This window comes from Hakea prostrata, chromosome 8 (assembly GCF_041222555.1).
Source record: "Hakea prostrata isolate BN-2017 chromosome 8, UWA_Hpros_2, whole genome shotgun sequence".
In the NCBI taxonomy this organism is placed as follows: domain Eukaryota; kingdom Viridiplantae; phylum Streptophyta; class Magnoliopsida; order Proteales; family Proteaceae; genus Hakea; species Hakea prostrata.
Genome location: NC_142607.1, coordinates 47,004,035 through 47,148,213, shown reverse-complemented (window position 1 = coordinate 47,148,213; position 144,179 = coordinate 47,004,035). Strand labels below are relative to the sequence as shown.

At 37.7% G+C, this 144,179-nt stretch overlaps 8 protein-coding genes across 10 annotated transcripts in view; 3 read left to right on the top strand and 5 right to left on the bottom strand.

Annotated features, from left to right (window-relative positions):
* The window catches only part of LOC149008257 (O-glucosyltransferase rumi-like protein (DUF821)), a 4,436-nt gene extending 63 nt beyond the window's left edge, over positions 1-4,373 (bottom strand). Inside the window, exons 1-6 of the mRNA XM_089166527.1 lie at positions 3,992-4,373; positions 3,313-3,887; positions 1,828-2,017; positions 1,651-1,715; positions 1,024-1,234; positions 1-392 (exon numbers count right to left, since the gene is read on the bottom strand). The exon at positions 1-392 is cut by the window's left edge and continues 63 nt beyond it. Of these exons, the coding sequence (XP_089022653.1) occupies positions 66-392; positions 1,024-1,234; positions 1,651-1,715; positions 1,828-2,017; positions 3,313-3,887; positions 3,992-4,102 (1,479 nt within the window). The 5' untranslated portion in view covers positions 4,103-4,373 and the 3' untranslated portion in view covers positions 1-65. The remainder of the gene's footprint in view (positions 393-1,023; positions 1,235-1,650; positions 1,716-1,827; positions 2,018-3,312; positions 3,888-3,991) is intronic.
* Positions 4,374-6,436: 2,063 nt separating this feature from the next.
* On the bottom strand, positions 6,437-13,976 carry LOC149008256 (E3 ubiquitin-protein ligase APD2-like). The gene is made up of 10 exons (XM_089166091.1): positions 13,329-13,976; positions 13,021-13,127; positions 12,789-12,914; positions 12,480-12,570; positions 10,849-10,923; positions 10,672-10,754; positions 9,963-10,109; positions 7,932-8,001; positions 7,430-7,781; positions 6,437-7,340 (listed from the first exon to the last, which is right to left on the bottom strand). Exons 1-10 carry the CDS (start codon positions 13,615-13,617, stop codon positions 7,265-7,267), a joined length of 1,416 nt encoding a protein of 471 aa, XP_089022217.1. The 5' UTR covers positions 13,618-13,976; the 3' UTR covers positions 6,437-7,264.
* Positions 13,977-19,624: 5,648 nt separating this feature from the next.
* Positions 19,625-29,593, bottom strand: LOC149008255 (E3 ubiquitin-protein ligase APD2-like). Its single transcript, XM_089166063.1, has 10 exons — positions 28,764-29,593; positions 28,481-28,578; positions 28,254-28,379; positions 27,957-28,047; positions 25,528-25,602; positions 25,352-25,434; positions 23,313-23,459; positions 21,242-21,311; positions 20,764-21,091; positions 19,625-20,674 (listed from the first exon to the last, which is right to left on the bottom strand). The coding sequence occupies exons 1-10, from the start codon at positions 29,035-29,037 to the stop codon at positions 20,599-20,601; spliced, it is 1,368 nt and encodes a 455-aa protein (XP_089022189.1). The 5' UTR covers positions 29,038-29,593; the 3' UTR covers positions 19,625-20,598.
* Positions 29,594-37,673: 8,080 nt separating this feature from the next.
* Positions 37,674-69,960, top strand: LOC149008254 (uncharacterized). Its single transcript, XM_089167430.1, has 11 exons — positions 37,674-37,812; positions 38,281-38,490; positions 39,516-39,665; positions 41,047-41,262; positions 41,441-41,632; positions 42,364-42,585; positions 63,509-63,625; positions 63,727-63,870; positions 66,599-66,700; positions 67,111-67,179; positions 69,436-69,960. The coding sequence occupies exons 2-11, from the start codon at positions 38,305-38,307 to the stop codon at positions 69,667-69,669; spliced, it is 1,632 nt and encodes a 543-aa protein (XP_089023556.1). The 5' UTR covers positions 37,674-37,812; positions 38,281-38,304; the 3' UTR covers positions 69,670-69,960.
* A 1,285-nt stretch (positions 69,961-71,245) lies between these two features.
* Positions 71,246-74,662, top strand: ROC7 (rotamase CYP 7). 2 transcript variants are annotated; one of them, XM_089166004.1, is made up of 8 exons: positions 71,246-71,370; positions 71,593-71,649; positions 72,006-72,087; positions 72,956-73,003; positions 73,124-73,147; positions 73,226-73,408; positions 73,522-73,597; positions 74,365-74,662. In XM_089166004.1, the coding sequence occupies exons 1-8, from the start codon at positions 71,293-71,295 to the stop codon at positions 74,501-74,503; spliced, it is 687 nt and encodes a 228-aa protein (XP_089022130.1). In that variant the 5' UTR covers positions 71,246-71,292; the 3' UTR covers positions 74,504-74,662. The 2 variants fall into 2 exon arrangements, with proteins under 2 accessions (XP_089022130.1, XP_089022131.1); XM_089166005.1 differs by lacking the exon at positions 71,593-71,649.
* Positions 74,663-76,690: 2,028 nt separating this feature from the next.
* Positions 76,691-83,908, bottom strand: LOC149008252 (uncharacterized). 2 transcript variants are annotated; one of them, XR_016175120.1, is made up of 3 exons: positions 83,232-83,908; positions 82,880-82,940; positions 76,691-81,458 (listed from the first exon to the last, which is right to left on the bottom strand). XR_016175120.1 is itself a non-coding variant. In XM_089166214.1 (1 exon), exon 1 carries the CDS (start codon positions 83,737-83,739, stop codon positions 83,248-83,250), a length of 492 nt encoding a protein of 163 aa, XP_089022340.1. In that variant the 5' UTR covers positions 83,740-83,908; the 3' UTR covers positions 83,046-83,247. The 2 variants fall into 2 exon arrangements, 1 of the variants encoding a protein (XP_089022340.1); XM_089166214.1 differs by lacking the exons at positions 76,691-81,458; positions 82,880-82,940 and having other exon boundaries at positions 83,046-83,908.
* An 8,693-nt stretch (positions 83,909-92,601) lies between these two features.
* LOC149008251 (smr (Small MutS Related) domain-containing protein) lies at positions 92,602-113,138 on the bottom strand. The gene is made up of 11 exons (XM_089164514.1): positions 112,205-113,138; positions 106,754-106,779; positions 103,645-103,794; positions 102,165-102,238; positions 100,531-100,718; positions 97,258-97,334; positions 97,120-97,176; positions 93,690-93,757; positions 93,475-93,584; positions 93,283-93,353; positions 92,602-93,115 (listed from the first exon to the last, which is right to left on the bottom strand). The coding sequence occupies exons 1-11, from the start codon at positions 112,743-112,745 to the stop codon at positions 92,996-92,998; spliced, it is 1,482 nt and encodes a 493-aa protein (XP_089020640.1). The 5' UTR covers positions 112,746-113,138; the 3' UTR covers positions 92,602-92,995.
* Positions 113,139-133,006: 19,868 nt separating this feature from the next.
* On the top strand, positions 133,007-133,999 carry LOC149008250 (two-component response regulator ARR4-like). The gene is given in 8 exon segments (XM_089167216.1): positions 133,007-133,136; positions 133,222-133,273; positions 133,377-133,379; positions 133,420-133,441; positions 133,537-133,611; positions 133,707-133,725; positions 133,728-133,776; positions 133,885-133,999. Coding segments are annotated over 8 exon segments (465 nt in total).
* Positions 134,000-144,179: the final 10,180 nt, after the last annotated feature.

The following is a 144,179-nucleotide window of genomic DNA, read 5'->3' as shown; positions in this document are numbered from 1 at the left end:
AGTACTGAATGCCAGTGTCACCACAACTAGAACAATCCTAGTGTAACTTTCCTATATTTCAGTGCTCAAAATTTCTCCATATCCCTCACACTACTAATTATTTTCCTTTTCTGCTTTACCCATCTCGCAATGACATTAGGATCAGCATTCTGGAGGGTGCATGGAAGTGTAGAAGCAGGAGAGGTAGTTGACCTTGCAAGGAACTGCCTCTCCTTTTCTGTTGCATAGCAGATCAAGGAGTCCATACATACTTCCTGAGATGATGAAGGGGGAGATGGCTTAAAGTCCTGCAGTTTCGAGTACTCAGTGATGAGGTGATACATGTAATCATAAACTCGATCCATAGACAAATTTTCCATGAAATGCTGTCCTCGTTTACCAATGGCCTCAGCCTGGTCCAATAAAGAGGGGCATAGGAGCATTAGCATCACATAAATGAAATTTAGAAATGGGCATGCATGTTATAGTAACAGATGTTGAACTTGTGAATCAACTCGTCCATACATGTACATATAATAATCGTTCAGGTAAGACACCAACATGAGTGGGTTCATTACAGCATATGAAGGTAAAGGACAAAAGAAATTATAAAGTTAACTTCATTCAGAAGTAGTTTATGTGGACAGGATGTATGCACTAGCAGTGTTTCAAGCAAATTAGAGCCCAAAACAAGTAATTAGGTATTTATAGAATAATTATTTTGTTCAAGTAAGCATAATTAGCACATTAGAGCCCAGAACAAACAAAATTTATTTCCATATTTGGTCACACAAAATCACTCTGATTCTATAAACAAGGCTAATATCAACCAGTGTAGGATTGCAATATCCATAAATCTTGGATGCATCTACAAAAAATGGGTAACTAGAGTGGATCTATACTGTTGCCTCTTCCTTTGTACTGATATCCTAATTTGAGTCATAACTAGTTAAAGGACATGGCAGAAATCCTTTTTTGTTTAGAAGCAGAAATCTAATTTAAGAAGAATAACAAGTAAAACTTGTGCAGAACTGGAAATTATACCTCAGAAGGGTTTGCATTGCCCCAGTCAACAGCAAATTTTATTGACGGACACAAATTAGTACTCGAGATGGGCCAATAATTTTCTCTTGGCACAAGACCACGACTGAAAAAATCCTCATACTGTGGAGATATTATAAGAGTCGTAGAACCACAGGATATGATATATTTCAGGCTCACAGACCATGCATAGCCTTCAGCATAGATTTTATACCTGTAGCAAGATCCAGATGTTAAACCTTAAGAAGAATGAACCTACATAGAATGCCATAGCATCATAATACATATTGAATAAATAAAGAATGAACCTACAATGCAATTAATACTTAATAGCATCATACAAAACATGTATTATGCATAATGCAGTAATGCCAGACAAACCCATTTCAACAAGCTTTGCTTAAGATCCAGTCAACGGACATTCCTATAGCCATAATACATGCTTTGTTTGATCCTCCAAAAGAAACAATCAAGCTGATCAGTAAATGATCCCATCGGATGATAGCTCACTACTTCAGTATGACCCCTTCTTAGTTTAGGCATAATACAAGCATCTATAGATCATTTAGCATGCACAACAAACTAGGTTTCCAATCACGCAAAGTACTAGGCTCTGAGAAAGTACTTTACCGATGATTACACTGGTTTGATAGTTTGGATCGCTCGTACCCACCTCTTGCTTCTTCATCCCAATTCTGTGAACATGTATGAAATTTATGAGTACACCATCCTTGTTGCCTGACAGCTTATACACCTCAAGTGCACTGGACACCAAACAAAACTCTAACACAGGAAAAAAGGATCTACCTGACGCATAATCTGTGCTCCCCATTTCCTCGAATGATTGCAGGTTAGCAACTCCGTACGAACAGAAGCAAAAACATTGGGGTTTCCTTTCCAGTATGCCTGAGGAATTCTCTTTTTCCAACTTTGAGCTTGGGACCCATGTTTGATGCCTCTGAACTCATCATCCCAAGGGTGTATGTTCGTCTCAGTCCTGTATAAAAAGTAAATATCATAATAAAGCACTCATTGCAGAAAGTATAAATGAAATCTGCATGCTAAAACTTTTGGCAAGTGCAATGACTCTAAAGTTCTAATTCAGGAAAATGACTATAAGCACCCAAATAGTGAAAAATAAGGTACATCATAAAATGTGACCATCTGAAAAATCAAATGAATCCAAAACTTTATGAGAAGGTGCATTCATGCACAATTTGCATAGTCTGATGGAAATAATCCCACATTGTTTCAATTGGGACCTTGGAAGGCATCAAATCAATTGGCCTTCTCCTTCTAACAGCAGCAGAATTTGGGTCAGACAATCTAACGTATCTTCACAAGAAAAATGTGAACTTAACATGAGCTGTAAATCTGGCTTCTCATTTAGAAGCCTCTCAAATGGAAGATGATGTCTACATTCTTTATTATAGACTTATAGTCCATTTTTTTTATGGGGAGAGTAAACAACAGAACATTCTCATCATATATACTGGTGAAGTTAAAAGGAAATCATAGATAGAAGAATCCATACTATTATAAGGGCCTATATGATTGAGTACCAGGTCTCAGCTTCAAAACCCAGCTGGACACATGAGTAACCTAGTTTTTTGGAGGCAAGCTTACCTATTTGTAGTCGCCATGTAGCTTAGTTGTTAAATTCTTTATGTATAGAATAACATCAACATGGGTAAGCACACCAACCATATCAGTAGTGGGAAATAAAGCAGAGGCATATGAGGCTTCACATCAACTGGCATTACTTAGCATGAATAAGTAAGAGAAGAAGAAAACAAAAAAAGAAAAAAAGACGATGATCTAATAGCTTCTGATGAAAGTGCAGCCACTTCTGCGAACTCTAGTACTTATATGTATAGTTATTGTAATAGAGAGAAGACCATTCCTGGCAATCAAGATTTAATGAGGAAACAGAACTGGTAAATCAAAAGTACACTTAATATTGAAATAAAATGACTACCAACAAGTCAAAAACCTGGCTATCCAGATTCAACCAACAGTCCTTGCTTCCTTTTCTAAGCTCAACAGGCAGGCAACAATCCCAATAGGCCAGCGATTTTGAAGAAAAACAACAAACAAAAAAAAAAAAAAAAAAAGGAAAAGAAGAATATGTTCAAGGATAAAGTCCAAAAATTCTTACATTAAAAAAATGGCATAAAAAAGGAGAGAATTAGCAAAATTTCTGCACATAACTCATCCCAAATAAAGTAATCAATAAGTTTACTGAAAGAAAAAAAAAGGGGAGAAGGCGGGTGAAGAGTTTCAAAATCTTACCAACCCCAGAAAGACCAATCCGGAAATGGGATGTCATAGTGACCTTCTGTGGTACAATATCGAAACAACGGGGGTGGTGGACCCTGAGCATACTCTGTCCGATTAATTACAGGCTTATCCATGCAATCGAACATGAGATCGACATCAGGTACTGCACCTGGGTACCTCTGAAGAAGCTGCAACAAACCCCATATCGTAAACATGGCACGGCTCTGCACACAAGCGTAGTAATAATCCACATAGAGTTTGCCCCCAACTATTACAACTCGGAAAGCAGCAAGACGTTGGGCTTCCATTAAATTGGACATAGAAATTCGGGAGCGAGACCATGGCTTGAGATCCTGATGGATCCAACGGAAAAAAGATGGACAAGTCGCATTTGGTGAAGAAAACTGAAATGGTTTTTCCTGGGAAGTCCATCCACGACGACAAGCAAGGTAAGAGCATTGAATGATCTTGGAGGCTACGGAGTATTTAGAGTCCTCGTTGAAGTTTTTCAGTGGGAATAGATGCCATGGCGTTGCGTCCAAATTGTGACCCACGATTGTTTTGGTACTAGAGATGTAATTGTCCACCTGTTCGACAAAATGCACCAATGAAGCAATTTAACCAAAACAGATCAACACAGAAGATGAATGATAGATAGATTAAAAGAAAGAAAGAAAGAAAATGGGAAAACCTTATAGAGCAAGACTGCAAACATCAAGATGACAGACACGAAAATGATCCAGGAGAAGATGGAGATAGGAGCACGAGAAAGGCTTGAATGCTTCCTGTGCAAAGACGCCATTCCTGCATCTGCTTCTACACGTGTCAGACAACATCTTCTCGCCGAATTAATAAACCTCGTTCTCCTTCCTTACTAGCGAATTCTCGCTCTCGCCAAGTCAAGCCAGCCACCATTCACCACTCGCCACTCAGCGTTCTCCACTGTCTCTCTCTCTCTCTCTCTCTCTGTCTTTTTTTACTGGAACTGTGGAAGTGGAACAAGAACAACCGAAAGACGAAATTCTCGTTCTTCCTAAAGAACGCTCATAGATCGTTCGATTGGAATCTAGATTCACTACCCTCACGTCTGCACGTCCATTTGTCTTCCACTATAGAACGGAAATCCCGAGATAACGCGTTAGGTTATGATGCTACAACCTTCAACACGTGGCGCTCAGCTCACCTCATTCATTCAAAAAAATATCCTGATGAGAGGGGTGGGGATGTGGGTCCCACAGCGTCTCGGAAGTCGGGACATTAATGCCCTAAGGCTTTTAAATGCTTTCTTCCATTTGATTTTTATTTGCCGTTAGCTATCTGCTGTTAGTGGCCAACATCGTGCCACGTGTTAAACTTTAAATTTAACTGTTACGAATCAAAATGTGGGGATATATAGGTGTAAATAAAAAAAAATTTAAACTACTCAAACTGTCGTCAGAAAATAATGTGATTAGCTGTTTTAGGTTTCTCCTCACAAAAATAGCCACTTAATGTTTTACTTTATAAAATTAGCTAAAACTAAATTTGCATTTACAAAACTAGTCAAAATAGTACTTTTTCATCTTTTTGGACATTTTTACCCTTTAAATTGACCATGCATAGGGGTGAAAATATCCAAAGAGTATGAAAAAATAATGACTTTACCCTTTTGGACAAAATAGTGATTTCCCCACTTAATGTGATCAGTTTTAGGGGGAAAATGTCTAAAAATATGAAAAATCACTATTTTGGTTAGTTTTGTAAATGCAAACTCAGTTTTAGCTAATTTTGTAAAGAACTATTTTTGTAAGGGAAAACCTAAAAGCAGCTAATCACTTAATTTTCCCAAGACCTTTTAGCTTTATAAATTTTTTATTTTTAAACCCACGGTTCTATGGTCTTGCTCAAGGTTTAAAGTATCACACGATACTAGTCGATACGTATTATATTTGACACAACCAATACGATTCATGTCGATATGTCTCTTATTGAATTGCACTAAAATGCATTTGTTAGAACAATACAATACTTAATACGAGACGATACGTCTCTTAAAATCACATGACTGATACGATACTTGATACCATGACTAATACGATACTCGATACCGATACTTTAAACCTTGGTCTTGCTACTGCAAGTAAGAGGGGAGAGAGTATTTACCATCTAGCTCATCAAGGTCAATGCTCCTCTTTATGCTACTTACAACAAATTAGTTTTTCAATACTTTGAAGGCCCTTTTGATAAAAATTTCCCTGGAACTCAAAGAAGTCAAGAACTAGAGAGATACAAGAAGAGTGTAAAAAGCCCTAAATCAAAATGAGATAATTTGAAGAAAAAAAATTCTTGACCTAAATAGAAGAACTAGGGTTTAGATAATAAAAAAAAGATTAAAATGAGAATTTGAATGTGACAGAAAAAATAATTAATCAGGTTTTAAGCAAAGAGTTTGAAAAAGATTTTTCGAGATATCTCAAAGGCCGAAGAACATAAAAAGCCCTAAATCTGAAGCTTTTTTTGTAGTTAAAACTTCAAAAAACCAAGAGGTTGCTATTCATAGTACATAAGGAGGATTTTCATCAACTCAAGTAATCACTCACAAATAGAATCATCGGTTTAAAAATGAAAATTTAAAAAAGAAGCTCTTGATTGTAATTTAAATTTTTTGTATTTACACTTCTATCCCCGCTTTGATTTACAACGGTTAGATGTAAAGTTTTATACGTGCATGATCTTGGCCACTAGCAAATAAAAATCCGCATTATAGGGGGAGCAAGGCTCTTTCTTACTTGATCTATGAATTATAGAACTATTACCCCCCCCCCCAAACAAAAAAAAAAAAGGACAAAAAAAATGAGTTACAGAACTAAATGTGATCTAATATGGTTTTGCTATAAGCCCTAAAATGTTAAAAGGTAAGGGAAATTTTTAGTGCCGTTACATTCAAATTAATGTCACCCTTTGAATTATCTATTTTATCAAGATATATATATATATATATATATATATATATATATATATATATATTAAAAATAAATGCTGCTGTTAAGAAATCACAATTATGTGCTAATATAAGCAAGGTAAATATTTCAAAATGACAAGAACAACCTTGAACAGGAAACCCATGCTTGACTCGTTTTTTCGTCTCCCTCTACCATTTGTGACTACTTCCTCTCCCAATCATAAATCTTAATAAAATTTGAAAAATCTGCGAGAGTATGCATCATGAATAATGTTTTAAGATGAGGGGTAATAGATAAGTAAAAATTAATTAAGACCACCGACGTTAGTAACAGGGGATTTGTCTGATAAATTGAATAACTTAAGGAGTGACATTGGTATTAAGGGATAACTCAATAAGTGGTGCTGAAAATTTCCCAATGTTAAAAGATATGCATCTAACCCCATGATGGGAGTCCATTTCATTTAAATGGAGATGAAACAGTGCACATTATCATTACAAAGAAGATACTGAGGCAAGGTTATCTATCCAAAAATCCATATAGAATTCTGGGTTGTTTTAAAACTCACAACAACCAGACAAGAACTTGAATGGAATTCCAAAATAAGGAAGACACAAGTGAAGGAAGGGGGGGGGGGTAAACATGAATAAAGATTACTGCTGCAGGTTGTTTAAACAATTTCCTTTTTCAAGGCAAATCTTTATCCTTGAAGAAGGTGGCTTCACAACTGAAAGACATTTGGCTCAAACCATCCCTTTTTGAAGTGGACAATATTGAATCAGAGCTTTCTTTCTTCAATCCGGATTCATCAGTAAGGAGAGAAACCCACAGATAGGAATGTTGTGCATCTTCAATCAAAGCTACTGAGATTCATCCCCTTCTCAATGAAAGATCACTTAGTGTATACATGAAATGAAAGACAAGTTTTCCCCCAAGTAACCAATCAATTGTCGGTAGTTGTTACTATGAGACAGCAACCATGTACACCTCTCAGACTGAACATATTTTTCCATGTACACCTCTTAGACTGTGAATATCTTCCTCACCTTCTTCAGTTTCCTCTCACAAATGGGACAAGTGCCAGCTTCTTCCGCAATCCTGCGAGGTTAGATTTAAATCAGTTGTTGTTGATCCTTAACTAACTCTAACAGGGAGAGACAATAAGAGTGAGAATGTAGTGTAATCACCTTGTTCCACATGTGAAACATGCTCCACAATGGCCACAAGGAAGAAAGAAGCAGTCTCTTGGTGCATCAGAGCAAATTTTACAAAGAAAACGCGGATTATTGTTATTTTCCCCATCTTTTAGGGATTTAGTATCAAGGGAACATGCCGCAAGCCACTGTTCAAGATCCTCCTCATCATGTGAGACAGAATCATAGGAAGAGCCCCAACTTGAGAGATCATCATCTTTCTGTGAAAGCAATGGGGCTCTCTCGGGTCCTGTATCACCTGCTTGAAAGCTAGTTCTATCTCCCCTAGTTGCCTCAAACTTGTTACAGATCTTGTAGACCAATAGGATGAGTACACTCATTCCACCTACATGCAAGAATAGTAAAATATGAAGTGGTAGTTTATATACTCTGCATAACCAGAAATATTGAGGCACACATGCAGTTTGGAAGTTATGGGATATGGGAACCTAGAAATAGAAAGAGTTAAGGGGAAAAAGTGAGTTGGAGAAAATACCTGAGCCAGCAAAATATACGACCCATCTTGGTCCATACGACAGCTTGACATGCCAATTTTCATCGGCACTCTTCAAAAACAAAGAGAAGTGCAAACACATCAATGAAAATATCTATGACAAGGATATGAAGGGAAGTGACCCCATGAGTGAATTCCTATGTGCAACTAGTCGTGAAGTGTGAGATCTAAATCTGCGTAATACCCATCAGAACTCATAAAAATATTATATTTGTAAGTAACATTTGAAAAGTACAGAGATCTATCTTGTGCAAACTGCAGATCAACTGTTAGAGGTCTCATTAAAATAAAATGACTCCTCTTATCATTTACCCATTAAGAAAAAGGTGAGACCTAACAGTTCTAAGGAATAGGAGCCGCATAATGCATTTGAATTCCTTTATGGAAGTCTTAATGACAATAGTCAAAGTTAGTACTTGGAAGGGGAAACAAAACCCCAAAATTGCAGGCTGTTTTGGGAATCAATATAAAAACCAGGGAACCAACAACAGTGTTCAAAAACTGCTCAAAGCAGACATCCACAGTCGGCAATAGGGTGGGTGAATTCTGATTGAGCTCCCTCAAGGCAGCTACAACAGTCATCTCCAGTAAAAGCAACTTCAGTTGGTGAAGTGCCAGACAGCTTGGTCTACAAGAATTCTGGAAAAACTGCTCAAAAACAGCAACCACAGACATGGTCATTGTAGAATAGGCCAATAGGGTAGTAAAGCTCAACCCCCACAAGTCATCTTAGTGCATAAGAGAGAGGTCAAATCATAGCTTTAGAATAACACCAGATAGTAGCAGCAGGACAGCTAAATGCAAAATCCAAAATTCTTCGAGTCAACTCTCAAAACAACATTATAGACTGGATCGATCTTTGGTTTTCAGAGCTCCGGATACCATATGACAAAATAGAAAATAAATAAACCAGAGAGAAGATGATGAGAAGAAGAGATAAAGGAAAAGAAGAGAAGAAGAGAAGGTGACAATGGGAGAGGCTGGTAAGAGAGGCACAACATCCTTGAAGTGTTTCCCCCTCACTGAATATTTATAATATGAAGAAACAAATTCAAGGAAGGACAATCTTTGTAGCTAATTACAACATAAAAAGAAAGTAAATAAAGCAGATAAACTATCATGTAATGAGCTAGTTTATGATGCTAGGACAGAAAAGTTACCGTGACCATGTAATTGACTCATATGCACCCTTATGGTACATATAGGTCAAGTACGCTTAGTTGGCTATCATGGTAGCTGTACTAGTATGATAATATTAACACCCCAATTCAGCATATCAGCTAAAGGAGTCATCTTTTGCCTTCCACTGTTGCATATGTTTAACCAAAGTAGCAAATCAGATGCATTCTGTTTGCTTGCATTCTGTTTGCTTTTGAGCTGCATTCCAAAAGATGATCACTCGTCCACAGGTCATGGCATCATGAGAGACAGGGCAACTGATCTATGATAGGCTTCAAAACAGGTGCACACAGTTTAGTGTGGGCTTTCTGAATCTCACTATCATATAATCAAGACCTATCCTACACTTCAATCTTTAAAAGGGTGAAACTTGTGCCAGAGGCTCCCCTGCACAAGCAGAGTCCAGGGTGTAGTTTACCTATGCAGCCTTACCCTAGCAATTTTCCCCCCACCTCAATCTTTATTATACCAAATCCAAACCAGTAAACGAAGGATACCCCACCCACTACTGAAATTAGGTTTTATTGCGGAGAGAAAGATTGGCCACCTGACCATACCTTCCCCTCCCCTCAAACATGGATTGTGTAAACTTTGCCTAACCAACTGGATAACTGTTGATAGCCCACTTGGTGCAACTTTCATGATAACAAGCTTCACCCACCAAGATATAGCAAATGGCCAAAAGTCTCTTGTCAAGTTTTCTATCAGTTTAAGCTATAATGAATAGCTCTAAACCATTTTGGGATGAGATTTCAGAACACTAGAAGCCCCAGACCAATTTTTAACAGATAAAAATGCATCAACATCTATGGCCCAAGGAAATGACTCTGCTACCTGTTCTGGACCAGGAGAACCTAGAACAGCAACAGTTGTCCCGAAAAGGAAAAGCTTCAAACTACACAGGTTACGAAAAATAGAGCACTTGTAATATGCCTCTGTTGTATTGTACATTACAGCTTGTATTCTGAGGTTTATATGCACCTGTTCAAAAGTAGAATGCAGCATCAGTAAATAATGTAACCAGTTGGAATATGGGCCCAAAAAAAAAAAAGGCAACAGGGCAACAACAAAATAGAACACTAGAAACCAAAGAGAAGCAATTTGAAAAGTGTCACATACAGCATGTGAAATGTAGGGCATTGAGTTCAGCCATTAAGTTGGGTGAACATTATCACCTACAAAATCATGATCAGGCCACCTCACAACTGAGTCTTTCCCCAGTATTGCAAGGTTGTTTAGCCTATATGAAAATCTGGGGATCATTAACTAATATACAATGTTAATCTGTTATGAAGCTAACAAAGATTCAGTTCTCAAAGTCAGCCCACATAAACCAGCAAAAACTGTGATCCACTTATTCAATTGAAAAATTACAAGCTTGGGATAGCAATAAGTAGGTTAAATGAGTCTTCCATATACCATATGGTGAGGCTTAACTGGAATTTTGGCAGGCATAGGTTTCCATATACCATAGGTTTCAGTTTAGAATGCATATCAAAAGCACATAATGATCCACCAGATAGAGTACATGTTTCACAATTACCTGCACCTCCTCCGAATTCAAATTCCCAATGGCAACATAGTAATCTGAAGATGCAGAAATTTTCTGTTGGATTGTACCGTTTCCTGTCAGGAAATTTGCTTACATTACTACAGCCTTACCATACAGTAGAAAAATGAACAGTATTGGGAACTCAAATTATCTCAATATTGATCTTACCATGAATTATATTCCATGACAAGGTGATATTAGGATATGATGGATCCTCAATCCATTCAACTAGGCTTTCTTTACCTGCATTGTCACATTACAACAGAAGAAGAAGAAAAAAATATTATAGTTGTTGAAAACAAATACTGCATCTAACATCTCATTTTACTTTTTATCTAGCTTATGGAAGCAAATTATAGAACAATGCAGCTCTGGTGGAGGCGTTATTATTATCAGGCATTATTATATCCCTATCTGTAAATGAAAATGTTAATCATAATCAAAGAAAAACCAAAAAGGCTATTTTGGTTCCTTTCTTTTCTTTTCTCTTTTTTCCTTATTTTTCTTGTAAGTGTGTGTGCCATGGGTGGGGCCGCAGGTGGTGGAGTTTGGGGATTGTATGTCAGTATAACACTTTGAGATGTGCACTTAAGCTTCAAGGTCAAACTCACAGTTTAGTTTACTGGTAAAGCATATTGGTGTCCTCAGGAATCAGGCCAAGGTGGCCGACAGAACTTCACAGACATCCCTTCTGGGCTCAGAGAAGGAACTAACACAACACATACAACATGTCATCAGACTCATCCTATACATTAGGTACATACAATGGAAGAATGCAGATTCTATTTCCTATGCAGATATCAATTCCTTATTCCTGTACCTTGGTATGACTTAACTGGAATGGGTCCCCTCTTTGGGGATTCCAGGCCCACAAAAATCACGGATGACGTATAATATTCAGGATATTTGTGGGCTACATATGCTTGGCTGATCCAGTTATAATTGAAGTCCAGGCTCTTTTCTCAGGCAATAACTTGGTTCTGCTATTAGACAGACCTAATGGCAAGCTAAAGGTAACTCCATACATGTCACTAGGCATATCTCCTTCAGAAAGAGAATACTTTGGAGACTATTCTTCTTTTAAGTTGGCTGATCCCTCTATTCTTTGATGAAAAGATTGTACCAGAAAAGATGAAGATCTATCAACTTTTTGGTGAACAAATTAGTTAAGACTGAAGCTGTTATAGTTTAATATGATGATTATATCCTTATTTACAGTCTTTTTCCCCTTTACTTTTTCTGACCAAAGTGTACTTTAGGTCTTGCTTAAAGAAAGTGCGGTTTTGGCTATGCTTAAAGCCTATAATAAACCTTTCTCATCATCTTCCAACTTGGTTAAACTTACTTTGATCAGTAACAATTTATTTTGAAGTATAGAAGTAGTACCCCAACATGGGTGAGATAAAAACGTCTGGGAGTTCAAGAAGAGGGATAAACAAGATTTCATAGTAGGTGTGCCTCCTCAAGAATAGTTTATTACTATTGCAGTTTAGAGGAATCTTTCTGTGGAAAAGACTACAGAAGTTGCACAGATATATGCCAGCAGGTTACATAACAGCACTCCATTGACCTCTCTGACATTAACAGTCAGAATTAAACATAGCTAAGTAGTGTGTTTATTTCAAATAAAGATTGTGAATTATGTACAAGGACAAGCCATTGTTTGTTCCCATAGCTTCTCATACACTTGATTATGTTGGACTGAAAGAGAAGAAAGCTCCTGTGGAAACCAACTTAATGTGTTTGTGCTGAGGAAAATTAAATGGGCAATAAGGTCTGTTTGAGATGGGTGACCGTACCTTTTGCAATTACAAGGGATAAAGGCGACGAAGATCCCACGCTATATGAAATATTTATTTCAGAACCTTCATTTAGGAAGTAAAGCCACTCCTGCAGTGGAACATGACGTTAGCTCCACTTCATATTAGAGCATTTTAATGCTTAAATTAAAAAGTGAAACTCAACAACAAATAGTTCAGTGGAAGAAGGCTGGTAGAAGTAGAGAAATAGAAGCCCAAAGCACAGTTTATGTGAACCAACATTCATGAGCCATTGAATTTATCCCGAGAGGAAAGGGTTGGGAAATGGAAGAGTAGGAGAAGACTTGCCTTATGGAAATTGGATTGAATATTAAGGTTATGGGTTTCAGACCAAGTGGTTTCAACATCGAGGGGAGGAATTTTGTGAAACCCGTAGAGGATAGGCCCAGGTTTTGGGTCAGTCACTTCTCCCGCCTGCATCAGACAATGGCAATAATAAGAATACATCACCAATAACCACCAAGAAAGAAAGAAAAAAAGAAAGAAATACAAATATATTGGAAGAAGAGTAGCAAATCACCCTTATATTCTGCACGAAGATAGAGCTGGCTTGAACAAGTCGAGAGTAATTCGGGCTCAACTGAAGAGTCATAGACCCGTAAAAGCCTAGAATCAGAGTCATGGATGCTGCAGATGATGAAAATGGAAATCAATAGATCCCCAACCCATAAATTAAACCGTTGCTGAATCTAATATAATGAGCCCAAATAACATTCAACTTCAAGATGGCGCCATTAAAAGGAAAGAAGAGAAATTAAACGCATAAAGCATTCGTTCAGAACAGAAACGCTAAACAATCAGGAAACAGACAGAGAAAGAGAGACGTACCGAACAACCAAAAAGTGACAAGCACGACTAGGCAGGACCAAGCATCGTCCCTCATCTCTGTCGATGTCAAGTCGGATATCGCGATGTTTATACGATAAGAATTATTCGCCTGCTGCTGCTGCTGCTGAAGCTCCTGCGGCAGCTCCTGGTTATCATGGTTCTCTTCTTCCCGTACGGTTCCAGACGACGAGGAAGAGGAGGAAGAATAAACAGAACCTGAAGGCTCGCCATTGACGTGGATAGAAGAAGGAGAAGAAGATAAAGGTAGAGAAAGATCTTCTCCTTCCATAGCGATAAACCCAATTCCAAAAATGCCTGGTGAGCAGAACAAGATTCGAAAGTGCTAGAGAGAGAAACAGAGGAGGTTGAGCAAAGTAGAAGAGACGAAACCACAAGTCCCAGGGGGAACTTTGAAACTGAGGTGTGGTATCCATTTGAGAGCAACACTCGAAGAGCTTAGAAGCGTAAGGTGAACCTAGCAGTCACATTTCGCTTCTTCCTCCTCAGAATGGTAGCTGGGAATTTCCACTGTAGGTTGGTTGGTCGGTACACTCTGCTATCTGGCTTTCTCGTTCTCTTTCTCTCTCTCACTCTCTCTCTCTCTCTCTCTCTCTCTCTCTCTCTCTCTCTCTCTCTTGTTGGCTTTCTCTTTCTCTTTCTCTTTCTCTTTCTCTCTCTCTGGCCGTTAGTGCTCGTCCACTTCAGTTGACCACTATATATATTGTTATAAATTCTCTTTCTTATCATATCTTTTAAACCTTATTAGAAGTGATGAAAAGTAACCAACGGGGTTGGCAACCAAAAAAAAAAAAAAAGAAGTGATGAAAAGTGTATTTATACCAACAAAAAGTAAAGCGTCTTCTTACCCAAAAAAATTAAAAAAAATGATGAAAAGTGTATTTATAGGGTATTTTGGGATTTTAAGAAATGAGAGTAATTTAGGGTTTTAATTACTAAAGTCAATTAAAGGTATTTTGGATTTTAACAATAATATTAATTCTGGGTAATTTAGAATTTAATTATTAAGGTAATTGAGATTTAAATTAAGATATATTTTTAGTTAAGGGTAGTTTAGGGATTTAAAAAAATTAATAATAAAAATACAACTTAACTGGAAGAAAAAAATTTACTTGAATGAAAGTGCTTGATATCTTTGACTGGTAAAAGAGGAGATAAGTAAACATCCCTTTAAAGCAACCTCTCCTGATTCTCCATTGTGGCGAGCTATCTGCATAGTTGAAAATAGAATGAAAGAGCTTTGCAAAATAAAAATTGGAGATGGAAGGAACACTTATTTCTGGAGGGACTACTGGTTAGATATAGAAGGTAATTTGGAATACCATGTGATTTCTCCAGTTCCCAGTCAGTAGCAGTGGGAAGTCGTTAACCAATACTTGGAAAGTAATGGCATGGAATGGACAACAAAAATTGAGGGATACCTCCCCCAATCACGCACCAAACCGAAGGATATCCCACTTCCCTCTAGTAACAATGGATCCGATGTGATGTCTTGGATCCCATCCACGAAGGTATTTTTCGAACCCCCGCATATGAGACATTGATAAAGAACAAAGTAGATATGGGAATATTCGATGAAAAATTTTGGAATACTTCTTAGAAACTTCATCTTCCAAACCGATGAGTTTCTTTTGGCTAGTTGTAAAGAATAGGTTGATGACTAATGCTAGAAAGCGCCACTTGCATCTTTAAGATAATGATAAATGCAATATTTGCATGCAGAGAGGTGGAAGATGTATTACATGTAAGCTTTGGTTACATGAGTCTGAAGATTTCAAATCTATAGATTTCAAGTCTATGGAGTTATAATTTATAAAATTAGATGTTTGGTTGTGGAATGAAATTTGTGGATTCATCCTAAAAAATTATTTGATCGACGTGATTTTTGTGAATGTATAAATGTATAGCTTTTTGAAATCTCGGATTTCACCCCTAACCATAAATCTACAAATTCACGTTTTAGTGTAAAAATGTGAATCTCTAGATTTCATGAATCTAGAGATTTTACAACCAAACAGGTAAAATTCTGATTCATGAATCCGAGATTCGAAACCTAGATTCATGTAACCAAACAACCAAGCGGATTGTTGCTTTGCAAGAAGCATTTGGAAACGATGGTTAAACCACGAAATCAAATATGGTTTTTAAGGGCCGAAGAATGAATCTATGCCAATATCTATGGGTTTCTCGCCAAATGGAGTACATTCCAGGCGATTATGTGTACCCTACAATTTCTTTGGGGATGGCGAAATCGAGATATCCATGAGGTAGATTTTTCGGACAGGGAATGGAATGCTCATTATCGAAAAATTTTATCGAGCCAATAAGGAAGCTTGGACAACATGCCGACAGCCGTCTTGATCCAAGTAAAGAATTGGAAGTTTTAGGGTGGACATGCCCTAGAAGAGGATGGTTTAAGTGCAACACGGATCCCGCCTGAAAGTGAAGGAATGCTACGCCAATTAGCTAGGGTGATTCGGGATCAAGAAGGCCTATTCATAAGAGGATTTGCTATTAAGATCCTCATGCCATGAGTAGAGGCGGACCGCGCAATCAAAGAAGGGATAAAGGTAGCGTTGGATATGGGAGCATGGCCACTCCAAATAGAAACAGACCCAGCAGGCCAAAGGTTCGGAACGAGTTAACAAGCAAGGATCGATGGGAAGATTAGTTGCTGAAATTCGAAGCCTATATGCTTCTCGAGGTCATGTTAGATTTAGTCATGTGAGGCGTCAAAATAACAAGGCTACTGATTGGTTGTCTAAGAGGCGGCTAATTGGAAGAGATGATCTGGTCTTTTTCAATGATCCCCTGAGAAATGAGACATCTTTAGAGAGGATTGTCTCATGACAGACATCCTTAGAGAGGATTGTCTCAAGAGTTGTGCTCTAGTTTGATTTGTTTTGTTTTTTGGGTCTTTTGACCCCGTTTTGTAACCAAAAAAAAAAAAAGGAGATAAGTGATATTATCCAATTAAAAAGGGTCTTAATATCATTTGGTCAATTAAGAAGATAGGTAAATAATATTTACCCAAAAGAAAATGAAAAGGGTGATCAATAATTAAAATACATGTGCCTCAATGAGAGTCAATTGAAAATTACCAAACGGCTATCAACTGTTGAGGTTTGGATTGAGTTTGGAAGTTGGAACTGAATGATTTTGAGAATTGAGATCATTGCCAACCAACTATCAAATAGTTTTAGCTCATTTTAATTCAAAAATTATGTTTGCACCTTGCATCTTGGCCTTAAAGTCCAAATAAATCAATATATTTAACAACAATAAGCCTTGTCTCAACTAAATGTGGTATGCTATATGGATTATTTGTCTTCCAATCAATTATGTTTGAGGTCATGCTAGATATAAGGCCTAAGCTCTACATATCGTTTCTCTTAAGATTATTTTAGGTCACCTAGCTTTTCTAGTTCATTCAATCTAGATTATATCACTTCTCTGTACATGGGCATTTATAGATCTCTATTGAACATGGTCGTGCTACCTCAAACAATTTTCCAGAAGCTTATCACTTATTGGAACAACTCCCAGATCAGCTCTAATAAGATCATTCATTATCTTATCCTTTCTGGTTTTGCTTATCATCCATCTTAGCATCCTCATTTTTGCTACATTGAGTTTATCTACATAATTTTTTATTTGCAACATTGGTCAAATGATGGTCTCAGTGGCGGACCCAGGATGCAATAGTGGGGGGGGCCAAAGAATGAAAGCCAGATAACCTTCCCATTTGGGGTTTCACCTCTAAAATATTTTATTAAATTAAAGAATAGACCCACATATGTTTTGTGGGGCCCACACATATTTTAAAAAAATGATAAATTATTGATAATGATATTTTTTTCGACAAAATATAGGTAAAATTAAAGCAACAATATAAAAAAAATATACACATGACTTCAACCCTAAAAAGTTAAATGCAAATCAAAATTTTCTTTGGTAGATGTAAACTAAAATTTTTTTTTAGGTAAGAGATGCAAATCAATGGTAATTAGTTATCTACTAACTATAGACAAAATCAAATTAAAAATAATAAATAAATAAAAAAGAAACAATAAATAAATTGAGAAAGAGAAAGAGATCTTGTGGAGTAGATTTTTTTTCCAAATTTTCTTAAGCCACGCTTATAGAAAGGGAAGAGAATAAATAGGAAAAAAAATATATAGAGGAGAGAAGAGAGAAGAGAATAAATAGGGATTGAAGAGTTAGTTTTTAATTAGAAATAACATTTTGATTTTTGAATACTTAATAAGATTTTTTTTAAAAAATTGCCTTTAACCCACGTTTATAGAAACAGAAGAGAATAAATAGGAAGAAAAGAGGGGAGAGAAGAGAACGGAGAATAAATAGGGATTGATGAATTAGATTTTTATCAGGAATGACATTTATACCCATCATTTTACCTTTAAAAATTGTTCACAATGGGGGGGCCAAATAGTGACATTTCACATGTTAGAAGAGAAAAAAACCGAAAAAATTAAAGGAATTAAGCGAATATGCATAAATTTTTAAAAATTCCGGGGGGGGGGGCCATGGCCCCCTCCGGCCCCTTCATGGGTCCGCCCCTGGATGGTCTTATAGATTTTTCTTTTAAGCTTTAATGGAATACGTTAATCATACAAGACCCCGGACGCACCTCTTCACTTCATTCACCCTATTTTAATTCTGTCAAGAAAAACCATCCTCTATATTACCTCTTTTGTTTATGATTGAATCTTGGTACCTAAAAGAATCACTTTGAGAAATCTCCTTATCGTCAAGTTTCACTAATTCATTGTCTGCCCGATCATACTAAAGTTACAAACTAAATATTCTGCCTTCGTTTTATTTAATTTAAAGCCTCTTGATTCCAAAGTTTTTCTCCATGATTATAACTTGGTATTAATCTTCACTTGAGTCTCATCTATCAACACAATATTATCAGCAAAAATAAACACCAAGAGACCTCGTCTTGGATGTATTTCGTTAATTCATCCATTATAAGTACAAATAAGGATGGACTTAAAGTTGACTCTTGTTGTAGTCCAACTGTAATTGGGAATTCATTACTTTGTCCCCCCACTATTCTTACACTTGTCACTGAATCATTGTACATATCCTTAACTATGTTTACATATTTATTTAAAACACTTATTTTCTCTAATACTTGCCAAATTAACGTTTTAGGAATTCCATCATAAGTTTTTTTAAGTCAATAAATACCACATGAAGGCATTTCTTACACCCTCTATGCATTTCCATAATTTTCCTAATTAGGTAAATAGCTTCCGTTGTAGACCTTTCCGGCATAAACTCAAACTAGTTCTCCGTAATTATGGTTAAGTGTTTCAAACGGGTTTGGGTTGGGTTCAACCATTTTCCATACCCGAAGGTGTATGTGAGAATCTTTCAATGGATTTCATTGACATCCTTCCTAATTACAAGGGTCATATATCAATATTTTGAAATTATTACTCCTAATTCAAAATTCAAATGATTTTTGCCAAAATTAATTTGAACTTTAACATTGATTTCTTTTATCAATTACATTCTATTTTTTTTTTTAAAATAAAACTTTTTCTAAACCTTAACAATATATCAAGAAAATTTTCCCAAAGTATAGGCAAGGGATTAAGGGCAATACTGTAAAATCATAAGACGTTAAAGATAGTTTTGAATTATGAAATTATCTACCTATAACCTAACGAAATTCATATCATTTTGCAAATTTAAGGTTGTCTCTGCCAATTTGATATATTCGTAGAGTGTATGTATTTATCGCTATTCATTTTGAGATGTTTTTGAAAATTTTCCCGTTAAAACTATAGCTTAAAACAAAACTTGGGTTTACAAAACTAATTAAAAGAGTTGTCAACACATGATTGCTTGATTAGTAAGACCAACACCTCTTAGTGAAGAGAAACTTTTTCTCCTCTTGAAACATTTAAACCCTTAAACTAGCTATACCGTCACATTAAGCAACCACAATAATAATAATAATAATAAAGGGGTATATTAGCTTTCATGGGTTGGGTTTATAGAAAGAACATGATGTTGCTTATGTGATGGTTTGATTAATCCTACGGGTTAAAATATCCAAAAAAAAAAAAAATAGTTAGTTTTGTAAACCCAAAGTTAATTTTACCTAAGCTACTTTTGTAATAAGAATCTTAAAAGTGAAAATTTCCCAAACTCTTTCTTACATGATCAATGAATTACAAAATTTGTTTACCCAAAAACAAAAGAATTACAAAATTAAATGCAATCTATATGGTTTTGCAGCTTTTGCTATAAGCCCTAAACTGTTAAAAGATATGCATCTAACCCCATGATGCTGAGTCCATTTCATTTAAATGGAGATGAAAGAGTGCACAGTATCATTATGAAGACGATATCGACGCAATGTTATCTATCCAAAAATCCATAAGAGAATTCTGGGTTGACCCAGAAAAGAAAAAAAAAAACTCACACAACAACAGACAAGAACTTGAATGGAATAGATTAAGGGAGACCAAGTGAAGGTTGGGGTCATTAGTAAGGAGAGAAACCCATATATAGGAATGCTGTGCATCTTCAATGAAGGCTACTCAGTTTCATCACCTTCTGAATGAGAAAGCTTACTTTAAGTATATACATGAAATGGAAGAAGGGTTTTCCCCCAAGAAACCAATCAGTTGTTGGTAGTCATTACTATGAGACTGCAACCATGTACACCTCTCAGACTGAACATATTTTTCCATGAAAAGTCTCTCAGTGTTAGGTCCAATCAAACCGCCACCATGCAAGAACACGCCAAAAGAAGAAGAGATCAAGTAGAAAAACACACAAGATTTGATTACAGAATTCGGTTGTGAAACCTACATCTCCGGGGCTTAGATTTGAAGCCCAATGCACTATCGAGAATCAAAAAGAAAAAACCTTACCACAACAACACTTAGTGATGTACAAGATGAATTCCTAACCAAGGGACCTCAAAACCATCCCAAACAAGCAAGATTACAGCCTTGAAACCACAGAGAACAGAGAAAGAAGAACACTTGAGAAACCCTGGCACAGCAACCTAAATGCTAGACTAATTGAAACCCTAAAAACTGAATGAACCAATCCAAACAAGAAATATATACTCTGGTCTGAACGGTTAATAGATGGCACTGGTTTAACAATAGAACAGACTAGAATATAGCCAAACAAATAGGACTCAAATGAATTGAATCAAACACAATTGAACCAAGCTGTGAATTACAGATAGTCCCTACAATCAGACTGTGAATATCTTCCTCACCTTCTTCAGTTTCCTATTGCATATGGGACAGGTACCAGCTTCCTCTGCAATCCTGCAAGGTTAGTTTTAAATCAGTTGTCATTGATCCTCGACTAACTTTAATATGGAGTGAGAATAAGAGTAACAATGTAGTGTAATCACCTTGTTCCACAAGTGAAACATGCTCCACAATGGCCACATGGTAGAAAGAAGCAGTCCCTTGGTGTATTAGAGCATATTTTACAAAGGCAACGAGGATTATTGTTGTTCTCCCCGTAGCATGTTGCAAGCCACTGATCAAGATCCTCCTCATCATGCGAGATAGACTCATAAGAAGAGCCCCAACTTGAAAGATCATCAGTTTTCTGTGAAAGCAATGGGGCTCTCTCAGGTCTTGTATCAGCTGCTTGAAATGTAGTTCCATCTCCAGTAGTTGCTTCAAACTTGCTACAGATCTTGTAGAGCAATAGGATGAGTACACTCATTCCAACTACATGCAAGAATAGTAAGATATGAAGTGGTAGTTTATATACTCTTCATAACCAGAAATATCAAGGCACACATGCAGTTTGGGAGTTATGTGGATTGGAAACCTAGAAATGGAAAGAGTAAGGGGAAAAAAGTGATTTGGAGAAAATACCTAGGCCAACAAAATATATGATCCATCTTGGTCCGTAAGACAGCTTGATAAACCACTTCACATCACTATTCTTCAGAAATAAAGAGAAGTGCAAACACATCAATGAAAATATCTATGACAAGCATATGAAGGTAAGTGAACCCACAAGTGAATTCCTATGTGCAACCAGACGTGAACTGGGAGATCTAAATCTGCATAACACCCAGCAAAGAACTCATAACAAATATTATATTCGTAAATAACATTTCAAAAGTACAGAGGTCTGTCTTATGCAAACTGTTAGAGCTCATTAAAATAAAACTGAGTACTCTTATCATTTACCCATGAAGAAAAAGGTAAGACCTAACAGTTCTAACGGAATAGGAGCCATGTAATGTATTAGAATTCCTTTATGGAAGTCTAATGACAAGAATTGAAGTTAGTACTTGGAGGGGGAAACAAAACCCCAATTTTGCAGGCTGTTTTGGGAATCAATATAAAAACCAGTGAACCAACAACAGTGCTCAAAAACAGACGTCTTTTTTTTTTTTGGGTGTTAAATAAAAATTTTAAAAAAAGCCACTCACACACCAGATTCTGATTGAGCTCCCTTCAGGCAGCTACAACAGTCATCTCTAAAAAAAACAGCTTCAGTTGGTGTGCAAGAATTCTGGAAAAACTGCTCAAGAACAGTAACCACAGACGTGATCTTCATAGAAAGGGTAGTAGAGGTCAACCCTTCACAAGTCATACTTGTTGATAAGCAAGAGGTCAAATTCATGAACAGTATTTTAGTAGAATAGCAGCAGATAGTAGCTGAAGGACCGCTAAATGCAGAATCCAAAATCCTTCCAGACGACTCTCAAAACAACATTATAGACCAGATTGATCTTTGGTTTTCAGAGCTCCGGATCCCATATGACAAAATAGAAAATAAATAAACCAAAGACAAGATGATGAGAAGAAGAGAGAAAGGAAAAGAACACGAACAAGAAGAGAAGGTGACAATGGGAGAGACTGCTAACAGAGGCACAACATCCTTGAATTCTTTCCCCCTCACTGACTATTATAATATTAACAAGCAAATTCTAGGATGGAAAACCTTCCTAGCTAATCACAACATAAATGGAAAGTAAATAAAGCAGATAAAACTATCCTGTAATGTAGCAGTTTATGATGCTCGGACAGAAAAGTTACTATGACCATGTAATTGACTCATATGTACCCCCAAGGTACATATAGAACAAGTACCCTTAGCCGGCTATCGTGGTAGCCGCACTAGTACTAGAATATTAACACAACCTGATTCAGCAAACCAGCTAAAGGAGTCATCTTTTGACATCCACTGTTGCACATGTTTGCCCAACGTAGCACATCAAATGGATTTGTCTGCTTTTGGGCTGCATTCCAAAAGATGGGTCACTCATCGACAGGTCATGGCATCATGAGAGAGAGGGTCACTGATCTATGATAGGCTTTATAACAGGCATACATAGTTTAGTGTGGGCTTTCTGAATCTCATTATCGTATAATCAAGACACATCCTACACCCCATTCTTTAAAAGGGCCAACCTAGTGACGACGGCTCCCACACAAGCAGAGTCCTGGGTGGAGTTTTCCTATGCAGCCTTACCCTATAAATTTTTTGCCCCACCCCAATCTTTATTATACCAAATCCAAACCAGTAAATGTAGGATACCCCACCCACAACTCAAATCAGGTTTTCTTGTGGAGCGAGATCTGCTGGCCATCTGATGTACCTTCCCCTCCCCTCAAAATGGAGTCTGTAAACTAAGCCTAACCAACTGGAGAACCGTTGATAGCCCAACTTGGTGTAACTTTCATGATAACAAGCTTCACCCACCAAGATAAAGCAAATGGCCAAAATTTTTATTTCAAGATTTGTATCTGTTTAAGCTATAACGAATAGCTCCAAACCATTTTGGGACCTGCAAGCATAGTCTGATGTTTGAGATTTCAGAACAACAGAAGCCCCAGACCAACTTTTAACAGATAAAAAATGCATTAACATCTATGGCCCAAAAATGTGTGTAGCAAAATAAAATAGAAAAAAGGGAAATGACTCTGCTACCTGTTCTGGACCAGGAGAACTTAGAACAGCAAAAGTTGCCCCGTAAAGGAAAAGCTTCAAACTACAGAGATTACGAAAAGCAGAGCATTTGTAATATGCCTCTGTTGTATTGTACAGGAGAGCGTTTATTCTGAGGTTCATTTGCACCTGTTTAAGACACAGTGCAGCATCAGTAAATAAGTAACCAGTCGGAATATGGGGAAAAAAACAGAGGCACCTGGGCAACAACAAAATAGAACACTAGACACCAAAGAGAATCAATTCGAAAGTGTCACATACGGCATGTGAAATTTAGGGATTTGATTTCAGCCGTTAAGTTGGATGAACATTATCACCAACAAAATCATGATCAGGCCACCTCATGACTGAGTCATTCCAAAGTATTGCAAGCTTTTTTGAAAATCTGGGGATCTTTAACTAACAGGCAACGTTAAACCCTAGAATTCTCTATTATGAAGCTAACAATGATTCAGTTCTTAAAGTCAGCCCACGGTGCCCACCTAGACCAGCAAACCATGGGACTGTGATCCCACTTAATTCATTGAATATGCACAAGCTTGGGATAGCAATAAGTAGGTTAAATGAGTCTTCCCTATACCATATGGTGAGGCTTAACTGGAATTTCGGTTGGCATAGGTTTCTTTTGCCAGCATGCGGCAGCTTAGTTGCAACTTTGGGAATTTCAAAACAAGAATTTATGGGAACCAAGGGCCAGCCTATATTCCACTCTTTCGTCAATCTTTTCTCAAAATTATTGCCAGGCTGAGCCTTTTCTTAACCCAAAGGCTGGCTCAACCTGATGTATTGCCATGGCAACAGGAAACCAGGGTGTGAAGATACAACTTTTGGTGGCTGAGCTGCTATTTGAAACAATTGCATATGGCTGATGACGACATAGCACATTACATTCCCAAATTCCCCAGATCTTTGTGTTCCCAAGAAAATTCTCTTCGAGAATGTTAGGTACCTGAATGAGGTTACTTAACAAGGTGGAATAACTCAAGAAGAAAAAAGGGACTTTGAATAAAAGTTGAATAAGAAACAATACATTCTACCAGCAGTAGGTGATTCCTACGGCTACCCAAGAGCAATGGCTCTCACATAAACTTCTATCTATATCCTTTCTACTCATCCTCCCCCCTATTTACAGCAATTACATTCCTATCGAATTAATTAACAAATTCAGCCTACTTCGAGTAAAACTCTTCAAAAGAAACCTAACTGTAATGTAACTCTAACCTAGATGTATTATGATTCTTGACTCTCTAAATCTAATTCTAATAACCTTAACGCAGAAGGACTCTTCATGCTTCAAATTTGCCAGTCGCCTGAATGCACTAGGACTCTGCTGAAAACGACAGGACTCTCTTCACTCTTCAAACTGTCAATCGTTTCCTTGGGAGTGCTTTCCTTGTCGAATATAGACTCTTGATATCAGGGGCTTATCAGAGAATATCTACGTAAAGACCACAGGCAGGTTGGAGATACACACTTTGTATTGGATTTCTGTCGCACTTTTAAGTTCCATATAAGTATTTTTTTTACTTCAGCACTTACTTTTTTCTGTTGTTTGTAGTGTATCCTATGCATAGTTATTTTCCCATTCAAGAACTCCATTTTACCTATTTTTACAAAGGAAGAGGAAATCTTCCCAAATTCAAATTAACAAAGGCATCAGATAAAAGGCATAAACATCAAGCAAACCAAAGCAATGACCCCTCAATACATAGTCTACATGCTAGTTATTGGAGTATTGAAGCACTCAAATAAATTGTTCCACAAGATAATAAGTATGACAGAAATCTTAGAAGATACAACAAACAAGCATTGCTATCTGCAATCTTCTTGGGGTTCTTATGCTGTGAAATTAAAATTTGATATGACTACAATTTAAGTAGTGCACGATTACAATTACAGAAGCTTTTTTCCTATGTATTTTACTTTGACATGCATTGGCCATATTTGATTGGAGAAACAAGTAGAATGCATGTCAAAAGCACATAATGATCCAAAGCACAGAGTAAATGTTTCACAATTACCTCCACCTCCTCAGAATTCAAATTCCCAATGGCAACATAGTAATCAGAAGATGCGGAAATCTTCTGTTGGATTCTACCGTTTCCTGTTAGTAAATTTGCTTACATTACTACAGCCTTCCCGTATACTAGGAAACTGGACAGTATGGGGAACTCAAATTATCCAATACTGATCTTACCATGAATTATATTCCATAACAAGGTGATATTTGGATATGATGGATCCTCAATCCATTCAGCTAGGCTTTCTTTACCTGCATCGTCACATTACAACAGAAGAAAAAAATAAAAAAATACAACATTGTAGTTATTGAAAACATACACTGCATCTAAAATCCCACCGTACTTTTTATATAGCTTGTGGAAGCAAAATTATAGAATAATGCACCACTGGTGCAGGAAGTATAATTATCACGCATTCTTATATCCCTACCTGTAAATGAAAATGTTAATCATAATCAAAGAAAACCAAAAAGGCTATTTTGGTTCCTTTCTTCTTGTTCTTCCCTTTTTTTTTTTTTTTTCTTCTTGTTTTCCCCCCTTCCTCTTCTTCTCCCCTGCTGGAAGTATGTGTGCTGTGGGTGGGGCTGCCAGGGCTGGGGTTTGGGGATTGTATGTCAGTATAGCACTTTAAGATGTGCAGTTAAGCTTTCAGGTCAAACTTACAGTTCAGTTTACTGGTAAAGCAAATTGGTGTCTTCAGGAATCAGGCCAAGGTGGCCAACAGAACTTCACAGACAATCCCTTCTGGGCTCAGAGAAGGCACTAACACAACACACACAACATGTCATCCTATACATTAGGTACATACGATGAAAAGCAGATTCTAATTCCTATGCAGTTATCAATTCCTTATTCCTGATGATGACTTTTATTGGACTCACCATCCTGTACCTCTGTATGACTTAACTCAAACGGATCCTCCTCTTTGGGAAATCCAGGCCCACAGAAATCACAGATAACGCATAATATTCAGGATATTTGTGGCATGGTTATTAAAGCGCCGCCTAAGCGCCCCGCAAAGCGGTGAACCGCTAAATTGACCGCCAACAGCGGGCTGAATTCTTGCCGCTTTTTTGCTTAGGCACACTACTGCGCGCGCCATATTGCCGCCTAGATGCTAAAGCAGCCGCTACATTTTAATTGTGCATATATCCTAACACAATACAAGCCGATATAAATTAAATAGTGAGCCACGAACGAGACCCAATCAAATGAACGAGGCCCAAAGCGCGCAAGAATGTGAAGCAGAGCCATATCAACATTGATAATCAATGAAACATAAATAAACAAAACGGAAACGGAATAAGAGACATAAATCAGCAACCGTGGAAAAAAGGAAAAATGGATACACAACGACCAAGAAAATTCATGTATAACAAAAAACACGAAAAATAATTTGACTAAACATATATGAATAATATGTTATCAAAGGATTCTGAATTTTTTTATTTTTTTAATTTTTATGAAGTGATTGTTGAATGTTTGTTTAGTACTTTAGTTTATAAAAGTATTTGTATTAAAAAGAGTTGTATAAAATATGACAAACGCTTTGGTCGCTTTATGCCGCCTAGCGCCGCTTAGTCGCCTAAACGCCAAGCGGTGCCTAATCGCTTTGGTCGCTTTGCCGCTTTAATAACCATTTTGTGGGCTACATATGCTTGGCTGATCCAGTTATAATTAGAGTCCAGGCTCTTTTCTCCGGCATTAGCTTGGTTCTGCTATTAGACGGACTCACTGGCAAGCAGAAGGTAACTCCATACATGTCATTGGGCGTATCTCCTTTTGAAAGAGAATACTTTGAAGACTATTCATCTTTTAAGTTGGCTGATCCCTCTATTCTTCAATGAAAATATTGTATCACAAAAGATGAAGATCCATAAATTTTTGGGGAACGAATTAGTAAAGAGTGAAGCTATAATAGTTTACATGATGGTTATATCCTTAATTACAGTTGTTTTCTCCTTTACTTTTTCTCACTAAAGTGTACTTTAGGCCATGCTTAAAGAAAGTGTGGTTTTGGTTATAAAGGCTTATAATCAACTTTTCTCATTATCTTCCAACTTGGTCAAACTTATTTTCATTAACAATTGAGTTTGAAGTATAGACGCAGTAAGCCCAGCATGGGTAAGATAAAAAGGTGTGGGAGTTCAAGAAGAGGAAGAAACAAGATTTCATAGTAGGTGTGCCTCCTTGGGAGAAGTATATTACAATTATAGTTTAGATGAATTCTGTGGAAACGATTGTGAAAGTTGCACAAATATATGCCAGAAACTGACATAAGTCTCGCTTTGCCTGGCTTTGTCCCTTGTGCTCTTTTATTCTCTTTGGTAATGAATTTATTTATTCATCCAAAAAAAAAAAGGGCACTCCACTGTCCTCTCTGTCATTTACAGTCAGAAATAAACATAGCTAAGTAGCATGTTTCTATCAATAAAGATTGACAATTTATGCACAAGGACAAGCCAGTATATGTTCACTTAGCTTCTGATACACTTAACTATGTTCGACTGCAAGAGAAGAAAGCTCCCCTGGAAGCCAACTTAATGTGTTTGTGCCGACGAAAATTAAATGGGCAATAAGGTCTGTTTAAGATGAGTGACCATACCTTTTGCAATTACAAGGGATAAAGGGGACGGAGATCCCACACTATATGAAATATTTATTTCAGAACCTTCATTTAAGAAGTAAATCCACTCCTGCAGTGGAACATGATGTTAGTAAAGCATCAACGCTTAAATTAAAAAATGAAACTCAACAAGAAACAGTTCAGAGCAAGAAGAAGGTAGGTAGAAGTAGACAAATAGAAGTCCAAAGCACTGTTTATATTTGTACCAACATCCATGAGGCACTGGATTATCCGAGATAAAAGGGTTGGAAAATGGAAGAGTAGGAGAATACTTGCCTTGCGGAAATTGGATTGAATAGAAATGTTATGGGTTTCAGACCAACTGGTTTCAATATCAAGGGGGGGAATCTTGTGAAATCCGTAGAGGATTGGCCCAGGTTTTGGGTCAGTCACTTCTTCCACCTACATCAGATAATGGCAACAAAAGAATGCATCACCAACAACAACAACCAAGAAAGAAAAAAAAGTTTGAAGTATATATTGGAAAAAGTGTAGCAAATCACCCTTATATTCTGCACGAAGATAGAGCTGGCTTGAACAAGTCGAGAGTAATTCGGGCTCAACTGGAGATTCATAGACCCGTAAAAGCCTAGAATCAGAGCTGCTGGTGATGAACATGGAAATCAATAGGTCCCCAACCCATAAATTAAACCGTTTCTGAATCTAATAATCAGCCCAAATAACATTCAAAATGACGCCATTAAAAGGAAAAAAGAGAAATTAAACGCATAAAGCATTTATTCAGAATAGAAACCTTAAACAATCAGGAAACTGGGAGAGAAGTACCTAAGTAAGCGAACAACCAAAAAGTGACAAGCACGACCAGGCAGAACCAATCATCGTCCCTCATCTCTGTCGATGTCAAATCGGATATCGAGATATTCATACGATAAGAATTATTCCCCTGCTGTTGCTGAAGCTCCTGATTATCATGGGTCTCTTCTTCCCGAACGGTTCCAGACGACGACGACGAAGAGAAGGAAGAATGAGCAGAACCTGAATGCTCGCCATTGACGTGGATAGAAGAAGATAAAGGTAGAGAAAGATCTTGTTCTTCCATATTGAGAAACCCAGTTCCAAAGAGAGAGAAACAGAGGAGGTTGAGCAAAGTAGAAGAGATGAAACCACGAGTCCCCGAACCCCGTCTGAACAGGGGAATTTTGAAATAGAGGTGCAGTAGCCATTTGAGAGCATGGGAGCCTAACGTGAACCTAGCAGTCGCATTTCCCTTCTTCCTCCTCGGAATGGTAGCTGCGAATTCTCGACAGCGGAGAGAGAGATCGTATCGACCAACCAACCGACTGTCGAGGTAGAAAAATCTCTGCTTTGCACATCTCTCTGCTGCGTAATGAACAATGGAGAATTTGAGATAGACAAAAGAAAAGTGAATCTTGTTCTCATTCAGAAAATGGAATCACATTAAGTATCTTTTTTTAAAAATTAATTTAGTGAAATCTTGTGCGGTGCTTGTCTCAATCACAGTGGTGGAATTATGTCTGCAGAAATTTGATTCCTTGCACTTGTTCATGACGCAGCAGAGACACTCTGTTATCTGAATCTCTCTCTTACTGTTGAGAACTTATTGGCCGTTAGAGCTCCACTCTCTGTCCACTTCAGCTGCCCAATATGCATCGTTATAAATTACTTGAAAATCTCTTTCTTAAACCATAAACTGAAAAGCACTTCCCTTGAACGAACTCCTTTACCCCACAACCACACGGAAACAAAGAAATAAAAAATAGAAGAGTTTTTTTATTTTTTTTATGTCCTTAATGAGCGACAAACTAATGTTGGGTTCATTTAGTATAATATATTACGTATGGGTTTTAACCAGACTAATACGGCTAGTTATCGTTAACTATATTCAAATTTCAAATGTGGAGAGACCAAAATACACTTATTTAGTCTCTTTTTGGTATCAATTCTCATTCTCTATTATGAGAATTTTTCATATTTTAAATTGTTTGGCATCTATCATCATTCTTGTTTTTATTTAAAATAATAGAAAAACCTCTAAAATCCATAATGGACTTTTTATCCATTATGGATTATGAGAGGCAATTCATTTTCCTCATTTATGCGGTGGTGTACTTGAAATTTTAATGTTTAAAATGGGGCACACTAGTAAATACACATTATTTTATTTTTCTTCTTTTTTATATGTATTGTTTACACCAGTTATACAATTATCTTTTTTCAAAATCATATATTAATATAATGCATTAAATAGCTTGAAGGGCACTTTGGTTCCTTTACGTTTGAAATTTGAATATATTCAATATTGGCTAATGGTATTAGTCTGCTTAGAACCCACACGTAATATATTGTCATCAACATATAATTAACAAGAAGTTATCATGTTCTCTCACGGGTTGTCTTCTGGTCTTGATAGCCGATGAGCCCAGGCTTATATAATGCGACCCTACCAATGAATGGCTCCCACAATGTGATTATGTCCTCTCACGGGTTGGCTACCGGTCTTGAGCACCCACAATCCCTATTGTTGCCACGGGTCACTCGGCATCAATACCCACGCCAATAGGGTATGATATGACTGGGTTGTTAACCAAACACTTCTAGACTTCCTAGTCATGACATCCAGTGATTATGAAAAGCGCCAAGGGACATCATAGGATTGTGTCCCATACCACCTCCATTAATGTCCCAATACAGAAACACCCAAATGGCATTCCCTAATTCACAACCACAACTTGACATACGCATTACAATATGATTCCAATCACATTTTCATATCATAAATCATTATGAATACAAAACAGTCACATACAGATCATATATGATAAACATCATTACTAAACTACATTCTGAAATTACAGAGTCATATTGATCATGTCTAAATCATTTAATAGCAATATAGCCCATGCATTCAATTCCTATAACAAATAAGAATGTAACCAGGGTTATATATAAGTGAACATCCTCACCTTGTTGTCAATTCAAAACCTTCTTAGCATAGATCAAAGGAGGAGTTCTAACTTGTCAAATAGTCCTAATAATATGATGATTCAATGTTAGAAACAAACTCTAAAGGTTTGGAGATGAAAAAATGACTTGTGTTTAGTCTGTCAACACCAGGCTTGGTCACCTGGGACTGTCGAGGCAGGTGACCAAGGCTGCTGTGTACGGACAACAAAAGCCTAGATTGTTAGAAAACTCATCGTTTGGGTTCCAACCACTTTGAAATTAACTACAAAATTATGAAATCATGGTAGGACATTATGTAGCATGGTTTAAGAATCAATCATGACAAAAGGAATAGAAACCTAACGAATCATATAATAAGTTTCTTCCAAAATCAAACCGCAAGATTCATGGATAGTCTACAGTGAATGGAGATTCCATTCACTCTAGAGTAAAGAGAGTAGTAGTTAAAGGTCTGAAATCATCATAGAACATAGTCTAACATGGTTTGAAGATCAGACTAATCGAAGAGAATAAAACTCCAATAGATCTATACTAGGTCTTTACCGAAATCATGCAATGAAGTTCACCAAGGAGCTATATTGAATGTCCATTCACTCTAGAACATAGATAATAGAAAAATAAGTAATAACAACAAGTGTAAACCGTGTAGAAGGTCCATACAGTAGGTAAAAACAATCATAAGAGAAGAATGAAAACCTTGACGGAAGCTCCCAAACCTTCCATCACCTAGGAGAGGGTTCTTTAGAGAGTCTTTGAGGTTCTCTGACGGATTTAGAACATAATGACACATTTTAGAATGAAAAACAATTAAATAGGGCTTTTGATAAAAAGGGATTTTAGGTGCTCCAGAAGCCCAAGCTTTTTCTTGGGTCATTTTCGAAGTTATAGAAGGGTCTTACCTGGTTTTCCAGGACCTTCCACTTGTGTCATTAATGTACTCTTGATCCATCTACCAAGTCCGTCAACACTCGAGTTAGTTCTTCTTCCGTAATCTGAGAAAGTTCCCAACTTAGCATCATCTCCATCTACTTCCATTGGTTCAAAGTCAAATCTAATGATTATAATTTGGATGGCCCACAGTTGCCTTCTTGTCGCACTCCAGGTTTTCGGACTGCAATATGGATTTTCGGGTTAGGGTTTTGAGGGATTTTACATGGGCCTTGAGTGGGACCCATCCACGAGTTTGTTCTCATCAGAGGGATGAGCTTTGAATATGGCACTCTATCCAAATTTTGAATGTACTTAGCAGAGTGAAGGTCTATGTCCTTATCCGAAATACTAGCATATAAATTTTGAATTTGGATTTGAAAATGTTTGCAATCCGCACTAGACGCACAAGACTCGATGTCATCCCACAATATCTGAGCATCAAAAGATTGAGAGATTAAAAGATTCTCAACCACCTTTGACATCTCCGCCCCTAGATTCCTTGTTGGACTAAAGTTTCCACCAACATAACGTCTCTCTCCTCCAAATAGCCAGAGTCCAGCACCCTTAGAGTCCTTCTTAGTCTAGAGTCTCCCTCAATCGAATCCTTTCTCTCCTCCAAATTTCTAGTGTCAGCCACCTCTCTCTTGGTGTAGCAATCTAACTGTTAGAGTTGAAATTTTTCTTGACTTGCATTGCTTGTCCAATTCATTTACAATAGAAGCATAGCAGACCATCTTCATACACCACCTTCTATAAAAAACTCAACATTGTCAAGGATCCTAGCTCACATCTTTCTACCTACACCTCTTCTACTCGCTCTACATCCAATTCCACTTCAACCAAGAGATGAGTAAAATTGCCCAATGCTCCCACATGAGTTCTCCTGTCTAGGGTAATCGGACGACCCACCATCTTTGCAATTTAAAATAGAATTATTTTTTTTCATGCCAATACTCCATTGGAAGATCCAATAAACGAACTGAAACTAACTTCGATGAAGGCTGTGCCATATGAACATTAAAATGCGGCGAACGACGCTAAAACCATAATAATTATGAGTCAACCTTAAATGTATTTCGTCACCTAATCACTATCATGTTTCATTCCTGAACTGAGAAAGGACATAACACTTTCCTAGAGAATGTAGAAACATATAGGCTGTAAGCATCCACATTTGTTGAACTTTCTCTCGCATCACATCCATTGACATGCGATGAAAATCAAATCCACCAATTAATTAGAATTATAAAGATTATATTGTTCCTCGTAGGCTAATTGAGGGATGACAATATGCCTGAATTTTCCTGCCTTTGCCTAAACCACTGGAAAGTCAATCCCCCCCCCCAACAAGCCCTGCATAGGTCATCTTCCTAATTGGTGCATAAGTAGCCCTTTCATCACCACCTTCCCTTGCCAAAGCAACTACCAAAATAGCCTCCCTACTCTAAGTAGCATTTCTCTTCCCGATATGCAAACCTTATCTCTCCTCTTCCATCATTCCATCCTACCTTCTAGTGCGACTTCGTAAAAAAAAAAAAAAGAATTGCATATTGCCTAACTTGGTATTATAGATTCAACGGTGAAACTACCATATAAAATAAAGTTAGCACAACGGCATGGTAGCAACAAAAAAGGTATAATTGGGGAAAATAAAAAGAGCTTTTGGTCATCTATCAAATGGTGTATGTGTGTTTCTTTTGATGGAAATCTAGTGGTTTTATGGTATTCATGGTCTATTCTAGATATTCTCCCTAACCTTTCTCAATCTTTTAATAAAGTCTCACAATGATTAATTAGTGATGCGTCCTAAAATTGATTAACCCTCGGATTCCTGCAAAACAACATCCGATGTGGGTCCACTCGGCTGTCAGGAAGCCACCTTTGAAGGTTAAGTCAATAAGAGCACCACCACAGAGCTCTAACAAGTTGCAGAGCTTAATTGAGAATGGAGGGAAGTGATTCAATTACCTTATCTTCACGTTATGCTTTGATTTATATAGGGTTCACCTCTTACTGTCAATCGTTGGACCAATCCCCAAGTTTCATCATTAGTTGTCCGATGATAGGGTTTTCTTCCCTCAATGTGAGTTTGTTGCAGTTTCCATATAGAGCATGATCGCTTATCCTGAGTTTAACTGGATCATGTCTTCTTCTATAACCGTCAGGTTCCTTCATGCTTATGGTACCTTTGGGTTTAATTCTAGAACCAGTCTTCACCGGGGCGATTGAACCAACTGTGGTTCGACCCAGTCGGAAGTTATTTTTTACTTATCAATTAGGTTCTCAAAATGGATGGATATATATATATTAAACAAGTCTCACAAATGGATTTTTTTAGAGAAAAATTATCTCTCTCCAGTATACTTACTCTCTCTGAAAAGCTTCACCTCTGATTCCCCCAAAAAAGTGAATTATTTTCTCTTCTTCTCCCTTATATTTTAAATGGTCAATATACCCTTTATTTTTGTCCCTTTAGTTGATTAAGGGCATGTTTGGTTACATGAGTCTGGAGATTTCAAATCTATAGATTTCAAATTTATAGAGTTATAATTTATAAAATTAGATGTTTGGTTGTAGATTCATCCTAAAAAATTATTTGATCGACGTGATTTTTGTGAATGTGCAAATGTATAGCTTTTTTGAAATCTCTGGATTTCACCACTTACCCATAAATCTACAGATTCACATTTTTAGTGTAAAAAGGTGAATCTTTAGATTTCATGAATCTAGAGATTTTTACAACCAAACGGGTATAATTCTCAGATTCATGAATCCAAAGATTTCAAATCTCTGGATTCATGTAACCAAACAAGCCCTAAAGCAATTTCTATCTTCTTATTTTTTGATAAACTTTTGTCTTCATTTTCTCCTTTTTGTCTAGAAGAATCAATTTATGTGATTATGGGTATCTTATTTTTCTTGTTTTCCTCCCCCACCTTTTTATAGAAGTTATTTTAATTTTTAATTTTCCTTTGATATTTTGTATAAAAGAAGGAGAAATTAAAAGAATAAATCTAATCATGTTTAATAGATGTTCATAAAAGATAGAGAAAGAACTGAAATAAGTACAACTAATTACTTTTAATGGAGAAAGAAGCCATGTAGAGGCCCAAGTCTTGGTTGTAGGTGGTGGGGGCTCCTAGAGTCAGCATCTCGATGAACCCCACCTCAGACATCCATGTCAAGGAGTGATTTGCTCCCAAGAGAGCTAGTGTTTCAATAACGAGATGAAAGGATCGACCGTCGTCCCTGGGAGCAACCTAGGTTGGAAGATACTACATCTCTTAAGGCTTGACATTCCATACCTACAAGGAGATCCATTGACCTAACCCAGATCTCCATGGGGTGCCATCCCACTTGAATTGTTAGGTGCGAAGACATGGATCTATCTTGTTAACCCGACTACAATGCTAGTGTCAGGAGTAGACTTGTTTGAACAGTTATATGTTACTAGCCACGTGTTGTCCTCATAGGACATCTAGGACACGTTGAACAATTCAACCACCACAAAGGGTCAGGTTCAAGTATAAGTATGCCCCACCTACCTAGTATTTAGTAATGCACATTTACTCTCCTACTAGTTATTGTTTATCTTAGCACAATAGTCTAAGTCCTTGAATTTGGGAAAGTGTTGTTTATGAATCTGACTTAAGCTTCTAAGGTGGTTGACCGACCCTCGAGTCGACCAACAGAAGAAAAAAATATAAAAAACAAAAAACACAACACACCCAACCCATCAATTGTCAAACATCTCAGATACGCTCAAAGATATTGCTTATCATGTTAACAAAAATCAAGTATCACAACATAGGATAAAAACTAACACAAAAGCAAAGTCGAAAAAATCCCACAATACAAAAGCACAAAACCAAACACAAAAAACGAAAACGAGACAAGTACCACCAACAACACCACACCACCAGATTAGTAAGACATTACTCCCACTAGTTATTGTTTATCTAGACAATAGTCTAAGTCCTTGAATTTGGGAAAGTGTTGTTTATGAATCTGATTTAAGCTTCGAAGGTGGTTGACCGAACCTCGAGCCAACATTCACTCTCTTTCTAAAGAGGTTACGGAATCAGCCAGTAAGATCGACCACAATTCACTCGAAGGGGTTAGATTTGGGTGCAACACTCCGATCATATTCTTGTAAGTCAGAGACAGAATGTTTTGCTCCTCCATGGTTAGCTCCTTACATCGACATTCATAGCTATGTTCTTCATGAACTCCACCATCTCTTCATAACGTTCAGCCTGCTCAGCCAATTTGGCCATGTAAACATTCTCCTCATGAGAGGATTCGGCCGGAGACATCTTCTTTGTACAAATCTAATATAACACCACCACCTGATGCCACCAAAACACTCAGTTATTCACAAAACCAATACCAAACCATTTTTTGAAGATAAACATGAATATATACTAAGGATTTAACCAAAAAGGAATCCGCCGTGCGAATCATAAAAGCAAAACAGAGAAAAATCCAAGCTTTATGGAGCAACAAGCCGGGAAAGCTTCAATCAGAAGTTAATCAAACCTAATGAAGACATACTATCAATAAACAATAAAACAAGTTACTAATTGTTTATCGAAACTAACAGATAGATATCTGCAAAAACCATCAATTGATAGGCAATTTTGAGAAGAGAAAGATTTCTTAGATCTAAACTTACTGAATCAAGAAATCAATGACAATTTCTTTCTTTTTGGATAAAAGAACATACCTAACAGGTTTGTAAACAATGAACCAAGTCTCCAATCTATCTCTAATTCTCTAACATTAAGGGAAGGCAACACAATGAAGGGAAAAGGTAGGGAGAGGTGGGGTGGCAGGCTTTCCCTTTTTGGGTGATGGGTGGTTTTCGGCAGGTGAATGAAGAAGAGAAAAAATTATAATTTAGGATAAGGGCATTTTGATCATTGTGTGATTTTTAATGATTAAAGGGATTCAACCTGATTTGGCATTACTAACAATGACCTTAATGTAAGATTTTTTGTACCTAAAATTAGTATTTTAATCATAGTTTTATATTTGGTATACTCTGCATGTTGTGGTGATGTAGTGCTTCCTTGTGGTAATAGCCCTAATAGCTCTCACTTGCCAAAAGGGGGGGCGGCCCCGGGGGGGGGGGAAACCCACCCCACCACCCCTCTCCCCCCCCCCCCCTTCCCCCCCCCCCCCCCCCCCCCCCCCCCAATATTTGGAAATCCGTCAAATGTAATTCAAAGTTGAAAATTCTTGGAAATCTCTTATGTATGCTAACCATTGAACGAAGTGGCTCAGTTGGTCCCACTAAAACCAACCCAAATCTATTGGAAAATATAAGATTTTAATGATATAATTGACATTCAATATAGTTTTTAAAAATGAGGGTAATATGGAATTTTTTTAACTTCCTTAATTTTAATGAAGTGGCAAAATAGACATTACATATTTGATGTTAACAACCACTCCACACCGTTAGAAGTGAGGGAAAAATGCAATTGTACATAAAGAAAGAGGAAAGATTAGGACTAACCCAAAGGTACAAAGGGGCAATAGTAATTATCGTATCCATCAAGTAATTTTTAAAAGAACGTATCATCCTGTAGATTATTATATCGCTCTAATTAACATATTTTAATGTAATTCAATGGAGAGACGTATCGAGATGTATCGTATCGGCTTGATCAAATATTTATACATATCAGCAAGTATCATATGTATCGTATCGGTTTGATCAAATATTTATATGTATCATATGTATCTTGGGATACTTTAAATCTTGCTCCCCAGTACCCTCCAACCCAAAAGATAACAAAAAAGAAAAGAAAAAGAAAACTACCACCACACCACCCTAACGACCACACCCGCGCTCGTTATATGCATGCGTATCTCAAATGGTCTGCGTGCTCTTTGAGCGGAGAGAGCAGACCCGACTTAGACTGACAGAGAAGCAGACGAACAAAGCAGACTGGTAATCCTCTTCCCTTATATTATGTTCATTCTTGCTGTCCAGATTCTGGTGAAACCGTCGGGTTACATTCCATGGTTTCAGGCTTTCAGCAGATTCTTTCTCTGAAAGAGGGGTTTCGCTACGTGCTTCTTACGCTAAATCTCTCTCTTTCTGTGTGCAATTGACGACGAGCAACAGGGTGGGTGTCATGATTTGAAATCTTTCTCAGATGGAAAAGAAAGAGTATTTGTCGTGTTCTTCACTGGCTATGGTTTCCGTCATTTCTTAGTTATGGGAATGGGGAGTCCATTGAATTCAATGGCTCTCCATCAACGGGGAATGCAATTTTATGCAATAATAACAATGTTCAAGGAGTTGCATTTCACAACATGAGCCTCTTGGCTGTGCTTTCACAATTAAGTTTGTTAGTCTTATTGAGAATAAAAAGAAGTCGCTAATCTTTTCCTACTGTTTGATTTTTGTGCGTAGCTTCTCTGGACTCTTGTTTAAACTATGGAGTCAGGAGCTTCACTTGGGTTTTTTAGCAGCATTCGGCCAGCATGTTTCACAAGTGGGTTGAACCATTGCAGACGGAGAGATCTCTCAACTTTGCATACTCATCTGACTGTGTCATATCGTGTGCTCAAAAGTTTCTATTGCAGAGCCATTGCAAAAGACAGCAGTGTCTCCTTTGCCGAGGTTATTGATTTGAGCAGTTTCTGTGATGTAACCAAGGAGGATGGAATAACTTATGGTTTAATACCTTCACTCTCAGCAATATTTGTATGGGAGAGTTTTAGGGTTTTAACAATCTCTAATTGGTTTGGTTTTGGGATGTCTAAGGTTTAAGGAAAGTTTGGATTAACAAAAAACTAGATGGGTTGAGATGGAAATAAGATTTGGATTTTAAGAAAATGGAATGGGACTAGAAAAAGTTCCAAATTTTAGGTAATGGGGCTGTGGGAAACTCATGGCTAGAGGGGAATAGGGTTCTTGACCAATTTTTTTTCTTTCTTGGTTTGAGCAAGATGGGAAGGGATTGATTTCTTGAACTCGAAGGAGGGGGAGGGCTGGAACTATTGGACAAAGATTCTAGATAACCTAACAGGGGTCAAGAAGCTGTATTCTTGGACTGTAGATTAGGACAGCAGGGTTCTTGGACAGAATTGGGGTGGAAAAGTGTGCCACAGGGTGCAGGGAGGTCAGAGGAATGAAGATGGATTGGGGCTGGGGTTTGGGGAGGGTCTAACTTACTTGGTGAATGCTTCTTGATGTGAAGGAGTGCTGTGGACTCTTGCTGGAACTGCAGGACTGAATGCAGGCTTCAAGATTGCAAATAAAGAGATTCTTGGACAACCACAGGGTCCCCCTCAAAAGGACCCTACCCGATACCTTCTTGGCTGTAAACTCTTTGATAATTTCATTGATCAAAACTAATTTGTTACAGCAATGGGCTTTTGAATTTATAGCCATTAGATAAAGACTCCAAATAAGACATGATCTAGGAGACCCAACTCTAGAATATCCTTGGACTCCTACTTAGACTCTACAACTACTAACTGAAATAAAAGCCTAGTTAGGATTCTTTAATTGAGTAAGAATCCAACCAAAGAAAAAGAAGCTGAATTCCTTTTTTTTCTTCATCAGATTATCTCATTTCAGTGAGTCTTGGAAGAGAGGATTTCATGTTGATGTGGATTCATTTCCTTGTTTTCATGTTGCAGAGGAAGATGTCTTCAGAATATTGCAGCGATTTAGAGATGAGCAGTTTAATGGCTCTATCTCCTTTGGATGGTCGTTACTGGGATAAAATCAAAGATTTGGCTCCCTATATGAGTGAATTTGGTTTAATCCGCTTCCGTGTACTGGTTGAGGTATGTTTTCGAGTTCTCTACTTTGTGCACCATGTAGTCATCATCTTGGGAAAATTATTCTTCTGTGTGACGGCACTTGATAAATTCCTTGTATTACAATTAGTCTCATGTCTAGGTACAATCCAACTCCATATAGGGGGAAAAATTGTATGACATGTAGTCTATCTTTTATATGTATTTGGGTAGTTTTGTGTATCATGTGTAGTCTATAATAATTTAATCAGTGCCTGCAATGGGCTTTCAGTAAACTGTTTTCTTTTTCCAGTTGCAAAGCTTTATTGAGATGTCATGCTTGGGTTCTGTGTCGCACTCGGCTATTTTACACATTCAGTATTCCTCCATTATGTTTTTGCCATGGAATCTAGTTGTTTCTGGTACTCCCTTTTGAATATTTTCTGTTATTATTCTGGGGAACTAACTCTCTTGTATAAGTCCACATTGTTGGTTACTCAATTGTCATCACGAGTATTTCACCCAAATTTTTTTTTTTTATCATGACAAGTAAACCAATAGGCAAAGTCAAAATTTTAAGTTGAGATATTCTTCATCTAAAAACAATAAAATGGGATGAGGACCTAGGATCAAGCAAACCATTGAGAAGGATGAAAAGCATAATATGTTGCTGCAGGTACAGAATGTGTTCTCAGAATGATCTGGTCTTATTTATACAGAAGGGGCATAGTAGTCAGGTCATTGTCTGGGTGGCACTTTGTCATCTAGACACTTTGGGCCTAGCCTTGCTTGGTGTCACCTTGTATTTTAATCCTCTCCAATGCCTTGGTTGCCTAGGCATTGTGACAACTATAATTGGAGTGGTTGTGTTTCGTTCAAACTTCAAACCTTGTTTGGTATGTGTGGATGCTGTCAATATTGATCTGGATGAATATATATTTTTAAATATCAAAACAAATGAGTATTTTATCATACTTTTGGTTTTCACCAATGTTTTATCATCTTAAGATCTATGGAATATTTATATCCGAGATAAACCCCACCATTGTACTAATAAAAGCCTATGTTTTGTTGTTGATTTGAGGGGTTGACTTTTTTTTCCCCCTTTTGGAATTTGATTTGTAGCTGATTTTGTTGGATTCAAACATAGGGTATTTTATTATTTGTGAATAATATCTTTAAATAAATAAGGGCCAATTGAGGGTTTGACACCAATTCAAACAGTTCAAGGGAGCTTTTGATAAAGCAGCCATCTGCCCAGCTCCCCCTGCCCCAACCAAAAAAAAGACCTAGATGCTAGGGTTGCCTTTATAACTATTATGCAGGCTATCTGTTATTGTATATTTGCTAGTTGAATAACTGCATGTGTCACATATACTAAATTATGGAAAGTTATTATTCAAATTAATTTGGATTTGTTTTCTTATAGATCAAGTGGTTGATTAAACTGTCACAAATTCCAGAACTCATAGAGGTTCCGAGCTTCAGTGAGGAAGCTCAGACTTATTTGGAAGGGTTAGTTAAAGAATTTAGTTTGACCGATGCATCATCTGTGAAGGATATTGAGAAAGTGACTAACCATGATGTTAAAGCAGTGGAATACTTTTTGAAACAGAAGTGCCAATCCCATCCAGAGATTTCAAAGGTTAGTATCGCAATTTCAGTTTGCAGTTCCAAGAGCTATTGAGTATCTTTTTTGATGTCTTCTGCTGGACTAAATTGCTATCCATTATTGCTTATTTTCATGTACGGTTACCATTCATGGGCCAATTGATTCTATTCGAAGTTTAAGGTCATCCAATTATGGTATTTCTTTTATGTAGGTAATTGAGTTTTTCCACTTCTCTTGTACATTGATGCTTAAAGAGGCTGTCAACAACTTGGCTCATGCATTGATGCTTAAAGAGGCTGTCAACAAAGTGCTGATTCCTGTCATGGATGAATTGATTGAAGCAGTATGCACCATGGCAAAGGAGAATGCTCATATTGCTATGCTTTCTCGCACTCATGGGCAGGTATTCTTAAGCTATTTCTCTACATTTGAAAGTCTTTTGTTTCTCCATTGTTCTATCAATTGGTCTCTGATGGCTGCCATATGGTACTCTTTCACTTCGTGCATAAAATCAGCTGGAACTGTCAAATGTATTTGGAGAAGTGGATAACTCCCCTCGGATTCTATGAAGTTCAAACTCAGCTTCTTCATTTCCCTTTACTGGTTGACAGGGAATGAAAGCCTTAGCTTTAAACTAGTGAAAACTGTGAAAGTAATCAGGATGTTGCATATATAAACTAGAGTCTTGAGGTTTAAATTTCAAGTCATTATATACTAATGTACTTCATTTTTGATGGAGTAAATAACCCCATGCTTGCTATGCATTTTAAGGAATGTGAAAGGGGGGCATACCTAGTGCACAAGGGTCCCACCACTGTGGGATTTGGGGAAGGTCACAACATATGCAGCCTTACGCCTGCTTTATGGGGAGCTGTTTCCCGATATGCAAGAATGTGCGACCAAGTATTTAGTTGGAAGAGTGTTGGAAATGTTAAGCTCCTCTGTTACCATTGGGAGTCTGATTGATCTCAGTGTTTGGTTTGACCTATTCATCCTGGTGTGATTTTAAGTTTCTAGTTTTTTTTTGTTACTATTTGCTTTACTGTTGCTGTTGTCTTATATTGTCTAGTTGTGTGGGTAAAACTGGTTTTCTAATAATTTTTTTTCTTCATTAATTTTTATCTTTTGCTGCAGCCTGCTTCCCCTACCACCCTGGGGAAGGAAATGGCAATATTTGCTGTCAGGTTAAGTAGAGAAAGGCAGGAGATTTCTCAAGTTGGATTGTTGGGAAAGTTTGCTGGTGCAGTTGGGAATTACAATGCTCATCTAGCTGCATATCCTGACATTAACTGGCATAGAATTGCAGAGGATTTTGTGACATCTTTGGGATTAAATTTCAATCCTTATGTGACTCAGGTGAATTTATCGTATGTTTTTCTTCTATCTCCATGACCACTGATTTGGTCTTGTGATCCCAACATCATTATTTCAGATTATAATATGCAGTGCCTACCCATGTTGTGTTAGGAACTTAGGGTATATACAAACTTTTAAAAATAAAGACCTATAAGATACCATTTGTTTTCCTTGTTTGTATCTGTCTAAAAAAGTGTTCATATCCTTAGATAATGGTAGTCTATTTTTGACGTTAGAACAACTAGTAAACATTATCATTCTGGTCAGCTGGTCCCGATGGTCACCTTTCACTTTGAATGACGTCAGAAAAATGAGCTTTCTTTGATGATGTGTTCTGTTAGTAAATGGCAAGGGATTAAACATCTTGGAACATAGATCCAGAGCACAGTTTCTTGTTTCTGTCTTACCTATGGACCCTATAAAATGCTTGGTGGCTTTTACTGAGCCAGTCTAAGCTTCAGATGCTTGCAGGTAAGCATTAGTGCTGCAATAAAACTTTGATAATATCTGTGCCCCCCAAAAAATGCAGTAGCAATAGAGAAGAAGAAAAATCAATAGTGAGAAGGAAGAAGAGGAACCTGCTTATGCTTTGTGGTGTGAACAGTATGCACAAACCATGGGGAGGGGGGACATTTAAATTGAAAGGGAAAAGGTTCTCTGAACTGCTAATCTAGCATTTCTGTGTCAATGTCTCTCCTTCTCACATGAAACCTCCGTGGTTTCCTTTGTAGGATACTGATTTGTTGTGTCTTATTGTTGTGCCCCACTGTTCCACTTGCTCAGACCTCAAAGAACCCTTTCCCATACTAAAAATATACAACATACAAGTACACACTTGATGGAATATTTGCTGAAATCCTTGCATGTATCATTGTGATACTGCAGGCCTTTATTTATAATAGTAGAATGAAGTGAAGAATACAAGAATACCCAATGTGGGACTAAAAATAATAAAACTGCTAACAAGAGAAAACTACCCTTCTTTGACTTACAACACCCCCCCCTCAAGTTGGTGCATAGATGTCTATCAAGCCCAACTTGCTGAGAATGCTACTAAATTACTTGACACTCAAGCTTTTGGTGAAGATGTCAGCTCATTGATTGTCAGATGTGACAAATGAAATCTGAATCAGCCTAGACTCAACCTTTTCCTTGATAAAATGCTTGTCAATCTCTACATGTTTGGTCCTGTCATGCTAAACTGGGTTATTTGCTATACTTATAGCTGATTTGCTGTCAGAAACAGCCTCATAGGTCATTTTGAATCTGCCCCAAGTTCTTGGAGAAGGCTCTTCAACCATAATGCTTCACAAATGCCTTGAGCTAGAGATTTAAACTTGACTTCAGCACTAAATTGAGCAACTTGTTGAGAAACATGATTTTGGTAGAATGACTTGAATTGATCAGTGTGATCTCAAACACTTTATTTATAATAAAGTGGAAAGAACACTATTACATAAATACCCTTGGGAACAGAAAATAAAAAATTACATGAAAAAACTCTAATAGAACCCAACCAACACTCCCCCTCAAGTTGAGGCATAAATATTAGTCATGCCCAACTTGCCTACAATAGGAAGGAAATCTCCTTCCTTCAACCTTTAGTGAAAATATCTGCCACTTGGTCTCCAGATCTCACAAAAGGCATGCATATGAGCCTTTGTTCCATCTTTTGACAAAGAACCAATTTCAATGTGCTTAGTTTCGATCATGTTGCACAAGATTATTGGTAATACTAATGGCAGCTTTGTTATCACAATATAACATCATCGGGTTTGGAACTTGAACTCCAATATCTTCTAGTAGGCCTTTCAACCATAGTAGCTCACAAACTCCATTAATCATAGCTCTATATTCAGCTTCGATACTGGATAAAGCTACCGGATTCTGTTTCTTACTCCTCCAAGTAACTAGATTACCTCCAACGAAGGTACAATAACCTGAAATTGACTTCCTATCATGAAATCTAGCCTAGTCTGCATTCAATGTATGCTTCTACCCTTAGATTATCAGTGAGTGATAAAAGTATTCATTTCCAGGAGTTCCCTTCAAATACTGCAGTATATGGTAACAACCTTTATATGAGCTAAATATGGATCATGCATAAACTAGCTCACTATCCCCACAACATAAGCAATGTCTGGCCTGGTGTGGGATAATTAATAAGCTTCTCTACTAGCCTTTGATATCTTCCTTTATCCAGTGGTTCTCCCTCCTTTTCCTTAAGTTTAGTTCCAACCTCAATAGGGGTATCAACTGCTTTACACCCCAACATTCCCACTTTTGATAATAAATCTAGGACATACTTACTCTGGGATAGGTATACACCCTTATTTGATCGAGCCACCTCAATCCTAGGAAGTAATGTAACCTCCCTAAATCTTTAATCTCAAACTTGCTGCCAAGAAAGTCCTTCAACCTTTGAATTTCCTCACCATCATTCCTTATGATGACAATATTGTCCACATAAAAACAATGAGAAGTGTGATATTGGTACTTAACTTATTGACAACAATGTATGATCAACATTGCTTTGGTTGTACCCAATAGAGGTCACTGCCTTCTGGAGGCGTCCAAATCAACATTTAGGAGATTGTTTTAACCCATAAATTGACCTCTTCAACCAACAAACTTTCTCTGTAGTATTGTCATCGGAGTCACCATGTGGGATTTTCATATGGACTTCTTCCTCCAACTCCCTATGTAAAAAGGCATTCTTTACGTCTAGTTGGTGCAAGTTCCAATCTTTGTTCATAGCTACAGACAACAGAACTTTAATAGTGTTTAGTTTTGCAATAGAGACAAAAGTCTCCTGATAATCAATCCCATAGGTCTGGGTAAACCCCTTTGAACTAGTTTAGTCTTCAACCTGTTGACTGATCCATCCATATTTTGTTTAACCACAAACACCCATTTGCAACCCACGGGTTTTTTTCCTGAAGGAAGTGTAACCAGCTCCTAAATATCAATTTTCTTCATTGCCTGCATTTTCTTCTACCATAGCTGCCTTCCATCTCTTATCAACATAGCATTCTTGCCAACTTTTAGGAACAAAAATAGATGATAGAGAGGATATAAAAGCACGGTAAAAGTTAGACAAAGAGTCATAAGAAACATATTTCGCTATGGGATGTTGAGTACAAGATCTAACTCCTTTTCTTACAGAGCAATAGGAAAATCAAAAGAAGATACCTCAAAGGGAACAATAGAATCTGATTCCGGAGCAAGGGACTAAATTGGTAAAGTGTCACCTTTCTCCACCGGCTTTTTCCGATTGTAATTCTTCATCTGATAAGTCTGCATCTCCTTATTCTAGTCAATCTTGTTTTAAAAGACCTCAATAACGTGCCTCACAGGAGAGGTCTCCTCCTAACCAGGTTCTTCATATGGTTTAGAAACGAAGGGGGAGAATTAAGAGTCCTCTGGTATACTGACTGAAGTCTCCCCCTGGTCAGGAAACTTTTCTTGAACTCCTAAGTTGTAATGTGGTGGTGTGTGGGAATCTATGTGTGTTATACAGAAGGTCTAGGGTTGGAAAGAACACCTCTTCTTTAGGACTCTCCCCCTAGAGAGGGCAAGACACATTAAAAATTACATCCATGGATACAATGTTTTCCTGGAAGGTGGATGATAACATTTGTACCTTTTATGAGTAGCAGAATACCCCAAAATATGCAGCGTAGGCCGCGGGGAGCCAACTTACTTTGATGGGCTTTGATTCTGGTATAACACACACATCCAAAACCTTTGGGGGAATAATAAAAGAAGAGGTTCCCTAGAGAATCTCATTAGAACATTTAAAGACCAAGTATCCTATTGAGCATCCTATTCATAAGGTAAGAGGTAGTGAGTATAGCATCATTCTAATATTGGTCAGGGACAGTCATAGCAATCATAAATTCATAATTCAACGAACTATCTCTAAAAGGTGCCGATTCATCCTTTCGGCAACCCCATTTTGGGCAGCCATGTCAACACAACTAGTCTGGTGTATTATGCTAGAGTTGGAGAGATATCTCTAAAATTCACCATTAATATACTCTGTGCCATTGTCACTGCAAAGGATCTTCCAGTGGCATTGAACTGAGTTTTAATCATATTATGAAAATCACGAAATCATTGGAAAATCTTATTTTTTTTTTGTTTTAAAAGATAAATCCATGTGCAACGAGAGTGACAATTAATAAAAGTAATAAAGTACCTATAGCCAGTAATAGACACACGTCGGCTAGGGCCCCACACATCAGTATGAATTAGCACAAAATGAATAAATTTTCTATTATGAAGAGAAGGTAAATATGTAAAACAAGTTTGCTTCGTAAAAATATAGACTTCACAAAAATATTCATCCTTGTTACAAGAAAAAACTAAATCATGAAATACGTTCTTAAGAGTTCCTATAGGGGGCTGACCTAGCTACGGTGCCACTAATGAAGGTCTGATATTACCGAGTGGACTTGATTAGAAAATGCAATTCGAGTAAAAGTAGATTCTCCAATCGGTTCTAGCAGATAAAGTTCATTTTCTAGTTTACCACGTCCAATCTCCTTCCGTGTTACCAGATCTTAGAAGACATAGTAAGATGGGAAAAAAGTCACTTTACAATTCAAGTCATGTGTAGGATTACTGATAGAGAGCAAGTTAGTAGAGAAAGAGGGAACATGTAAAACTTTAAACAAAGGAAAGTGATGGATAATGCTCAATGGTCCCTTTTCCAGCAATGGAAGAATATGAGCCATCAACAATTTGAACTTTATATTTTCCGGAAGTTGGAGGATAATGTAAGAAAAAGGAGGATGAACTTGTCATATGATTTATGGCTTTTGTATCAATGATCCAAGGAGTAGAAATTGAAGAAAAATGGAAGCTTGTAAAAGTTTTACTTGAAGTAGCAAGGTAGGAGTTGGTATGGGTAGTGGAGGAAGTAGTAGTAGAGGCTGTACCGACAGTAGAAGATTGCAAAATACGTCGTAGAGTAGCTAACTCCTCTTGTGAAAAACCAATGTCCACAGAGGGTATTGTGGAAACCATCTCAGAAAGATCAGCATTTGGTTTTCCCCTTCTTTGTGCCATTTTTTGCTCAAAATCAGCAGGCTTCCCATGAAGCTTCCAACAATCTCCTTGGTCGAATCAGATTTAATGCTAACAGACTTTAAGGCTGATTTCTCTATAATAGGAGTATGAGGCATGGCTAATTGACGGCTTTCCTCACACTGAACAAGGGCATAAGACTGTTTTAGGGTAGGAAAGGGAGAACGACTCAATACTTGTACTCGGATCTGATCATACTCCACATTTAAACTTGCTAATAAGTCACATACCCGAATCTTATCAACATGCTTCCTATAAGTAGCCACATCATCCGGATTAGTGGGGGTGATAATCCGTATAATGATCCAACTCCTGCCAAAGGGATTGCAACTCAACATAATATTCGGCCACAGTCAGTTCCTTTTGGGTAGTCTCATGAAGCTTCTTCCATAGCTCATAAACTTGTGCATCATTCTCCAACTGTCCATATGTTTCAGTAGTAGCCTTCCGTATTTGGGCTGCAGTATCAAGTAACAAGTATCCACGGGCAATATTTGGATTCATGGAATTCAAAAGGAATGATATAATAAGACAATCATTCAAGATCCATTTATCTTGTAAAACACCTATAGTGGTAGGTTTGATAGTAGCACCTGTAATATGTCCAACAAGTCCTCTTCCAGCAATAGTCAAGTAGGCAGATCAATACTAGATCAAATAATTTGTTCCATCCAATCTTACCAAAAGAGGATGAAGAGTGGGGTAATGTTCGAAGCTAGTGGAGGCAGTAGTACCATCGGTGGTTACCATGCCCAAAAACTATCTGCATTTCTTCAGTGTTCACCCTTTCAAATCAACCGAAACATCGCAAAATGGAATAGCCAAACCACCTAAGGGCCTGTTTGGTTACATGAATCTAGAGATTTGAAATCTTTGGATTCACAAATGGGAGATTTATATCCGTTTGGTTGTGTGAACCCCTAGATTCATGAAATCTAGAGATTCACCTTTTTACGCTAAAAACGTGAATTTGTAGATTTATGGTTATAAGGTGAAATCTAGAGATTTCACCCCTACTATAAAAGCATTAAACATTTGAACCATGATTCCATAAATGTTTTTTCAAGATGAATTTACATATTTCATTCCAAAGATTCAGGCTAACCAAACAGTTAATTTTATGAACCATGACTCCAAAGATTTGAAATCTTTAGATTTTTTAAATCTCCAGACTCAAGTAACCAAACATGCCCTAAACAAATCTAGGGAATTATAGGACTCAAAAGGTTTATAGGGTAAGTAGCATCATTTTGTTCACGAAAGAGGCCCCTGGAGTTATGGAAAATCATAAACAGACCCCTGAAGATATGTGAAATCACAAACATACCCCTTAGAGATATGCAAAATTACATATAAGCCCATGAGAATATGCGAATTAACCAATAGGTCCCTGAGAATATGCGAATTCACAAATCTTTGAAAATATGCAAATTTACAAAAGAGACCCCTAGTGTCACATCCCGCAAAATCCACCTAAGGGGTACCTTATCTGGATTACTCAGGGGAGTGATCCACAGTCCCGACGATCCAGTTTAGGAACGATCATAACCACTTAGCACAATAATATAATCAAAAAGCAAGAAATAAATCATTGTTTTCAAACAATTTAATAATAAAAGTCAAGAAAGGATCACAGAAGGATCACAAAAGAACATTAAAGTACGGAAATGATACCAATAGAATAAATAGTCAAAGTACGAATTGAAGGGGGAAACCCATTCTACAATAACAGCGGAAGGTAGATCGAAATAAAGTAAAGGTTACAACCAATTCTCAAAAGAAGGGAAAGAAAAGTTAAGCAACTAAGTTACAGTTTCTTTTAACTTATACAATGTTTCCTTAATAACGTAATCATATGAAACTAGACAAGGTCGAATCCGCTCCTGACAAATATTAGTCTCGTACTGATAGTCTTCACCCACGTAGTCACTATGATCAATATTGTATGAGACATCAATTTGGTCTTCATAGTGTTGACCATCATAGTCAACAGTAGTAGTACCTGCAAATAAGTCTAACAAAAGATGTTGCAAAAAGGAGTGAGCTCAAAAGAACTCAGCCAGGTAGTTATTCCATAAAAACACAGATACATGATACAAAGCATAACATGATGCAAGATGATATGAAACAAACAATGCAAGTATGAAACTAACTCTATATATGCTAGTCTCTATGGTAGACATGCTTTAAGTCATAGCACCATACTTCTTTGGGTAGGTCTCAAATCACTCTTCCCTCAACCATCTCGGTATCTTGGGTTCTCCGGTGGGAATTGGGTCCTGCATCCCTCGGGACAATCCATGGCTGGGGTTTGAGTCACCGCTCTCTCACATCACCATTGGTATAAGTATTGGCGCATGTCACGGTAAAGCCTAGCCCGATGCAAGTCATCTACTTAGTCATATCATGTCAGATCCAGATACGTCCATTCCTCGCCCTGGGCGAGCTTTTCCGGTATCCTTCATACTTGAGTCACGGATATTACTCATCGGACTCACCAACCCTATTGGTCATCCACAAATAGTAGACGGGAAGCTCTCACGTCCTCTCACAGATATAACTCACCGGTCTCGAGCGCTTGTGAGCCCAAGTCTAGCTATTTGCAACTCTATCAATGAATGGCCCCTTTCAGGTATCCGTAGTATGATTTATGTCCTCTCACGGGTTGGTTACCGGTTTTAAGCGCCCATCAAACCATACCACTACCACGGGTCATTCGGTTTTAATACTCTTCCGATTCGGGTCTGATACAACAAGGACATCCTAGCCAACCCATTTAGACAAGACCTATGTATGTCATCAAAGCGTCGATGGGCATCTTCGGAGAACATCCCATACTATTCCCTCTGATGTCCAAGGACATAAATGTCAAAAGGACATTCCCCAATCCCAAATCATACCTATTCAATCACATTCTCAATCCCATCATATCATACATAAATGGCATTTCATCATATGAAAAGAGATATAAAGTAATACGATCAATCATATATGTAAGTAACAAAATAATTAATCATGATAACCAAAATGATATATAACATGGTACTACTGCCTTGAAGTACATACAACAGTCATATGATGTTTAAAATACAACAAGGAATGTAAATCTACTAATTTTCTAACATAGAGGCAGAATTCACATAATCTATGTAATTATGGTAACAAGCGTCTTTACCTTAATTCGAATCAAAGAGGGTCCGGATATTAAGGAGGATGGTCCCAATGTTAGTACTTGAACCCTAGACAACATAGGTGCAATATCAGAAGAAAAATCAAGCAAATTGGAGGTCGAACGGATCAAAACGGACAAAGCATAAAAAATCATATTATGCTGGTTGACTGACTGGTAGACTGACTTAGTCGACCAGGCAGTTGACCAGATGAATAGTAACGGGGCTGAATAGTGATTTTTGGTCCGAAACCTAACTTCCGGAGCTCAGATCGATCCGAAACTTGGAGGGATTGATAGTAGCAGTATAAGAACACTATCTAGCAAGAATTAGCATAATCCAATGGCCCAATTGAAAATCCCCAATTTGAAACCCTAGTTCATATATGTTAAACATCAAGAATTGAAATGAAATCGATTGCAATAGCAAGGAACATTGGGGAATCAGCTAAATGAATGATAAGCAATTGATTAGGATCATAAACTAACAAGAAATCAGACCAAGCATACTTATAAAAATCAGTTTAGGTCAAGAGAACAAGTGGGATTGAAAAGAATCATGGAAATGCAATGCTAATAATCAAAATGGTAGTTTAGCATAGCATGAATGGAAGGAAATTAGTGTAAATGAAAGGGGAAACACATGACTAGGTGTTTGCCAGGTTGCAACACTTTACTCATGGTCTCAACAGCAAGAAAAAGGAGAGGAATGAGTAGAATAGAGGATGAGTGAGAGAATACATACCTTGGGGATGATTTTGGGGATGAGAGGCAATGGTTCTTGTAGAAGATCATCACCCAAGCCAAGGAGGAGCCTAAGAGGAGCCTTCCCACGTCCCAAGAGAGTCCCAACAGTAGAATGGGGTTAAAGCCCCAAAGTCCCCTTTAAATAGAACCCAAAATGACCCAAAACCCCAAAATTCTTGGGCTTATAATCCTTTGGTCGACTGACTGGTTGACTGACTGGTAGACTGGCCAGTCGACTAGGCAGTCGACCAGACAAGAACAACAACTTGGGGGAGGGAATTGGAGGCCGATATCAACTTGAATTGAGGTGGGTTTTCTCCTACAAGTCAATTAACCAGTCTAGATCAGGGAATTACCTTCGGAACATGTTCGGGAGTGCATTAGGTCCACCAACTAAGCTCTCCTTCTTCAGGCTGCAGATTCTTAACTAACATTGACAATGCATCCAAGTATGGAGCACCATCAACCATATCCAAGGGTTTCGGGTTAAACACCATGTCTTCTACAGAGAGGGCCCGCAAAGACATCATCCTTCACTTCGAGACATGGAAATACCCTAAGGGAAATGTTTGACATGACTTCCTAAGGTTTTCAAAGATAATAACACTGAAATCAAGGTCCAACATTAAACAAGTCTTTCTTCACCCAAAACAAATAGGGTGCCCTAGCTAGGTTTGGGCCAGATTTCACACTTGGAACATCAGTATATCTTTTTTTCTTTCTCTTTCTTTCTTTTTAGGCTAATGGAACCGCAGGTTAGGGATGGGATGGGCTGGTCTATGTAGATTCATTGGATTTAATGGGTTTTAAAGTATCGCTTCAAATAGGAGAAAAACCAAAAGAAGGCGGAAGGAAGAGGAAGGTGGAGATGGGTTTGAGTGTTGGGCGATAGTTTTCTGCAACATGTAAAAGGATTGGGCAATGGCTTCTGGAGCAGGTGCATGTGAAGAAGATGGTGTTAGATTGTAGCAACAGTGTTGGGCGATAGTTTTCTGTGATAGGAAAAAGGACTGGGCGATGGAGCAATTGCAGCGGCGATGGAGGTAGATCTTTGTCAGCAAGAAAGATTGAAATTTTCTTTTTTCTCTTCCCTAATCGAACTTAGGCTTTGATGCCATTTTGAGAAACATGATTTTGGTAAAATGGCTTGAATTGATTAGTGTGATCTCAAGCCTTCTATTTATAATAAAGTGGAAGAACCCTATTACATAAATACCCTAACTTGGGTAATAAGAAATAGAAAATTACATGAAAAACTCTAATAAAGTTGAACTCCTAGTAGATTTTTAACCAACACAACTATTGCTTGTTTCTTGCTCCATGACACAAGGTTACCTCCTACATAAGTGTAGTAATGAGACGTAGATCTTCTATCATCAGGACATTCTACCCAATCTACATATGTATATGCTTCCACTCTAAGATGTCCATGAGAAGAAATCAAGATGCCCTTACGAGGAGAGGCCTTTAAGTACCTCAAGCTATGGCTACGGTATACTACACCTAGATGTGAAGACTAAGGATCATGCATGTATTGATTAACAATGCTAATTGCGAAGGTGACATCGGGTCTGGTATGTGACAGATAAATCAGCTTCCCAACCAGTTTTTGATAGCTGGTCTTATCAATATGTTCTCCTTCCTTTGGCTTCAATTGTTGATTCGGTTCTACTAGGGTCTCAGTCAGGTCTACACCCCAACATCCCAGTCTCTTCTAGTAAGTCTAATGTGTACTTTCTTTGAGATAGAGAAACACCATTAGATGAATATGCTAGTTCCAGTCCAAAAAAGTACATAAGCTTGTGCATGTCTTTTATCTCAAACTTTGTCCTTAAGAATGCCTTCAAGGCTAAGTTTTCTTCTTTACTACTTCTGTGTGATGACTATGTCATCCACATATACTAGAAGAACTCTAATATGATAACCATATTGTTTAACAAATAGGGTATGGTTTGCATTGCTCTACATGTAGCCATAGGGGATCATAGCTTTATGAAACCTCGCAAACCAAGCCCTAGGGGGACTGCTTTAGTCTATACAATGCTCTCCTCGATTTGCACACTTTCCCATGTGTTTCAGGACCAAAATATCTAGGTGGCACATCCATATATAGTTCTTCTAGAAGCTCTACATGTAAGAAAAGCATTCTTAACATCCAACTGTTGAAGATTCCACCCTTGGTTCACAACATATGAGAGAATGGTCCGAACTATAGTCATCTTGGCAATCGGAGCAAATGTCTCCTGGTAGTCAAGACCATAAGTTTGAGTGAAGCCTTTGGTTACCGGTCTCGCCTTATACCTCTCAATGCTTCCATCTGCGTTATGCTTTATTACAAACACCCACTTACACCCAACAGTCTTCTTCCCTACAAGCAAAGACACCAACTCCCAGTTTTTTTCTTCTTCTAGTGTTTGCATTTCCTCATCCATAGTCTTCTTCCAGTTTGAGTGAGACATTGCCTCCTACCAAGAGTTAGGAGTATAGGTGGAGGACAAAGAGGTAATATAACCTTGAAATTTTGGGGATAGGGACTGATATGAAACATGATTAGAGATGGGATGTTTAGTGCATGGGCATGGCTGTTTTCTTAAAGCAATAGGTAGATCTAGGTCGAGACAGACTCACCAGGTGGAGCTGCTTCTTTAGGACTAGGATTCGGCGCTTCCAAATGGCACGGTTCAGAAGGGGGCTTCTTCTTCCTTTGGTAGGTCTTCAGAGGCCTATGCTCCCCTTGCACATCATCCACCTACTATTCCTGCCCAATCATTTCATCTTCCAAAGGAGAATCTGTCAAAGGGGACTCAACAGTAGGAACTTCAGGAGGAATCCTAATAAATACTGGAGCTTCTTCACTAAGACTCTCCCCTTGAAGAAGAGGAGGGGAATAGAAAGAGGTTTGCTCCTTCAAAGCCACATCGATAGAGAAAAAAACATATGAGATTCAAGGTGATGACATTTATAGCCCTTCTGTGTAAGTGGATAACCTAAGAAGATACACCGTAACCCACAGGGATCAAGCTTACCATGTCAATGATGGTTATGAACAAAAACAACGCATCCAAAGACCTTAGGTCGGGACTGTAAAGTTGGCGGTGCCTAAAAGAACCTCAAGAGGATAGCGTTGGTCTAGGATGCGAGAGGGCATTATGTTAATTAGATAGGTTGAGGCACATTCATGGTAAACATAACGGATTTTGCTACCTCTAGGAGATGTCTATTTTTGCGCTAAGCTGCCCCATTTTGGGGAGGAGTATCCACACAATTGGTTTGATGGATAATTCCATAAGCAGCTAAATAGGAGGGAAAAGGCCCACCCAAGTATTTAGTCTCATTATCAGTCCTAAGAATTTTCACAACACCACCAAACTGGGTCCTAACCATATTATGGAAATTCTGAAAACAAGAATCAACATCACTTTTCTGATGAAGATGATACACCCAACAATTAGTAAAAGACACAGACCAACGATGACTAGAAATAGACACAGGCCAAGAAGGACCCCACACATCAAAATGAATAATAGAAAAAGGCCTTGTACTACAATTATCAAAAATAGGGTAAACATGTCTAGTTTGCTTGGCTAAAATGCAAGCTCACAACGAAAGTCATTAAAATTACATCTTTTAACTAAGTTTGGAAATAATCTAGTCAAAATAGATAAAGGAAGGTGACCAAACCTATTATGCCACTGTAACAAAGATGAATGAGTAGGAGAGGATGATGTAGAGCCTACAAAAAAAACTGATGGTGATCCTTCCAACAAGTAGAGTTCCCCCTTCTGTCTACCATTGCCAATCGTAAATCCCGTTTCCATGTCCTGAAAAATACAATGAGTAGGAAAGAAATGTTATTTTACAGTTTATATCACGGGTAAGGGTACTAATAGACAAAAGGTTAGTGGAAAATTTTGGAACATGTAAGACAGGAGAAAGGGTTAGTGTAGGGGAACAAATAATGGAACCCTTTCTAGGATAGAGGAAAGAGGTCCATTAGCTGTTCTAACATCTTGACCAAATGGAATTAAATGAATGAGTATGAAATAACGAGGAGGAGCTTGTCATGTGGTTGGTTGTTCCAATGTCAATTATCCAGGAGGGATAAACGGAGTTGACACTATGACAATCGAAAAATACCTGGGGGCTGTTGGGTATCTGATGTGGAAGTGACGACAAAGGCTACACTTGCACTGGGAGTCGGTCCAAAAGAGGATCGGTCAAGCCTGGTCATTAACTGACTAAATAGAGTTTGGATCTCATATGCAGAAAGAGATGCTGATGTACTTTGGGTGTCTGAAATAATTTGATTAGTAGATACTTGATTGCTTCACCTACTGCCACTCTTTCCTCCTCCACAGGAACTGGTTGGACGTCCATGTAATTTTCAACATTTATCCTTTGTATGGCGTTCCTTTCCATAATATTCACACTTCACAGGAGGTCGAGAGTCACCAATACTAGGCTTAGAATTACTAGAACCAGCAGCTAATGCAAACCTATCAAGAGTCTGTGTATGTACAATAGCTATCTATTAACTGTCCTTTGTATCTACCATGGCATAGGCTTGAGCTAGAGAAGGGAAAATCTCTCTATAAAGGATTTGTGCTCGAATTTGATCAAATTCTATATTCACTCCTGGAAAAAATTTATAAACTCTCTATTTGTCTTCTCATTGTTGATAGGCAATAACATCTTCAACATTCTTTGGTGTAAAGTTCCCATAGAAATCTAAAGTCTTGTAATATCTCCAAAGAGTGTTATAATATTGAGAAAGAGTAAGGTCCTTCTGTTGCAACTGATTGATCTTTCCTCTAATTTCAAAGCATTGTGCACCATTGCCTACTCTGGAGTATGTATCCTTAGCTACTTTCCAAATATTTGCCACATTAGGAAGGAGGAGATAACTCTTTGCTATGCTTGATTCAATAGAGTTGAGGAGAAAACCCATGACCAAGCATTTATCTGTGTATCACTTGGAAAATTGTGGACGAGGTGTGGAAGGTCTGGTAGAAGTCCCATCAAGATGGCCAATAAGACCACGAGCACCAACAGCAAGGGAAACTGAATGAGACCAACTAAGATATTTTGTCCCATTGAGTTTCACATTGGTAATCTGAACCGGAGAAAACTCACGATCCCTATGAATGGAAGAAATGAGAGACTCTTTAGATGTACTAGACAAGGGAGATGTGGTGGAATCAGCCATCACAAGAACAAGAAATCACTCAAATTTACAAGCAGCTCCCCGAAGTATTTGAATTTACAAACAACCGCTGATAATATTGAATTTACAAACAGCTCCCTAGAACTATTTGAATTTATAAAATAGCCCCTTGTGAATTCACAAAACATTATGTGCTACATGTGATGTACCCAGAACCACTCTTAAGCATCGTTGAAGGCTCTAGAGACATCTAGAACTATTTGATAGGTCTAGAGGGATTGTAGTGACTCCTTTTAGACCCTATCGCTGGTTAAAAAAAAGTGGTTTTGGTTGTGATGGAAAGAAAGAAGATGAGGAAGGAGAAGTCGTAGGTTGTAGATGCTTCTGCAAGCTGTTCTTCAGGAGCGGAAGAAGAAGCAGTGACTGGGTTCTGGTTTTAGAAGAAGAAGCAGGGTTGCAGCGATGCGGCTTGATAGAAGGAATCAAAGGAGTTTGAAGGTGCAATGGGGCTGGTGATAAGTTACAACAGTGGTGGTGGTTGTAGATGCTTCTTTTTTTTTTTATTAAAGGAACAAAGGGGAAGGTGGTGCTGAATGATGGGTCAGACCTTGGTCTGATACCATGATGGAATATTTACCAAAATCCTTGCATGTATCATTGTGACACTGCAGGCCTTTATTTATAATAATAGAATGAAGTGAAGAACACAAGAATACCCGATGTGGGACTAAAAATAATAAAACTTCTAACAAGGGAAAACTACCCTTCTTTGACTTACAACAACACCACCAACCAACTTAACTCACGAATTTTGTTACCGAAAACACTCCACTAACATAAAACAATTCCTTATTGACATAAAGATAAACTAAGGCTACCCTTGAACACACTCCCCCTTGTGCTGGAGTACATTTCTTGTGCCCTGAAGAAAAACATTCCCAAGTAAAGCCATAGTAAATAAATCCCCTGCTGACTATGAGGATTAACAAATTCTGTGGAGAACAATGTCTTCCTCACTGTCTTAAACAAAATGATAATATACTTCAATTTGCTTTGTCTTCTCATGTAAAACTTGATTATTAGCAATTAACTGGTGCTTGGTTATTGCACAATATCTTAGTCAGATTGTTTGTAGAATAACCAATCTCCTTCACCAAAAATGGAAGCCAAGTCAACTCAGTGGTGATGTGAACCATAACTTGATTCTTTGCTTCAGCATTGGAATGTGAAAAAAGTAGTTTGTTTCTTCTTCTCCTGTAACAAGGTTTCCAAAAAGGTACAAGGCCCTGCAGCTGACTGTCAAGTACCATGAACTCCACCTTAATAAGCATCAAAACAAACCAACTATTCTAGCAAGACTATGATGTTCATTTATAATTCCCTTCTCTAAAGAACCATTTAGATAGAAGGGGTATAAATGTATAATAATATATGACAATTGACAAGTTGTTTCCCAATGAGCTTGCTCAGGTGATGCAGGCCTGAATAACTGTTCAAAATAAGGCAGTAATTGTGAAGGCCTTCATGAACCTGGCCCAAGAACTGGAAATCTCGATGCTGTCAAGGCTTATTTTAGGACTTGTAGGATTCCAGTGGTCTTGTGGCTTGAAGGGAGGGACTGATTTGAATTTGGGTTTGATTGGGTAAGCTTGACTTTTTAAGGCTAGTAGAGTAATCTAGGAAATTCTAGGTCTTTTTTTATTTTTATTTTTATTTTTATGTGGGGGGGGGGGGGTTAGAGTTCCAATTGGGTTGTAAGTTTGTAACTCTAAGGGAGTGCAGAGGATGGTATTTTGCTGTGTTGTGTGTTTGATGGAAGGAGATTGAGTTCTGATGGTTAGATGTGAAATTCTTGAAAGGTTTTAAGTTCTGAGGTCCTTTAACGGCAGCTTTTATTGCTGCTGGGTTGGAGTTTGATGGCTGTTATAGGGAACAAAGATAGGTAAAAAAAAAAAAAAAGGATGAGAAGAAGAAGATTTAGAAAAGAGAAGGATGGAAAGGGCTAAGTTCTAACCTTGCTTCAGTTGTGGTTGGGCTGTTGAAGAAGATGATGAATCTTCTACTTAATTGAAAGCTTGGGATTTAAGTACGAAAAGTCTTCCTTCCTAGGATTCACCACGGGGCTGGATTTCAGGTGCTACTCTGCTAAAACTAGTTTGGATTTTAAATGCTCAAGTCTTCCAATATGGAAATATTCTCATTCAAACTGAATTATTTTTACCTATTTTTCTGGTCTCTCTTATTTATCTGTGATGGGGCATATACCTAATGTGGCTTAACAGCAGTAGCCTCATAAATTAGGAAGTAAGAAAAGGAAAAGGACTCTTAAAAACTGAAATAAAACTCAGGATTCTAATTCATGCACAAGTGTTCTAGGTAGACAAAAAAAAAGAGTTGGAAATCCTTACTAGCTCCTAACAAACTCCTAGATAACTCTAAACCAACTAGAAGACTTCTGATGAGTCCATACATGCATGGAGGTATAAAACCCTGAGTATCACTAATTTAATGGTTCAATTGAACACATAAAACACCTAAAAAAAACTAAGTAGGAAGCCTATTGCTTCCATGATTTCTTACCCCCTTTCTCTTGGCTTTCTGCAGATGTGGGTCTAGGGACCTGCATCATTAGATATCTGCATATACTGACTAATCATGCTGACAATGCTGCAGATATTGGGTCTGTAGCAGAAAGACATATAATTCTGTCAACTAGTCTCTGATATTGATGTTTATCTACAAATTCCTTGTCAGCAGACACCCTAAGCTTAAGGGTTTGTATAAGTGATGTAACCAGGCCCAGCCACCCCCAACCCCAGCCACCCACCAACCTGAAGAACCACTGAAAGAAGGCCCATGGAGGCCTGAAAATTGGCCCCAAACAGCCCCATTGAGCATGTGGCAGTCAGGGCTGGCCGAATGCCCCTAGGGGTATTTTGGTCAATTTTCATGCCCCCTCTTGGGGTGTCCTTAGTCCAGTTAGATTCCTTGCCTCATGAGTCAAGAAAATTAAGTCCTATCTTGGTGGAAGTCCTAGTTGGAATCCAGTTGTTATTTTCTTGTGGTCCTAGTTGTCACTTGGCAATTAGTTATTTTTTGTTGGAAGATTATTTATTTGTGGTCATTAAGTAGTTGAGTCCAATTGAGTTGTCTAGTTTAAGTCCAAGTCTTTTCATGTAAGGCTATTTATAGTAATACTCTCCTGGTAAAGAATCAGGTTGAAATTAAATAAAGAATAAGGCTTGGAGTCGTGGGAGAAACCACATGACCTGGGCTGAGAGTTTTCTTCAAGTTTCTGTAATTTCAGTAACTTCTTCTTCTTCAAGTGATTCAACAGCAGCCAGCCCACTTCCCCAACAAGTAAGTACAATCCCAGCCCCTCCCCTCCCCTGCCCTTGTGCAAGCCTCTCCCCCTCTTCTAACCCTTGTGACAGCAAGCCAACAACATCATCCCTCTCTTTTCCCCTTGTGGCAGCACCAAGCCCCTATTCCCCTTCTCTTTCCCCTTCCTTTCCCTTTCTTGGCCTGTGACAGCATAGGAAACCAAGAAACCCATAGCAGCCCCTTTTCTTGGATTGTAGAATTTCCTGCAATTCAATTTCTTTTTGAAGAATCTGCGCAGGATTCCAAGAAAGAAAGAAAGAGTAGAAAAAGAAAATTTAAAGAAAGAAGAAAGAAGAAAAGAAAGTAGAAAAGAGAGAAAAGAAAGAAAGAAAGAAAGAAAAGAAAGAAAGAAAGAAAAAGAAAGAAAGAAAGGAAAGAAAGAAAAAGAGAAGAAAGATCAAGAAAGACCAAGGATCAGCCCTACCTTCCTATACCAACCGTAAGTCTCAACCCCCCCCCCCCCCCCAAATCCCTCCCTCCCTTACATAGGATACTATGTAGACTCCTCTTGCTACATGCCAAAGATCCTAGTCATTCCCATCCCATCTTTGGGTACCCTTGGGTATCCTAAAACCCTATCTGGTTCAAAATCCATTCCCAACTATATTTGTTAAAACTAGGGGTGGAGCTAGGATTTAACATTGAAGGGGGCAATACTGATATTTCACACATGGAAAGAGGGATAGAGGGAAAATTTCAAAAAATGAGGAAGAGAAGGGAGAAAACTTCAAAAAAATAAAAAAAAGAAAAAAAAGGGGGGGGGGGGGTGCTGATATTTCACACATGGAAAAAGGGTTAGCAGGAAGTCTCAAAATTTTGGGAAGGGGACATAAAATTTTTAAAAATCTTTTTTTTTTTTTTGGGGGGGGGCCATGGCCCTCCTGGCCCTGGGGCAGCTCCACCCTGGTTAAAACCCTAATCCTTTCTCAACCCTAATTCTTTAATCCCACTCACCTTCAATGTCTTTGGGTAGTGAAATCCTAATTTTTCCAATCCTATTTACTTTGTTAAGATCCTAAACTTCCCCATCCCTTCCATGACCTATTTTTCTCAATTCTATTTCTCCTGGGGGTTACCAAAATTGAGATAAAACCTCCCAAGGATTATTTGTTTGTTAGCTGGTTCACTTTGAGAGGATGTTGAAGGCTGGCCCAGAAACCTGGGTAACATCAATAAGCTTACAGTCTAACTTCCATGTCTCACTCAGAAGGTCAAGGCCATACTTCTAGTGTGGCCAAATGAGTTTTTGGTTACTGTAGATGACCTCAATGCCAAGAAAATAGCAGAGAGCAGCCAAGTATTTCATATCAAAATGTTGCTATAGGTCTCGATATATGCAATCCCAAATGTCATTACTGGAAATAGTGATTTCATCTACATAAAAAAGGGTGTACCTAGTGTGCATGAGGCTTCCGCAACTGCAGGGTCTGTGGGAGGCTCGAACTATATGCAGCCTTACTGTTACTTCTACAGTGAGGCTATTTCCGAACTCAGACTTTTGACAAGGTCCACCCTCTATAATAACTTTTGAGTACTGATAGAGTGATTTGATTGATCAAAGTAAAAAAAGACCAAGTGTCTCAGGTATGGTTTTGGATGAGAGGAGTAATGAATCCTCCTTTTTATGACTTTCCCACTCTAGTTGTTGCTAATCAATGCAGTAACAACTTTGCTAAATTTATCAGAGTGTGCTCATAGGAATTTGTTTCAGGCTTTCAGCCCATAAATGACGTAGATCCTGGAAACTGAACCAGCTAAATGAACCAAAATTGGACCTGTCAAGCCAGTCCAGCATGTCTTTAGAAGGGCTAAAAGAGGCCAAAACACTTTTCACGTTACTGTTCACATGGATAGTGTCGTAGCCATTTTGGTCTTGTTTGAGAATGCTTTTGGAAGATTTATGGCGCATACGATCAATAATGGGGGACAGGATAGAGGAGAAATAAGGATAAAAAAGATAGGGGGAAGAAGGGGAAATCTCAAACGAATCGGTCTTGAAGAAGTGGAAGAAGGAAAAGAACACCCATAAGAAGAAGAAGAAGAAGAAGAGAAGAGGGGAGAGGGAGAGAAGTGTTTCTTTTCTTTTTTTTTTTTTTTTCTTTTTTCTCTATTCCATAAATCTTCTTTTTTATTGCAATCTTTAGCTTGTCTAAAGCTTTACTAGAAATATAAACCTAATAGACTAAATATAGAAACTAAATATCATAGTAATAGAATCTTATGCAAGAAACTAATTAAAATTAGAAACTACTAGGCTTTATATTTCAGTCACTTGCATAAATGACTAAAATAGAAACTAAAGTAAGGTTCTAAATCTCCCAAAATAAAATCTTCATGGAGTCTGATTTTTGGCCCCACAAATCTTCTATGAAGCATTCCCAATATACCAAATAAAGGGCTGTGACACTGTTCACGTGAACAGTCACGTGAACAGTGTTTTTGCCTTATTTCTTAATGGTTTCTCCTATTGTGGCAGTCCCGATTGACTGGTCAAAATTGCAAAGCAAGGGGACCTTCTATTTTGATTAGTTGGCTGGTTTGAATTGGCATCCAATATTCCAATGCTGGTTTGAATTGGTCCTAGCTGGTTGTCTTGCATCAATCAAATTATATGGTTAGAAGCTTAGATTGGTTTCTGTTTAGTGGTAACTAGTTTTTAATTTAGTGTTCGTGCTTCTGGCTGAATTATGGGGATAGTTTTTTAATTTTAGCATTAAAAAATTTTCTATTTTGTTATTGCTGAAGTGCTAGCTAAAAACCTCAGCAAAGTCTACCTTCTATTTTAATAATTAGGAGTTTCTATTATTTTTATTGAAATTTGCTCTAATCCAAGGCCTCACATCCACGGTCTCTGACAGTTGCCATGTCGCTCAGCTTCAACCATGACTCTTCTCTTCAATTTCTGTCATTCTCTGCTCAGCATTGTACTCTTCACTCTTGTTATTGTCACGTAAACAGAAACTTCTGAATTTTTATTTTGCCAATTTCTTCTTTGTGCTTCGATATCAGATACTTCCTTTGGTGTCACTATGGCCCATTGAAGTAAATAAAATCTTAACAATTTACATACTGTTGTTGACAGTTATCAAAGCAAGCCATATTTTTCAGATGAAGTGCCAGATTCTGTTGCTTTAGTGGAATGGTTGTTAATAAATATAGTGATGGTCATGCTCAATGTATAGATATTACTTTATACCCAGTGCCTGACATGTTGGTAGCTGCCTACAATTTATTTGGTGAACTTGCGAAGCAAATATATTCATTATCTGGTGCACTTGTTGTCATGCAAGCACATTATTTACTCATCTTTAGTTTGGATTATGACTGATTATGCTTCTGACTTTATGTACATTGCTGAGCATTTACAGATTGAGTCTCATGACTACATGGCAAGACTTTTCCATTCAATGATCCGGTTCAACAATATCTTGAAGGATTTCAACTGGGATATATGGGGATATGTATCCTTAGGTTACTTTAAGCAGGTGATCATACACATAAGATTCCCAACCCCCATTTGTATGTATATGTGTCATTGATTTTCAACCATGTTGCACAGTCTCATATCCTTGGTGTGGCATTTCAGATAACCAAGGCCGGTGAGATTGGATCCTCAACTATGCCTCACAAAGTGAATCCTATTGATTTTGAAAACAGTGTGGGTAATCTGGAAGTGGCTAATGGAATTCTGTCCTGCCTTAGCATGAAATTGTCTATTTCACGTTGGCAGGTAATAACTTATTTTGTCTTCTTGTGTCTGTGTTTAAAATAATTTCTTAGTAAAACCTTCTTCATTTTCCTGGATGTTGCTTCTAACATGAAGAACATCAAAAGTATTGTCTCATTGAGCATATCAGTTGAAGCTTGTGGAAGTTATAGGACATTTCAGGAATGCAGATTGAAAGTTTCATTGTCTGTGAGGACTTGTTCCCCCCATCCACCACCTTTGGTGATGTTTTTTTGACTATTTTTCCTCTGCCAGCCGTGCTGAATTTTTTCTTTTGACTACATCAAATACCTCTATATGGTTTCTGTAAACTTAGTTCAAGCAGTGGCTTTGGCTTCGGCTTCTTGGTTGTTGATTCATGATATGAACCTCCTTCCAGAACTAGCAAAATATGAAAGATAATCTGGTTACAATGGTGCCTGTCACCCCCTACAGGCTACAGCAACATGCTGTCCTCAGCCAAAGGCTGCCCAAAAACTCACAAATTGACCAATCCTCCAGTCTCTTTCCTCCATTTCTTGTATTCCCAGGGCTCTATCATTACCATCCCCCCTTGAATTTCACCTTGTCCTCAAGGTAAGGTCAGAAGGTCAGTCTTCATATACTTGCCGCACAGCTATGCCAATTCCACATTCTCATAAACAAACTTCTTGGGCAATGTCCCATCCTTGAGTCTCTCCATCTTCAAGTGAGGAAAATTATTTGGATTAGAGATGCCTAGTGAGCCATGACTACTATTTCCACGGACTTCAAAGTCAAGAGACACTAAAGCTGCAAACATTTCTTATGCCTTCAACATCCACTCTATAATCAGAAATGGACTGCAAAATGTCTTCCACACGCTTAGGAACAAAAATAGAAGCAAGTACGGTGTGGGAATACTAGAGGCCATCTCCTCAAGTAACTTCACTCCAGTGTACTGAGATAAAGTTTCAAACTCCAAAACTATATTGAAATACCCTCCATCTTTTTGGCATCTAATGTGTATGTTGAACTACCAAAGACAGCCCTTTGTCGATCAATCACTGAAGGTCATCGACACCATAGCTCGGCTAATAGCAGTTACTGCTGCCCTAACATCATCATCCGGGCCCTCCAGCCCTACTTCATAGGCAAGTAGAATACATCCGAATAAATCTTGTAGCATTTTTGGCAGGAAATGATGGAACTGTGCCGATCACCAGTCTCCTCTGTCCAAGTTTTCTTTGAATTTGCCGCTGGAGACAATCCTTTGAAATGGGATCCCTTTGAAGAATGGACTCTTCCTCCGACATTGAGCAACTAATCTGTCTCCATTGGTTGCGTTCTCTGTTGTGCAGGTTTGGTCGAAAAGAAGAGGGTTATGAATGAATGGTCAATTTCTGTATATGCCCTGGTCACAATTCCTCAATAAGGGTCCATATGCCTTCTGGGCCCCTACCTGTGTGCTTCCTAGCCCACCCACTAGGCTGGGCCTAGTATATTTTTGTTTTGGAGCCCAGCTGTGGGGCTCTTCTGTTGGGTCAGCCCACTTCTCTGATCTTATGTGCTGAGCTAAATGCATAATTAGGCCTAGGGTTAAGGGTACAACTAACCCACACTGGTTCAACTAGGAACCTTCTTTGGACCGCCTCTTCCTCAACGAGATCCCTAACCATGACAGAAACCCTAACTGTCCCCACCAAATTTCACCTCCAGAGTTGGGACTCTCTCTGTAATCACCCCATCATCACAAAAAGGCTCCACCACTCTGGCATTGCAACCGTGATTCCCCTCTGTTGTCTCTGCCTCACCCGAGGAGGTTTGGCCGTAGCTTAGGCCGCCCAACTATTCTCCCCTCTGTACAGATGAAGCTCACGTGATTTGATATGCCAAACCATGAGCCACACCATCTCCATTAAACCACTGACAGCCAACAATTGGACGGAACTTTGGATTAGAACCAGCTGTTACAAACTCCCTCTATTTGGCTATCAGTTTCTCCACAAGATTGACAAACCCTGAATTGATTCCTTTACTCAGCTTTGGATCCTCCAACATAGTTCTTTTGCCATCTTGGATTTGCTTCTTGTCCTTCTCCTTGACCACCATTGCAACTCTGTTTCTGGTCCCTCCTTCTGCTTCTTCTTTAGCTAATGGAAAACCCTTGGGAGTGGCTTCAAGGTCAACCTGCTTTGTCACCTCTGGTGCCAGCAAGTCGGCCTCAATGGCCTTCCAACGTAGCAGGTAAGCCCTGATTTCTTCTCTGAATTCTTGATTTGTTTTCTACTCTTTTTTCTAAGAGTTGGGTCAACAAACCCAGTTTGGAATCCATTGTCAGTATCCAACCTCAAATTTCTCTCACGATGGATTTGATATCATCTATTCTCCTCTCGATTCGATCCCTTACCTTCCTCCAGATCAAACCTGGCCTGATGCCAATTTGATAGGAACCTCCTTCCAGCACTAGCAACATATGAAAGATAACCTGATTACAATGGTGCCAGTCACCCCCTAAAGCAACATGATGCCCTCAGCCAAAGGCTGCCCAAACACTTACAAATTCACCGATCCTCCACTCACGTTTCACCCCCTATTTACACCACCACCCCACCCCCAAACCCAACAGTCAGTTATGGTAACCCTTGTTGTACTCCTAAGGCCTTTTCAATTCATCTCTGTGTATTTGTAGTATCTAACATGACTTTTAACAATTGATTGCTGCAACTGTTTCTGAAGCAATGACTTGTTTGCTGTTTGATGTTGCATGCAGCGGGACCTGACTGATTCAACGGTCTTGAGGAATATGGGTGTGGGATTGGGAAATTCTCTTCTTGCCTATAGAAGCTCACTGCGGGGAATTCCAAAACTTCAGGTAGCTATTACTCTTATGATTCTTTCTTCTAAATTACATCATTTTTAGTAACTTCTTGTGTTGGTTGCAAATGCTTTACTTGCGATAAGTGTATTCATCCCATGAACAAGTAAAATGGTTAAAATAGAGCACCCATATTCCTGTAAAATAAATTGATCTTTGCCCTACTTGTTGGAACGACATATTTGACGATCTTTCACTGCTTGTATAACTCACAATAATTGGAATCATCGAGGACTTGAAAATTGTTTGTGTGCTAAATAAAAGGTAGTAGTGGATCATGTGAGAGTCAACAGTCAGATCTCATTCGTTGTACTTGATCAAAATCTCTGCCACATGACACTCAGATTCTTTTTTTTTTTTTTAATTTTTTTTCAATCATAGTCACTGAATTTAATCTTGCATCTCAGGTAAATGAAGCTTGCTTAAGTGAAGATTTGGACCACTCGTGGGAGGTGCTTGCCGAACCAATACAGACTGTAAGCATCTCATACTGTTTTTCTCTCCCTTAACATATTCTTTTGGAAAAGTTACATTCCCTCCCCTCTACGTTGCCCTAATTAGACCTTTCTCCCCAGTGTTGTCAATAAGCATGTGATTTCTGACATGATGGACATGGTTTCATTGTACCATACTCAAACCATGATCTTCACAGTAAACGTGGTTTTGATTTTCATGATCTGCCTTCCACCAAGAAGACGTGCTGAGCAATTGGTGTGTTTGCTTGAAATGGCAGTCCATAAAAAACTCCTATATTGAGACTCAACCAGAATGCTCCTTTGATGGGAGATGAAATTGGAAAAGACTATTTTACAACCTCCCCCCCCCCCCCCCCCCCCCAAAAAAATAAAATAAACAAATAAAGAAGAAGAAAAATCCTAAAAGAATGGCTATTTACCATTTCTTCATCTTCCACTGGAGTACCCCTTCTTCCTCTCCTGCTATATCTCCGCCTGTACCCCTGCTGTCAGTCTGGCTTCCCATCTCCACCCTCTTGAACTCCACACCCATGCCACTTTTCCTGTCCCTCCCTCCACCAGTCTCACCTGCTATCCCAGTTTCGGCAACATCCATCTGTGCTGCTGCAATAGAGATGTGACATTTTGAAAGCACACTCATGTTCCAGGCCCTGTTAAACTCTCCAATCAAACAGAGGGAGCCACTCAATAGAACTAATCGGTCTTTTCTCGTTTGTAATTAAAAATGAAACAAAAAAATCTGGGTTAGGCACCTGTACATCGGAGGGGTTTCTATATGAAAACAATCAAGAAGAGTTCTCATGGCTTATTTACATGCTTCTACACTAAACATATTACTGCATTCAAGGACAAAATGAATCTTCAGCAAATCTAGCTTTCGATGATGCTTCACAAGAAGAGCAAACAAATAGCAATCATAAACCTGGAACAAAAAGGAACTCACCAGATCCAAGACCTACAGCTCATTGTATAACTTGTGTCATCAGCTATCTGATTCTCATTTCTTTGGATAAAGAAAGAAATAAAATCCGTCCTGCATGAACAAATAGATTCCGTTACAAGTACCAATCAGTCAAACAATTTCATGATAGAACCAAAAACCTGGTTAGAATACAAAAAGGAGTGATGAGTTTGCCCTGGAAGCATAACCAGTCTCATCCACTGGCAAGCTGCAGGATACATTGAACAATTCAACGAAATCTGTTGTATTCAGTGGTTATGAACCATCTCAACCTGATTCTCTGTCCCTTTTTTCCATAGTTTCATGAAAAAGAAGTCTGATATTGGATAGATGCATAATTCTAATTTGTAATACCTCAGCAGTCAGCACCATTGCTCATTGTTGGACTCTATTGGGAATTCCTCCAAGGAGAAGGGTGAAGGTGGACTGGAGGACATCTGAAGGGTGTCATCACTGGTGAATGGAACTTAGGAGGAAGAAGATGAAGCTCTCCTTATCTTTTAATGAAGGGTGAAAAACTAGTTTTACACCATACAAAGGCACTTTGAAGATTAAACAAGTTAAGAATCACCATTTAACTGAAACCACTGACAGAATAGGGCTTTTATTACATATCGAAAACTATAGGGAAGTTCTCTAATTGTTGAAATCACCTTGGAAGAAGGTTTAATTAGGGTAAGTACAGGGGATGGGGAGTAATTTTCCCTATTCATTTATCTATTTATGTTATTGCAAATTCCTTTTCTAGCATATGATGGGATGATGTTCATGTTCCTGCGCGATGTTTTTGTCTCTACTAGTTGCTGTATGCTTGTATCAGTGATAAGTACACACAAGTAACTACCGTGGTTCATCCCCCCCCCCCCCCCCCCCCTGCTGCCCGCACAACCCACCCCAGAAAAAGAAAAGAAAAAGTAAACCTGCATTCAGCATAATGCTGAGTTGTAGTGGCTATTCACCTTGATTCAAGTATCTTAGTATATATGCCATCTACTGGTTAAACTCAGTCTATTATTATCTCCAGAATCTTTACATAAAGTTGATAAATTACTGACACTGAGTTGTGAGGCTTAATAATTCCAATCCAGCAGAATTTCGTAGTTGTTGCTTGTATTGTTAATTGGATGCATTTTTGCTCTTTTTGGTCTTCGTGTAAATTCTGTGAATAATTGGATGAGCTAAACTTAAGCAAATATCACTTAACTTGTTAGATATTTTCCCTGTTATTTTGCTGTATGTTTGTTGTACAGACCGACCATTCTTGAGTATCTAATGGTTTGTATTCTCTTGCTTAGGTGATGCGAAGATATGGCATACCGGAACCTTACGAGAAGCTAAAGGAGCTTACCAGAGGAAGGGCAGTAACCAAAGAAAGAATACAAGAGTTCATTGAAGGTTTGGAGTTGCCTGAGGAAGCAAAGTCTAATCTGTTGAAACTAACTCCTCATACCTATGTTGGGGCTGCAGTTGAATTGGCTAGAGCTGTAGACATGGCTGTGGATTCGGTAAAAGGGAGTAGGGTCCTATAAATTTTCAAAGATGTTTTTATCAGCAACAACAGGTTACCAGGTTTTGTAATAGTCCTCAATGTAGTTCCTGTATTATTTTTTTTTGGCAAATCAATGAGTGAGAGTTGTAAGTTTGGTGATAGATCGTTAGAAAAGAAAGGAGAAAGGGTCCCAAGATAATTAAGGATTTTAGAAAAGTGAGAAGGATTGTACATGCTAGTAGTGAGTGGTAGATAGGTGGATTTTGTTTGATGGTTATTACTTATTATAAGAGTAATTTTTATTTGGACTCCTGAAATCCGACTCAAGTTATTTTTAACTCCTTGAAAAATGATATTTTGTGTTTGTGTCCCCTATGATATATTATATTTTTATGCCTTCAAAAAAAAAAATTCCAATTAAGAGACAAATTATCAATTTTATAGCCAAAATACCCTTTTGGTGATGAGGATTTTTCTAATGGGTCACTAAAGATGAACGTTGCCAAAAAAACAACTTTGTCTAGAGTGAAGCATTAGCAAGGAAGTTCTTGTAGATTTTACTATAAAGGTTCACTTCTTCTCTTTAAATCTTCACTAATTCATTGTTTCTTATGTATTGCCATCTTTTAGATTCTAAATTTTTACTGAGGTTTTTATTGCTTGGATCATTTTACTTCAATGGAACAGCTAGGTTAAGGTTCCAAATTTGGTACTAAGAAGGATGCGTCGTTACTATTGAGCGAAGTAAAAATGTTACTCTTTGCATGCAAACCCAAGTACCAATATAAAGATGATACAATACAATTAAAAGTTGATTTTTTTAAAACATTTCTCTTCTTTCCCTACATGTATGGTCACATGCATTTGTACATGCAGTTCTTACTATATATACATCCAAAAAAAAGAAGAAAAAAATTAATTACAAAATGTATTAACAACTGAGGGGTATTTTGGTCCTTCCACATTTGAAATTTGAATATACTTAACGTCAAGTTAAGACCCACACATAATATATTGCATTAAGAGAACCTAACATTAGTTTGTGGTCCACTAAGAGGACCCACATGTGAAAAACTCTATAGGTTATTAATATTTACCGATACTAGGATTGTGGACATAAGTTTGGATCCTGTAATCCATTAAGGTTGACGTCTAAATTCCCATCATATTTCTCCGTCATATATTAGGAAATGTGTAATTCGGAGTACTACTTCTGATTCATCTTGTTAGAATTCATAAGTGGACCCCTCCTAATACGTTGTGAAGATGTGTTAGGGGATCTCAACTCGTTTCTTATGCCAAATCTAAAAAAGAGAACCCTTTGTAAGAGAGCGTAATGGTCACCCTACCGTTTGATTTTCTTTTTCCTGGTCCAACGTGAATTAGCTGCCATAGGAACCCATTGGAATCTTGATGCAATAACCTCACATACTTCTCAGTGGAGAGGTCATGGGTTCAATCCTTGCGGACAACAAAGCTCCCCTTGAGGATGTAATCAAGGTGTGTGCAAGCTGGCTCGGATGACCTTCAAAGACAAAAAAACAAAAAAAAAAAAAAAAAAGAAAAACAAAAAAACAACTCCCATCGTCATCCATGTATAAAAGCTAAACAGATATCCCATTTCTTCATAAGCGTGGGAAGAGAGTGAGAGATCGGAAGAAAGATGGCCACCTTCACGAAGAAAGTTTCTGTTTCGCTCCTGTGGGCTCTGATCTTCTTGGGAACCCTAGGTTTCATTCAGGTGCTTCTCTCTCCTTCATTTGCATTTCCTTATTCGATTTCTTCTCTGTGATGATGTGATCACGACATTTTAGGATTTTACAGATCTGTGGTTTAATAGTCTCTCTCCTTCACGAAGAATCTGTATTATTCTTCCTAGTAGATCCGAGAACGAAATCATTCTTTCCCCGTCTTTCCTCTACCGGGTTGTTCTTTTCTTTACTGCGATTGATTTTGTTACCAGAAGCGATCAAATTATGGTGGAATTTCGTCTCATGCGATCGATAGCGAGCTCGATGAGGTGAGGGGAATTGTTATCTACGAGCTCGCTTTTTGTCTCCTCCTAGTGAAATCTATATAGTCTTTACCGGTTACCTCTAGAAATCGCCTTCTGTCCTATCGATTTTGTGATTTCTTCATCCCTGCCATTCCTTGCTAAGATCTCTAGCTTAGACAGTGTTCATCTGGTGTTATGAGTTCCTAATTGTCGGCTCTGTCTCCCTCTACAGTTATTGTACTGCGACATTGACTTGTATTCTAGTGGTTAATTTTATTATTGGAAGAAAATACCACTTACTAGGAGTTAGAACTACATTTTTTTAGAAGGATTTTTTTCCCTCTGTTTACAAGTTCATTAAATCATGTTACCGTCTTCAGGCAAAGAAGGCAAAGGATGAAAGCTTGAAGGAAGTAACTCACAAAGTATTCTTTGATGTTGAGATTGATGGAAAACCTGCTGGTATGTTTTATAGTCTTTTACTTTTCATGTTAACAAAATCCATGTCTATTTAACATCTCTTTAGGTGATTTCCAGTATAAACCTGTTTATGGTATGGTCAATATGGCTTAGTATGGTTTGTTGACCTTGTTCTGATTAACGATGTTGTTGGTGAAAGTTTTAAAAGCCGTCTGTGTTTGAAATGTGCCTCTTCAATTCGCCCTTGCCCTGATGTCAAAGACTTCATTATTTGGGAAATTCAACCGATTTGGGGTAGCTGTGGTTTTTGTGGTATTGGTCTATCCTGCTGGTTGCTTGACAAATTTGAAGATCAGTAGGGCTGAATCTTTTGATATAATACTTATTTATGGGATTTTCTTACTTGTAATTGGGGCTGCAATATTTTCTAATTTTCCTTTCAATTATCGATTTTCCTCTGGAACAATCATGCAATGTCTAGTGTGTAATATCAACAAAAGAAGGGTTCAAAACTTTGTTGTTCCTTGGATGGATTGGTTGATAGACATTTGAAATGTTTTACAATTATTAACAGCTCTGTTTTTATAATGATTGGCCAATATGATATACTTTAAAATCTTCTTGCCCATTTCTTGATGCTTTTCCTCATGATACTTGATTGTGTCCCTTTCCCGCTTTATGTGCCATCTTATTTGCATATTGCTTTTCTGTTTTCCTTTGTTCAGTTGCATTATTATGTGATTGTTGAATTTCTTCAACTACTTGCTTGGTTTCTCTTTCTTTCATTCTTCCCCCCCTCATATGGTTCCATCTATCTTTGTGGGTTTGGTTATTTTTATTTTTCATTTTTCTTTTGTATTAGTGGGTTCAGTTCTTTGATATAATGCTATCATGGTCTTTCTGCTCTCAGGTCGTATTGTCATGGGCCTTTATGGGAAAACTGTTCCTAAAACCGCAGGTACTGCTGTGCGAAACCTAGTAAAATATGTGACCGCCAAATTTCACTGAGCATCATCTTTAAATTTGTTATAACGTGTGAAGAGAAACTAACTTGTATTATGTTCTCTTTAATGTACAGAAAACTTCCGAGCACTTTGCACAGGTATCCCTTGAATCCTCTGAGTCCTTCTGTTGTCGTAATTGATTAGCCTCTCTTACTCGTTATTCTTTCCTATTGCAGGGGAGAAAGGTGTTGGGAAGTCTGGGAAACCTCTCCATTACAAAGGGAGTACATTCCACAGGGTTATTCCCAGCTTTATGCTCCAGGGAGGTGATTTTACCCTTGGAGATGGAAGAGGCGGAGAATCTATTTATGGAGACAAGTTTGCTGATGAGAACTTCAAATTGAAGCACACTGGACCAGGTAAACATGCAATCCTGTCGTGTAGCCACCTTCTTAGGAAAATAAGGAGCATATATGATGCATATTTTAAGTCTTTAAAGTGGCTCAAAAATATGTGGTTTGGTCACTCACAGGACTCCTTTCAATGGCAAATGCTGGTCGTGATACCAATGGTTCTCAGTTCTTCATTACTACTGTCACAACTAGCTGGTGAGTAAATACTTCTATTGCTTGAGATTATTCCTTTCCAATCTCAAAATATATCTGCTTACGATTTTCACATGGAACTCTAAAACTTCAATCCTCTGGTCTCCAGCCTATGACACTCTTACATAATAGGTAGGGCCACGACTGGGGCCTCAAAAACCTGAGAGCCCTCATTTTACTGAACTTTCCTTTTTTGGGGGTTGGTTAGGAAATTTTAGTCCATGGAATGGTCTAGGGTTGAGAAATCCCACCCTGAGGGTTTGGGTCTATTGTGTTTCCAGATTAGAATTTGAATTCTGCCTTGGTCATTCCGACAAGTAATGTCTTAAGTTTGAGCTGCTCTCTTTGGGACACATTTCACACTGGGCCTAATTCAGTGAATGAAAACATACTTATATCAAATCAATTGAATATTTTACTGCTTTCTTGGTTAATCAAATATAATCATAAGTTTTAGATATGAGAAAAATCTTGGCATTAGGAAGTAAAAATTTTACTTACCATCAGAACCCACTTTTTATTCTTGAATTTTACTTTTCATCTTTGGATAATTTTATTAGAGTTATAGGATGCAAATAAATGATATTTGCCATATGAGATTTACTGACCAGCGTTTACTTATGACAAGTCAAAAGATCAATCTAGACTGATAGTGTCATAGTCACCTGAGCAGTCATCTGGGAATTATGGTACATTGCATGTGCTTCTGCACCTTAAGATTAACATGTATTCTATTTCAATGTTGATCTAATATTGAAAACCTGGAACAGGTTGGATGGTAAACATGTTGTGTTTGGGAAGGTGATCTCTGGGATGGACGTGGTTTACAAAGTTGAAGCTGAGGGGACACAGAGTGGCTCACCCAAAAGCAAAGTAGTAATTGTAGACAGTGGCGAGCTCCCATTGTGAATGCGTTCATTTTTTGGTCAGTCGTCATGGTCAGTTTAAGTCTCCATAAACAATGGATTTTCTGTTTCCAAACTACATCCATTTCTACTGAGCAATGCCTTACCCTAAGACGTTTAGAAGTTGTAGAGGATAGTAATATAAAGTGACAGCGTTTGTTTACTTCCTAACTACTATGGTTTTCTTGGCCTGTTGAACAATCTTTTTGTGGGAAAAAGCTTTAACCTGATGGACAGATGAGCGAAAAAAAAACTTTGGAGTTGGGCCGGGGGGAGTGGAACTGAATTGGCATCTAAATTTGCCCACGTTAATTCTTATTCCAGATGAAATCATCCAGAATTGAATTTAGTTGAATGCATCTGATGTTAAACCTAATTGCTGCTGGAAGTGAAGTTTCTTATTGTTGAAACATGTCAATAATATTCAAGACTGCACGTCTTGAGTGCTGGGTACAATAGAATTTCCAAGTCCGCTGGCTGTTTTCAGAGCTGTGTGCTCAGACAAGAAACCAATCATCTGTGTCAGTGTGAGGTCACGATTATTTTCAATTAACACTTTGAAAAGATATTGGGAATTGAGTATTGAAGGGTAGCTCAGTTAGTAATACCTCTCTTATCAAAGAGGTCACAGGTTCGAACGTCTTTGTGGTTAGGCCTGTAACATATCATATGATACGTATCCAAATCCGATTTGCACCCGAATTCACGCAAATTTGAGAAGGTATCCGAATTTGAAATTTTATCGGATAGCCGATAAGATATCCGATTATTGATTGATAATTGTCACTTTTTTTACATTTTTTAATTATAAATTTCTAATTTCCGATTACCGAATAACGCTATCCGAATCCGACTATCATCTATTTTAAAAGAAAAATGTTAAATGCTTTACTCCATCCGGATAAATTTTTATCCGGATATTATCCGATCCGATAAGCAATTATTCGAATCCGGTTGCTTAGCGGACGGATACGGATATTTTCCGGTAAGAAAAATTTTCGGATACGGATACCCTTAAACGAATACAAATGCGAATTCCGAGGCGGATTTTAGCTATCCATTTACAGGTCTATTTGTGGTGTGGTATGTGTATGTTGCCCCAAAAAAGGAACATTTGTATAGACTGAGTGCAGACGGACATGTACAAACTGAGTGCAGACGGACATGGATGTACAAAAGCTCAATGGAGGGGTTTCTGATCAAAAGTTTTATCAAAAAGTTTGTTTGATGAAACAATATGGGAGGGAAAGGGACAGTAGAAAAATAGTTAAAAAAAGAAAGTCTTTTTATTTAATATCAAAATTTTAAAGAGAGATTTTTAACCGGAAAATGGGCTAGTAAATAAAAAACAGCTGTTTGGTTTGAATCAAAATTTGGAATTGTTTCTTTAACTAAGGTGACAACATGAAGAGATAATTCTTCATAATTTAAGGAAAATGTGTGTATGTGATAAATTATTTTTTCCCACCTCAACTCTTGTACAAATTTCATAATTTTAGGTAGAACCCTTTTTTTTTTTTTTGGGGGGGGGGGGTGGAAGGAAGGAAAAAAATTTAAACCTCACATCTTCAATTTTCCATAAAATTCTTTTTTTTTTCTTTTCTCATTCCACCTGTTATACTCATTCCGGCTCAAGCCACTGAACCAAGGACAAAGCATTCGAATCAAACCAAGCATATAAATCTGGTCCATGATGGTTCACTTGAGGCTTCTCAGATTAGGCCCTTCTCGGAGGAGATGCCTATTGAGAAGCTGAGAAGCGGGCATTATAGTGACACCCAGCTGTTATTGTGTGACTTTCCAAAAAAGTAGCGGATAGGGGTTCAACGTAGCTTTATCTAGACGTCAACCTCAGCATTAAATTCAGCATTGAATGCACTGAGAATCATCAAATGCTCATTGCTGATGGCAAAGCTTCTCATTTGTCCAAGACCAACCTCGAGTACTACATCTCCATGTTTTGTCTCCCCAAATGGGGATCGATGTCACATCAATGATAACTTGATGCTGACCACTTGATTCATCGATGAAATCTCTAATTGTCAAGCAGATCAGGTTGTTAGCTTGCTGAGCAAGTTTCCCTAAGAAGCCATCTCCACCCTTCATCTCTGTGCATGGGCATTGTAGGATTATGCAATGTCCACTATCAATTGAGGTATGGACCAACTATATATATCATCACTATGCATGGATTAGAGGTAAGACTTAAATCTCTAGCCATTACTATCTTGCAATTACTTCCTTAGAACATTTTCTCCTTCATCTTCTTGAGCACTTACTCTTCAAAGGGGAGACCCTAGATTCCTCACATTAACTGACTTAATCATTAGAGGTGGCTTTCCCTCCCCAGAGGCGGGCTACTCTCACATTTGTTTTGTATTCAGGAATTAGGTCTAAACCAAGAGCGAACTAGGGAGTTTCAATACTCTTTTGAAACAACACCACCACTTGTAGATCCCACTTGTTCTATATTTTTCACCTTTTATTTTTCCTACCCAAAAAATGGTTTGTAAAAGAATTTTAGTTTTTTGGCTAACATGGTGAAATCCAAACTCTACGGCTAAGGATGGTATGCTTTCATTTGCTGGTAGAAGAGTTATGATCTAATCCTGGTTACTATTTCCAAGGTAGTTCTCCAAATCAGGCCTTGCCTAGGAAATTAGGATGAAGATTGAAGACATCGACATGATTATCTTTTTTAACTTCCCGGGGGTTAAGCGTTCATAACTCCTCTCTCTGGTTCTAAGGTTTCGCTGTGTGTGGGTCCTACAGAAGGATCAATATCATCCTTGTCCTTCCCTGTGAGGAAGTTTGTTCAGTTCGTTTCAAGGATTACTCTCAGTAAAATGGCATGTATTCCACCGTCAGGATTTGAAGATCTTTGAATAATTCCGTCCAGGCTATAGTAAATGCTGGAAATTATAATTCTCAACACTACTCTAATGCCCAGCGGGCTGGAATTGCATATGCATATTATGAAAACACCTTACCTTTTCAGTGTGTGTAGACAAGATTGAGTAATTCCTTAATCCTCATGATGGTCATACAGGGCAAGATGCAACCATCAATTACCCGATTCCCCCAGATAATCAGTCAATCCTCATGATGGTCAAGATTTTGTGATAAATGTTATCCAACTTCAGGAACTAAGCCGGACACAGACAACCTACATTTAAACCAGGTTTTACATAATAACATGTCGTAGTTCTAGATCTGGGTTCAGAGCATGAGATCAAATTGGTCAAATATGCAAGGGCATATCAGATGTCTGACTGGGTAGTAAGGAAGGAGAATCTAGGACACAGAAATCTTGCCACAAAGAACCTCTCAAAACCAGGTTCTTTGCCCATTATGAATCTGTAACTTACTAGACTCAAGACACTCACAGCAAGCCAAATACTTATTGCCACTGATAAACCACCTACTGAACTGCAAAGTGCATTTTTATTGATCATCCTAGCAGAAGTTCAACTCATAGTATGGTCAAGAAAATACCTATCTGAATGAAAATTCAACTCATAGTCGGAAATCAAAATTAACATAGGGAACAAGCTAGGCCAAAGGTTGGAATTCAGAGTCAAATTTGTGATGGATATTAGAGAAAGAGTTCAAAAACCAATTCAATTTGCTTGTAGAGATCAAAATTTCTGCTCTTTTAGCACATACAGGAGGTCTACAAAATAGATGACAGGATACAAATTATTATGGAAATTGTTCGAATATCAAGAAAAGGCCATTTATGCATAATGAACATAAAGAATGCAAAGATTGCAACCTGTCACCAATAATATAAGCCAAACAAACAAAACTGAGGTTTTCACTGAAAGCTACATTTTGACCTGTTACCTGCTGAAGATCACCACCGGAGTTGTTCCTAAGGGATGAACACAAACAAAGAAATGACGGACCAGGACTCAACAGCTTCTTCAAAATTCAAATCCATTATCTCACTTTAAAAAGCAAGACTTCAATGACATATTTATAAAGTCCCTACAAGTTAAACCTGACTGGACTCAAACTAGAACCCTCTTACAAGACAACTGACCTTTTAGCAGAGGGAATAAAAACCACTGATCGACTCTTGACAGCCAATGATTTACCAACTACAAGGTTACATACACAGCTACAAATTACCCCCAGAAGATAGAATCTAGGAGCTTGGCTTCCTTGTCCAAAGACCGCCTCAAATTAGTTACATTTCTCCTGGACTCTGCCATTTTCCCCCCCTTCAGCAGGGGGCACCACTGCCAGGGCCAGGGCCAGATGAAGGGTTGGTGCTTAAGGTAGGCAGTCAGCATCTGGAAAGTACAAATCCACCCTGTTTAGCATTATTCTGGAATGTTTTAGATGAAACTTATTCACCAATGTATCTTAGATGCGGTGTATACGCTTTAGTCTAGTGATAAATCAGTGCATGACTGCTGGTCATAGACCATCAGCAAATCTAACAATCATGGATGCTGCTGCTCAGAAGAGGTGGTGGGGAAACAACCAACAAAGGTTGGTTGGCATGTTTATGGTTAGAGAAGAGAAGAATGAAAACACTGCAGCAGGAGGTGGTGGAAGAAGTAACAATAATAGAGGAACCGTGGAAGAATTAACAATAATAGAGGAACCGTTAAATGCAAGTAGTGTGGTGATGATTTAGAGGAAAATGGCCATAGTTACACCATGACAATCACATCCTTTCCGAGAAATCAAGCTGAACAAATTTTACTTCATTGAACTGTTAACCAAGAAAAAAAGAGCCTAACTAACTTGAGTAACTAGGTTTTACAAGCCAATATAAGCTGACCTGGGAAATCACTACAGCACATATCACCACGGAATCAATTTTAAAGACCATGGAAATGGCAAACTGAGGAGGACTGAACAATTAATTGTTCATGGCAATGATTAGAAGGTTGTGGAAAGCAACGATAGTGATGAATATAAATCAATTCTTGTCGCAAAAGGAGACAATCAGAAGTGTGTATAGTGCAGAGTGAACATCCATTTTAAGGAGAACATAAAGCTTAGCTATTTATCAAAAATAAAGAGAAGTTTAACAGCCTACAGAATGAACATGCTGTCTCAGCACATAAAGTTAGCAAGTCATCAGTCACATACCAAAAAAATAAAAAGAGGATTAAGAGCCCTATAATACTCTTGCTGATCTGTTTCCTAATTGTTTAAATGATCTTCCCGACACACCAATATATGTTTTAATTGAACAGTGCAGGTTGGATCTTATGCAAGCCACATACACCTGAACTACTCAGGTCAAACTCAAACAACATGATCCAGGTATTGCACTCTCCTACCATACTTTTTTTGAACAAATTACATATACACCCCACCTCTATATTTCAGATTATATATCAACTGCGTGCCCCTACAGTTAGAATGATGGGGTTAAGTGATCACTCTCACTCAAGGTTTATTGTGTTTTAAAATTCCATACTGCCCTATTTACCTTAAAAACCATTTCAAGTTTCACAGGGAAGGTGAAAAGCAGTGCCTGATTTTGAAATATTTTTCAATTTTCTTACTTCCAAGAAGATTCAACAAGGCAAATATATCTTTGTTTCATTTAAATTAATGATGTTAGGTACAGAGGACGTTTGTAATTGAAAAAATCTCATGGGTGTAAATGTAATTGTTTGCAAACCCAGGGGGTGTATGTGAAATTTGCTCTTTTTCTTTTTTCCCCAAGGGGAAGGGGGTTGTTATGAATCCTTTCCTATTATTATGGGATTGCATAAAGAAGATCACCTAAAAGGCAAGGATCACCTAAAGTGCAAGGAAAATCCAAAGAACATACAGAGACTTATCATCCAGTAAACCTCAATGACTTCCCATGCAAACACACTTGAGAAATTTATTGATATGTTTCACAGTAGGCTTATTCATGGGTAAAGCAACAAAGCTGTAGACCTGCTTCATTTGAAGACTTCTCCAGTTTCAAAGGGTGAGTAATAAATGATGATGCATCTGCCTTGTTTCTTAATTTATTATCTCACCAGTAACACGTACAGAAGAAAAACAAGTTCAATAACCGTAGTTGACAACTACTCAATGAGTTGGATTACACTCTATATCAAAGCGAAATTGAATTGGGAATACCAGGTAAATGGAAGCCTCACAATAGAACTATAACATCTGCATCATTTGAATCCTCTTTCAGGTAGGACAGGCAGGAAATAAACAATTTTTATATCTTTACAATGAAAACGTGACAGTACACCCTAGAAAGCATTATCTTTTTACTGAATAACTGGATAATCTATCATTAGATGAGAATATATCTCAAAGCAATCTGAAATCAAGCCCCATGAAACATTTTGTGGCCCCCAAGGAGGAGGAAAGAACAGATGAAGCCCAATGGATCGACAACCCAATGTATGTGGTTCACTCACAGACTCAGCTTTACTAGTTTGTCACTAAATTTGCCAATCTAGGAATCCGCTGTACAATATCTGTGAGGATGACTTGACCAGAAACCCCCTATTTAGATGATCTCTCCAAAGACTTTCACCCTTGACCAACTCCAAAAACAATGAAGCTTCAAGAAAATGAAGAGTCCAGCTCTCTACTGCGTAGCACTCAGACCCTCAACAAACACCAAACAAGCATTAATAGATCCTGTCTCAGAATCTCAGAATGTTCTCCTAATTACTGAAAGGCATGAATCTCCATGGAGTATCCATCCAAGATTAGTATGATGGTGTCACTGAGCACACTCCAAAAAAAAGTGGGACATAACAGCAGGCCAAGGAAAAAAGTGGAAACAAAAGATAACAAAATACATACTGATATCCCCTGAAATGAGTCTAGTTCTGTTGGTAACGGACTATTCTGATCAAGACAATGCAGAAAAAATCTGCAAGACTTCTTCTCCTTGAGAACCTGCCATTATGCTTCTCTTGGATACACACCATAATCCTGACAATGTAAATTCCACCAAAGTTTGCCCCACTCTGCAAAAGGTCGATATGCCAGCTCCAAATAAAATAAAGATGTCATTTAGATAAATCCAACTTAGGTTAAAGAATCTTAGAAAGAACACCATGACTTCCTAAGCAAAATAACTGATGATAAGATGGCTAGCAACCCTGTTAATATACACATTTCTCAGAGCATGGAAAGAATTACCTTCCATCTTATTTGAAGAATCAGTTAAAAGTAAAAATCAAAGAATGGACCTTCTATTCCGAGTCAATATTTTCAGAATGGCATGATGAGAGAAAGCATAGGATCTCGTAGGGACCTTGGCAAGAAAAATAAAGACCTCACAGAGAACTCAGGACTTAGTCCTAGGTAGCAATTCCTGTCATACTAATCCATACTAGGTATGTTGACCCTGAATAAGGTCAAAGAGGGTTGAACACTCACCAACTTCAGTGTCTATTATCAACCTATGAAGCCTTTAATCATAGGCAAGGCCAATGTGAGAAGCAGTGACAGTTTGACGTCACCTGAAGACCACGTCTTCCTGAAACCTAATCCAAATGCCTGTATCTATCAGAGAACAGTAAAAAGCTTGAAGAGGAAGAAAGGACTGAATTTATTCTCTTTCAGGGAAATGCCAGCAAGAATTCTTGGTTATCCTAATTATAAGTTTCCACAATTATTTCATATCAGTTGGTAGTTAGCACTGAAAGCAGTTTTGCTTCTTGAAGACAAACACTGCCAAGAACTTGTCTCCAGTTATTGGTAGTCTGTGGGGATCTGAAAACCAAAGGGAAGTATAAAGGAAGATTCTAGATGGAAAAAAATAATAATAACATGTAATGCCACATCTGCAAGAGATACTTTCCCTGGTATATATTACAGAACTCCTAAGAGATTTCTCAAGGAGATGACAATTGGGATAACAAGATTCAGATCGAGAGACCAACCTAGTAATACAGCTAATTTGCAGTGATCTTATCAAAATTAATGATAATCAGTAGTCCACCCACTTATCTATAGTGTAAAATGAGCCTACGGATCCTATTAAAGCATCCAGTCCATGTAAATGGAAAAATGAAATTCAGAGTCATTAAACTTGTAGCAGAACTATCCATTGGACAACCGGTTGAAACATTGGTATTTGTGGTTCAACCGTAATTTAAGGGCTGTATTTGTGGTTCAACAAAATCAAACAAATCCCTAGGCAACTTCCAAATTCATCAACTAGATTAATGGATCTAACAGAGATGTCCCTATTCAGATCTCAGCTAACAAATAAAGAAACTAAAGGCAACCCACCAACAGAAGTACTTTCAAGTGCGACAATTCACCTAAACTTTTGTTTCTACTAAGAAGCGTGGTGTTATTTAAACCCAAACTTTTAAACCCCTAGAGCTTTCCATCATAAATCAAAAGCAACATAATTAAGATAAAAGAAATTAATTACCTCATCACATCTGCGGGTGGAAAAGAGAGAGAAGAGAGAGAGTCATCCCGCAGCCATCGTCCTTAGAAGATAAAACATAAAGAGTAACACATAAGCATTTAATCAATCACCACGACAACGACTAAGAAGAACGCGACTTTTATCCAAAGAGAGACTCAGGACACACTGACGCCTTAAAAGTAAACATTGAATTATAATTTTTGTCCTCTACAAAGACAGACCAGAACCAACCCCAACCTAAACAAACCAGAAAGACAGACAGACGCAGTAAACAAGAGACAACCACAAAAAACTCATAAAAGCTCAACCAGGCAAACTATTTAACGGACACAATGGAGGAGATTAACAGTACAGGTAAAGATCGATTTTCAAGCCTTCAAGGTCTCTCCCTTGCAGTTGCTGACATTGCCTGTGCCGTTGCTCTTGGCAGAAATCCCCCGACGTTGATGGAAAACGCTAGAGAAGTTGGAAGAGAGATCAGAGTAGAGTTTAACAATTTTAGATATATTTCCATTAATCTCCCTAATCAAACCGACATTCTTGGCGAGATTATCAGGGATCTTGGACTGGTGATTCTCATTAACCTGCCGAATCAAAACACGATTCTGATCCAGCACCGACTGAATTTCTCTGAAACTCTCACTGAACGCCTTCCACACCTCGGAATCACCTTCTCCATCATCATCTTCGATATTATCTTTTCCATCATCTTCAACCGCACCTCCTCGGCGGCGGCGGCGTTTGTTAGTTCCGGCGTAGATTCGGTTCTGGAGATTGTTCTGTTGTTGAAGAAGTTGATCAAGAGAGCTATCGTCCATGCTCGATCCTACGGCGGAAGGATAATCGACGTTGTCATGCATGAGAAGCTCTGAATCTCCTTTCACTCTCGATCTTCCGCTAGTTCTAGAGAAATCGAACTGCGAAAGCGAAGTGAGATCTTGTTGGGGTTTTCATCTTCAAGAACCGACTTAAGTCTAACCCAACCTGAAGAAACAACTACTTGGATTTTTCGGTTTGGGAAATTAATTTCTGGTCTCCTATTGGAAGATAAGAATTGCACCTGAAAAAGTAATAATAAAAAATAAAAAATCTTTACCGAAAAGCACCAAAGTGGCGTCGGAAAAGAAAGCGAGATATTTTCAAGCGCGGTCTGAACGGTGGAAAAGGGTGGCCCCACTCTTTGGATGCCGTTGATTGATCTGATTTATTACCCACGTGGATGGATGATAAAACACGGACGGTTTTTTTTTTTTATTTGATTTATATTTTATAAGTAAAGTGGTAGACATTAGACAGGAAAGGGTGGGGCCATTTTTTAGGTTTGAATGACAATTGCTTGACAGCTTCGAATGCATTACACATTCTTATGATTAGGGCGTACGTATCATTTGATACCAAATCTATGGATGAAAATGGTTGCTTTTATACTCGTGGTTTTGCCTTCGTTATTTGATGGGAGAGCTTATGCGCAGCACTGAGTTGTGTACGATAAAAACGAATGAATGGTCAAAGGTGAAATCTGACCACCTAATTTGTATGTTTTTTTTTTTAATCATACGGACCTGTAACAAAGAAAATGTATATACAAAATGAGTGGTCGAAATTTCGACCTCAACCACTCCGGGAAGACCATTGCCATACACAACTCAGTGGTACACATTTAATGTGCAACACTGAAATTGAACATGTTATTTGATACCATTGTGCTTTCGTAGTTTTTTTTGTTACAGCACCCATTTAGTAAGCTAGGAGGTCTTGATTCAACTCTAGGGTAATTTTCATCTAAATCCCTAAGGTTTGGTTTATGTCACTTTTAGTATAAAAAAAACTGAGTTGTGCATCTACCTCTTTTGTGCTAAAAAAAAAAAGTCAATTTAAAGACAAATTATCACTTTTAGGACTAATTTGCCTTTTTTTTTTTTTTTTTTAATTTAAAAATTTTTACCCACACATTCCCACGTGCCGTGACTCCTTTTTTAATCCAAAAATTACAGAAAACAGAAGAAAATCGCATCATTGTGAACGAATAGGCCAAAATGGGAATGTTGGTGCAAGAAATATGATCTTGATTACATGGTTTGCTCCTGATCCAGCACCTGTTCTTGAGACAACAAAAAAGTGAAAGTGGGCCGCCTCTGAGGACGGGAAGCCACCCCGACGATCAAGTTAGTCTAGGCCAATAAAAGATAAACTCTATTGAGGAGTGAAGACCCCAAGAGATGATGAAGATCATGTTCTTGAAAGGTTAGAAAGCTAAAGAATGTGGTGGCTGGAGTGTATAGAGCTTACCCCGTTCAAGCATGGTGAGGGATTATATAATTGAGCCATACCTCAAAAGATAGTATGCTTCATAGCCCTTGGATGTTGATTCAATGAGATGGAAGGTGGAGATGGCCTTTGCGATTTAAGGGCTCCAGGCGTGGTTGAAAGAGTCGCCTCAACCGTCAGTCGGGTCCTAGCAGAAGTTTGCGTCTCAGTTGCATTCTCCTATCTGATGTGTCAGGGTCTCAAGAAAGAAGCTAGGTATGTTGTCGTCCTAGGGCTCGAGAAGATCTCCAAACGTGTAAGGCTCCAATCACAGACAGCTGGCTGCAAGATAACTGGGCCCACACAAGATGACCCTTGTCACGTAGAACGCTTTTGTCCTACACGGATCTAGTTTGGTCCGTTAGACCACTTCTTGGCAGGAGACTCTTTGCGGTGACGCTTGAAGAAAATGGGGGAGCCTAGGCCCAACAAAAGGCCCTGGACTGGCCCAGAAACTGGTTATTTAGGCCAACGAGAATATGGCAATAACAGAGAACAAAATGCTGTTTTGGTGGTCCAGCAGTGCAGCTGAGAACGAAGCATGGACGCCTACAAACTGCAAAGCCATCCGTGCCCAATCCCTCCAAAGCCACAAAAGGCCAACACTCACGGGAGAAAATGAAACTTTCAAAACCACCAGGCCACCAGGGTAGAGTGTTATGCTCTGCAAGTACTTTATTTGTACGATGCCTCTCAATTCTCAAATGATGATCATGAAGAAGATGTTAACTCTTCAAAGTGGGAATCTCCACCTTCGCTCTTTGTGAATTCTTCTTTCTTAGCCTATAAGAAAAAAAAAAAAAGAATTATTCAGATGAATAACTCTTCAAAGTGAAAAACTACAAAGTTGTTAGTGGGAATAATTCTTCTTTCTTTGTCATGTTATTGGAGTCTTATTTCTTTGTTCAATTATTATGCATTTTTTTCTTTGTGAAGTTTAAGTTGTCAAGGGCCTAGTTGTTATTTTTTATTATTATTCAGATGGGTCATACATCAATTTTGTGGTGAAGAAGTGTTAGGGGAGCTGTATGCGCTCGCTCGACGGGAAGGTGAATTGGACTCTATCTTCTATGTCATTATTTTGTAAAAATACAAAATTATGCAATATTTCAATGTTCTACGATTAAGGTTAGGGTTAGAGTCAGTTTAAGTCTCCATCATGGCCCCATCCAATAGTGTAGGTAGGTGTCTAAATTTGCATATAGTTCACATCTTCAATATTTATTTAATTGTTGTTTTTATGTGTAGCAACTACATTATGAGGACTTGAGGAGTAGATAGAGCTTCAGTGCTTTGTAATTAATGCACAAAACTAAGCTGCGTACGGTGAGGATGGAAGAGTGGTCGAGATCAAAATCTAGACCACTCGCTTTGTTTTAACTATATCTACCTATAACAAAAAATATATATATATACAGCATGAGTGGTCGATATTTTGACCCTCGATCACTCGGTCCATACGAGTAAACCTCACTTTCAAAAGGAAAAAATCTTTCGATATTCTCCAAGAATCGTTTGGTATTCTTGATTAGACCCTCAAAGTCATTGATATTTAAAATACCCTCTACCAAAAAAGAAAAAAAATTAAAATACCCTTTCTTAATTTTTTTTAGTGGTTTCCTACCGAGAATGCTAACAGGGAGATCACATCTCTTTGCAAAATATGTCAAGTTCTAGGAATTTCCAATTATTTCAATTTTCAAGGAGGAACCTTGGTCATGTGCTTCTCTGCAATCCTGATATATAAATTAGTTTAAAAAATTTTAAAAAATAAAAAATAAAAAAAATAAAGAAAGAAAGAAGAAGAAGAGACTAAAGGGATGCCATCTCAATACATTTTAAGGTTTTTTTTAATATTAATTTTGTGGATTTATTACAATATTCAATTCAATTTATAAGTAATTTGATTTGAAAATATTTTTTAAAGAATTAAAGGAGTCAAGTTTAGGAAAAAAAAATTTGATTTAGCACATCTCTCTGCTGTGTTCAACAATGCATTTATATGTCAACCAAGTATAGTAGAGTGGTAAGATCCATACTTCTTAGTGGAGAGGTCATGGGTTTGACCCTTGCGGACGACAAACCTCCCTCTAAGGATGTAATCGAGGTGCACGCAAACTAGCCTGGATGAACCTCAAAAAAAAAAAAAAACCCTTTAATCATAGCCTTCTATTGGGAATAAAAGTGCACCGTTGTGCACAGTAAAAATATGTGTAGCATGGAGGATGTTTTTCCTCAAGTTGATTATGACTCTCAAATACCACTATGTTTATTTGATTAAGATTATTCATGATTCAATCACGTCCTTTTTCACTTAAACCTATTTCACACAAGATTTTCCAAAATTTTAATTCAATTGGGACAAAATGGTATTGTCATAACCTAATTTTCCAACCATACTTTGAAGTCTAAACATTGTCTAACAAAATTTTATCCTTTTTACAAAAAAATATATATATATATAAATATAAATATATCTTTCTTAATAAATATAAGAACAAATTGTTCTGACAACTCAAAACAGAGATCTTTAAATGTTGGCATCCCCACCTTCTATTTGAAAAGCATACGGTATTAGTTGCTTTAGAACGATCCATCACAAATTCACATCCTGGTGTATAGTGGGATGAAAAGACTATCCATCAATTACTTATTGTCCAAGTCTATGCAATTAGTTGACCCCCCCAAATTTCATTGCGTGGTTGGATGATGAACATTTGTCATATTGTAATCCTATGATAAACATTTTTACAACACTTAGCCTAGTTCTCCTCAAGAGTCCCTCTAATTTATTTTATCTTTGTTCCTTGATTTCACCTTCTTTATAACCAAACAATGAAAATTCATAATAATTAGCATCACACAATTGCTTAGTTGGTGATGACCAATACCTCTTAATGAAGAAGTCATAAATTCAACTCTCCCTGAAAGTATATGTAATCCATCCTCTCCACCTATATAAAGAATTTATATAGGTAAATGTTAAAAATTAGAGAAGCCTTGGTCACCAAAGCCAAAGTCACCTTGATCTTATCTAGCGATTAATATGGTACTGCATTAGATGTGGCATAGTGGAACATCGCCGATAGCTCCATCAAAGTTGTCTAGCAATGACTAATGAGTCCATATCACCTACCTATAGCCTATAGGGGGAAGTGCTTTCCTGACGCCTTTTCACCACACATTTTATATGAAGACCATGTGGATTTCACTTCAGAATTATTTTATTATACTCAGACATGAGCCCTACACAATCTGTAGGGAAAAAGCGTCGAGGAACACTTAATGACAAGGTGGTCTAGACTCATCCATTGACAAGCATCAGTTGGGTTGTCAATTGGCTACACTTGTGTAGGATAGTCTCTTTTGGGGGGGGGGGGGGGGAATCGTCTGTTATGCACATCTCTCTGCTATGCACAATAGTGCATTCTCACATTGCGACACGTAGAATATGCTAAACAAGAGGTTCATATTAAAATGGTGATTTTAAGTGAGAAAGAAAAACCTCAGTTTTGAGACTCCTTTAGCTGATGCCCACCCATTTTCACAAACCCAGTTCAAAGTTTCCTCAACCCAGGAATTCCCTCTCATTGGCTTTCCTTCATCATTTCTCTTTGAACATCTCTTTTTCTTCCCTCCTGTTCTAGCTGAGAACTTTCTCTTCAAGAGAGGAGCCCGATGTGAAGAAAGGGGGAAGAAGAAAATGAATTGATAAGAAGAACCACTGAGAACTTGAAGAAGTTTCAAGAAAAAAAAAAAAGAAAGAAAAAAAGAAAAGAAAGAAAGAAGAATCTAATTTCTATGAGTTAGATTCTTTCTCCCTCCCTTTCCTTCATTGTTTTGAAGTTGAGATTTCTCCTCAACAATCATTTTGAAGTTTTGGATCTCTTCTCAAAAATTTCTGCAGGGTGAGATTTCTCTTCCACCACTACCTGTAGAATGTCTATTCCCATTTTTGTTTTGAGTATCTTTTTTTATTTTTATTTTATTTAAGAAAGGATATAATTTTGGGCAAACGACAATGATGGGTTCTCAAACGAGAAGAAGAATGGTTACCAATAAAGGGGAGGAAAAAAAGAGAAAGAAGTGGAATGATGGAGGAGGGAGTCTCAAAACTAGATAGGACTGAGAAGTGTTTGAACTAGGTTTGTGGACATGGGTAGGCAAATAAACTACATAGGTCTCAAAATTGTTTATTTTTTCCCCCCACTGACAGTCACCCTATAGTCTCAATCATCTACTTAACATATTCCAACATGTGTGTGTGAATACATACTTCTTGGGTCATGCACATTTACATCAAGTGAGATTTCGGATCTGAGTCAAAATTAATTTTTTACCGTTGAATTTGAACGGCCGAGATCAAAATTTCGATCTAACGGCCCGAAATGCTTTGCTTAACCGTCCTGCACAAGACTGAATCAAAGCCCGAGAATGCATTGCTGTGCAAGTAGAGAGATGTGCATTGTAAAGGGGAGAGAGAGAGAGAGAGAGAGAGAGAGAGAGAGAGAGAGAGAGAGAGAGAGAATAAGAATTGTTACTAACGACAACATAAATAAGAAGGGCGGAGGTGATAAGGGCTAACGAGGAAAGGAACAGGAATAAGCCACGGCCGTGCTTGTCCCACAGGGGGGTTAAGTAGTGGTGGAAGGACCTCCACTTCCTAATCAAGATTTTAAAAGGAAATCTACCAACTTAAAGTGCATACAACCCATGTATTCCACCAAATGTTGTTTTATGTTCTTCATGAATTATGCATTTTCTGTACGAGTTCTTCAATGACGTATGTTCTAATTTCTTTATTGCAGATGATACACCACTCCATTTCAAAAACCCTCTATCCCTTCTATCATTTCAATTCCAGTTGCAAAGCCCAGGTCCATAGGTTTTTACTATTCGACCAAGAATTCGAGGAAGCTCGATTATGAGCTCTCAACATCTTCTTCAAAGACATGTCACCTTAGAAGCAGATTGAATCTAACGGAGCTTTATCAACATTGTATCCTAGGAGGTGTTGATGCAGTGCCATACTACCAGAGCCAAAGAGGGGGGACTTGGGTTAGGAGGAGAGGGAGAGATTTCATTTCATAAAATAGAGAGTCAAATAGGAATTGGAACCGACCAGAGCTCAAGTAACCAATTGGAGGAACATGGCCAATAACTCGTGTCTCAAACCAAGTGGGCCTTCCGGGCTAATCTAGAGATATTCCTGAGATTAAAGCCCAAAAATTTAGTGGAGAGAAGTCTTATATCTTCCACAATGGGCAAAATCCAGGTTGCGGTAGGGGAATTAACATTTAAGACACATTTTACAAGTTGTTTGCAATTCGACTCCACCTCAATGAAATCAAATCCATTTGCCAAGGCTTCAAGAATTCCGGATCTTAGAGAGGTTGCTTTTCCTTTTAGAGCTGATGTGAATTGCTTCGGTTTTGACATAGCAACAAGTGGTCTCCCAATTGCACATGTAATGATGATTCCCATTCCACCTGCTCTTGTTTTTGGCATCCAAGATACATCAACGTTAAGTTTGACAAATGGATGGGATGGATATCTCCATATAGCACTTGGTTGAGTCGTTGCCTCGTGCGTGTGTAGCATGCTAACCTTCGAATTGCTGAAAGCGTCCCAAAATTCTGCATGGGCAGATTCAGCAAGGGATACTACTTCTTCTAGAGTCCATGTCTTTTTCCCCCACTAACCTTGAATTTCTTGCTTTCCATATGAACCAGATGATAAAGGAAATAAGGGTCTTTAATTTTTCACCATTCTATGAAGCTAGATGACTAACTTGGTCCCAACTTTTTAACCAATCTGCCATGCTAGTATGTTGTCCACGTGCACTTCTCCATGATATTGAGCTTCCAAACCATACCACTTTTGGTAAATGTGCAATGAAATGAAGCAAGCAGTGAGTGATTGATTCCTCTTCTGTTCCACATTGCATACTTCTTGATTCCTCTTTTGATCAACTATTTTTAGAAACTGCTACACTTTCATTACAAGCTTTCCAAAGAAAGTTCTTGATCGTAGGCAATGTTTTGCATTTCCACACCTTTCTAATTTGTTGAATTCAGATTTTCCTGTGAGTGAAATTTGGATGACGATGGTCCCTTTCTATCTTCAATTTCCTTCAAATTTTGAAGAACTCCATAAGCTGACAGCTTCAGTTGGTGAGACCCATCTTTCCTTACTTCATCTTCTTTCCAAGTCTGCTCAGCTGTATTAATTAGATCAGCCACAACCTCAATAGAACATTCTCCGGGTTTAGGTGTGGTGACTCAAAAGCCATCTAACTCCGAAATCCATCTATGCTTCCATACCCTAATTGATGTCCCAACTCCAATTTTTCATAAGAAAACTTTCTTAAGCACCCTTCTGTCCTTCTAGAATGCTCTTCCATGCCCAAGAAAGTTTATTCCCTGCTTTGGCCTTCAAGAATGAAGAGTAGGGGAAACTAAATATCTTTAAGAAAAACTGTCCAATTTGCAAATGGTTGGGTAAAAAGTCTCCAAGCAAAGCGAACTTGGAAAAAATCTGTCCATACAATCGAGAAGGGTAATTATAAAATTCAAAACAAATAATTTAATGGTATTTTTAGTAACGGATCTATCTAATCTATCCAATGAAAGTCTAACTTTCATCAATCAAAGAAAAAAAAAGAATGAAGACTAACTTTAAGGTGTCTTTGCTTTGCTTTTCAAAGTTAAAAGTAGGGTGCCAATATTTGAAGGCCTCTTTCAGAATGTTGAAATCCACTTAAAAATTTCATTGATTTTTCCAACTCGTCTTCTACTTCCCAAATAATAAAAGTGAGATGGAAAGGAATTATTTTGCCAAGTTCTTCATCCCAAATAATAAAAGTGAAATGGAAAGGAATTATTTTGCCAAGTTCTTCAGAGAGTTGTCTTGCGCCCCTAAGTATTCCACCTTTGTCAGTTTCAATTGGATTTAGACATTATTTCCACAATCCTTAATCATTTCAAAATGGCAGCAGAGAATTGGGAATTCCTATCATACTCCACAACTACATGATGGGAGGATTCACTGCAAATATGGGCTTGGCTCATTATTGCGGAGATGATGGCCCAGTTCTACAGAGGGAGATATAGATATTTAGAATAAGTTCATTTCCTTCGTATCTCCGTTTTATCTATTTTCTTTAGTTATTCACTAGAGCTGTTATTGATCTGGACATCAACCCAGGGCAAGTGTTCGGATATATAGCCCTGCGGTGCTCAGCGAACTCTTTTAACCTTGTAAAACCCTTTTCCGGCTTCATATAAAACTCACAGAACTAGCTATAGCATGAAAGGCAAGTATTCTTTCTACATCTGACATGGGTCATCCAGAATTACTCTAACAGAAGGTGAGGAAAATGTTCTTTCTTCGATTCATGCTGAAACAGACTGAAGGATGAATAACACATGTTTCTGCAATTTTATACATTTTATATATGCATTGTTGCATATTATACATCTCTGCAACCATGCATATTTGAATGTCATAAAATGACAAATGTGTGACTAGTTTAGTCCTACTTCACCTAACAAGTGTGTACAACTGCCACAAACGTTCAGATAAACATTGATCTAAATTAGCACTCGACACTACATATAATAACATCCTAGCTACCGTTAGCCACAATCAAACCCGGCTTCTGGAGTTACAAGTGGTTGAGAAGCAGAGAGCCCCGAGTTTGGTTTTCTACCCAGGAGCTGAAATTTTTTACAACAGACATAATCATATCGTGATTTCAGTCAGACTTACTCAAAGCCAGTAAAGTCAGAAGATTAGCTCCTTTAATCTTCAGTCACTGTCAGAATCCATGATAAAACTCAACTCTTTCTGCCTATCTAGTCTGACCAACAACGTTCCTCGGTTTTCTTCACTCCATTTAATCCCTTCCTTCTCCATCAGGCTTATGACCTGCAACACAGGTAAGTAGATTCTATTGCTAATTACTCCTCCATCCTTTTCAGGTTGCCCAAAAGATCATGTACATTCTAATAGTACTTGGACCTCTTTCCCTGATGATTCATTAATGTTACTAATTACAATAAAAACTGTAAACAGGAGAAGTAAAGAAGCTTTACTGCTTGTTTTAGTTTTCCCTTCCCAACACCATGCGTCCCGCATCCAGTGATAACCCTGAGAAAAAGAACCGCTGAAACAAAGAAGTACAAAGCAGATACTCAGCTGACTGATATAATGTCTAGCGGATAATGCCGATGCATCAGGGAAATAAAGTCCAGTAATGGTAACAGTAGGAGATATTCGAAGCTTACAGGGTATGTACTTCGTAAACAAGAAGAGGTGGACCTTTAAAAGCTTAATTGCTTGTTTGACATGTTGCCCATGCAAATCAATTGTCACCACATTTTCTATGTTCTTGTTCCTGCAAAAAAGTAAAGCTTGCTACTATAGTTCCTCACCTTTTACCCGGAGGGGGGAAAAAAAAGGAGAAGAAAACAAGGAAAACTCAATTTATTTAACAGTGCACCTGGCCTTAAATATTTCCCGACTAGCCTTTTCATCTGCCTCCAGAGCCATTTTGCTGTGAACTCTCCCCTAATCAAATGCAACATAAGCCATGTAAGAATCTAAATAGAAGAAGCACCAGATATCCATGGTAAATCAAATTTCTGCTCATTACCAATCAACTGAACTGGGCATTCCATTTCATAGATTGGATTCCAGATGAGTGACAACCAAAAGGACACTTAACTGAAAGTTCAATGCACTTGGTACCAAAATAAGACACTAACATCTTAAGTCAGTTAATCCACGAATAGTTGAATGGTTAATGCATCACTGAACACTTTCAGGATGAAGTTTATAGAATACTTCCGGTACTTTCAACCCCAAACATCTTAGAAACATCTACTCCTTTATCCACTCAACCTTCACCTTGATGCTACATTTCAGCCAATAGTTAGTGGCAAATCCAAAACCTTTTCATTTGAAGACTCTTGTCATTCCAAGGAAACAACATGCAGAAGTAACTATTCAAGAATAAGATCAGTAAAGGAGACAGATTCGATATAGCATGTTATCCATGTGGCTAGAAAAGGGTCCACAAAAGGAGGCCCTTCCCTAGTCAGCAAACACTCTATATAGCATCTGACTCTCCATTGACTTAGAAAAAGCCTATAAAAGAGTCCTTGAAAAATTAACTCGGCAAGTGTTAAGAAAATTGTAGTCATCTAAGATCAGATCCATCATTCAAAGGCATATGTTTTTCTCTGCTCGTAGTCTCTTTTGGATACAAAACAAAAGCAGAGACAAATGTGAAATTGGAATTAAAGAGATCAACATTGAAATCAGAAGGCTAAGATAAGTTTGAACAAAAAGAATTTGAGTAGATAGAGTGTGCCTTCAGTAAAAATTTGACAATACAGAGAGACCATGAAGTAAAAATGATACCTAGCTTCAATCATAAACAAGGATGGAAAGATGGAGGACCGCATTGTAGAAAAAATTAGGGTAGATGGAATGGACAGATGCATCCAACAAAAGGAAATTTTAAAAGACAGTAATAACGTAAGAAGCTTGGGGATTGGGCAAACTTAGCGTAGTGGAAACGTGGATGCTAAGGTTAAGGAATGAAAAAATTAGGGCTAAATTTAGTAGTGGTTCGATTCAAGGGGCAGGCCCTGGTGCAATGGTTGGTGGAACACAGTAGCCTGAGGCCAAGGCATTGAAACAGCCTAATGACAACCCGATTTTAGGGCTAGGGTTTCTTGGATGAATTCCCAAAAATTTAGGGTTTGCCCAGAATCTTCCAGCAACTAATGCTATGGTTCTGTGGGTTGTTAGTAAAAATTTAGGAGTTTAATAAATTCCCATGGGAAGACTTTGGATCATCATGGTAGGGTAAGAATTATTTTAAATTGATGTGGGATGGAAATGATCATTCTAAAATTATATGGGAAAGCTCAATTAACAAAACCTAGATGGGTTGGGTTTAATTGGGAAAAGAGAAGGGAGCCTGAAACTGGGTAGGGGAAGGGTAAAAAATGGGTAAAGGAAGTTTGCGTTAGGGAAAGGTGGGGTTCTTGTGTTCTTCTTCTTCTTTCTTGTTTCTTTTCTTTTCTTTTCTTTCCTTTTCTTTCTTCTTTCTTTTCTTTCTTTTCTTCTGTTTTTTCTTTCCTTGTAATTCTGCCGCAAGAACCAGAAAAATAATAGAAACAGAAATAAGGGGAGAAAGGGTGCTGTAGGGGTTGGGAAGGTGGGGGAGCAAGATTCTTGGAGGTTCTTCGTGTCTTCTTGATGTTTCTTGGTCTGAAACAGCAAGTAATAGGAGTCGCAGGCTATAGGGAGAAGAGGAGAACGAAGATAGATTAAGGCTGGGATTGGGGGAGGGGTTCAACTCACTTGTTTGCAGAATCTGGAAGAGAAAGGTTGCTGGACTTTCTTGCTGGAATCAAAGGACAAAACTTGGCTAAAAATAAAAGAGCTTGACAACCACAAAGTCCCCCTCAAAAGGACCCTGCCACACCTTCTTGGCTGCAATTCTTCAATAGTTATATTAATCCAGACTTAAGACTTAAAATAAAAGACTAGGCTATTTATAGCCTACAAGTAGAGGAAAAAGACTTGGATTCTAATAAAGAAACCTAACTTGGCTCAACTAGGGTTTCCTTTATAAGTTAGGAGACCCTTTACAAATAAATAACAGCAACATAACTAAAGAACTTAACTCTTAACTTAGAACAGAAGACTTAAATATCCATAAAAAATGCTACTTAAAAGAAACACTCTCAATGAGACAAGAACCCAACTACTAACTAATGGGGGACAGAATAGAGAAGAAAGAAGGATAAACAAGTTAGGGGGAAAAAGGGGGAATCTTAGAAGAATTAGTCTTGAAGAAGGGGTAGAGGGAGAAGAAAATTTGTAAGAAGAAGAGAGAGGGTGAGGGGGGCTGCAAACGCACAAACCTAAAGCTTCAATTCTTATGTTTCCATTCCTTTCTCAGTAAGCTGATTACAAGTGCTTAAATAGTGAAAGAGACATTCTTCAATACGGAAACAGCTGTAAGAGGACTCTTGGTAATTTAAAACTAGCAAAAACACTGATTGCACTAAGACTCTTGGGAATTTAAAATTTTAACTAAAAAACCAATCTTAGATATCCTAACTGAATTAAAAATCTAATTACATAATTATCCCAAAAATAAATAACAAAATCCTAAGCTATCTCTGAAACTCCCATGAAAACAGTTCCTACTTTATCTCCTTATAAGCTGGACTTGGGGCCCACCAAATACGAAGAATGATCTCCTAGGTACTGTTCACGTTACTGTAGCGTGAACAGTAACTTCTAGTTGTGCTGCATCACTAACTCAGTCTAAGAATTCAGAACATAATTGGACTCAGGAAAATAAAAACAAATATTCTGAAAATAAATTCATCATCAAACCCAGGCTAGAAAATGACCAAATTGCCCCTACTGGGATTCGGCCTGCCCTAGGTGCACCATCTTGGTTGGGCCTTGGGGGCCAAACCAGGCTTCCAGCAAGGGGGCTCACCCTTGTTCACATCACAGCCTCTCAGCACCCTCTCAGCAAAAATTGCTGGGATAATGCTGCATCTTCCCCCCCCCCCCAAAAAAAAAAACCAAAAGACTCTTCTTGTGCGAAAGCCTTCGGCACCAGGTTCGCCTTTTCCTATACATGCTAAGTCTGTGAGGCGGTAGTTAGAGGTGGAATGGATATATGCAACAAAGGTCTTCGATCCAATGGAGTGATTTTGCTCATCAGCTTGAAAGAGACAAAAAAGCAAGGTGTAGGCTAAAAATGAGAGTAGGATCAGTGATGAGGAAAAGCATGCAAAGCATAAGACTTGTAACTAGTATAGCTTTGAGTTTAACCTTCTCCCATGCTAAGTGAACATTTGAATGTATAATTCTAAGGCAAGGAGAACGCATACCTGTCCTGAAAGGAAGGCCGCATAACTCTTTTCTCCCCTTGAATATGCTGTTGCAGCCTGAAAATTTCATGTCCGTTACTAAGCAAGACTACTCATATAACTTTAATAATAAACAACTGACGCATCAAAAGCAGATACTTTCTGATAGCAGGATTTCATTGAATCCCAGTGCTGACTTGACTCTTTCCGGAACACCTGATACTCAGCTCCTTCAGCTACAATTTCACAGAAAGCAAAAGGACCTTTAAAAGTAATAAAAGGTTTATAATATAACATTAAGCCAAGGAACAAGTCACAATAAACATGTCTTTTTTTTCCTTTTCGGTCAGCAAAATTGAATCTTATCAAACAAAAGATTTAGTTTAAGGAGAAAGGTAGGTGTTGGATGGTATGCAACAATCAAACCTCAGAAATATTATATGGGCAAGCGCCAATTGCAATAAGCATGCTTAAAGACAAAATCGACTAATTCATTATAGTCATAAATGTAAGTTACAAAAAACTAACCTTTAGATAAATAATAAAGCAAACACCCAAACTTTACAGTTAGCAAATCAATGACCAGGAAATGTGCAGTGCTAGAAATCAGATACATTTAGATTTCCTCAGTTCAGTTCTGCTAAGAGATGGGTATATTTCGTAAACAAACCACCACGATATACTGAAGTAATAGAGACAGTAGCACAGTCATCCAGTTTAGTTGACAGTATTTCCCATTAAATATGCATTCACTATTTTGTAATTTTGATTTCCCCATATAATCGTTGAGGAGACCAGATCACCCAAGGCATTGGATGGGCTATTACCTAGGCATCCTAGGCACGCAATATATGGTTATAATTTATAAGTAATATATCAATGATAATGCTACATAACTATTGCTTATATGTGTCACAGAAGCCAAATCAATTCAATATGTATATTTATGCTAGTCATGACCTAAGATGGGAAGTGACTGTCAGGCCCCAGACCAGATGTATGAAGACTTTTTAAAATGGTCATTTTGTCTATGCATGGGAATTTAGTAGTGTAGTGTTTAATATCAAACTGGAAAGTAAATTCAGTTCCTACTTTAATTAAGTTACTTGTTTCTATTAGTGAATTTTTATGCTATAAACCTTGTATATTCTATAATCCTAGTTCTTAGATTAGTTTGAATTTTCAGTCAAGCCTATTCATGGGCCCTCCCTAGTTTAGTTTCTATTTTCAGATCAAATCAGTTTCCATTCTAATTGTAACTCGAGGAGTAATTATGGCCCTCTACTTATATGTAAGAGCCCTTGGAAGCTCTAACACAGCCTCGGTAGGAGTGAAGACCAGGGGGAAATAAGGTAACATTGAAAAATCAACTAAGGTGTATAGGGTAAAAAGATTACAGTCAACTGCGGCGTACAGGTTAAAAAATATGGCATCTCAAATTAGGGATTGAGAAAGTGTGATTGATTAATGATTTTTAGTGGGTGTCTGGGGAATGGGGTAGCACAGGAGTGTCTCAAGTTTTAAATAATTCCTGTGGTCTGAGATATGTTTCTCAAATTCTCACAGGGTCTTTTGGTTTTAGGAATAAAAATAGGCTTCCAATTTCCAAGGTCCAATGGTTGGATTAGCCTTAATCCTGTTAATGAATTCAGTGATATCCTGCATTTTTGGACTTCCTTACACTCCTAAAAGCAGAGTCCCAACTAAAGATTGTTCCATACACTCACCACACATTCCTTGAAACATCCCAATTCTTAACTCAGAGAAGGAAATAAACTCAGGAAAGCCTATTGGCCAACCCTACCAAAACTCTCCAACAAAAACCCTGGCTTGTCTATGAAGGGGGAAAAGGGATAAAAGAAATCTCACAATACTCTTAGAGGCCCTAGGGACTTGTATGCGTGACTCTGCTGGTATTACCTGAGTCCCCAACATTCTCAGTATATCTTGACCAAATCACAGATTGCCAGAGACTTCTTCCCACGCTTGAGTATCTCCATTATCATTTAGAAATGAAAGTAAATTCCTAGTAGCAACATTCCCAATCCCAAAAAACTCACAAGGATAGGATTACTAAATTCCAATTTACTATGTGGTCTTTATCATTCAGCAGAATCCAAAGTCATCACTGTGAAGTTTCTCTAGCCATGGTTCGAGGTCTCGCAAGATCTCGGGATCTCAAAATCTTGAGTTGAGTTGTGTTGCAAAACAGGAAAAATTCAGGATCTCAGCCGCGGTCTCAGTTCGACATCCGTTTTTAAATCCTCCATCTCAATGAGTCAAGTTGAGATCTCATAGTCTCGACTTGACTCCTCTCAATGATCTCAACCCCAAACTTCTCCCAGCTGCCGTTTCTTGAGTTTTTGCTATGTTTTTGGCTGGAAAGCTGCCGGAGCTTCACCTGCAACACTTGTACACCATCAATCCACTAATCTAAATTGTCAAAATAAGTTACAGAGCGAGGAGAGTTACATATTTATATCAAAACCTTAATCCGAAATAAAATCAACAATGTACATCTCTCAGGGTAATTTGGGCCACCAACTAATGAACCGAATGCAATTTGGGCTCCGTGACCTCCATTACCACAGGGGGCTGCCTCCCCTGCCTCCCCCCACATTCACTCAAAATCAAGTCCACATACATGACATTTTCCAAATAATATGGTTCTAGACTTGGTGTTTGAGTGTGGATTAAACCTATGTTGAACATCTTTGCCCAATTTACAAATTCACCGGAAAAAAATTCATGATGCATGTACTCCACTCTCATGATGTTTTAACGTTTCACCAAGTACTGATATGGATGGAATTGTGAACAATTTAAGTTGTTTGATGTATGCTATCACTTTAAACCTTTATTTTTTTATTTATATCAATAAATGGTTCTGTATTTCATGTTTATATGTCTGCCTGTTCGTTACTTCAGCATTTGGTTTCAAAAGTTAGCGTTGAGTTGGAACTCATACATACACTTGTTCTCTCACAAATCTAAGGCCACTAATGTGTTTAGAAGGCCTAAAATAGGCTAAAGACCAAGTGTCAACCTAAAACCCCTCGAGATGGACCCTCAAGTTCACTTGATTTTTTTCCCTTCTTCTTTTAACCTGATCTCAGCCAAGATCTCACTGTTTTCTGGCTGACTGAGATTGAGATTTTGAACCAAGTCTCGAACATCCTACAAACTTTTCTGGGGGCAAAAAGCAATGAAACAGGAATGGAAATGCTACCTCCTAGTATAGTAGTATGTAAAACTAAAAACTAACTAAATAAATAACATTTGGGATTCAAACAACCAGATTTCTAGTTCACTTGGAGCTCAAAAATGATAAGGAAGGGATATTCTGGAGAAACAAACAAAAGAGAATCCAGGGAAAGTATAAGACTAGATTCCATTGAAAACTGTCAGCTTGACAAGATAACAGGTGAATACCATAATCCTTTGGTTGAAGTTTAGTGCCGGCAGAATGAAAATCAAATCCTTTCCCCAATGAATCCATCTTTTTTACTACATTCTTCCAGTCCATACTGTGAGGATCATGTTGAGCACTCTCGGGGATATTAAATAAGGAATCCAACACCTTCTGAGGCAGAGTGGACTCTTTAGCTCCAGAATCATATCTGAGCAATAATGAAAGAAAATTCAGATATAGTACAAACAGAATTCACAATTCATGTAGCATATTTAAATTCATTAAATATTTCCTTATTTTCCAAAAACAATTCATTTAGCAAGAAAAAATTATCTACTAGATAAAAATTACAGTAGAAGTTAGAAACCAGAAGGTTGTAACAAATAGCAGGGTAATGGGGGGTAAAAAAGCACACTCAAACAACAATTCGTTTTCAAAAACAAAATAGTTAGCAACCATACATTTTACACTAAGTTCCAGATAAAGCCCATAACTTTTGTCAGAAGCATCCTTGTAATATATACACCTGGATGCAGAACTGGAAGTTCTGAATGAAAATTCTGGACTGTCTGGACTTGCTCTATAAAAGAAAAATAAAGAATACCAGTAACCTAATGATTAGGGATCAGAACTCCCATTATAATTGCAGCAAGGGAATTGACAAGATTGCTAGAGAAATCAAATCAATTAACAGATAAGAGGCAGATCTGATATAGTAAAGACACAGGTTAAGTGCCGATAAAGTGGAGAACAACTTCTCAAAAACTGGTTCAATCCGATGGTCTGATCTGAAGATAAAGCAATATCCTACTGAAAACAGACAGACTCTTTCAAAAGTTTCCAAAACAAGGTACCAAACTCAGAATGAGAAGGAATCAGAAAACAGAGTATTAGAACTTTTCCAAACAGTAACAATTTTTATTTACTTATTCTAGGAAGCAGAAATTAATGCATCATGAGGCAAAATTCGAATATGAATTCAGATCTCATCCTGATAAAGAAGAGAATAGAAGAAAAAAGATCATATATATATATATATATATATATGGGAAGTCGCCACATGGGGAAGGGAAGATACATGTCAAGGCATTGATTAGGTGACCATCTTGGCATCCAACTGTTGTGAAAACCAGTGTTGCCTTGTTTGCATAGGCTAGCCTTATGGTCAACATGGTTGCCTGGAGTTCAGCCCCCTCTAACTCCTTGGTTTTCCTATAAACTGTAAATACTATTAAGGAGAGAGAAGACGGAGATCCCTTTCAATTTTCATACTGAAATTTCATTCCAACACAAATCCTGGAGAGGATGAGGTTGATTATATTGTCATTTGCAGAGCAGGAAAAGAACAACTTAAACACTAGTATCAACACATCCGTACTCAAGGAAATTATCCCTGTACTTCAGAATTTTCCTTCACACCCAAGCACAGTTTTGAAGCCTTTCTAGTCTTCTAAAAACCAGATACCAGATACAGTCTTGCTTTAAATATTTACTATAAATCCACTTCACCCAGAGAATATCCTTCTTGGACACAATCAACCACACCTGTTTCTTGGTGCCAGCCACATTCATGTCCTCAAAACATTTTATAAGTAAAGCAGCAAATATATGAAAAAAGATGGTGAAAGCATTTGTATCATCCCTTTTGTCCTACCTTGCTGCTTGTAGGATTTCCTCTTGTTCCTGTTCAGAGAAACTGAAATCTGAACCTGATTCCCTATCTGCTACCTGTTTCAAGAGTACCCGAATCAAGAGGGAGGAAGAGAAGATAATTCATGCACCTTCATTATCTAATGCAGTCAAAGCACCTGACCATTGAGCAACGTGGAAGAGATAACGGTACAATGGCAATTTCAAAATGATATATAGAAATCATAAGAAATGCAAAATTTTAGCACAAAAAATCTTGGTTCAACCCTGAAACCAAGCAACGAGACACAACATCACAATGCATCAGGAAATATGAAGAATAATACACACTAGCAAAGGGCAATTACCCAGTGCTGGTCTCGCCGATGGTTTCCAGGGAGGAGTTAGTTGGGAGTCAATCCTAACCATAGGCATTTTTGGTGCAAAAGTGCCCACTCTCAAGACTCGAACCTGGCATTTTCACTGGCAGCCCAAGCCTTTTTTCCATTGCTCTAAGCAACAGCCCCTTAAGAAGACGATATGTTAAGAGCATAGTTATCAAGGCCCAGGAGCTATTCCTTAAATACCCAGGCAATGCCTTGATATGAAAAAGCATGATTCTGAGTATTAACCAAAACAAGCACAAATAGAAAAAAAAAGAACTTCAACAGGGAGAAAAAAGCTTATAGTTCCAATTACAAGCCAAGCTGCATTACCTGCAGAAATGGATGGAACATATTGATAGAATTATTAGTAAAAAGGGAAAGAAAAGACCTGCTTCTGAGATGCCTTGGAGTTAGATGGAAAATAGGACTTTTGAGTTGCTTGGATTTAGATTATCAATAGGACTTCTAATCTTTTTTTTGGTTCTGTTTTTAATTTATATTTGGAGTCTTCACAGATTAAGAGGTGAAGCTCCTAGTGAAATTGATTTCTGCTTGCTTTCTTCTTCTTTTTCCTTCCTATTTTTTCATTATAATTGACAGAAATACATATCAGTAGCCTTACAGTAGAAATTGCATATTACTCAAACTCAATAGTTCCCAATAGTATCTAGAAAAGCACTGAAAAGATCTTTATGGAGCCTCAGAGATAATCATGCTCCACAGTAACAAACCAAGGCCATGAGGAGGATATAAGTGAAACTTCCCAATTTCCATTGTAGTTACAAGAATCAGGATTAAATCGGCAGACTGAGAGGATCCAGATATGTCAACCCAACATGGAAGGCAAACATCTTTCAAAACTTAAGTATTAATCTCTAACCACTTCCACCCAAGTTCAAGCCACAATTCCAATTTTTGTATCCTTCTAAAAACACAACCTCTTTAATCCATGAAACCAAACCAAGCAATGATAGAAATCTAGATGCAAAAGGTTGGAATTCTATACATCATTTGAGTCCATTTAAATTAGAAAAGAAAAATACTTAAATAGAGAGATTCCCCAAGTCCCAGAGAGGTAGAAAATACTCAAAGTACAGATCTTAGAGCTAAAAATATTACCTTGCATTCCCATATTGTACCATCTAGATTGTCATTGCACTTGGTGAGAGTCCCTCTATCTTGTCTATCAATTTCAGAATCTGCAACATAGTCACAATTCTTGGACTGATTGTAGGAGGAAGCAGATATTTCTAGCAATATATCCAAGGCCTGCATTAAGAAAACTTTGTATTTATAGTTGCCAGAAAATTCAATATTCAGTGAATAACAACTGAGTTCCTCAGTATGATCTGCCCAAGAAAGGTCTTAGTTGCTAGGTGGTTCAGAAAAGGTCCTTTTAATATTTTGTGTTGGGAAAAAAGAAACTTCCAATTGTTAAGGCATCACCTGACATCATGGCGACTCCTACAACTACAATCTTCATGGTCCAAACCCTAATTTTACAAGGACTTTTATTTTGTAGGGCTACAAAAAGCCACCCCAACAATTGGACAGATTACCCTTGATTAATTATTGAAATTCTCCACACTAACCTCTATTATCCGAATTCTTTTTGCTGTTCTAACTTCTAAGTTGAAAACTTAGAATAGTGTTTCAGCTTGGTATGGTAATTGATAAGACCCTGACAATCGCCCCTGAAACCTCCGCGACTCTGGTTGTTTTCCCTAAAATTCCGGTGATGAACCTTCTCCTCACCGATGCAATCACTTACACTCAATTTGCTGAAATGGATGACAGAGATGGAATTACAAGCAAAGAACAAACAAATGCAATTCAGTCTTATAACGATCTGTAAATTTCTTAAACAATTCTCCCAAAGAAGCGTACCCCTAACAAAACCAGTGAACACTCCCCAGTTCAGTACCGCAAGCCAAGCTTGCCCCAAGATCGAACTAATTCCCCCCCCCCTCCCCCTCCCCCTCCCCTTTACAATTTCACGTTATATAAACCCCCAGAGACCCAACAAACACCCTTCCCATGTGATCCTCCCACATGGGCTATTTCGATACCCTAAATTACCTGTCCCTGCACCTTCACATAGTTTTTTAACAGTTATCTCCAAAGAACTTAACCCTACTTTTCCTACTTCCTATGCACACAAGTTGGTTCAGTTTTCTAGTCACATCCCACATCATGTCTTCCACTGTTTGGGGAACCCTAAATCTTTGCCTCCCAACCATCGCCGCATAACTGTACCACCCTCTTTGCATCCTATGCTGGAATGGTGCTGAAAACATCAACAAATTTTCCTTCTCTTACTCTTTATCCCACTGCATTTGGGATAAATCTGTAGCCTCCATTTGGCCCCATTCTTGTCATTCTAGTGCCATACCTGAGAAGGGTCAAGGCTCCTCAAATTGTTCACTAGCAACTCCATTTGTGACACTATTGACAAAATGGTGGTCTTTGGGGCATCAATCTCACATATTTGTATGGAGCAGAGTCTCAGACGATAGACCTCCAACTCAAGGACTGTGGACATGATTTGAAAAGCCATCTGCTTTGATATTAGCCCACATATGCAGATGCTACATCACCATGCTATTGTTGATTCCCCACAGAACAAGTATTTTGTTTTTACTGTGGGGTCTCAATTCTTCTATTTTGGTCCCTCGTAGTTAGCTTTGATTTCCCCTTCCACCCTTTGTTTTTCTTTGGTTTTCTCTCTACATATTTCCCTCGTCTTACCCCCCCCCTTCTTTCTCAGGGGATTTGACAATGTAACTTTTATTCACCAAAGAAAAATTTATCTCCAAGGTGTTCATGAAAAGGCTCGTGGTGAAGTCAAGCCAAGATCCTTCTTGCAGTCGAGCATTTAGCCTAAACAGCCATTCCACCACATCCAGCATCCTACAAGGCTCCCCTATTAGGGTATCTGGCAGCCAGCATCCCCATTTTCCCTTCTCTTTCCCACTTACTTCATCTGAATTCCTACCCCCACTTAATCCTGTCTTGAACCAGAAAGCAAGAAACCATAAAATCATAATCAGCCATCAAGATCCCTGCAAACTTCAACCACACAACCCCCACACAGCCCTTGAACTTTGACCTAACCACACAATATAAGATAAATGGTCTTTCAATGAAAGACCATTCTTAACTCTAGTCACAAAAGTTCCCAATTTATCCCATGACACAACAAACCTTCCCATAAGCCTAATGAACCTAACAAACCTTGTCCCTTTCAGCCTAAAGCTGGTTCTAGCCCTTGATCTTGGATTGCTTGGCCCTTACCATGTAACAGCATCTAGGTGAACTACAGCATTTAAGGCGTAAAAAAAGGGTGACAAACACCACGTAGATGCCAAAGGTAACACTAGTAAAGCATGAGAGACTAGTCTCTAGGCATCACCACAACTATAGTTGAAAAGGCAACACCAACCCGAGGCTCTCGACATCTGGGTGATGCATTGACAACCTTGCTTCCTACTATGGTATCTTAAACACAATTTTCATGAATACCATGACATTTTAGGAGTGCTGGAGATCTACCACAACCTTCATCTCAGCCATGAAAGGTAGTTAGAAATAAAGGAGGAGCATTAGGAGGTCCAACCATCAGGTACATTTAACAGTCCACGTTGTTTGCTCACATTGGTGAATAAGGCAGGAAGGATCCAAGAAGGATGATCATAATAACAATTACAAAACTAAGATTACTGCTAATAGTCAACACTGAGGCATCTAATACATTTAACTTGTGGATCAAGTTTACCCAAACATGCATGTCATGAAATATGTCGTGTATGTTTACAAAATGTATCTGAAAGTAGATCTTTTACTGTACCTTCATTTTAAGAAAACCTCATTTCTTGGATTTTCTGCTACACATCTATGTCTTGATAATGTCGATACAGATACTAAGATAAAAAAATTAAATAATACATGAGGGACAACTTCTAGGTCCAGTTCAATGGAATTATTTCACTATGCCAAACCATACTGTTCACAGATATGAATTACGCACAGTCAGAACTTTATTATTCACTGAAAAATCATCGCTTGCATTGTGAACCAGTCCAAAAGAATGAACCCACTTCCCCTTGATCCATTAAGGGTCAGGTTTGTTCTCATGTGGGGGGGGGGGGGGGGGAATAACTAATCTAAGTTCAAGTGGCGAACATATCAGAGGGTGGGGGGAGTAGCAAATTAGCAATGTTTAACATACCTTTACAACATCCCATTGACATTGACCTGCAAAGATAAGTTACTGTTATTTGCCATAATATAATTTCATCCCCTGTATCCTACTGTCATGAATAAACCTGAGTGTGAAATACAATACATGTCATATGCTTTATACAGTTCCATGGACAGCCAAGCAAGGTTCAACAGAAAGAGATAAATGGATGCCCTGCAGGGGCAGGTTTGGATTCGCATGATTCAACTCCAAAGTGGGTAATGCCTAATAGGTGTGAGATGGGGAACATTTCAAAGGTGCAATCTGTAAATGTCTTTTGATGCATATCTAAAGACCAACATCAGCAAGAAGCCACTGAAGAAGAAGCTCAACAGGTAATATTAGCATTAGTTCTATACTGGTCTGCCGTCTGCCTATAGTTTTTTTTTTTTTTTTTTTTTTCCTTCTTTTTTCAGGGATCTACTTTTGTTGTTTTCAGTACTTTAATTAGTTCGATTGAACCCTGATCCCACCTTGTTATATCTGGTTTGGTTGGTCTAACTCAAGTTGTCATACGACCTTTAAGTAAGTCAGATGACCGATCAGTCATTAGCAAGTAATTTAGGATCCCAAGCCTGCCCAGAAATTCTAAGAGAGGTAATGTTTCTGTTTTAGTTTTATTCCTTGTTCCTCTACTGTAATTGGGATTAGCCCCATAGGTCTATGACCTCACCTATTTAAGTCCCCATCCAGGGCATAGTAAAGCAGACATGTTGCTACTTTTCTAATGCTTCAAATCTAAATTGTGTTTATGGTTGGTATTTAAAATCCAAGAATTAGCTCAATGGTATTCCAAGTCCAAGATGCCGCTGGTTCCTTGGTGTATAATGGTCCAAGAGAGTAGTTGTGTTTCAAGTCCAAGCTCCTGATCTGACTGTGGGATTAGTCTGTGTTGAAGATTGTGTCCTGCAAGCTACTGCCATCAAAGATCTGCTAAAATAGTGAGTTATCTCAAGGATCTAACCCTCGCCCTAGCTTCTCCCTTGAACCCTATTCCCACCACCAACCAGCACAGCCTTTTCCCACCATTATATCAGCTTCTCCCTTAAACCCAATTCCCACCGCCAACCAGTACAGCCTTTTCCCCCCATTAATATCTTCCTTAACTTCCAATGAAGGATCCCCCCCAACCTACAGCACTACTGATCCAAAAAGCCTGATGAAACCCTGAATCTAGGGCTAGGGATAGTTTGGTAAATTCCCTAAATTCCTAGCGCTGCCCAAGATTTCCAGCAAAGGGGGAAGGATGTTTAGGGTTTTAGGGGACCCTTGAGGCTCTAAAACTATGTTGTAGGTGGTGGTTCAGATCTGGACTTCAGAACTTATGGTTTATGGAAGTTAAAATTCTGCGGAATTTCTTAAAGAAGAAGAAAAGTGCAGAATATAGAAACTTGGAACACAAGGCCAAATGCTAAAATTAATTTGCAGGTTTAAGTTCCAAAGGGTGGGGCAACCTAACTGGAGTGAAAAGGGAGGCTTAAAGAGCTGGGAAAAGGGAAGCTGCAGGGGCTGGGTCTCTAGGGTAGCCGTAGAGAAGAAGCAGCGGGAGGGAGGCCTGCGGGTGTTAGGGGAAGTAGGTGGTCGTGGGGCCTAAAGGGAATGAATAAGGGAGCTGTAGGAGCAGGGGAAAGGGTGGGGAGCTTCTAGACTTACTTGTAGATTGAAGGGAATTACTGGACTGCTGCTGGAATGCTTGAAGAAGAAGAAAAAGAGAGTGAAAAATTGCAGAAACAATAGCTCAAACCCAGCCGCAGGTCACCCCTACGGATCCCACAACTTCTCTCAAATCTATTCTTCAAATCATAATTTTATTCATCAATCAACTGAAAATTACAATGCAAGAAGAGGCTATTTATAGCCTAAAAATAAAAGAATGACTGGGGTTGGGAATCCCTAATAGATAAGGTTCCCAACTCTTCACCAAAACACTCAAAACATAATCAAATAACTATAAGACCTCAACCCTTAGATTGGAATCTTGTAAGACACTTAACGACTTCCAAAAAACAACCTCTAAAGATAAGAACCCCTTTGGATAAGGAATCTTATTTTATCCCAACTAACTAACATCTAAGGACTTTGACACTTCATAACTCAAAAGCTGACTAACCCAAATAAGAAAACAAAAGTAGATCCATGACTCTTGGATCAAAGGGATTTTTTTCAAGATCCATATTGAGCCCTAAAGGGGGGCTGGAAAATGACCATACTGCCCCTGGCTGGTTCGGCCCCTTCTAGGCTGTCTTCTGTTTTCAAGTGTTCTTCTTGGGCTGTCTGAGGCCAGGTTACATCAAAGCCACTTCATTCCTTAACCTCCTTTAATAATAATAATAATAATAATAATATAAAGCCCTAGAAATTTCCCCTTTTTTGGATTTCAAAATTTTCCCAAATTTGGGAATTGAAAACCTAAACTCCATTTATTGGAATCTTAACTTCCACAATAACTCTAACTTACATCCGGGTATCCCTTGAAAATGTGCCACACCCGGTCCCCTTTGCTGCCTCATCTTTTCATTATACCCTGGATTCCATTCAAAACGCTAACTTCCATTATACCCTAGAGTCCTCCCAAAACCCTAAAATCTAAGACTTCTATTTCATTTCATTCTATCCATTAAATCTCGAAGGAGTAAGATGAGAGAGGGAAAAACTTGAAATAGAGTCCCATCCGCTATCGAATTCCACAATGGTTTAAAGACATCAGCCCCTCAATAGTACTTACACTAGATCCCCTTTCAGCCCCATCCAGCTTCATTAATTCTAGTTGAAACCCTAATTTTTACTCAAAACCCTAACATCAAGAAACATACTTTCCACCATCAGAATGGTTTCAGTTTTTGGTTGAACTAACCCCCCTAAACCCCCTACACTTGAACGAAGTTTCAGGTCAAAACTAAACCTCAAAACCCTAATTTGCCAACCACCCTTTGGAAATCCTGAAACCCTAAGCTCCAATTCAATCTGGCTCTGGTTTAAAATCCTATTAAGGCTACATCAGGTATTCTCCAATTACTTTTTTCCAAATCCTTACTAACAGTCTGTTCCATCAATCACCCCACCTCAATGCAGCCTTGTCTAGGCAAACATAAGCTAGTGGAGCTAGGAGCAATGGGATCTAGGACATGCTCACCAAAGTGCACACAGACCTATTCCAATGGCATATTTGGTTCCCCATGAAACATCTACCTATCATTTTAGCCAACCGGATATTGAGGCTTTCCTTTTGCAATCATAAAAGGAAAATGAAAGACTAGATAATAAGCCTTGTCCCAACTAAATGGGGGTCCGCTACATGAATTCTTGCCTTAGAATTAGCTCTGTTTGAGGCTATACTAGATAGAAGGCCTTAGCTAGGCAAATCCCTCCTCACCACTTCCCTTGAGGTTATCTTAGAGGTCTGCCCACAGCTCTTCTAATTCCTTCCATACAAGGGCATTTACTAGGCTCCATTGAATGTGGCCGTGCCACTTCAAACAACTTTCTAATAGCTTATCACTTATCAGAGCTATTCCCAGACGAGCTCTAATAATGATCATTCCTTATCTTATCCTCATTTCTGCTACACTATGTTTATCAATATAATGCTTTTTAACAGCTCAACAATCTGCACCATACATCATAGCTAATTGACTCTCAAAGATTACGCCCTACATTATTCAAACTTGGATGAAACTAGGCTTTCTACTCTTATGCTTGTTGCATTGGGGGTCGATGTGAATGGTGACTACGAACGGAAATGCAATTATAATTGTGCATGTCAAATTGAATCATTTAAGAATCTTGTATGGCTAGTATCAGATGCCTCTGAACAGAACTCTCCCTAAAATATCTAAGTTATAGTATTGTTGTTTGACCCTATGTGTTTTGGCATGCTAATGGCTGATGGCTTTCTGGCTATATATCATCTCACTGGCTTCATAATATCTGGCTAATGCTCACTAAGGAATTCACTTCCTGAATAAGGTACATATCATGACAGTGATATCAGATTGTTGTCGAACAAAATTTTTGAGCTTCAGTGATATGCCATGTACATGAAGTATAAAAGAATTAAAAATATTATTCTGTATCAATAATAACGATATAAAAGAATTTGGAAAAAGCTTTGAAAGTCCAATCAGGAACCGAGACTCTGTGCAATAAGCTGCTTGACAGACTAGGGTGGTGATAGTAACTATTTCTGTACCCATGCGTACATTATGCGAAGCTGTTAAAGTGAAGGGATTATAGCATAAGGAAACATATTTTGGAGGGCTTAGTTTGTATATCCTTTTCCAGGTGTCCCCATGAATGGCTTTCTTTTCTTTAGTAAAGGGTTCAATTAGATAGGAATATCCTAGTAGGACCCCACCGATTGGAAACTCAAAATATACAGGGAAATTCAGGTAAGAATTCTACAAAATAGCAGTCCTAGGAGAGAGAAGCACCAATTAGTTCCTTACCAACGCAAGCAATTTTCTCCCTCTTTCCCTCTATTGCACCTTGGTGCTCTCCATCCTCTTATGTGTGGTGTTCTGAACCCTAAACCTTGAGGGGATAATTCAGATGCATTCTATTGTAATAGTTGCTCAAAGAGAGGAGCACCAATTAGTCTGTTACCAATGCAAGCAATTCTCTCTCCTTATATGTGTAGTGTCTCAAACTTGGGACTCTCACGGGAGAATTTAGCTGCATTCTTTTGCAATAGTTGCTCAGAGGTATTTCTTCCAGCTCCTATGGTCACTCGATTGATCATGCTGAAGTCCACAGAGGAATCTGCCCAAGTGGATAAATAGGTAACCCAATCTCTTATCATTGATTGATTTGAAAACTATGATGTGAAAGGAGGAAAAATAATATGTACAAAAGATTTAACCGTCCTCTTTTTCATGCCAGAAAGATAAGTAAAAACAATTATGAATTAAGAGAGAGAAATCAAGAGTGGTAATTCACCAAAAGGAAGGTTTTGTAGAAGGCAATGTGTAAAACATGACAAAAGATTCAGATTCCAGTTCAATCTGGATCAGTCACATGAATTCCAGCTAGTTTATGCAGAGAAATGACAACAAAGCCAGAGAGCATGTCCACGTTATTTGGCAGCATATTCAGCATTGGAGTGCAAAAAAGATAAGCCCCTGAGGGAGCACAACCAGTTCTAAAGAAAACATCCAAATCCGCCTGAAAAGAGTACCATCGTATTATGAAATTCTTTGCTCTTTCTCTCAAGTACATGCACAAACCTAGACAGGCGAAGATTTAGTCTAACATAATATGTTCACTCGCTTCCCCTGATTACTTCGTTTTCTTACTGTCAAATGTCAACAAGTATGACCAATTTGCAATTAAAATGGTTTGAAAGGAATTCTCAATAGACCAGCACTACAAGCACACAAATATAAATGAGGACCTCAATACAGAAGCCATAAATTTTAATGAAGAATACGGAAAGGGGCTTACTCAGGACATCTCTGACTACCGCCATGCTCAGTTCACACTCATCACCAAGCATGGAATACAAGAACTGCTCGATCTCCTCATTGCTTAAGTGCTCTTTAATGACACCACTGGATTTCCTAGGACTAGACATCACATAGTCCTTCCCCAAAAAACTTGAAACTGTTCCCGCAGATGCAACAACCCTCTTGTGCTTATTTCCTCTTAAGCCTTTTGAACGGATCGGCGTCTGAACAACGTTGGACTCGAAACAGCTCTCCGAAGAAGTAGAACTCGTAGCACCATAATCAAAGTTCTCCGAAGAAGTTGAACTTGTGGCAACAGATTCAACGTTATCAGAAAAACCACCAATAATCTCCGGTACGTTATTCGGGTTCTGTTCCCCTTCTCGACAAGCAGACGCAACTCCAACGAGAGAAACTGAGGAGAACTTCTCGATCAAGCTTTCCAACCTTGTTCCTTTCTCCTTCCCTACATCCTCCGCAACTTCTCTATCGTTACGCTGAGAAGCTCGCAGCTTCCTTCTTTTCTTAGATGAAACCATTCCGAAATATTCACCTGAACCAGATAACCTGATTCCTACGTCAAATTAAAAAGCTCAAAAGACGAACATCGCCAAGGCAGAGCCGCTGAACAGATCTTCCGAGTTGCAAGGTTCCCCTTCCAGTTGACAAATCGAAGACTCAAATCTAGAAAAAATTGCATGAGATATCGAATCAATGATGACATAAGCCTGCAACTCGTGCTTACAGAAACCCTAATCAGAGACCGAATTGCAAAATTATCTAAAGAAATAGAAATTAAAATTAATTAACGGAATAAACGATCGCATCTGCGATCATTTCAACGGCTTTTCATTTCCTATTCTTAGAAGATGTCTGAAAGATTGACTCATAATCTAAAGGGGGATTTTTTTTTATATCGTCGTGCCCAGGAATCTTGGCGTCTTCAGCTGCCAATAATTGATTACTTGATGTTTTTTTCTTTTTACTTGATTACTTGATGTAACTGATGTTCGTAAGTTGTCATGGTATTCTACCGTTGGGCCACGTGGCACACGTAATGGTATTACCTCTACTTCAAGTATTCTTATGAGAGCTTTGTATAATAAATATAGGTAGAAGTTTTTTTTTTTTTTTTTTTTTTTTTTTGTCGGATGAGGTTCATCCGGGCCAGCTCAGGCGCACCTTGATTACATCCTCAGGAGATTTTATATATATATATATATATATTATATATATATATATATATATATATATATATATATATATATATATAATTAATGCCGCTGAACAGGTACGAACCTAAAACCTCCCCTAAGAAAGTTAGGCATTTAACCGCTTTAGTAACCCATCATGGCAATATAGGAGAAGCTTTGCCTCCAATCCAGAAACGGATTTAAACTCGACTTCTTGTATAAAAGTGTTGGTTTTGTCAACCAATCTTCCTCAAAATTATTTATTAATAAATTTTTAATAAAAAGAGTTAAATATAATCGGACAACTTGAGGGATGATTCATTTGATAAAAAATCAACGCCTCCAAATAGGAGGTCAGAGTTCAAATTCCTTTGGAGGCAAAGGCAAAAGTTCTGTCATATATTATGTAATATCCTAATTATTAATACATAAAATCATATATTACCAAAAAGAAAAAAATATGATTAGGACATCGGATTATAAAAGCATATGAACAAGCATGTTTCTTGTGTGTGGGTGTTTCTTTTAATCCAAGACTAATGCCCTAATGCCCAGGAGTTCTTGGATTACAGTGATAAAGAGAGGCTCAAATAATAACGGTTCCTAGTGACAACGAATCTAGCTTACCACAAAACTTGTTTAGTTATATCCTTTGTTATCTATCTTCTTCTTCTTCTTTTTTCTTTCCTCTTTTTTTTTTTTTTTTTTTTCTTTTTTTTTTTTTTTTTTAATGCACTTTTTATATATAAGAATAGGGATATTACATATGCCGCCGGTAGGAGTTGAACCCATGACCTCTCCACTGAGAATCTATCTTTTGATGTTTATAGATTTTTCTTGGTGTGAGGAGATGTCACTAAGCACCAAAGGTAGGAGAGAGAAAGTGCAAGTCTAGGGTTTGCAAGGAGGTTTTTCTGCATGCATGCGCCCGCTTGGTGTTCTTCTCCTTCTATCTTCCTCAGATCTTAACGTCTATGCTATTGTAGGGTGCTTAGATATTTGGATCTACTATCAATCTTGTCTAGGGGCAGACCCAGGATTCAATATTGAGGGCATGAAGAATGAAAGCCAGATAACCTTCTCGTTGGGGAAGCATCAATTTTTTTTTTCCACACATATTGTGTGGGCCCTTATAAGACCTATTGAGGATCCTACTTCTAAATTATTTTATTATATTAAGGAATAGCCCACATATATTTTGTGGGGCCCATACATATTTGAGAAAAAAAAACAAATTATTGATAATGATATTTTTCCCCCACAAAATATATGTAAATTAAAACAACAATACAAAAAACATATATATATAAATATATATATATATATATATATATATAATATATATATATATATAATATATATATATATAAATAAAAAAAAAAAAAAAAAAATATATATACACATGACTTCAACCCTAAAAAGTTAGATACATGCCAAAATTTTCTTTGGTAAAAGACGTAAATAAAAAAAAAAAAAGTTTTAGGTAAGAGATGCAAACCAACCAATGGTAGTTACCTTACTAACTATAGATATTTTATTTACAAATCACAATACAAAATCAAATAACAAAAATTGCAGAAGAAATAAAGAAACACAGAATATAAAATCAAATAAAAAGAATAACAAAAAAAAAAAAAAGAGGGAAAAAGAGAAACGATAAATAAATTGAGAGAGAGAAAGAGTACCTAATTGTCTGAGTATATTTTTTTTCAGATTTTCTTAATCCACGCTTATAGAAAGGAAAGAGAATAAATAGTAAAGGAAGGAGAGAGGAGAGGGGAGATAAAAGAGAATAAATAGGGATTGAAGAATTAGTTTTTAATTAGGAATGAAATTTTGAGAATAATAGGGATTAAAGAGTTAGTTTTTAATTAGGAATGAAATTTTGAATACCCAATAAGACTTTTTTTCAAAAATTTCCTTAACCCACATTTATAGAAAGATAAAAGAATAAATATGAAGAAAAGATGGGAGAGACGAGAGGAGAGAATAAATAGGGATTGACGAGTTAGTTTTTAATTAAGAATGAAATTTTGAATACTTAATAATATTTTTTTTCAAAATTTTCCTTAACCCTAGAAAGAGAAGAGCATAAATAGGAAGAAAAGATGAGAGATAAGAGAGGAGAGAATAAATAGGGATTGAGGAGTTAGTTTTTAATTAGGAATGATATTTATACCCATTATTTTACCTTTGAAAATTGTTCTCAATATTGGAGGGGGTTAAATGGTGACATTTTACATGTGAGAAGAGAAAAAATTGAAAAAATAAAGAAAATTTATATAAAAACTAGAAAAAATAAAGGAATTAGTATTATTTTCTAAAAATCCGGGGGTGGGGGCCATGGCCCACTCGGCCCCTCTACAGGTCCGCCCCTCTTGTCAATGGATCCCTTCCTCAGGTTTTATGTGGCAGTACCTTAAGTGTTCTTCAATGGTTTCTCTTAGTAAAGGGCTTTACCAACGTCAATCAAACCGATTTTTCAGCAAATCTGTTGGATTGCATGTGCAAGTCTTTGTGTGCTAGCATTCGCAGATGCACTTAGGGGTAATCAGCGAGAGTAACGGACGAATGCATGCAAAGGTGGTTGCCTCTCTTCATGTGGGTAAAAAACTGATTGATGCATTTCTCTTTAAAAGTCTCCTCTCCTCTGATCTATTGCAGGTTAGGGGTTACTGTGATCAAAATTGTTATCCTCTCTCCCTTGCATGTATTGATCGGGTGTCATCCACTTCAAATCACAGCTAATTCTCTTGATGTATTTCTATCCCTCACTGTGACTCTGCATGGATTACTTGTCAGCTCAGCACCCTTTTGGGTTTGCTTATTTCTCTTACTCGATCCTGTGCATGCGACATCTGTAGCATCTTTCAGAGCTAACGATGGAAGAGTATCTGGTTTTCTGGTTATTTATATGTTCTTGGTGTCGATCCCAGTTTCTCCTCACAAAGTTTACTCAAGGTCTGAGGTTGTTGATTTATTATCGGTTTCCTTATACTTAATTGCTTGTTGTTCTCTCACCTGCAGGTGCATTCTATATGGCTCAACACTATGCTTCATGTCCCTCTTCTTCTTCTAAACCAGTTTCTTGTGATCGTTTGGTGGCGGATTTCGCGAAGATGGAGCTGCCTGTTCGCCCAATGGCGAAGGTGTCTCTATCGGAGAGTAAGCTTGCTGAACTAAAAGGCAACAATCAAATCACGGTTGTCGGTTGGGTTGTCGATTTTTGTCTCAAGGACCTTCAAATCAGAGAATTTTGTAAGTCGTTTCACCATCAAATGTAAGAATGAGAAGACTATGCATCTTATCTTGTTCGCCCAACCATGGAATTATAAAGGCCATCTAATTCTGTTTCAAAGATGGGATCCATCGGTCCTTGCATCTCTTGTGCCGTTTTCTTACGCTATATTGTGGGTTGAAATTCTCAAAGTCCATTGGCGTTTTCATGATCATGAAGTTTTAAGTCTTCTTTTCAGTCAGGTTGGATATGTTCTGGATCTAGACATAAAGATTCCCAAGGGAGATGGGAATCATCCATACACTCCAACTGCTAGTGTGCTCCTCCCCTTGAATCAATATTTAGTATCATCAGTGTTATTTGAAATTTCTCCATTAGAAGTTATGACTGTCAACTTTGCTTATGAACTTCGCCCAACTTTAATTTGCTCCTTCTGTCTTCGTATGGGGCATAAATATCAGGACTGCAGTTTCCAGCGACTTGCAGTGGGGGGAGCTGGTTCTTCATCTGGCCAGTGTGATCTTGTCTGTGTTCTTCCGCCTATGGCTATCCCTTCAAAACGACAAGGATTTGTTAAGCTTGTAAAAGATACATATGAACGTGTCGTTGCAAGGCATAGGGATTTTGATCAGGCTCAGTTTGTTGGTCCTGTACCACAAGTTCATGAAGAAGCCTTACATCGCAGCTTTTTGAAGTTGGCCGTTATCTTCAATGTTCGTTTGCATTTTAAGGATGAAGATAATCCTCCTCCTTCGGATACACACCTTCGGGGTAGGTATTTTAATTCTGAAGTTGTAGTAACTCAAAATGAGGATATGTTTTTCTTAGTGCATCACCTCAATCCTCTATCCATCCTCGCCCAAAGCACTTTCTTTGGAAATCATTGCATCAAAAGATTCTAGCAGCAGCTCTACTTGTAGCTAGAGGAGTTCCTTGTCCCACTCGATGTCTCTTATGCGGACACAATGACTCCTCTTTGGATCATATTCTCAGGTTATGTCCTTCCACTATTCAAGTCTGGAATGATTTACAATGCTCATAAATGGCTATAGATGATCCAATCACTGTCAAGGTCATGCATCTTATTATATCTCTCCGGCCTCACTACGGTACTAGTCGGAAATCCATGGATATTCTTCTTATTCTCTAGCTCCTATGGAAATCCTATACATCTCATCTGAAATCAGGCTCGAATAAGCCGGAAGCAGGCCGTAGTTTTCTGATTTGGAAAGGTCTTCAATTTTATTCTTCAAGAGGTTAAAAAACAATCATAGTTTAATCAAATGGATGGCCCCTTCTTTACCTATTACTAAGATCAATGTGGATGGGTCGTTATTCAAAGAAACACATCATGTTGGATACGGAAGAATAGCTCGTGATCACAAGGGAAAGATGTTGTTTGGTTTTGGTTAGGGAACGAAATGCCAGGATGTTCTTGCTATAGAAGCCATGGCACTGAGACAAGCAATGGTATGGGCACTAGACTTTTCCTTAACCCATATTGCCTTGGAAAGTGATAATCTCGCCCTAATTGCTATCCTCCAGAAGCCCATCTCGGAGGTGCCATGGAAAATATTTCCCATCATTTCCGCTTTTCAAGGAAAATATTTCCCATCATTTCCGCTTTTCAAGGAATGGCTTTTAGTTTGTCTCATTTTCACATGTTCATAGTGAAGCAAATATGCTGGCGAATGCTCTGGCAAAGGAGGGTGCTTCCACTCAGGAGGCATTAATTCCTTTATTCCAAGATTCCTCCTCTCATATATATACGTTGGCTTTTGTTTTAAGATGTTATGGAACTAGGCTGTACCCATGGCTTTTCTTTTTAATAAAGTTTCTCTTCCAAAAAAAAAAGATGTCACTGAAAAAAAGAAACATTTGAGAATTATGGTAATTTTGGTGATGCAATTATAGTTCTCTTTCTTATAGGTTTTATCTAGTGTTGATCTTCCACAAAACATCTCAAACCTACAAAGCCATTCACTGCAAGCTAGCATCATAAACTGTAATGCAAGATCAGGGGTATCTTCTCTTTTCTTTCCAGGGTTTTTCTCTCACGCTTGAAATGAAGTCAGATTACAGAAATACGGTCTCTGCTCTCCCTGTCCTTGCAGAAAGATAGTTTCATGTAAGATTCATTCAAGAATCCACCACATATTATCGAAAAGCAAACTTTAGAAGGCTTTGTATGTTGCCAGTGAATGAATGCTAAATTTGGAATTTGGTATTAGATTAGTCTTCATGATTTCATAATGCTTTGTTTCATGCACCATACAACCGATCACCAGGTTTTGTTTTGAGAATTCCTACTGTTGAAGTTTGTATTGCAGGGAGGGGAAGGGTTTCAATACTTTTCTAGCCAATGTGTAACCAATGGGACTATGAATCAAAATTCTTTGTCAAAATTGGGCAAACAGGATTTCTTGGATCAATTATCTAGCAGAGTTGTTAGCGAAGCTAATCAAGAGAAAAATTCAGTTTCTGAATTCGATTATTATTACTTTAAGTAAAATAAAAATACATAAAGATTGAAGAAAGAAAAAAATAGTGTCTAATTTACAAATCTATCAAAGCACTGTCTAATTTACAATATCTATCAATGCATTTAAATAAACATTATTTAAGGGTAAATATCATCAAATGAAAGAAAATATGCTATAGCAAGGAACAAGACTTAAAAGGGAAAGGCTAGCCAGCCCAAAGCTTCTCGTGACAGCCCTGCACCAAGATTACACATTCCTTTGTGAACCTTGGATCCCAACCAACACACCTCTAGTATCATACTTCCACCATGGAGCAAACAACCCATTGAATGCTAGCACAAAATAAATCCCATCAAATTGGGAGTTTGTAATTACACAGCTCATGACTTAAGTCATTGCAGATTTATTTGATCAAGTGAGCATATGGTAAGACACCAAGTTCAAATGACGGTACTGTGAAATATTGCCTTACATATTGCAAAAACTCATCCTCTGTGATTCAAATGACAAAAAATCACAACAAGAATCAATGACAAAAGTCAAACAAGTTCTTCTGAAGTATAACTCATATAAGTTAGGATAAGAATAAAAAAAGTCAAAATTTTTTTTTTTAATACAACTAAATGTTTGAAATCTATGGATTCAGATAATAAAACAGTTTTTCAAAATAAATCCACAAATTAATTTTGTTCTACAGATTCAGGGTAACCAAACAGTTTTTCAGGATGAATATGGAGATTTCATTCCGCAGATTCAAGTAACCAAACAATTTTACAGGATGATTCCACATGATTTCATTTCATAGATTCAGGTTAACCTAACAGTTAATTTCAAGAACCATGACTCCATAGATTTGAAATCTCTAGATATTTGAAATCTCCAAACTCAAGTAACCAAACAAGCCCTAAAACTACCTAAATCCGTAAGATTAAAAAGTTGTCATTGGATGCAGGATTAAATTGCGACTGGATTCCTAGAACACTATAAATTGAGATGATAAAGATCGCTTCTTCAACAGTTCGTTCCAAGGGGCAATAGGGTTTGCTTTCAGCGCAGAGTAGATCTAACTCATTCTTTCTTTATGGAGGTTGTCTATATTTTTCTCATTTTTTCTAAATTGCTGGATTCCAATCTGCATCATGTACATGCAATCCATGGATCAAGGAGGGGAAAAACAACAGAAGATCACAATTTCATTAGAAGATTTGGAAGTGGAGATCCTATCGAGACTGATGTTAAGTCACTGTTGCAATTCAAGTCTGTATGCAAAAGCTGATATGATCTAATAAAAAGCCCTATTTTCATTGGCAAGCATTTAAAGAGAACAACTGAGTCTGAGAACAACAACTATCTTCTAATTCTTAAAGCCTACAACTGTGATTTCTATTCTACCAAAAGCCACGATGATTTATACTATGTAGATCCTAAGTTGCCCAATCAGGCAAATACACCACGTTGTCTACTATGCACAGTAGTGCACCCCTAGAAGGTGACACGTGGATTATACCTAATAAATGGTTGAGATCAATCAAACTTGTAATATATAAGTGATATAAACCTAGTTGTAATATTCATTTTACCTATTCCCATCCATTTCTAAACCCGAATAATGAAAAATTCCTCATCTCAAATGATTTCTCTCTCTCTTTCTTTGAGACTCGGTTTCTCCTCCACCATTCTTTATCCATCTCTTGTTTTATGGTTTGACCTTAGTTTATAGAATGAACGGAGATGACTCTAGAGCTATCTCATAGGGGTATGAAAGTGGAGCAGATATATGGAGAATGTGGAAAGGAGCAAGAGTCGATTATCCATGTTTTGGCCAACTATGAGTTTGAGTACAATGGAAAATTGGATGGATTTATGGATAAACCTATATAGAGGAGGGCAAAATGAGGCAGAGAAGATTAAAACCTTGATACCATTTGTTATGTGGTTCTCATGGCGTGCACGGAACGAAAGAGTGACTAGAACCAAAAAATGGACAACAACAGAGGTTATAGAGGTAGCAAAGCAAGCTCATCAGGAATTCTGGATTAACCAAAGGATACTGAAGTGTGATCATGTAAGCTCAGCCCCTACAGCTAAAATTTCTGAAAATAGGTCTCCTCCCTCCCATCCATATGTTAAAATTATTGTCGGTGCAGCTTGGAAGGAGAAAACTAAGGAAGGTGGAGTGGGTACGATCATTAGAGATCATCTTGGTTCACCAATATTAGCACAGTTAGTACCTATGATCTTCAACTTAGTTTTAGAGGGTGAAGCAATGGCGATGAGAATAGGTCAACTTGAAGCTTTGGCAGATGATCATTGATTCGTTAATGTTGAATTAGATTGTCAATAGTTGGTTAAGTATGTTGTCCCTCATCCCTCATCATGTTTTACCAGTTGTTCAAGACATCATTGTAATAGCTTCAAAGTTCCTAGATTGTAACATCTCCTTTATTTCTAGGAAATCCAATGGTGTGGCAGATTTCTTATCCCGGAAGGCCCTTTCGATTTCAAGTACAACAGTTTGGCTGTGTTCCTCTTGGTGGTTGGTGGACTTGTGTACATCTCCCCCGTTCTAAATAAATGCTTGGTAACCAAAAAAAAAAAACACTTTGCTTAGTTTGGATTGAGGACTTTTGTTTTAGCCATGGGAAATCATTTCATTTAATTAAACAAAATAGAAACAAGATTGGAAACATTCCATGATCAATTTGGATGGGAAGGTATAACCTAATGATTGCGAGGAATTTGATTTCTTGTTCCCCAATTGCTTCTTGTATATTACCAACATTTTTTTTGTTTTTTGTATGTTGTGACACTTGCAACATGTTTTTAAGATTGGATTTTGGGTAGAAAAAATAGAAGATGATTTGTTTATAGAAGACCTTCTCTATTTTGTTCTATCTCCTTGATATTTGGGCTATACTTTTTAGAATCATGACCTTGCTCTTAAATACCCCAGTCCAATGTTGACTCTGAAGTTGACTTTGATATGATCAAGTTGGCCATGCCAAGTTGGGCACTTAACCTTAACCTTAAGCTTGGCCTTGGACCTAGCCATAACCACAAGGAATAAAACAGTGAATGTTGTTGTCCTCCTTTTTTCTAAAATTAACCTATACTAGTTGAGTTGTTCAGGGCCAAAGTTTGTTTCACTAGAAAATATTTAATGTGAACCATCTAAAAACTAATGAAAAGTATTCATTATATACTATTGGACATCATTTGTTTTTAACTGAAAAAAAAAACATCATAACAAAGAAAAATTCCATTTAAAAAAAAATATCTATAAGTAAAAACCAGAATTAAAAAATATAATAAATTATGTGGCATGTTGTTCTGTATCCATTTCCATCAAAGGCAAATATCAAAATTTCTTGGGATAATTACTATTGCCCCCTTATACTTTTGTTTTATTACTAATCAAACCCCCTTCTTTGTGAAATTACTATTGCCCCCTCACTTCTAAAGGTGTTAAGTGGTTGTTAACATCAAATATAAAATGTCTATTTTGCCCTTAAAAAAAAGAAGTAAAAAATATGGCATTACCCTCATTTATAGAAACTATATTGCATGTCAATTATATCCTTTAAATCTTACATTTTAGAATTAATTTTGGATTTGGTGGGACCACATACTTATGATTGTTGAAACTTTTACATTCCACTTAAATTTTTCATAATCACCATGATGGAAGTTTTACAAACAAATTAGCATATAAGATCTAATTGATAGAAAATTTGGTAACATACATAATGATCAGCATATATTAGGTGATTTTCAATTTTCAGCTTTGAATTAAATTTGATATTTTTTAATGTTTTAGTTTCTATTTAATTACATCTTTCCTTTATTTGGTGATTTATTTTTAGAGAAAAAAAAAATCACATCTTTCCTTTATTTGGTGGTTTCTTTTTAAAAAAGAAAAGTGAAATTAAAGTTAATTTTTTCTTATTAAGGGTAGTATTATAACTTGAAAAAAGAGCAAATAAGTAAAAAGATAATTGCAGGGTTATTTTTGGGATTTTGAAAAAATATATAGATGCTACATCATCAGTAAACTAACGGAGCTTAACGGTAAGGGGGCATTAGTAATTGTTGACAAAGTTAAAAGTTGGAATAGTAATTTTAAAAAGTATAGGGGATAAAGTAGTAATAAAATCAAAGTACAAGGGGGCAACAGTAATTATCCCAAATTTCTTCTTGTTCCATGTGATTTGTGGGATTCATTTCAAATATAAATTCACTATGTTATATATTAACAATTTCAAGTTGAAATCCAACCAAGAACTCTTATTCAATTTTCTTTTCATGGGATACAACAAGGGTGTTCTTTGGTATTGACCATCGTCCCAAGTCAAAGTCTTTAATGGGCAGTAGTGCATGCTTTCTACAAGCGCCAATGAAGCAAACCTTGACTCTTTCTTATCCATGACCAGGCAATTCAATCGATGACAGCACTAATAATTCTTATCCAAATTGACTAATTATCGGATTTTGAAACCGTAGTGTTAGAGAAAACTTCTAATTACCCAAAAAAACTGTTTAACTCTACCTACAACATAGGGTGGAGGAGCAGAAAAGTAGGGCAAACCGAAAACCAAAGATATCAATGAGTGAGTTTCAATATTCTACCCGCTAGTGTAGAGGATTGTGCTTCTCTCGCACTTCTCAATCGAGAGTTCATCTCTAGTCCATTTTATCAGTACTTATATATGGGCCTACTCTTAAGTGTGTGATGAAGATGTGAAGAGAATATAATTCTCTACTCTGTAGGAGGAGCGAATCCAAAAACACTGTTTACTTCAAGAAAAAACAATCTCTTCTTAGAGAATTAATAAGTCAAAGGTGATGGTACGTTCCAGAATGGCTAAAGGTTGGATAAAGTCTTTGGGTGGAATGAGTTGAAAGAGGAAAGACTATATATATGCATAGGCTGCTAATGAGAAGTGATAAAAGACGAAGGAGAGCGAGATAGAGAATTAACCAGACGAGCTAAGGAAGACGTTGAATATCCACAAAGATTATAAATTTCTTTGTTATTAGATGGAGGGAGTAGAGAAGCACGTCAGCAAGGGAAGCCCTAAGGAATTGAAGATGATTCTTAGTACACAAAGATGGAAGGTTGTCGGTGTTTGCAAGAGAAGTTGGTACAAGATTCGTCACAACCTCAAGATCTGAAAGTTGTGAAGAGGAAGAAGAAGAACTGCAATTTGGTTGCAGATTGGTCAAGTTTGAGGAGGTTCGATCTTTCAGGAATTGTTTATATATACCATACATCACAGTGTAATTATAATGTAGTCAGAACATAGAAATAACGCCTGGTCGCCATGTCTGGTTCTATTTGTGTTGTTCTTAATTTGTCGAGGATTATCAGTTACCATACTGTAATCAAATTGTTGTGAGAACAGAATTAACACAATGTCGTCATGTCTGGTTCCATTTTTTGTTGTTCTTAATGAGCAAATGATTGTACAGTTTTCGTGCATCTCTCTCATCGTGTTGTAGATGAAGCACCTTAATATCTATAGTTTTCAACTCCCACATAAAAGGAATTTCCACTTCTTTGTCGATTGAAACTTCGAAGCAGTTAACTTGCAAACCAAATGGTATGGCTGCATATATCTTCCATTTTGAGAACTTACAGTGATAGAGTTTGAATCCTCTATCCGCATGGAGATGAAAATTTTCAACCAACATGTTTGATTCATGTTAAGTTTTTCGTATATGAAGGGAAATTGATTCATTTAATTAAACAAAATAGAAACAAAATCGGGGAAACATTCTATGATCATTTCGGATGGGAAGTAGGTACAACTTAATGTTGAGTGATTGATTTCTTGTTCCCCCCAATTGCTTCTTGTATGTTCATGACAAAATCATATTTCTTTGAAGTTTGGGTTGTCAAATTATTTGTTGTTGTTTGTGATTAGGACTTTGGGTAGATCAAACATGACGATGATATGGTGCTAAAGGAGCTTTTCCATTTTCCTTATTGTGATAGTTGATGAGTTGATACATTTTAAAACCATGACTTTAATCTTAAATACCCTAGTCCAGTGTTGACCATGACCTTGACCCCAAAAGATTGAGTTGGGTGAAGCCAGGTTAGGCACTTTAACGTTGACCTTGGCCTTAGCCCCTACCATGGCCACAAAGAATAACACAAAGGATAGTGTTGCCCTACTTTTACCAAAATCAACTTGTACCAGTTAAACACTTAAGGGGAAAGGCTAGCCAGCCCAAAGCTTCTCGTGACAGCCCTGCACCAAGATTCCACATTCCTTTGTGAACCTTGGATCCCAACCAACACACCTCTAATATCATATTTCCACCATGGAGCAAACAACCCATTGAATGCTAGCACAAAATAAATCCCATCAAATTGGGAGTTTGTAATTACACAGCTCATGACTCAAGTCATTCCAGATTTATTTGATCAAGTGAGCATATGGTAAGACACCAAGTTCAAATGACGGTACTATGAAATATTGCCGTATATATTGCAAAAACTCATCCTTTGTGGTTCAAATGACAAAAAATCACAACAAGAATCAATGACAAAAGTCAAACAAGTTCTTCTGAAGTATAACTCATGTAAGTTAGGATAAGAATAAAAAGTCAATTTTCTTTTTAAATATAACTCAATGTTTTGAAATCTATGGATTCGGTTTTTCAAAACAATTTTCTTTTGTATGCAGGAAGAGGGGTGTTGCTACAATCAGTTCTCCAAGCACAACCTTTGTTTCATATGCAATGCTTCAAGTTCCCAAGAACGCTATGCAAAGAATTGGATTCACTATGTCAAAAATTCTGACTAGGAAATCCAACAAAGGAGAGACAGCTGACACTTATCTCATGGGATAGATGCTATCAACAGAAGGAGAAAGGAGGATTGGGATTTCAGAAAATGGAAGATATCAATAAAGCATTGCTACTAAAACAAGGATGGAGAATGCTAGAAAACACTGAAGCTTTGTGGGTACAGACACTGAAGGCGAAATACTTCCCAAACACTTCGTCCTTTGACCCCAAGGTATTGAAGAAAAAGGGCTCTTGGACTTGGAACAACATTTGTGGAATTTTACCTATCCTCGAAAAAATGGTATAGAGGAAGGTAGGAAATGGAAGGACCACATCTTTCTGGTTTGACCCATGGATAAAAGAACCGAGCGATCGATCTTACCTATTACCAAACACAGAGCTGTGGGTGAGGACTTCATCAGTTGAACAAGCAGCAGTCAACAATCTAAACATGGAGTATTTCTTCCCTCAACCTTCCCAAGTTTATGGCATTTCAAACCTTTCTTTGAATACTGAACCGGATACGTGGATATCTCTTATTTCTAGTAACGGTGAGTTCTCTACCAAGTTGGCGAGAAATATCTTATTACAAATAAGAAATATACCAACTTCCAATCCACTTAAATGATGGTGGGACTTCTTTTGGAAACTACCCCTTCACCCCAAATTTAAATTATTTTTTTGGCACCTTTTAAACGAAGGGCTACCAGTGAAAGAAATTCTCAATAAATGGATGCCACTTAATCCAATATGTGAGATGTGTGAAAAAAATGTGGAGTCTATATGGCATGTTTTCCTCTCTTGTGACTGGACAAAAAGTATATGGGCTGCAGGACTCCTGGGACTAAGAACTAAAAGGCTGGTACAGGGTTCTATAATGGATCTTTGCAGTTCTTTTTTTCTAGACCCTAGAATAAAGAAAGAAAATCAGCAGTGGATGGCATCGATTTTTATAATAACATGTTATTTTGTCTGGAAAGAAAGAAATAACAAAGTCTTTAATAAAGTCAACCCCAATCCAACCAAAGTGTTACTTAACACATCCAAGTGGATCAAAGATCTAAATCTATTTGCCTCAGAGATGCATAAGCCCTTAAATAGAGAGACCTTTGTAATTTCCAATAAACCAAATACTTGCTTTTGTAAGAGTTGGACTAACATGGGTCATTCCTCTTTTTTGATATGTGCAGGTGTACATAACTCAAACTTAAACAATGCAGGATGGAGCGTTGGTCTTTTTGCGAAAGGAAAACTGCAATATGTTAGCACTGGAGGCATAGGGAAAGGGAAGATAGAAGAGGCTATACTTGTTGGGATCAATGATGGGTATGGATCAAGCAAACAAAAGGAAAATCTCACTGGATGAAATATGGTGCGAAGAGCAAGAGGTGATCAACCTAATATCATCACGGCATCACAACAACTGGCCTATAGCATATGTCCCAATTTTGGTAAAAATAATATGTAATATTAAAAACATTAGGCTCTGTGGCTGCACTTCGCCAACGCTCCAACAATGGTTTAGTCATGTAGCAAATGAATCTGCCCTAGACTATCACAAGAACTTGGTTGTAATAGATACAACAAAACTTTATAATTGTTGTCTTAACTAATATAATATAAAGGTTATTTAGCATAAAAAAAAAAAATTGAATCCACAAATTTTGTTTTACAGATTCAAGGTAACCAAACAGTTTTTCAAGAAAAATATGGAGATTTCATTCTGCAAATTCAAGTAACCAAACAGTTTTATAGGATGATTCCACAGATTTCATTCCATAGATTCAGGTTAACCAAACAGTTAATTTCAAGAACCATGACTTCATAGATTTGAAATCTCTGGATATTTGAAATCTCCAGACTCAAGTAACCAAACAGGCCCTAAAACTACCTAAATCCATAAGATTAAAAAGTTGTCATTGGATCTACGATTAAATTGCGACTGGATTCCTGGCAGCCAGGTTACCTTCATGGGAGTAGAATTTTAGAGGGATTGGAAGACTATAAATTGAGATGATAAAGATCACTTCTTCAACAATTCGTTCCAAAGGGCAATAGGGTTTGCTTTCAGCGCAGAGTAGATCTAACTCATTCTTTCTTTATGGACGTTGTCTATATTTTTCTCATTTTTTCTAAATTGCTGGATTCCAATCTGCATCATGTACAACAGAAGATCACAATTTCATTAGAAGATTTGGAAGTGGAGATCCTATCGAGACTGATGTTAAGTCACTGTTGCAATTCAAGTCTGTATGCAAAAGCTGGTATGATCTAATAAAAAGCCCTCTTTCATTGGCAAGCATTTAAAGAGATGAACAATTGAGTATGAGAACACAACTATCTTCTAATTCTTAAAGCCTACAACTGTGATTTCTATTCTACCAAAAGCCAAGATGATTTATACTCTGTAGATCCTAAGTTGCCCATTCAGGCAAAGACACCACGTTGTCTGCTATGCATAGTAGTGCACCACTAGAAGGTGACAAGTGTATTATACATAATAAATGGTTGAGATCAAACTTGTAATATATAAGTGATATATACCCAGTTGTAATACCCATTTTACTTATAACCGCCCATTTCTGAACCCAATTAATGAAAAATTCCCGTCTCAAATGATTTCTCCCTCTTTCTTTGAGACTCAGTTTCTCCTCCATCGTTTCTTCATCCATCCCTTGTTTTATGGTTTGACCTTAGTTTATAGAACGAACGGAGATGACTCTAGAGCTATCTCAAAGGGGTATGAAAGTGGAGCAGATATATGGAGAATGTGGAAAGGAGCAAGAGTCGATTATTCATGTTTTGGCCCACTATGAGTTTGCACAACAGGTATGGTTCAGCAGCCCCATAAACTTGGGAACTTTATATCTTAATTGTAGTACAATGGCAAATTGGATAGATTTATGGATAAACCTAAGTAGAGGAGGGAAAAATGAGGTAGAGAAGATTAAAACCTTGATACCATTTGTTATGTGGTTCTTATGGCGTGCAAGGAACGAAAAAGTGACTAGAACCAAAAAATGGACAGCAACAGAGGTTATAGACGCAGCAAACCAGGTTCATTAGGAATTCTGGATTAACCAAAGGAAACCAATGGGTGACCATGTGAGCCCCTACAGCTAACATTTCTGGAAATAGGTCTCCTCCCTCCCATCCATTTGTTATTGTCGGTGCAGCTTGGAAGGAGAAAACTAAGGAAGGTGGAGTGGGTACGATCATTAGAGATCATCTTGGTTCACCAATATTAGCACGGTTAGTACCTATGATCTTCAACTTAGTTTTAGAGGGTGAGGCAATGGCGATGAGAATAGGTCAACTTGAAGCTTTGGCAGATGATCAACGATTCGTTAATGTTGAATTAGATTGTCAATAGTTGGTTAAGTATGTTGTCCCTCACCCCTCATCATATATGTTTTACCAGTTGTTCAGGACATCATTGTAATAGCTTCAAAGTTCCTAGACTGTAACATCTCCTTTATTTCTAGGAAATCCAACAGAGTGTTGTATTTCTTAGCCTGGAAGGCCCTTTCGATTTCGAGTGCAACAGTTTGACTGTGTTCCTCTTGGTGGTTGGTGGTGGTTGCGTGGACATCTCCCCCCCCCCCCCGATTCTGAATAAATGCTTGGTAACCAAAAAAGAAACACTATGCTTAGTTTGGATTGAGGATTTTTGTTTTAGCTATGGGAATTCATTGCATTTAATTAAACAGAATAGAAACAAGATTGAAAAACATTCCATGATCAATTTGGATGGGAAGGTATAACCTAATGATTGCGAGGAATTTGATTTCTTGTTCCCCAATTGCTTCTTGTATGTTTACCAAAAAAACAAAATTGCTTTTTGTATGTCATGACACTCGCAACATGTTTTGAAGTTTGGATTATCAATTTGCTTCCCATTTTTTAAGATAGGATTTTGGGTAGAAAAAATAGATTATGATTTGTTTATGGAATACCTTCTCTATTTTCCTCTCCGTGATAGATGGGCGATACCTTTTAGAATCATGACCTTGATCTTAAATACCCGAGTCCAATTTTGACTCTGACCTTGACTTTGATATGATCAAGTTGGTCATGCCAAGTTGGGCGGTTAACCTTAACCCTAAGCTTGGCCTTGGCCCTAGCCATAACCACAAGGAATAAAACAGTGAATGTTGTTGTCCTCCTTTTTCCAAAACTAACCTATACTAGTTGAGTTGTTCAGGGCCAAAGTTTTTTTCACTAGAAAATATTTGATGTGAACTATCTAAAAACTAATGAAAAGTATTCATTATATACTATTTAACATCACTTTGTTTTTAACTGGAAAAAAAACATCACAACAAAGAAAAATTCCATATTAAAAAAAACTGCCATAGCTAGAAACCAGAAAGGGAAAAAAAATAAAAATTGTGGCATCTTGTTTTGTATCCATTTCCATCAAAGGCAAATATCAAAATATCTTTTTGTTCCATGTGATTTGTGGGATTCATTTCAAATATAAATTCACTAAGTTCACATAAATTAACAATTTCAAGTTGAAATCCAACCAATAATCACATCTAGCGAACTCTTATTCAATTTTCTTTTCATGGGATACAACAAAGGTGTTCTTTGGTACTGACCATCGTCCCAAGTCAAAGTCTTTTAAATGGGCAGTAGTGCTTTCTACAAGCGCCAATGAAGCAAACCTTGGCTCTTCTTATCCATGACCAGGCAATTCAATCGATGACAGCACTAATAATTCTTATCCAAAGTGACTAATTATCGGCTTTTGAAACGGTAGTGTTATAGAAAACTTCTAATTACCCAAAAAAACTGTTTAACTCCACCAACGTCCAACGACGTGGGGTGGAGGAGCAGAAAAGTAGGGCAAACTGAAAACTAAAGATATCAAAAAGTGAGTTCCAATCTTCTACCCGCTAGTGTAGAGGATTGTGCTTCTCCTTGCACTTCTCAATGGAGAGTTCATCTCTAGTCCATTTTATCAGTACTTATATATGGGCCTACTCTTAAATGTGTGACAAAGATGTGAAGAGAATATAATTCTCTACCCTGTAGGAGGAGCGAATCCAAAAGCACTGTTTACTTTAACAGAAAACAATCTCTTTCTTAGAGAATTAATAAGTCAAAGGTGATGGTACGTTACAGAAAGGCTAAAGGTTGGATAAAGTCTCTGGGTGGAATGAGTTGAAAGAGGAAAGACTATATATATATATGCATAGGCTGCTAATGAGAAGTGATAAAAGACGAAGGAGAGCGAGATAGAGAACCAGACGAGCTAAGGAAGACGTTGAATATCCACAAAGATTATAAATTTCTTTGTTATTAGATGGAGGGAGTAGAGAAGCACGTCAGCAAGGGAAGCCCTAAAGAATTGAAAATGATTCTTAGTACACAAAGATGGAAGGTTGTCGGTGTTTGCAAGAGAAGTTGGTACAAGATTCGTCACAACCTCAAGATCTGAAAGTTGTGAAGAGGAAGAAGAAGAACTGCAATTTGGTTGCAGATTGGTCAAGTTTGAGAAGGTTCGATCTTTCAGGAATTGTTTATATATACCATACATCATAGTGTAATTATAATGTAGTCAGAACATAGAAATAACGCCTGGTCGCCATGTCTGGTTCGATTTGTGTTGTTCTTAATTTGTCGAGGATTAGCAGTTACCATAGTGTAATAAAATTGTAGTGAGAATAGAATGAACACAATGTCGCCATGTCTGGTTCCATTTTTTGTTATTCTTAATGAGCAAACGATTGTACAGTTTTTGTGCATCTCTCTCTCTCATCGTGTTGTAGATGAAGCACCTTAATATCTATGGTTTTCAACTCCCACATAAAAGGAATTTCCACTTCTTTGTGGATTGAAACTTGACGCGCTTAACTTGCACCATGGTGGCACTTCCCATTTCAAGAACTTACATTCTAGTTTGAATCATCACCTACATAGATGGAAAGTACAACATGGTACATACATGTAAAATTGTTCGTATATGAAGGTGATTGCATTTAATAAACATATAAATAAGTTCGCAACAATCTATGCTTCTATGATCATGTTCGGATGGGAAGTGGACAACCTAATGTGAGTGATTAATTTCTGTTCCCGGATTGTTCTGGTTTTCAGTGACAAAAAATTATTTCTTTGAAGTTCGGGTTTGTGATTAGGACTTTGGGTAGATCAAACATGACGATGATATGGTGCTTAAGGAGCTTTTCCATTTTTCTCTTTGTGATAGTTGAGTTGATACTTTTTAAAACCATGACTTTAATCTTAAATACCCTAGTCTAGTGTTGACCTTGACCTTGACCCCAAAAGATTGAGTTGGGTGAAGCCAGGTTAGGCACTTTAACGTTGACCTTGGCCTTAGCCCCTATCATGGCCACAAAGAATAACACAAAGGATAGTGTTGCCCTACTTTTACCAAAATTAACTTATACCAATTTAACACTTGTTCAACACTTAAATCTGAGTTGATCCTAATCCTAATCAAGGACACCCTAGTTAAGCCCCGATCTCCCCCTTGGGGCCAAAATTTGTTTCACGAAATATTTAATATGAACTATCAAAAACTAATGGAAAGTATTCAATTTTCATGGCGCCTACTTAAGTTGGGCAAAAATTCTTGGCTATCCGCTTAAGTGAGAAACCTTTCAAAGTTTTCACAATTGCTTTTTTGCAAAATATCAAGTTATTCACGGTTAGTTTTTGACCTTTTGACCGTTGTCTTTCCAAATTTATGTTTTAAACATACCAAATTACCCCTCATATTTAAATTACCAAAGTGCCCTCTTAGTCTCTGTGTACTGACCATCTTCTTCCTCACCGCTAGAAAGCACCACTCATCCCTTTGCAGGAATTTCTGCATGTCAGGCGATACAAAGCTTGTTTGCTCTTTTCCGAGACATGATATACCATGTCTATAATTAGTGTATAAAATAGGGAGACAGATATACATGAAAACAATGCTATAAAATCAGCAAAAAACGATACCTTCTTTCATTCGTGCCTTCATTTACTCTGCTCTAGAGGAAGATCTTCTTCTTCCTCTTCGGATACTAAACATTTCTTTGAGGAGTTTCACACTGATTCAGCTGCAATGGCGAGTAAAGATGTGCTTCCGCAGGTTTCAAGACAGGAAAAGAATGAATTTTTCTCAAGAATTACATGTTATTGCCATTGACGATAGCCTTGTTGATCGAAAAGTTGTTGAACGGTTACTTAAGATCTCGTCTTGTAAAGGTTCGTTCCTAATCAATTTGTTTGGTTACTCTTTTCTATTTTTTCATTTCTTCAAATCTGAATCGACGTGGTGGAATTTCTTCAGGCACAACAATTGACAGTGGGAGAATAGCTCTTCAATTTCTCGAATTGGACGGGTAGGAGAGTTCTATTGGATCGAAATTGCCTCAGTCATGCCCATTAAAATGCGCATGACGCTCAAGCAAATCTCGACCGATATTTCAATGCAACAGACTAAAGTGAGTCACTTGTCGGTCCTACGCATTAAAGCACATGACTAAAGCAAAGTCCTTGTTGTATTCGACGTAAGAATGATAAATGAATTCTAAATGTTTCTCCATACACTATTGGTTTAATTGATTTAATGATTTTCTTACTATTTTTTGTGGCCTTTTTTTAGGGTTTGAAAGTGAATATGATCATAACCGATTATTGTACTAGAATGACCGGATACGAGTTACCAAAGAAAATCAAGGTTCGATTTCGCTTGATTTTTTATGAGATCTCCCCATTCCGAAGGCGGAATTGAATTGGTGTCTCATTTGATTTACCTATATGTTTTCCGAACAGGAATCTTCGATTTTCAGACAGATCCAGTGGTGATTATGTCGTCGGAAAATGTACTGGCCGGAATCGATAGGTATTCTTCATTTGCCACTCATTGTTAGGGTTCTTCCATCTGAGAGTTCAAGCTTTGCTTTTTTTTCGTTGATTGCAAAATTAAGACATTCATAATTGATGTGAACAGATGTTTGGAGAAAGGAGCACAGGAATATATAGTCAAACCAGTAAAACTATCGGACATGGAGCGTCTGAAAGGTCATCTAACAAGACTGGGGAGCGACAGTGAAGCAAGACGATGAACACAACAAAATAACAAGAGAAAATTGCCAGATGACACCATCACTATCATCACCATCGTCATCGACATCATCGTCGCCCAGGAATCTCCTTCAAGGTGACACAGATGCCTAGTGGTTGATGATTATGTTAATCTTAAATTTCTTGATTACTTTGGGAAGAAGAAGGAAGAAGAATTTGTGTTTTTCTTCTTCTTTTTGTTATTGTACATCATCACACTACAAATTATACGAATTTTTAAGGTGCAAGATACAAGAGACCGATTCATGGCTCATGGGAGATGAGATGTCAAGAACAAGGCAGCTAGATTGTGAGAAGACGAGATTCCAGCTTAGGATTTGCAGGTGAGGAGAGATCATATTCGCAGCACCTGGAGCCAGACGGCAGGAATAAAATCTTGTAGTTAATGAATTAGAAATCTAGAATGAAGTGCATATGTGCTTATATGACATTGATAAATGATTATTCTTCCATTTTGCTGATGTTGACTTGCTCTTTTCTGGCAGAGCGAAGGGGTGGTGGTTGTCTGCCATGGCAGGATTTCTGGTAAAGTGTAGAAAGAATATGGGTGACAGAGTCACCTATTGGCACATAACAAGTGAAACAGTAGTTGCCAATGATGGGTTAGTAAAGCGGTTAAAGACTCTACCTCCCACGGGTAGGTCTTGGGTTTGTACCCATCCAGCGGCATTAATTTGAGGATGTAATCGTGGTGCGTGCAAGCTGGCCCGGATGAACCTCATAAAGAAATGTAGAAAAAACAAGAAGTTAAATTTGGCCAAAAAAAAATGTGAAAGAGAATCTTCTTTATCCCCTCTTCTCCGTTTTTGATATTAGACAACCAAGTTTATTCATTTATGGGAATTCACAACGAGGAAGATGACTACTTTTTTTCTCAATCTCTTAAAGGGTAAGGATGTGCTTTTTCGTATAAATCCCTTGTTCCGTGATATTTGATTACTTTGCAATTTCTTCTCCATCACCCATCTAGTTGAAGTGCATCAGTTCTCAGATTCGAGTTTGATGTAGTCGAGAGGATTGCAGTAAGAAGACTTTAGATTCATAGTTAAAAAAGGATTAAACAACTTGGGTTTTTCATTTTACAGATTGAGGAACGCGAACACCTTTTTTTGGGGGGAAAGATAGGATTTTAATCCAAGTATTCGATGGGTTGGTTTTTTATTTTATTTTGCGGGTTTCATCCTACTTTGCAAGTTCAGCAACAACAACAAAAAGGAAGAAAACGACTTTTTTTTTTATTATTATTTTCAAATCAAATTTGAGTTTTATGGGTTTCATTAGGGATGTCAATTTGTAACTCAACCTGTTAAAACTTAACCGCCCGCGACCCGTTATAGCCCGAACAAAATCTTAACGAGCTGTGTTTTGGGGGGGTGGGAACAACCCTCACCATTCTGAAACCAAACTGCAACCCATTATAAATCCCTTGTTCCGTGATATTTGATTACTTTGCAATTTCTTCTCCATCACCCATCTAGTTGAAGTGCATCAGTTCTCAGATTCGAGTTTGATTTAGTCGAGAGGATTGCAGTAAGAAGACTTTAGATTCATAGTTAAAAAAGGATTAAACAACTTGGGTTTTTTATTTTACAGATTGAGGAACGCGAACACCTTTTTTTTCGGGGAAAGATAGGATTTTAATCCAAGTATTCGATGGGTTGGTTTTTTATTTTATTTTGCGGGTTTCATCCTACTTTGCAAGTTCAGCAACAACAACAAAAAGGAAGAAAACAACTTTTTTATTTTTATTATTTCCAAATCAAATTTGATTTTTATGGGTTTCATTAGGGATGTCAATTTGTAACTCAACCCGTTAAAACTGAACCGCACAGACCCGTTATAGCCCGAACAAAATCTTAACGAGCTGTGTTTTGGGGGGGTGGGAACAACCCTCACCATTCTGAAACCAAACTGCAACCCATTATAACTTGTTTTATAGTTTTACCTTAAATACTACTTGAATTGTCATATTGCCGCTAGGTAGTTGGTATAGACAATCAGAAAAATTAAACATGAATTCAAATATTGATTCTACTAATTGTAAGGGGCAATTAGAAGGATTAATTATGAATGCTCAACTAAATGTATTAAGTTTGTTTAAACTGAATAAATACTTATACAATTCATAGGTATTTCTTTTGCATATCAAACTAAATACTAACTCAAAAAAGAGACAGATTTCATAGAAGGAGAAATTTTTTTTTTTTAAAATTCTCACAAGACAGGAGCCCAATTTCAAGACAATCAATCATAGCACAAGATAGAATATAAAAAGGCTTTCAATTTGAGGATTTGTTTCTGGAGGACCAACCGGTGGAGCTTGAGAAATGAATTTGTAGTCTCTATGTTACTACTTACTATCTGGGTTCTTGATTTCTATAGGGTGAGTAGGTTTTCTATAACGTGAAATGACTTTAAATTTTTTTGATCGATAGCAATTTTGTTTTTTTCATAAAATTTTGGTTTTTTTTGCAGGATGCTTAACTATTTCTTTTTGTTTTTTTTTCTTGCATACCATAGACTGTTTAGTCAACCTAAGTCTAATCGTTAGTCCAAACCGTTAGTTAACTTGAACCTAAATTGCACCAAATCGAAACCGGTCTTAAACCGTTATTTTGCTAGCGGGACCTTGTTTGAACTAGATGTTTTTCAACCCGAAACCTTAAACCCAACCTAAAACTGCCTCAAACCATACTGTTGACACCCTTAGGTTTTGTTGATATGGAATCTCGCTCGTCCTTCCCTGATACATTCCTGCAAAATAAGTGTTCGACCTTGGGTGGTCGAGGTACGTCTCCGACGAGCAAGTCAGTAGCAATGATATGATCTCAACTACTCAATAGAGAATTCAAGTAATTGATCACATTGATCACACAAAATATGATGCTTACCCCATTATGTTTACCTAAGGTGTTTATATAGTGTAAGATAGTAGAGTTAATTAGATTCGGCATGTGACTCTAAGATGAGTTGTTCTAGGAAAGTAACTCTACAAAGAGTTCTTTACCTAACTTATCTTTCCATCAAGTTGATAGATGATAGGAGTCTTCCTTTGTCAAGTTCCCTAAGCATGTTAGGCGAATATGCTTTGTCGTTATGGTCGGTCCTTCCATAGGCAGCCTGGTCGAACCAAACTATATATATAATGACCGACCATTCACTAACCAGTTTAGACCAGAGTATGTGGAATGACCATTTTTATCATTAACAGGTTTCATTGGAGGTAAAAATAGATATTTTATCTTAGCCCTTGGGTCAGTATTATCCACGTGGCACCTTCTCAGAGCTCATTGGGCATTCCCTCAGAGATATATATCCTTCATAGAGAGGAGTAAACCCCAACTTAAGTGGGGCCATGAAAAAACTCCTCTTTGTCTTTCCGATAAGTACAAATAGAAATAGGGAAAAGAAGAGGTAGAGAATCCGCAGGCCACACGGCCTAATCAGTGTGGGCAATAGTAGCTGCCATCAGGCCTCTTTGCCTTTCTCGCGATATCTCACCTTTTCTCGGCGATACGTCGGCGATATTTCTCAAGATCTCTATAATCGGTGAAGAGGGGTGAAGAGGAGAATCCAACGGTCGGTTTCCATCGTCTGATTTTAGAAGATCAAACCGCTCAGCCAAGGAACTGTGGGCAAGGTAGAAATCTTCAACCATGTATATCAGCTCCAGTCGCTTCTTGTAGTATATTTCCGCTCGTTGTGCAAAGGAGTCCACGTCTTCCTCGATCAATTCAAGCATCGCCTCCGTCTTCTGGTATAGTTATGTGATTTTGGTAAAGATTTCAAAGATTTCAGAGATTTCACCATTAGAAAGAGTCTGCTCTTGATTGCAACCGCTGATTCACCGGACGGAGAAGTGAGGAAGACGAAGTGATGAAGACTGAATTCTGATTTTTTTGAGATTATAAATTGTGAATTTGATCCGCACGCACACGTGGTTCATGGAGAACCATGGAGTTATTAAAAAAATGAAATAAAAAATATTAAAAATAAACATGAGTGCTAAATCTACTACGCTTTTGCGGAATAACAGGAATATTTATATTAGTTTATTAATTTTTTTAAACTTCAAAACGTTAAACGTATGTGAGCCATCACTCATCAATCATGTCATCATGTGATTATAATATATAACATATTACTATTGTCAATATAAACCAGGTAAATATCGGCAAAATTTAGTGTATTTACAAGATTGTTTGAACAACAAGAATCCCCGGCGAGATTTCGTTCCTTGGTTGCCATCCAACAAATCAGAAATCACCACTGAGGGATATAAATGGTGGGACAAAGCACACTTCACCGAAGGACATCACTTTGTTTCTTACCCCCCCGTTTATAATAAAGAAAAACTTCATAAAGAAAAACTCCATATATGTAGCAAACCAGAACTTATGTTTTTTTGTGGCATCTTGTTCCATATGCATTTCATTAAAGGTAAATATCATAATATCATCTTGTTGTTTCACTTCTTTGTGATTCTTAGATTCATTCCAATGAAATTCATATAAAATTTTCAAAATTTACATACATTACCAATTTGAAATTGAATCCAATGAATTGTTCTTCAATTTTCTTTTTGTGGGATAGACAAAAAGGGTACTCTTTATTATTGACCGTTGTCTCAGGTCAAAGTCTTTATATGATAAGTAGCGGTTTCACCAAACCAACGAGCGTTAATGAAGCAAACATGACACTAATCCATATCCAACCAACTCCAGCAAGAACATAACAAAATTCATATCCAAATTGACTAATTACCGTATTTCAAAACCGAGATGTTAGAGAAAACTGTTGATTAACCAAAAAAACCATTGACTATACCTATAACATTGGATGGAGAAGCAGAAAATTAGGGCGAACCCAAGACCAAATAATCCAAAAAATGAGTTGGGATCCTCTACTGTGGCGGGTAGAGGATTGTATTCCCTTTTCACTTCTCAATTTGATATTTACAACGGAAATCCATCTCTAGTCCACCTTATCAGTACTCATATATGGGCCCCTTTTAAATGTATGGTGAAGAGATGTAAAGAAAGCATAATCCTCTACCGACGCGAGTATAGAACCCAGTGGAAACTGATTACTTTAAGATAAAACAATCTTTTTTAGAGAATTAGTTAGTCAAAGGTGACGTCAAGTTCTAGAAGGCTAGAGGTTGGATAAGCTCTCTGGGTGAAATGAGTTGAAGAAGGAAATATTATATGTATATATAGGCTGCAAATGAGAAGTGATGAAAGATGAAGGAGAGCAAGATTGAGAACTAGAAGAGCAAAGGAAGACATTGATTCAATCCACACAGATTAAATTTCTTTGTCATTAAATGAAGGGAGTAGAGAAGCAGGTGAGCAAGGTAAGGCCTAAAGGATTGACGGCGATTCTTAATACACAAAGATGGAAGATTGTCGGTGTTTGCAAGAGAGGTTGGTATAAGATTCGTCAACACCTCTAGATTTGATAGTTGCAGACGAAGGCAAAGACGAACAAGAACTGCAATTTGGTTGCAGATTGATTAAAGTCTGAGAAGGTTCGATCTTTCTAGAATTGTTTGTACAATTGTACATATCATACATCATAGTATAACTTTATAATTATAATGTATTGAAGAATACAATTAAAAACACATTCTCGCCGTGTCTGGTACGACTAAATTTTGTGTTGTTTTTAATCTGTGAAGGATTACATAGTTTTTGTGCATCTCTATCCTCTCTCTTTCTCTCTCTTGCTCATAATGCGTTCATGCACAGGCAGCCCAGCGAAGGAATTTCCACTTCTCTGTGGATGGAGAAAAATCTTCTCTGAAGTATTTCAAAAGCTATCAAGGACCCATTTGAGAACCCACAAGTGTTTGCATTTTGAAAAACAGCAGAAGTAATTTTGATCGTTTTTGAAGCTGAGGCACTTTTTGAAGTGTTTGATAGAAAATGTTTCACGATAACACTTTCAACAACACTTTCAACAGGTTTTAAGCAGAGTTCTTATTTAAAATGTTAAATTTCATGAATATTCCTTTCTAAATTCGTTCATTTAAATCTATCTCGTACCCAACTTTGGTTCGAGAAACAAATGCAACAATTATTGTTGTTGTCTCAAAACTATTTCTTGAAGCATAGAATTTTATAATTTTTAATTTATGTTTAAAAACCTAAAACGAAATAGTTTTACCCAGAAACTAATTTTTGATGGGTTATCAAACGGTTAGTAAGCCTGATAGCTAGAACCCATTTGATCAAGTCCATTCAATTTAAATAACACCATCATAGCCTTGAGCTTGTCGAATTGTTTACAGACCTTCTTTGGTTTTATCATGTTGCTATTCTACCGTGTTCATTCTAATCTTTTAACTGATAGAAACCCTTGTTGCAGATAAAGAAGGGATAGTTCGATGGGGAAGAAGAAGAGAGATGGGTTTCAATCCATTTGGTTTAGCTTGTGTGGTCCAACTTGTGTTAGGTTTTGGTTCTTTTCACTTTTAAGTGTATGAAATATCCTCATGTACTTGAATCATCAAGACTCAGATGGTGCAAGCCCAATGCTGGCCCCAGGTGCACCAGCCTCCAAATGGACAGAATTCCATCTTGGGGTAGTTTATCCATTGCCTCACCTCCAAATCACACCTTGGTCTGACTCAAAAAGGAGAAAGCCATGACTATTAGCCTGACCTTATTTACGTGCCAGCACCTTTGGTTGGCTAGAGATGGGAGGATTTTCAATCAGAAGCATAGGTCCTTGGTGGACATGTTCCAAAGAGCCAAGCGTGCTGCAACAAAGTTCTTATCTTCCTTTAAGATTGTTGTGTCATTGAAGAAGCAGTCAGGCCTCTCAAAACACTGGTGTGCTGAAGCTAAACTCTGTTGGCAGACCACAACATTTGGAGACGTAAGAAGGGATCCCCTTTGAATTGGCAATTGGCAAATGGTTCTATGCGCATGGATGCCCTCAGTGGGGAGGCACTAGCAGTGTGAATGGGCCTCTGTTAAGGGTAATGAATGGTAATGCTTGTAATGCCACTTGGCACTATTGTATTGGCTTTTACATTTCTTTATGTAATTTCTATCTATAAATAAAATTATTGACTTCAAAAATTATTATTCAGAAGATTCATCACATGGTATCATCGGGTTGGTTCGGTTTATCTGGGGTAGTTTAGTCTTTTGCATTGTTCTCCTATGTTTTTTTGTTCGGTTCTTGAATTGAGGATTTTCTTTGGTTCTTGAATCGACGGTTTTGTTCGTTTCTTGCAAGGATTTTCCTGAGCCTACATCAATGGCGGCAGCATCTTCTAAGTCTTCTAGTGTTTACATGTCTTCTTCAACCTTCTCTGCTATTTTGCTTCTGAATGTGCATCATTTCTGTCGATTAAACTTTTGCCAACGAACTTTCTTGTTTGATATTCTCTATTTCTTCCCCTTTTGAAGGGTTCTGGTCATTTACAAAAAAAAAAAAAAAAAAAAAAAAAAAAAAAGAAGGGTTCTGTTCGGATTCACTTGGTTGATGGTTCCTCAGTTGTTCCTTGTAAAGTTCTTTCTGATTAGATCAAAAGCTGGTCTTGTTGTCTCTTACGTGTCATGTTCGGATCGGTTGTTGGTCTACCTCTACGGTGGTTTTCGAAGCGGCTTATGCCCTTCATGTTCATTTGATTGTCTTTACAAAATCTTAAGAAAGGTTCTGACTCCATGGAAGTATATCTTCTTTGTTTGAAAATGATTTTTGGTCAGTTGGCTCTTTCTAGAAAGCCCGTTTTTGAGGATGAGAAGGTTCTTTTTACCTTAGGTGGTCTTGCTTATGAGTTCATGTTAGGTTTTTAACCTTTATACACATGTAATTATAATTATAATTTTATTCCATATTAATTTATATGACAAAAAATCCAACCTAAGTTTAATTAAATACAAATCCTATGGGCTCACAAAGGATAAAATGCACCCATCACCATCCCGGGGGGAATAGATCCATTAACATTTCACCTTCAAAGGCAGAGAAAAATTTATAACCACACCATCGAAGTTCTTAGCACGTGCCAACCTTAACTTGCTGCACTTAATTGTGTGATTGATGTACGTCAATAACATATGACAAGCTGTTGGCATGCCCAACCCCTTAGGTTCATTGACTCGAGTTGTCATTTAAAGTTCTGTAGGTGAAACGAGTATGAATATGAGTTGTTAGAAACTTACATCACCAAGGAGAACAATATATAATCTATTGTGATAGTTTCACTTAAGTTACCGACTAAAACATAGAGCATTACATTGGTGGCCAATCAGAATGTAGAAAGAATTAATAAATATATGTAAACCATGTAAAAAGAATTAATAAATATATGTAAACCATAACACGGAAAGATGCATATTTCATACATTCCATTTATCTATATAAAATGAATTTCAAATTTCAATAGCTTCCAATTTCCAAATAGAAAGAAAAGAGTTCGAAGATGATAAGAGAGGAAAAAAAAAAACTCATTTATCTCATTTTACACTTTTTATCTTTCACCCAATCCACCTCTTTATGTTGTCCTCTATACAATACCATTTTCTTATTCTGACTCAATGGCATATTCTTTGATGCCGTTTCCTACAAACCCCAAATGAAATGATCCACCATACTTTATTGCTAATCCCTCTCTTGTATTCTTCAAATGGGTTTTTGTTTTTAAATTAGATAAAGTAATTAAACATGCATAAAGTCCAGGTAATACATTGCTACATGCTAGGGCATCCTCCGAGCATCTGATAAAAAACTACCAAGTTAACATAGCACCATCCAGAAACATTAAAAGATCTTGGAAATACACTTGTGATCCATAACATATGTTTAGCATTTGAAACATTAGTTAATAGAATAGAAGAAGGCACCATGGCTATGTTAGAGAAAGGAACAGTCAGGGACGACATATAAGAGTCCTAATCACCATCCCTTCATCTGGTAACCATGGTAAAAATTTGGGCGAATTTTGGCCGATTAGCCAAAGGGGAATACTTTTCCTCTACTAAAATCGATAATTCCAAAAGTCACTAGCAAATCGCTGAAAATTCAGATTTCCGATGATTTTCCAGTGAATCGGCGAAAATCCCCAAAATCTCGCAGAACTTGAGATCTTTTACAGCAGCCACCACCGCCTCAGCCATTGCCGACATTTATTGGAGGTGGATTTGCAAACACTGTTAGAGGTGCTGCTGTTGCTTCGTCGCTGTCACTGTTGAGAGATAAATGAAGAAGAAGAAGAAGTGAAATTTCCCATCTTACACTTGGGAGTTTGGAGAATGATTTGTATTCTGCAACTAGAAAGGGGAAAAAGCTAAAACAGAGAGGGAGAAGAGAGTAGAACTGGACTTGGGTGATCTTCAAAATCACAAGATATTGATTTTGACATGAACCGAAGAACTTACTGGAATCCGGTAAAAACCTTTCTGTTGCTTCACTCTTTGACTGACATTTCAGAAAGATTCCTCTGACCATCCTTTGATTGGCAGATGAATACCTCACCAGAGTCTCTACTAGATAATATGGTATTATGCTTCTTTGCATTTTGGAGCTCCTCAAAATCCCTAAAACCCATCATAGTTCGCCGGAACCTTATTTTTTGATTGCCTTCCACTCGATCATCAGACTCAAAAACCCATCTTTGTCAATCAACTCTTGACGTGGATGATGGGAAGTGACGTCGAACAATCAAAACTAGCGCTGAGAATTTTGGCCGAAATGTCGGCGAAATTCACCCATTCACTCATTCGCCAGGTTCGCCAAGGGGCAAACTCGCAAACTTTGCCGAAATGTTGCACCTTGACTGTAACGTTGAAACCTAGTAGTTAACAAAGGATAATATAGATAAAGGAAACATTTTAATATTAGAGAATAAATATATATTTGTTTTTTAGATTTATAATAATAACAAGTCATAATACAAATTAAAAAAATCACTTCTTAGATTTAAGTCTATAGAGAACCAAGAAGCAGGTAACAAAAACAAAACTATAGTACGGAAGAACACTTTAATTTTTCAGGCTTAGTGCCAAGAGGAACCAACGGCCCAAATGTGGAGAGACAAAGACTTAAAAAGAAAAGAAGTCGTTCCATTTTAATTTGGGAGAACAAGGACATAGAGCATCTATAGATTTCTAAGTAGATATAAGAGAAAGCAAGTTTTCTCCTGAC

Coding starts and splice junctions, on each gene's coding strand:
- LOC149008256 (XM_089166091.1), bottom strand. CDS start 13,617: ATGGAAGGAGAAGATCTTTCTCTACCTTTATCTTCTTCTCCTTCTTCT. Junction 10,755..10,848: donor GTCATGGAATATAATTCATG/GTAAGATCAATA, acceptor ATTTCCTGACAG/GAAACGGTACAATCCAACAG. Junction 10,110..10,671: donor TGAATTCGGAGGAGGTGCAG/GTAATTGTGAAA, acceptor ACTTTTGAACAG/GTGCATATAAACCTCAGAAT.
- LOC149008255 (XM_089166063.1), bottom strand. CDS start 29,037: ATGGAAGAACAAGATCTTTCTCTACCTTTATCTTCTTCTATCCACGTC. Junction 25,603..27,956: donor ATCCCTTGTAATTGCAAAAG/GTATGGTCACTC, acceptor GTGACGATGCAG/GTAAAGAAAGCCTAGCTGAA. Junction 21,092..21,241: donor CATATATTTTGTTGGCCTAG/GTATTTTCTCCA, acceptor TCTTGCATGTAG/TTGGAATGAGTGTACTCATC.
- LOC149008254 (XM_089167430.1), top strand. CDS start 38,305: ATGGAGTCAGGAGCTTCACTTGGGTTTTTTAGCAGCATTCGGCCAGCA. Junction 41,633..42,363: donor TTTCTCGCACTCATGGGCAG/GTATTCTTAAGC, acceptor CTTTTGCTGCAG/CCTGCTTCCCCTACCACCCT. Junction 63,626..63,726: donor CCTTAGGTTACTTTAAGCAG/GTGATCATACAC, acceptor GTGGCATTTCAG/ATAACCAAGGCCGGTGAGAT.
- ROC7 (XM_089166004.1), top strand. CDS start 71,293: ATGGCCACCTTCACGAAGAAAGTTTCTGTTTCGCTCCTGTGGGCTCTG. Junction 73,004..73,123: donor AACTGTTCCTAAAACCGCAG/GTACTGCTGTGC, acceptor TTTAATGTACAG/AAAACTTCCGAGCACTTTGC. Junction 73,598..74,364: donor ACTACTGTCACAACTAGCTG/GTGAGTAAATAC, acceptor AACCTGGAACAG/GTTGGATGGTAAACATGTTG.
- LOC149008252 (XM_089166214.1), bottom strand. CDS start 83,739: ATGCATGACAACGTCGATTATCCTTCCGCCGTAGGATCGAGCATGGAC.
- LOC149008251 (XM_089164514.1), bottom strand. CDS start 112,745: ATGGTTTCATCTAAGAAAAGAAGGAAGCTGCGAGCTTCTCAGCGTAAC. Junction 106,780..112,204: donor GGTAGTCAGAGATGTCCTGA/GTAAGCCCCTTT, acceptor TTATCTTTGCAG/GTCAATGTCAATGGGATGTT. Junction 93,116..93,282: donor AGGGAAAACTAAAACAAGCA/GTAAAGCTTCTT, acceptor CCTGTGTTGCAG/GTCATAAGCCTGATGGAGAA.